Source organism: Ostrea edulis, chromosome 1 (genome assembly GCF_947568905.1).
Source record: "Ostrea edulis chromosome 1, xbOstEdul1.1, whole genome shotgun sequence".
Lineage (NCBI taxonomy): Eukaryota > Metazoa > Mollusca > Bivalvia > Ostreida > Ostreidae > Ostrea > Ostrea edulis.
Window position 1 is genome coordinate 49,427,376 of NC_079164.1, and position 144,179 is coordinate 49,571,554.

Here is a 144,179-nt window from a genome sequence, read left to right on the forward strand (position 1 = left end):
TTTAAACAAACACAACAAAGCATGACCATGAACTACGCATACATAAGAAACATTACTGAAACTTGCATTCTGTTTTAATTTATTTAATACTCGAAATCATATTGTACATACAAAAAAAAAAATCCCTACCTACCTACCCTAAATTTTTTAGAGGCGTAACCGGAACCACACATATTTTTTTATTTGGCCTTACAGGAAAATTAAGTTATAGTTTCAATGAACGCTGTAAATTAAGAAATATAAGTTAAGTCAACACTGTAGCCTCAAATTGAATTAATATGAAGGTTTAATATTCTTCTTTTGATGAAAATTGCTTTCATTAGGCCTGGATGAAGAAAATTATCAAATTGCACTGGCAAACACATCTTTTCCCTCTAGCACTGCAGAAATTATTTCTGCCTGTTCGTCTTTCAATTCTACACGGTAATGTGCACTGTATATCGTAATATTTTTATCTTCAAGCTCTTTGCGAAAGGTACGTTTCACTGTTTTCCATATATAGTAGTGGGCGATTCTTCATTGGACATTCGTTTTAGAAAACAGCAGTGTTCCGATGACAATCACAATCTCTGACGATACAAATAAAGACCTTTAAAGAAAACGAGCAACAAACACTTTTAAAATAGAGGCACCCAGCCTCAGAAACTCAATGCTTGAAAAAGGAATACTCTGTACGGTATCTTTTGAACGTTTCGGGTCTGGTTCGGTCGGGATTCGAAATGGCGGCCTTTCGATCACGAAGTTTTTCCGATGGGCATGACAGTGTATATGTACATGTACCTTATGAATGATTTAAACAGAAGAGATTAAACTTGAAATGTGTGTTATTGTAAAAACAATTTAACCTTGATTACTTCGCTTTTATATATATATATATATATATATATATATATACATACATATATATATATACATTACATAGCAATATGGTGGAATGGCTGGTTCCCTCCATTCTCGGTATGCGTCAGTGTTATCCTCGAGTACCATTTTGAAAACAAAAATCAGATTACCAAACATTTTTGTCTTTAACATCTTCCCCCTGAATCATCCCAAGCAATGACTATCGATGACTCAGCGTATATAACGGACGATAGAACAATCATCTCTTGCATTTTTATGGTAAAGATTCTGTTCACATGTGTAACAGAAATTTTGTAAACCTGGAGATCCTTGAATTAGATGTATAGCTGAGAGTCTCGTTACGGTATTAGTATACACCCCTGTCAGTTACTAAATGATTCGTAATTTCCCAGGACCTCATCTTCACCTTAATAATGGCTTGTCCTACGACTCGGAGCGGATGAGGTCTTCGGAACCTTCCGCCGTATCCTATTATTTTGATATATCTTACACAAAACATATTACGATTCATCATCGAGGCAAATGTAAAGGTATCTATCGGCATCATGGAGTCCTTGAGGGAGAAGAAATTTACAATGCAGAACTTTTTTACCAATGCATCTGATTAATTCTTTTGTTTTTACAACTATCAATATACGTGTATTCAAATCTAAACATTCACATACCCATGTGGCGCGCACCTGTAAGCAATATTCATTTTGGTTCTTGGAAATTTTTATTTAACAATAACTTTGGCACGATAAAGAACCCTTGAACGTCATGCATATGTCAAAATTTGTGGCACTTCACCGTAAGTTGGTGACGTGTCTTCATAAGTTCTGGAATGGGACGTAAAAACGTACATACACACAAAGCTTACTTAATTCATGCTAAAAATATCCTCCTGGCTAGTTGCCGCAAAACTGGAGGGTCAACCGGGCTCCCTGTATATTTCGAGAGAGAGAAGAAGAAAAAAAAACTCTTCCAAAGGCGTGGTGGTTGTGGCGGCGTTGTCGGAGCTTGTGACGTTATTGCCCATTAATAACGGGTGTTGCTAAAACGCGGAACGGAAAATGGAACGGAACGGAATGATTAATGTAGATAAGATAACGCCAAAAATCGGGTGGAAATTATTCATTTTAATTAAAATCAACAATTTAGGAATTGTGTACAAGCAATAAAACAACTTTATCTTAAAATTTTGCATCATAGATTGATTAAGCGAATTAAGTTAAACGTTTGTATAAGAATTTACAAGGCGTTTTACAAGAATTTTGAAATTTCGGCACTGACAGAGGTGTCAGCGAGCAGTGACACCTATGGGTAGAGGATGAAAAGAACACACGTGGATTATACACACACACCCCCACCCCCCCCCCCCACCCCCCCCCCCCCGTGGCAAAACGTCATGAACACACATGTACATGCATTTACACATAATGCTGTGTATTTGTGTACTTACAACAGGGAGTGCATGTGATATGTATAAAACAACAATAATTCATTATCTTATTAAGTCAACAAGTTAAACATCTTGTGTTTGATTTATCATTTTTTAACTAACCGAGAATAAGTGACCGCATTCTGTGTTAGCCTTTTAGCTATTTCATATAATTATATAGTATGAAATAAATCTGTTAATTCCTCTTACTATGGGTCGTAAACTTCACCCAGTTTACATTGGTTCTTTCTTTCCCGCTGTATCTCTTCAGTTTCAACACTAATCCGTAGGATATCAGTAAAAGTACGAACTTTCACTTATAGATTTATCCCAAATGAGGCAAACCTTTTCCCCACACCGTACTCGTTCGCTTTAGAATTTAGTGTGATACATAAATGTATATTGCAGCAGTTATATAACTAAATTCAAATTCAGATAACTTAAACATATCTAGTTCGATTAAAAGCACGTTCGATTTAAAAAGGCTATGTTTGGGGAAATTGTTAAAAAAAAATACCTGATCTTTTACAATGTTGTTTTCGGGGGGGGGTACCTTTTATTCATTGGATAGGCTCATATTTTTTTTTTCTTAAGGTAGCAGCCAAAATAAAGTAATAGAATTTGAAAGGCGTTCAATTATAATTCAATTCTTTTTCAGTATGTTTATGTGAAACAACATACTGTCACATTCGGGAGGGTGGGGGGTGACAAAGCTGTTAAAAAAGATGGTACCAACATGCGCTTGCTTAATATTTTTATGAAAACTTACTATGCAATATATTAAGCAAGCGTCTGTTGGTACATTAACAAAACCCACCGTTTTAAAATACATAATAATGCATTAGTATGAGATATTGATAAAAAATGGTGCATTCTGAAGATGACTTCCTGTTCTTTTTGCTTCCCTTGTTCATAATAAGTCTTTTGATTTTACAAAATACTGACCCTCTCATAACATTATTGCATAAAATATTTTCCGTTCCGGTTTTTTTAGCAACATCCCATTAATAACATAGATATTAGAGAAAACGTAGCTACCATCAAAATACATCTTTTAATCCGTTCCATTATTTTGCTATACAAGGCTAAAACATTTCTTATGTGTTTATGTTTTCGTATCTATTGCGCAATAACATAATACTTGCTATTATGATTGCTCGACATTTTGCACTTTACTAAGACAATACCTGAAAACAATGGCATTACGGGTTAATCTTTCATGGAGGAAATTAAAAAAAAATACTATTCACACTAAGGCACGTCCGACCAACCGAGTCTACTAAATAATAGGTCCGGTCGGGTAAAATGTCGGTAAACCGATTGGTCGTGCTGAAAAAATAAAGAAACTTTAATTTAAACCATATAATTAAGAATAAATAAAAACTTTACGAACAAATTTATACCGCGTGGTGACACAATTTCTATATTTAGTTGTAATAGATAAGTCGCGGTCGGAAGTGATGTTTTACGACAATTAAAAATGTGAATGTGTGAAGAGTTTTGTTATATAAATTGAATTCATTTGAATTCAAAAAACAGTTTATTTGAATTAAATGTAAGAAAGTTTTTATCAAGTTAATAGATTATGTTGTAAACAACCATTTTTCGGTGTTGACATATGTGATTGATTGATTGAATATTGTTTTACGTCCCTCTCGAGAATATTTCACTCATATAGAGACGTCACCACTGCCGGTGAAGGGCTGCAAAATTTAGGCCTATGCTCGGCGCTTATGGCCATTGAGCAAGGAGTGATCTTTATCGTGCCACACCTGCTGTGACACGGGACCTCAGTTTTTGCGGTCTCATCCGAAGTGCCGCCCATTTAGTCGCCTTTTACGACAAGCAAGGGGTACTGAGGACCTACATGTATTCTAACCAGGATCCCCACGGGAGACAAATGTGAGGGATTGTCGCTATTCAAATACGACTTCTCGTCCTCGCATAAAAGAGAAAGAAAAGATAGGGAAGAAACAAAGCAGGCATATGAAATAAAAATTAAAAAAAACAAACAATCGAGGTAGTTTTATTCTAAATGGACTGAAGAATTACCTGGCCGGGTAGAATTTAAAGAAACAAAAAATGTTTTCTTTTAAAAATGAAAGCATCAATGATGAGACTAATGATTTTTTTTATTATTAAAATACGTTTTAGCTCAAACTTAACGTTGTCATTTGAGTTGAGCATTTAAATATCGTGAAACTATCATTTTTTTCTGGAAAGTTGGTCAGGGCTAGTGGATGTAAGGTCAGGTCTAGTAAAATTATTTGAAAAAATCAATATATGCACCCAGGGGTGCATGAGCCGAGTTGCATGGGATACACTGTAAAGTCAGGAATGATGTGGCATATTTATAATTGTGAAGAACTAATTTCAGTTTTAAACTTTTCGAGTTACTGTCCAGAAACCATATTTGTCTGAAGTTATCAGTCTTGACCTTTGACATATTTTCTCCAAAATCAATAGGGATCTTCCTTACCTGGTACATAACAATATCTTTAAGTATCATTTGATTCGGATTTAAACTTTCTGAGTTATCATCCGGAAACCAAATATTTCTGAAATTTTCATTCTATATTCGGTCACTGTGACCTTGACCTTTGTTCTCCAAAATCAATAGGGGTCTTGCTTACCTGGTACCCAACAATATATCAAAGTTTCATTTGATTCGGATTTAAACTTTCTGAGTTATCATCCGGAAACCAAATTTTTCTGAAATTTCATTCTATTTTCGGTCACTGTGACCTTGACCTTTGACCATTTTTCTCCAAAATCAATAGGGGTCTTTCTTACCTGGTACCCAACAATATATCAAAGTTTCATTTGATTAGATTATAAACTTTTCGAGTTATCATCCGGAAACCAATTGTTGACGCCCAACCGCCCGCCCGCCCGCATCACCAAACCAATAGCCGAGTTCAACTTCGTTGCAACTCGGCTAATAAGCCCGATTGTTATAATAGTATATAGATTTTGTCAAAGCTTATCTTAAGACACCATCAGCTCCATTTCTCACAAGCACGGCTTCTGGTGAAATAGACAACATCTCGTCCAACTTCGGTCTTGTCACATGTACTGCTTCTAGTACAGTCAGCGACATATCTCCCAAACACGGCTTCTAGTACAGTTAGCGACATCTCTACCAAACACTACTTCTAGTACAATCAGCGACATCTCTACCAAACACAGCTTCTAGTACAGTTAGCGACATCTCTACCAAACACGGCTTCTAGTACAGTTAGCGACATCTCTACCATCCACTACTTCTAGTACAGTCAGCGACATCTCTCTCAAACACTACTTCTAGTACAGTCAGTGACATCTCTCTCAAACACAGCTTCTAGTACAGTTAGCGACATCTCTACCAAACACTACTTCTAGTACAATCAGCGACATCTCTCCCAAACACGGATTTTGGTACAGTTAGCGACATCTCTACCAAACACTACTTCTAGTACAGTCAGCGACATATCTCCCTAACACTACTTCTAGTACAGTTAGTGACATCTCTCCCAAACACTACTTCTAGTACAGTCAGCGACATCTCTACCAAACACTACTTCTAGTACAGTTAGCGACATCTCTACCAAACACTACTTCTAGTACAATCAGCGACATCTCTACCAACCACTACTTCTAGTACAGTCAGCGACATCTCTCTCAAACACTACTTCTAGTACAGTTAGCGACATCTCTACCAACCACTACTTCTAGTACAGTTAGCGACATCTCTCTCAAACACTACTTCTAGTACAGTTAGCGACATCTCTACCAACCACTACTTCTAGTACAATCAGCGACATCTCTCCCAAACACTACTTCTAGTACAGTTAGCGACATCTCTACCAAACACTAAGTGCTTCTGACACAATTAGCGACATCTTTTCCTAATACAGCTTTTAGTATAGTCAGCAATACTTCTTCCTAACACAGCTGCTGGCCATGGTAAAGTAGACAACATCTCTTCTAGCCTCGGTCTGGTTCCATGTACTGCTTCTAGTCAGCGAGAGTCAGCAATGTTTCTTCCCAACACTGAATCTGGCGCCAATTGAAGTGTATGGAAGTTTATTTGTGTGATATAATAAGCTTTATGATGTAATGGACCTCTCTTTTTCATCTCTCTCTATCTCTATCTCTCTCCCGAATTTTTTTTTTTACATCACATGATTTAATAACCCAGATAATTTGCAACTTATATCATGCAAGGAACCATTAAACTACACGAAAGTATTGCTGATGCGTAATAATTTTTTGGTTTTTTTTTCTCTCTCTCTCCCTCTCGCACACGTAGATCTGGAAGAAGACTTAAGTTTTATATATCAATAATTTTCAATGATGATACGAATTTAACGTTAACTATTTCGGTGCTGAAGTCAAGGAGAATCAGAAATGGAACTTAATTGTCGATCTATATATATTTTTTTAAAATCTTCATTTCATTCAAAATGTTAGGTATATTTTCAAAATTCGTATCACACGTATGTAATTTGTAGATTCGCCATTTTAGGTAGTGAATTAGTCTTTAACTGTGTTTGATAAGATTTGTCTCATAAAAAGATTTAATGTGGGATACCGCAAATCTTACCAAATTAAAATAGCCACACCGTATCATATCATCACAATTCAGACCATTTAAATGTATATGTAAATTTTTAAAAAAGTAAGGTTTTTAAAAAGAGCCTGCACTACTACGGCCCTAAACGTTAACCTAAGCCTAGTTCTAACCTTGCGGTACTTCACCTACAGCTGGTGACGTATCAGTTTGAATAAAAATTCTCGACGGGACATAAAACAATCAATAGCATTAAAGCAGATATCATTTACATGTTTTGCACATATACATTATACATGTATATATCAAGTTTGGCCCTGCCCTGGAGTCAGATCCTCTACTCCGGGTATCATGAAATTTACTATTTTGGTAGAGGCTTTCCTGCTCTACATCCCTATGCATTTAGTTTTTCTCAAATATATGTTGTTGTAAAGAAGAAGATTTTTTTTACAAAGTTTGGCAGTTTTTGCCCTAACCCTAAGGCCCCGGGGACGCAGGAGTCCTGAAATTTACAATTTACGTCCCCGTTGTCCAGAAAGAGGCTTCATACAAAATTTGAAAAGACTTGGAATGGTAGTTATCAAGAAGTTAGAAATATTCAGTTTCACTGACCATTTTGGCCCCGCCCTGATACCAAAACTCCAACCCTGGGATCATGATATTTACAATTTTAGTAAAGGATTACCTGCTCATTTTAGATATCCATAAGGGCGAGGGCTAATATAGGCTATACCTGCTACTTAGGGTGCAGCAATTAGTCATGAGACGGTATATCTATACACTGTATATCAATTTGAACCGTCCGATTGGTTTTTAAATTATGTTGTAAAATTAGCTTCTGATAATGGAAAACGTGGTGCCGACTATTCCGCAGAATTATTTCTCCCCCTTCAACCCATAAATCTCCAAAATGGGATCATTTTGGATTTCGTGCAACGGAAGAAAACGGTAGATCATGTTGACGTTTTGATCTTTTACAAGAAAAACATGCAGTTGTAACAGTGAGGCGCAATTAAATCATACCTAAAACAGAATTGATCATGTTATTATTCATAGTATCTTAAAAGTACAGTGATAAATATCGCATCGTCATGAGGCAAGCGTATTGTAGCACCCCTACCTGCTACCCGATCCCATTAATTCATTTGTGAATGAAATATTGTTTGATTTAATTATATGTCCATTTAGTTTCTATTTAGTATGAATAACATTAAATATTTTTTTTTACACATAAATACTATATATACCCAGTTTGGCCCCGTCTTGGAGTCAGAACATCTTCCCCAGGGATCATGTAATTTATAATTATTTTAGAAGCCTTCCTGCTCTACATTACTATGCATTTAGTTTTTCTTACACATGTGCGGTTGTAGAGAAGATTTTTGAAAATTTGTCACGTTTTGACAGTTTTTGCCCCGCCCCTAAGACTCCAGAGGTGCAGGCGTCCTGAAATTTACAATTTATGCCCCTCTTGTCGCGAAGATGCTTCATACCAAATTTAAAAAGAATTGGAATGGTAGTTATCAAGAAGCTAAAAATGTTCAATTGTTAACGGACGACGACGGACGTAGACCAATTCAGATGACCTAAAACACAATTTAAAAAAAAATATCGCGAAATGCTGCTAAGTTGATCAAAACCAGTCTTATGAGAAATGTTGCTAAATACTGCTTTCTTCAGCTGAGATCCTGATTGAGAGGAATGTCTGTAAATACAGACTTGACCAAAAATATGGCTTAGGTGAAGTGTCACATATAATGCCATTGTCTTCACCAGAATCAGCGTCCAGGAGAATTGTATTCAAATTATGCTGACTTTTCCAAAAGCACTCTTTAGGTAAGTGCATTAGCACTCATTTGTCCTGGTTTCGTGACATTACCATGTTGTATGAGCGGGATTTACGTCACACTGTGATAGCAATGTTGTAACTATATATATACCTGTTCTGAGGTAGTAGAAAGATTCAGCGTATGGTAATCTAAACTGGCCCTTACAAGTTAAGATAGAAAGATAAAAATAATTATTACATTTCTTGTATTACTGACATGTTTTTTTTTATATATTTTAAAAAAAAATAGATTTCATTTTTGAAAATATGTAGCGGGCAACCATGGTTTCTCAATTTAGACTGAGCTACCTGCTCAAAATATTGATTTGCGATGTGGGTCCTCTCAGCTATAATCCGAGGTATTGAACAGCGATTGACAGTAAAATGATCTGGGACAGTGATTGGTTTTAATGATTAGCTATTTCACAATGAAAACATAAAATCATGTCCAATTATAGCATATTTTAACCAACTCAAAATTACTCAACTTCAATTATTCTCTTTGCTTAATTTGACCCGATCTGTATACACTTTAAATGAGAATAAGAGTACAGGTGAGCGATGTCTCATCCCAATCTAAAGTACTTAATGGAAGTTAAATTATTACTGATTTTGTATAGGAAAGACTACTTCATTCACGCCTATACCGTACCGTTGTCAAGCTTTTTCTTCTGATTGATGCTTTCTCGGTCACGATGTGTGTAGATTCACATGGTTGAGATTTATAGTGCAGATTACCCAGTTGGGGCCTTGCTACACTTGGTTTGTTGCGGCGAGGTGTCGTGGGGGGGTGGGGGGGGTGGGGGTCGACCCTTGGGAACGGGGACACGTCAGATCTTTTTGAAGATCCGGGGATGGTTGGGTCTTCCAGAAGGTGGTGGACAGGTCCATATAATTTTCGTAGAGTCGATTGCCAACGGATCCCCACAGTATAATAGGGGAAACGGTTTTTTGAAGAAAGCTAAAGTAATTCTTCATCTTTGGTCAATCGACCCTTGAATCTCCCTCAGTATAATCAGGAAAACGGCTCTTCTTGAAAACTGTGTTAAGGACGTGGTAAGGGGGGTATGTGAGGTGTAGGGGCCTTGACTGGAACAGATGACAAACCCGCCGCCTGTCTGCTTTTGTCTAACTAAAGATGGTCGCCTAAAGAAAAAAGAATCTTATTTCATATCATATCCTGTTATGTGTTCTATCTTATTGTATATTCTAGCATGCATGTATTTTATTGCATCAACACTAAATGCAAAGAAATACTACATCAATAAGTCCCCATTATTAAAGACCCCGATTATTTCTCTCTCTCTCTCTCTCTCTCTCTCTCTCTCTCTCTCTTTCTCTCTCTCTCTCTCATTATGATTGGCTACAATCTAGCTATTTGCAAGTGGTTGGTCAATAGGGGATTTTTGAGTTCTTCCGTTCCGTTTTCAGAATCTACCCAAGTCACGTGATTTGGCGATTTTTTTGTGCATGCTTACTTCCGGTTTAGCTAACAATAGGACAATTTCGTTCATTTATTTCACTTGTACTGGTTTTGATACCGAAATCAAGAAGCAGCGTTACTGGTGTGTGGCAGAATGTAATACGGCTTTACGGAAGAGGGGGAAACAGGCACGTAGCATCGTATTCAGGGAGGGTTAGCCGGAGAAGGTGCCTTTACTATATCTAAAATTTTTGACAAGAATAAATAAAATAAATCAAGACAAACAAAACCTAACATGTTCTTTTGACTGATATTCAAAATCTTTCAAATTCCAAATACTTGGAGGAGGGTTAATTAGTGACATACGAGTCAATATACCGTATAGTGGCTTTTTTTCACTGTGTGATAAATTTAGCTTATTTTAGCGGTTATATTGCTCTCCGCAAAAATTTCACTCGCCAAATATGCACCCAATTGCGACTTCAGTATTTGCAAGAGATATATCTCTTCTTTGTCCTCCAAAATTTATCCTGCTAAAATTATTAGCATACCATTGAACCTGCAAATCGCCAAATTTTAGATCCGTGGAAAATACAAGATATGTTTATGTTAATGACGATAAACCGGAAATGACTATACCTAAAGAATATGACGTAATAGTGACTATATTCAGAATAAACACGGACATGGAAGAACTCGAAAATCCCCTATTCATTGGTAGTTTTCAATCCACTTCCGGATTCACAATCACACAGAAATAAATAACTACGACGCTTCACGCCGGCATACTTCATGAAGCGCGTTAGAGTAGTACTTTGTGATATTATAGAATTTTTTACTGACTGGATGAAAATTACAATATGACAGTTTCATGAAGTATGCTGGTGTGAAGCGTCGCAGTTCATGACCTCACGTATTTTCAAAACTGATTTTTTTTTACATTCACATTCTACTTTCATTTCTGTCGGAATTCCCAGCAGTTACAGTTGACGTACTACATTTATGAAGATTCATACGCGCAATGTTCACAACTGCAGCGCATTCAGGAAATACCTATCATTACAATCTGTAAAGATATCAAAAACATTGGAAATATCTAAATAAAACTTTGTATGATGACTACTTTTAAGTACTATAGTATTAACTTTGTATGATGACTACTTTTAAGTACTATAGTATTAACTTTGTATGATGACTACTTTTAAGTACTATAGTATTAACTTTGTATCATGACTACTTTTAAGTACTATAGTATTAACTTTGTATCATGACTACTTTTAAGTACTATAGTATTAACTTTGTATCATGACTACTTTTAAGTACTATAGTATTAACTTTGTATCATGACTACTTTTAAGTACTATAGTATTAACTTTGTATGATGACTACTTTTAAGTACTATAGTATTCGAGTTGTGATCGAGATAATGTAGGTCCGAAATACACAATGTGCGTCTATCATTTTCATTTGAATATAAATTCTGCTTACAAACTAACTTTAAGTTTTCTATTTCTATCATGTAGCTGTTTCCATATTGCAACACACAGGTGGCGTATTCCAAAGCCATATCTAATCAAATCAGGTAGTTTAATTAGAGTTGTGGTTTCTTAAAATGCTCTGAAAGGTACAGAAAAGGTGGATATACAAAGAAATGACTAGCGCCAACCTCTCTTCGCTTGGTTCAGCGTTATTTCCCCCCATTTTCTTTTTTCAAGATGCCAAATATTTTTTGTCATTTTACCGTTGGACCCATGGCAATTTTACGATCTGATTGCAGCATGGTCATTCAGATTTGCTCATGAATCACTCCAAACGATGACTAGTGATGTCTCAGCTTATCATTTGCATGTACTCTGTTTCAGGTGCACGTCCAAATGCACGTGTATGTTTACATATCACGTTTATGATACAGTAGCCCGATCTTCATCATTTGTAAGCGGACACTTGGCCTTATCAAAGTTTATCAGTTAACCATCTCAGTGATTGATGGCATGATTATGGACGCATTTCCTGTAATCGATTTAAAATGTTGAATTTAAGCTACGATCATTTCGACAGCCGTGCAGTAGATATTTGCACTGAAAAATAGATTTAACCCATAATAATCGATAAGGATGTGTACAAGCGAAATAATATTTTTTCTTCTAACCGCGCAGGTTAAAATGCAGGGAGGGATATGTCAGGTTCTCGAAGCATAAACTATGCGAGATAAATATTCTCAATTTCATAGGAAATTAATTTCATGCTGTGCGGCCACACACGCACAATTAACAGTGATTTCTACAGGAGATTCAAAAAGATATCTGCACAAAATAGATGTATCTGGTCAGTACAGAAAACAGTGAAATCTTCAAAATAGGTCATAACATCACCCCTGCTCCTTTACATCCCACTGCTTTCATTATGATCATTTCATACACTTTTGACGTGAAATTTTAGTTAACTTTTCAGTATAAAACGTTTATTTAAAGAATAAATATCTAGGTTGTTTGTTTCATGTTGATATATAATCAGTGAAGGAAATCCCCATAATACAGGCAAGCTATATATAACTCTTTTCAGGTAGATCTATAGGCTCTTTTAATGTCGTTTGCGTACCACAGTGTTAATGATGGTTTATGGTGTTAAACTTTATCGTTATTGATTGCGATTGCAATGGTGAGTAATTTATCTCTCAATCATATTGATATATATATATATATATATATATATATATATATATATATATATATATATTCTTCTCAAACTCATTCCCGATAGTAATTCCTTCTGATTTAAGCAAAATGTTCTCCTTTTTGCTATATATTGCATATAGACTCAATGGACTTAATACCCTTTCTCCAATATTATGCAGATTAGTAGAGATAAAAAAGAAGTACACGGACTCTTTCCTCTCTTCACGAGGTGATGTTAATGAACAATTGACAGTGTGAAGCACATCCGCCAAAATAAATTTACATCGGAATCATCACAAAGTATCATCATCGAAGACCAAGAGTAACACATCGTCTGCTTTTTTTATTACATGATCATCCAATGAAATATTATAGATATTCAAATCAAAATTTCAAGAAACTTCAGGTGTCCATGAAAAGCTCACGTTTATAAATATTGAGAAAATACGAGTATTAATTACATACGTGCGCTTTGTTGTGCGAAATATGTTACTGACAAACGACAGGCTGCCGGCGAGAGGGCGATAAACCGTGATAACACCCCGGGAGGGAGATAAGCCCTAAGTGAGCGCCACTGGGGGTCTAAAGATAACCCAAGAAATTGACAATTTGATTACCCGATTAGTCCTTGCCGTTACCAGAAGGATGTGAAATGGAGAGTTGTAAAGGGGACAGTCCAGGTGTTCAAAGACTAATTAACAGAAAGTCGCTAATTGGTACGCTTCGACTTGTAAACTTTACTAAATGGGAACAACAAAACAGCCTTCAGTATCGAAGTCTTTCAATTTGAAAACAAATCGACGTGTAAAAGAAAACGTTTACGCAATGGGTTAATTTCAAGACGAGTACAATTTATCATGTTTACTTGTTCAAGAGATGCCATTGACTAAATGCAGCTCTCTGACACTTCAAATCAAAAAGGTAAATAAGTGCACAGGCAATCTGTCGCGCTTTGACCATCCCTCCCTTCTGCTGAATTAATGACTCTAAATTTAAGCATCAACTGAGTTTACGCGTAATGATTTGTGTTTCTCCACGAGTGCTTCCCGTTGAGCACAATATTTGCGGAGAGGATTCTGTGGATAAAATATAGTCCGCGTGCACTCACCAGGGGGCGTAACTGAACCTCGTCATTTGAGGAACCTCAGATCACCCCCGCTGCTGGACCATTAATCTTTGTCTACCACTAAAGGATTCATGATTCGCTACTGTTGTCTGAGAACAAAGTAAGTATATGAATATGCTTTCTTTTATTTCATCAAAATGAGTATGGTTTTGAGGAACTAGACTGCATTGCAACATTTTTATGTTGTTTCATTTCCGACCATGCTAGTTGCGTCAAACTGTTAGATAAGCACAAAATTCTAGCTATTTTAAATTACTGTTTACTCCTATGATAATCACTTACGTTTATACATAAAAGTACAATGGTTAGTGAAAACCATTATATGAAATTTTAACAAAAATAGAATTCCTTTGAATTAATTGAATTCTATACTGTATACGTATATTATAAACATATTGTACATGTTCATCTTTCCGGTTACGTATGATCTTGATAAAAAAAAAAGGACAAAGAGTGCCACATAGCCTTCGGCACCATCTCTAGAGAATGCAAATTCGTATTTGTGTATATCAATGCACGTGCATGGGGTCATAATAACAGATAATTCAACATGCCAGACTCAAGATAATTAGTGAGGGAGTAAGCTAATCTGGTAAGAATTAACCTAACGCATTTGTAGTCAGAAAACCTCTCTAATGGCGTGACATAACACGCAATGACCGGTGTATCGAGCGTTACATACCAAGGATCTTTCTTTCTCGAACTCTTCTGAGAGAAGGTTAAAAAGGCCATTCTGAACATTGTAACACAGACCTAGATCTGAATCACCTGACTTCTTTCTTATCTTCTTCCTGACCACTTATCTGGACATGTAGCAAAACATATCGATGACCATGCTGTTTGTTCTTTTAATTTCTATCAGTCATTCTGTTACCAGATCGGTCTTAATCTCCCCTTCCATCTCTCGATTTAAGCCGTTGATTGATTGGAGCGCTGTGTTCCAGCAGGACCAATGGAATACATCACATTCCTTCAGTTTGCCAGTGTATTATTTTTTTTTCATATAAAAGCTCAGTAGTTAGAAATAATTTTGAGAAAGAAAAATCATGTAAATAGACCCTAGCTTTAAACGTAATCATTTAACTTCAGAATAAATATTCAAGTAAGTTGAAGGGAAACATGAAATTACGATTTCGCACCAGATTAATGCAAGTTTACTTTTCTTGACTACTCTGAACACGAGAAAGTACATGCTGTATATATGATAATAGCAAAGCCTGGCGTCTTTTAATAATGTTATTATGTATTTGTCTTCCTCAATAGATAATTGCAACCTCTAGTACGCATCCGTTATAATTCTATCAGATGAAGCGTCACTCTGAAATTCCCTCCCAAGTCGAGGTGATGCGCCATCATAGGGGCTCAGGATATGTCAAAACTTTTATAGAGAAAGTGCAGTTCACCAAAAATTGATTTTTGGCAAATACTCTTACACGTGCGAGATCCCGCTTTTATCTCGTTTCAAAACTTGCCAAAGTGTAGGAATTCTCATGAAACAAGTGATCCGTGATTTCATTGTACATTTGAAACCACCCTACAAATTTCAATATTTGTGAGAAAAACGCGCATTGCGTTTGCAAACTAGTAAATCATTGAATTACCAATGACTGCCATGTAATAGAAAGAAGAGATGCAAAAGCAACATAGTCAAAGATCTAGCACTTCCCATAGCTTCGATAAAAGTATTCCTACATAGCAAATGTAAAAAAAAAAAAAAAAAAAAAAAAAAAAATTCTACTTAGTATTTGAAAACGCTTGTGTGAGGAAGCTATCTATATACGGAATTTTTTATCTTGGATAGACTTAATTTTTACACAGTACATGGGCGTTAAAAATGATGTTTTATTTCTTAAAAAAGCAACAACAAAATACCCATCTGGTTCCCAGAACTCCCCATACATTTTACACAATAGCCAACTCATCATTTAGGATAGGATTGGTAGAGTCCTGTAGATGTGCAATAAAGTTTCGGAATTTTCATTTTCACCTTCAGGGGGGGCAAATGGAGTGGAAAAACGATGAACAAAATTTTGGTGTTCGGTGCATTGTGTCATGTGTAACAAGAATATACTTGCTTTAAGGATTGGAATCTCAGCCATTTTAAAGATATTTGAACAATCAAAATCTGATGGGGGTTGGGATGACCCCGGGCCTATCAGAATACTCAATGTATCTTGATATGTGCAGCAGGAATAAATATGGTTTAGGGGTCAGGACCTCAATTGTTTTGAATATAATTACGCACTTATGAAATAGGGTTTAGGATGACCCTTGCCCAACAGAATACTCAATGCATCTTGACATATGCAACAAGAATATATATGTTATAGGGTATGTTATATGATAACTATTGAGGCTTTGCTAGTCACACAAGTACAAGGGAGAGTACATTACTGTCTCATGACAGTTTTACAATGTTATGATATATACTACTAGTTTAACATGTATAATCGGACCTAACATTCCAGATGTTGAACATATAAAAATGCTCGAAAAAAGGAAGAAAAAAAGCATCACATATCAAGGATAACAATATGATTTATAAAATAGAAAAATGAATATATATTGAATACATGTACTCCTGATAACATCTTATTTTTCAATGAAAACTGTAGTACCTCTAACAGTGTTAGCGGAATTCGAAAAGTTATGAATAAACAAAGATACCCCAAAAAAGCAGACTTATGAAGTAAACGTCAACTTCATTTAATTTTACATATTTTACCGATATTTCTTTTCAATCGAATTAGATTTGTATAGCTCGCTCTACCATACTCAATGAGGCAAGTAGCATTACAATTTACTGCCGTTTCTACACAAGAAGTGTTTGAAAATGTGTTTCGTTATCTTCATTGATAAATGGTTTGTTTTTTTTTACTTAAAAAAAATAGCTCGTTCATCAATTTGTTATATTTATTTTTTATTTTTTAAATAAATAAGCAGGTGCGATTCCTTGTGGATTATTTATTATAAAGAAAAACGTATAGGTTAAAAATAGTTTATATATCAGAGGAAGCCCTCAACGACTCAGAAAAGGTTCCTATTCATTGACTTATGTCTGTCAGGGTGCTTTCATCTACCGTGTATCTTCGAAACTCTCTTTGTTTTGCTTTGTCAAAAGTTATTTTTAAAACTGATATGAAAAGTCTTCACTATTTTTCATTCTAAGATTCAAAGATTTCACCCTTGTATTTGAAAGTTGCGTTGGCAGCAAAAATTAATACATCCGTTTAAAAGAGTTTTTTACCAGATGGATTTGGGGTTTTAATGCTATTGCGAAAAATAAAAAACATATGTAAGAATGGGTATATCTTGTAATGATTCGAATTAATAAGACAAGTCAGTGTGGCTTGGGGGTCCTTATCGTTTTCATCTCGGCGTTATGTGAATCTAGATAAACGAGCTTCGTTGGCGCAGAGATCTTCATTCGCCAAACGTGTATTGCGAGAACCGAATCCAACGCGCCCACATTTAGCTTCACGTTGTGTCATCCTTCGCCAAAGTGTGGTAGAACATATATATATCTTCCTCGATATCATAAATATATACATTATTTATATGTGCCATTTTTTTTTCTTTTCTTCCACAGAACTTCTACTGGATTAAACTTCACTTTTCACGGGGAAGGTGTTTTTTTTGGACGCAGAGATTGTATTTATTCTATCCCATCATGGGATTGATAAGAGTTTAGATGTGATAAAACTGGAGTAACAAAACTATTAATGAGAGAAAAGGTATTGAACTCTTGTAGTGATAAAGGAGAAATAATTGAGTGAAAATTCCGCTTACTTCTAGGATGGAAGGTCTTGTGAAAGGTAAGAAAATTTACACTTCATAATTTTTATCTTTTCTCATCAAATATATCATACATCTTCGATATTTGACATATCTGATATATATATATATATATATATATATATATATATATAAACATATTTCAAGATAATGGAATTTGTTTTAGAATAAGACATTAATAGTGAGAAGAAAGAATTAATCATTATTTTGGACAAACACCAAAGTAGTCGGAAACAAAAGGAAAATGAACTAATCGCTTCTCAACACGGTGTCTGTTGCGAATAGAAATAAATCTGATAACAATAAGTGGAGATAGCGTCGCTGTCAACGACTAGGAACCCATTGGCGAGGTCGTACAGATTGCACAAAAGAGCTAACTCTCTCACCTAATGCAAAACAGATACATGTAGCGAAATAAACAACGACCATCAGCATGACAACCATTATCTATACCACCCATCTTCTTTCCTTGCGCCTCATGGTATATTACATCTCTCTCTCTCTCTCTCTTTCTCTCTCTCCGCGTTTCATAGGGATAGTTTATGGTTTTGTACCGTATTTTTCAATTTCTAAGCACTTCGCTGCTGTTTAATTTCACGATGAATTAGGACCTAGTGCAAATCTACGTCTCCACTAGTAATCTACACAAATCCCATAAAAACTGGCACCACCCTCTCTATTTGACGTAACGTTTAATGAAGAACGAAGTTTAATGTTCCTGTTAAAACTATAGTAATGCTTTCTTTCATTTTTCTTCAGTTTGTATTATTCTTAAGAAAAGTGTATGAGGTATTTGATTTAGCTTTGGTACATTGCGCCCAATGAGATGATCTTTTACTGTGTTAGCACTACCTTCAGTTGCCATTGTCACTGCAACAGGTACCTTTTGATTATTACATATGAATAAAATGAATACTAGTAATGAATTAGCTTTATATGCAAGAAGGATTTGTCTGCAAAGCAATAAGAGAAGAACTTTATCAAGTTTGGGACAAACTGTAAAATGATATTTTGTACTCGGACGAACAATCCAATTCGATAGTTACCCATGTACAATTACAGATTCTTCATCAACAGCTATATGGTTAAACCCTATAATTTTATGATTCATTGTTTTGCTAGCACTTTCAAGTACTCTCAAGTTGCTACATGCATGATCTGCCAAGAGCTCTGGCATGAATCTGACATAGAGTGTGAAAACTGTCTCTTGCCACTCCGACTAAAAAGTGTTAATTTCGAAGTCGCATTGGGTGCAAAAAAATTATTGTAGTCGCAAAATAATGACTGAAACTGGAAGACGAAAATGATAAGTCCACAGCAACAGATCTTGATGACAGGTCCGCAATGTGGGAGATCGACCCAGTCTTGATAGTGGTTCTGGACCCAATCAAACGCACGAGCCAGAAACCAAGTTGGCAGATTATGGTAGCTTGAGGGTAACTCTTGAAAATTCGCCGTATCATTAGTAGTGGGTTAACCTTTGATCTGTAGGAGTCGGTAATTGTCTTTACTTGTTCCTTAATATGCTGGTCTGTCTTCCCTTTTCTTTGGATTCAATGTATACAACCGAGAGTGTATCATAGTGACGCTTGTTTTTAATCCCTTTCTTACCAAATTGTGACAAATGTGTCTAAAAAAACAAACAAACAAAAAACAACAACAACAAACAAACCAAAAAAAGAAAAAACAACCCAAGAACTGTCGAACAGGAGAAGACAAGGATATAAAATGGAAGTCTTATGGATGAATCTCTCAGAAACAAGTTTTGTTAATAATGTTCACCTCATTTAGCAGCAGGATTGGTTTGAGATTTGTTACTATGTTGAACCATCCTCAGAGCAATCCTTTCCCTCTATGATACATATTTCCAATTAACTTCTTCATTTTTTAATGGTGCTCTCACTTTCATTTCAATGCTGGGGTTAGGTTGATTACATGTTGAAGGCAGCAAACTTGACGAGTTTTGTTCTCACTTATCGTATAGAAATCTTTATTGGCAATGAATTTTATCTCGAGTGTTTTACGTTACGGGATCTTGGTTGCGCATGTAACACTCTGCTTTGCAAAGGTCGCCAACGGTGGCAAATTTTGTGAAATGAGCTCCTGGTGCTTCCCTGATATGAAATGCTTTGTTGGGAGGACGGGAAATCAAAATCAGTTGTGCTCTTTAAAATACATCGACAGTTAAACACAATATTAGTACTGGTTTTAACAGAGATTGAAACGTCTTTTACGCTTTTGGTTTGTTATTTTTGACATGGAAACTGATTGTTATACAAATGACATTTTTCTGGAAGTTTTAGCCTACTCTCTTCAACCATAAAAATTCCATAAATTATCGCTTTTGCCCTTTAGAAGCCTTATCATTTTTCAACCGAGCAGATTTTTTTCTAATCGAGTATAGATACAAAAAATATACTAAAATGGACTTATCTTTTGATAAGGATTTGTGTGTCAAATACCGGTATGGCAGGGTTCATTTCAGAATTAGTTCTGTTCTATATCAACTTGGAAAATATGGCGAACAGATGCTAAATTAATTTCTCGCTGTAGAGATATGACAAGTTGTGTTACATATGTTATATATAAATTGTGACAATCTGGTTGTTCGTGTCGTTGGTCATTTTGGTGCTTTGTATAATTTTTTTTGGGGGGTATTTGACCTTGTATCCACGTCGTGAATCCGACACTTCTAGGAATCGGGTGTTGTGTGTATGTATATATATATATATATATATATATATATATATATATATATATATATACGTTAAGTTAGGCAGTGAAGTGTAGTCCGACACGTTAATGAGATCGAGAGAACAATGAAGTCCATCTTTGAAATAAGAAATAATGATGTAAAATAGTTAAGAAATTGTTATACTTCCTTGCACGCGCATGACCATCTTGAACCTCTTGCCTACAAAACATGATTGTACTGTTGTTATTAAGGTCTGTCTATACTCATTCAACCCCAGCCAAACCGTTCCTTTCAAGAAGCTTAGAAAACAGAGTACCATTTTATCCTGTAATGGAGGTTTGATGTATGCGTTTCTGATAGCTACAAATTCGACATGTACAGTAGACATGCGCAAACAATCAAACATGAGTAGAGTACATATACATGATTTGTTTTTCAATTACACGTTAAATTATTAACCCAAGAAGTCTGGAAAATTAAGTAGACGTATTATAATATAACCCCTGTAAGAAATTAAAAAGAGTTGTATCACCCTTTGTGCTATTTGCTTGAAATGTGCTCACGTGTAACAAACAGCCAGGTTTTTGTTATCTTGCATAGGTATGTTACAGCTTTTATGTGCAGACGTTGATTACAAACAAGTAATTTACAAAGACATGTTCATAGCCATACATAAATGACTACAATCGACCTCCATAGTTGCAATGTACATTCATTTCGCATTGCGTCACTTTTGGGTTTAGACAGCACCATCCATGACAGCTTTCTTTCTCTCACTGCCTGACATTTAGTGAGAGCATCGCTTATAATCATACCTTGAACACAAAGAGTAATCAGGTTTTGCACGTGTAAAACAGATATTTTATGCCATTCATGCCAAAAAATTCGACAGTGCAATTCCGTGTAACTTCACTTTGTTAATCCGGAAAGGCTATTCGAATACCATCATGCAAGGAATACGCCATTCTTTGGATGTCCAAATTGACAGGGGCTAACATTTTCCACCAATCCGCAAATACAATGTACAGATTGAATATACAACGAGTTATAGGTGGATATTACTTAGTACCAGGGGTGTGGGGATGTTAAACAATTATATAACTCCCCTCAAAAGAAGAACGTGAATTGTTCGTAACTTGTTAATGCATATACATGTAATTACACCAAGTAAATAAAAACCAATAAAAAGAGAGATTTGTAGTTCGTTATTCACCAATTTCTTATACATATTCATTATTGATTAACTTCTTTTGCGTCAAGAGTATTACTATATATTGATGTCTGGTTTATTCAACAGGTTTTCCATCAGCCATGTTTTTGTTGGTGTGTTCGATTTGGATTCTGAATAGTTCATATGCAAATAGAACAGGTAAGCCAAAATCACAACTAGGTTGTCATAAAACTTGTTTCCTACAATGAGATGCTGTTGGGGTTTTTTAATCTCAGACGCTGTGTGTATCTTCCCTCTTTCATGTTTTCCTCTTTTTCTTTAAAAAATGTTTATTATACAAAGGCACGGATATATCACAAAACAAAAATTATGTTCAACACATTTTATTGGTAAATTCCGGGCAACATGAATAATATAGCGGTGTCGTTTGATATGTTTAATGCCATATACATGTATCCCAGAAACGAGTATTTCAGCAATGATGTTTATTAGAAAGGGGATTAAGATTAGATGATACTGCGAATTCCGACTGTACGTCCAAACTCAGCAATGGTGGATGAACATAGCGCGGAGATCACCACGCGCCCCACGTTCCTATAGCCTTCAAAGCGATTTTATCTTTCGCTCCGAATTGAATCCATGTCTCGACACGGCAGAGTATTCGGCCCTGATTGATCCAGACACCATGACATTTGGACATGGCAAAGTGATGTACAGGGCAAAGAGGCTTGCCTCTTTTCTCTCAGCAAAAATCTTAGAATCTAGAAAGCCAAAACTTCTCATTATAATACTTTAAGTGTTCAACATCTGTTTGCTTCGAGACTTTATCCATCGGGAAGCATACAAAAGTGACAGCGAGAGATAAAGACAAATTTATAGAATATCGAATGATTTAGCGTACGATTTCCCTTTAGCTCATGGCTCCTCCAAATTTTTAACCACTCACCTGCAAAACTTAGTAAATAAATAAATGAAAACAAAAACATATCAAAAATGCCAAATCTTCAACCCTTATCTGCGTAGTTTGGGTGAAATTTTTTACCCTCCTGTAAAAACAAATACTCAGTATCTCTTGAGTCACAAAATTTATCTATGGGAATAACAAAATATATAAACATTATCATGAATTTGCGTGGGTGATATAATTTTCATTAATTTACATTTATTTACGAAAATAAGGGTCAGTAGTTTCTTTCATCTGGGATCGTCGGACGCGAGATAAAATTTACCTAGGCGATCATCACACGTGCCGTTTATCGTTCAAATGTCGGGTTAGATCAATTCATAAATACCGTGAGATATGCGGTATCCTAAAGAAAATAAATACTTCCTTGTATTTCTCATGTTTAAAAAATATGCTGTAGGTATAAGTTTACATTCATTCACCTTAATCTTTTGTCTTGCGGAGTGTTTGCTTTTGTTATTGTGATGAGGTCATCGTGTTTGGATTGTATAGGAATACTACTATCTCCAATCAACAAACAATCACATTGTCTTTGCCCTGAATGTACGGTAGCTCTATAGGACATTCAACCATATCTAAAATTGTGTGTTGATAAAGTCCAAAGGCTGAAGGCTTTAGGTGCATCTCTTACTACATGAGCTTTCTCATAATGCAATTTTTTAATTGACCGGGTGGTCTGCCATCCGGTACACCTTGGCAGCACTTTCACGCATCTTTAAATAGACTTTTGACAAAGCTAAACATACATGTATTACTATATCGTGTTGTATAATTGTAGATGCACCAAATTCTTTGACCTACAACCACCAACATCTTTTGGGGAACAAAATAGACCATGCGTGTACCAACTTTACTTTTGGTTCCATGGAATTCTACAGTCCAAATTACCCAGGGAAATACCCGAACAACCTAGAGTGTGTCAGAGCCATTGAAGGTGAGAATACTGCAAAGGACATGTCTTACTCGGCATGACTATCGATGTGGAGATATCATTTTCAAGCTTGGAAACTTGTGTATTTCCAAACTTTGGACTTTTTAGAGCATACAATATCGACTTAAAAAGTTTAACATTTTCTTGAACAAGTCTTGGGTAGCTCAGTCTGTTGTAGTTTTTTTTCTTGTGTCTAACGTCAAAAACTGTAGTCATGGAAAAGACATTTTGAACACATGCGCTCTGGTGAAAAAAGTCGGCGATCACGAATACCAAACGCATTGTTCAGTCGTGTGGCTTACAAATAATTCATCGTTATAGTAGAAATAACAAACCAAAATGTGCTATTTAATATGCTAGTTATTTCCCAAAGCAAATTCCCCATAAGTTTAGATCATTTTTCTAAGACGTACTAATGGCATCGCTTGATTTCTAGTGTTTCATCTTGCGTCCGTCATCTTGTTCCAATTTTGTACCTCTCGTGTAAGAAGAGTTCACCTGTTCGAAAACGATTATTTGGACAAGTGCTAGTAGATGTTTCTACACACTTATCTGTCAGTCCCTGACGATTAACACTAATTTGTTGAGTTATGGGAAGAAGGGGAAAGTTGTTAGATCAAATGATGTATGTAAGCTTGCAAAAGATAGCTATTATGGTTCACGCTATTTTAACAGTAATTCAGTATGTTACATGTATCGAAACAGCAATCCGTCATCTGTCAACAAAATCAAAACCTGGCGTGAAATATAAATCAAAGCATAAACAAAATATATTGAACACTTTCCTTTTTTCTTAGGCTTTATTTTGTCCCCCAAGTAATTTAGTTCAAGAAATGTGATACTGAAACAAAAGCAAGTGATTCTAACTACAGCACTTCGTATCTTAAATAAAAATGAATGGAAGTGTAATTCCAGAGTATGCTCATTCAAAAGTTGAAAGGGAAAAAAATGGGGATTGTTTCAATTCACTTCAGTTGCACTGATGGCGAAGCTTCTTCATTCATTCGTCACTCTTGTGATTTGGGCTCCCCCAAAACTTTTATATCAATCAGTTCTAGGAACATCGAAGATCGGTAAAGAATGTGTTTTGTATATCATCACGGAGTCACAAAGAGATAACTGGTAATCCCATCAAAAGAATTAACGATTATGGTTCTTCCTGGTCTGCCGTTTCTGCAGGAAGCCCCAGGTATCGCCTTACTCTGCCATCTTCCATCAATAAACACTAGATGATGTTGATTTAATTGCAGAGTAAAATGTCATTATCGATGCGATTCACTTCTTAAGTAAACTTTGATCCACAAAGGTGTCAATTGCTGTTCTAAGCGTTTCTTCGTCTGTGATGTTTTGTCGAAATCTTTTATCCAGATGTGAATTAAAAGGTATGCTAGAGTATGCACAAACATTATTTATCTTTGAACTTTGATTTCCAGAATTTGCTAAGACGCTTCAAACTAATGTCACGTGACGTACTACTTCTTTGTCGCCTGCTTGTGACATGATGAACACTAAATCATCACAATTTTTAGGCTTTATGATATAGATGAAAGAAATTGCATCAAAACAAAAACTTTTCATACAGCTTGGAATAATAATTCAATTTTCCTCCCAAATTTACAATCATAATAAAATCTACTCTTGAAGTCTTGAAGTTTGCCTTATATATTTTCAAACCCTCGTACTTGAAAAACCCATTAAAAGGCTTATAAAGTCATTAGATGCTGCTTAATTCATCTCCCATTTTTTCTGATATTTTGAGGCTTAATTGGCTCAATCGGGGGCTGCCTGTGTCAAATTAAAATAGCGAAGAGGAATACGAAAATGTGTCTCGCCTCCTGGTTTTCTATAAAAATGCCTCCAGTTCGATCTCTTCACTGTGGGAGAAATGTATAAAATGTATCTGTTCATTTGGCGTTCTGTTAGAAAAATAATTACTTTCCAGCAATATTGCACGCAAGGCCCGCCCTCTACAATCCATTCTAACAGGAAAAACTCAATTGCAAAAGTTTGAAACATTTGTATTTGTAGTATATTGAAAACATTTCCTGAAAATAACCATTCAATTATTTTCATGATAAAGTATTTGTAAATTGTTTACCAGTGGATGCCGTGCGTTTTTCCATGATTCCGAGTGGCTTTAAATTGGAGGGATGTAAAATTGCACAATGAACCAGATATCAACAACAAAATGAAAACTCACTTTGACTCATAGTATTTCATTTATTTTTGTATGAACATTCTTTTCCCGTGTCAATACATCGAATTTAAAACAACAGAAAACAAAGAAATCAAACAAACACTTTCTGCAATTGCGGATATAGTTGGACTAAAAATATTCACTGGTCCAAAAATTGACCTCTGAACGCGAGTCCAACATGACAACTGTCACTGTATCGAGACGTTGGCTTTTTGGTTTTTATTTTATTTCACCAGATATATATAAAGGCGTACTTCCGATGTAATCTGGAATAGCTGATCAAATCAAACCAAACTTTTCCGACATAGCACGAACTCGTTTTAGATTTCAAACATAACAAAACCATATGTAATTTCAAACGATTCAATCAGTTTCTTATCTCTTGAACAAATACTTCCTCCTAATTACACTTTTTGACACTGCCATCCATTTAGCAGTTCAAACACAAGTCCACCTGTCGTTAAATAGCTTTTAAGCTCCCTACGAATTCACTTGCTAGATTACCTAACCATTCATCATGGTGTCTTGCGAAAGTTACAGCATCCGATGCTTCGTGAACATGCTGATGTAATTGTTACTTACGTTGCCTTTAGCGACCCATTATTCAGCAAAATAAGATCAATTTCTATATGGTCAAGTATTTTTGAAAATTAAGAAATGTTTTCTACATATACTTGTATAATCTGACCACGGTGTCATAAATTTTGTTAAAACCTGTGCCGACAGCGTGGTCAGTTGTAGCAAATTTGACCTCAGTTTGATCTTTATCAGCTCCATAGTGTTGACCTTGACATTTCAATTACTAGTACTTCGTAACCGGGAGGTCGTGAGCTCGAGCACCGCTCATGCCGCTGCGTCAAACCTAAGACGTGAACATAAAAGTAGTGATTACATTTGGCATCACGGGTCTTTCAGATGATTCCTTAAAATCGGAGGTCCCGTGTCGCGGCAGGCGTTTCATGTTAAAGAACCCTCACTGCTACAGCTCAGAGCACTAAGCATAGGTCTAAATTTGTGGTACTTCACGTACAGCTGGTGACGTCTCAATATGAGTTTAAAATTCTCAAAACAAAGAACCAACCAATGAATTACTAGTAGTTCACTATGGAATCTGTATATTGTATAGTTCAAAGTTATAACCAGTGTTATCGTTGAAAAGACAGACGAGCTGACCAAAACTAACCATTTCCACCACGCCAAGTTAGGAAGTTAATAACTTCCTTCAGGCAATCATATTTTTGGTCAATTTTCCATCTCGGTTGTTGTTTTTAAGGTCAATTTTTTAAATTGTTATCACTTGCCTTCACGACTGATATATCGTTCAAATGATTTTATGCAATTAAGAACAATCTTAAATGCGATCCCTATTTTTCAGACGTTGTCTCTAAATAGATATATTGTTGAGTCTAGTTCGTTTATATTTCGTAAAAACTTACTTCTTCATTGTAGCACAACCAGGATTTGAAATTCAGCTCGACTTCCGTGAAAAATTCGACATGGAATCGAGTGAAAATAAAGAATGCCGCTACGACTACTTGGAGGTTCGAGACGGACCGTTTGGGTATTCTCAACTGTTTGGAAGGTACTGCGGGAAGCGCTTCCCACCCCTTCTGATATCCAAGGGAAGATACTTGTGGCTGAGATTTATCAGCGACAAGGCTGCCAACTACACTGGATTTAAAGGAGTATACAGTTTCATAAAAAAAGAAAGTAAGTTTTTCAGCTGAGGATGAAATTACTCGTTTGTTTTAGAAAGTATACTAGTAATCACTTTAGACGATTTGACTACGTGCATTGTGTATCTTTGTCTCGTTTCCTCGTTGCAGACTACAAGCCAGAGATGGAGAGACTCAGCGTCTGTCGGACACCCATCAGCCATATGCACGGATCTTTGTCGTCTGCTGGTATGTCTACACTTTTGAATGGCAATGTAGATTGCACCTGGGAAATTCAGGCTCCACCAAGAAGCAAGGTAAACTCGACAGTAAATTCTTTATCTTAAAAACATATTGATTTGAAACTTGAAACACGTCCAGTGACAAAATTATGATACGTTGGTATATCTTCTTGTAAAGTACATTTCAGTTTGTCCATTTTAGATTTTCCTGTCGAATTTTAAAGTGGCTTGGCGCGTGCAACTGTCTTCTCCGTGTGATTCCACAAGAATCGAGGTTTACGAGACATCGACAGCCCAGAGTTCTCTCAAGGGCTCCTATTGCATGGGATTTATACCGGACATAGTCATTGACAGCAGCGTGGCATTCATCAGAGTATTTTCCCCTGCTCTGTCAATCAAGCCGGAAATGACGTTTTCATACACCATTCTAAGGGAGGCAAACAGACCAACTTTTATAACAGCTACCTTTGGTAGGAATTCAGTTATACACACAAAAACCTGATTTTTCTCTCTCAATTTATCAATCATACAACAATTAACAGAGTTTCTTGTAATCTTTGTCGTTCATTCAAAATTTTCAGATTCCACGAAAATGAATGATTTGGTGTGTTCTTCATTTGAATTCATGTGTGATAAAAGTTGCCTCAGCAGATCACTGTTGTGTGATGGCATAAAAAATTGTCCATCGGGACAAGACGAGACGAAATGTGAAGGAAAGGAAGAGGGTACGTATTTGGAAACAACATCGACTTTCTACAATTTCTCTGTCATTTTGATCATTAAAAGACTAAAAACTCTAACTTTCAATTCAATCATGTCGGTTTTTAACTGATGGTTTGATTCAAATTTTATCGACGTTCTTACATCTGCTTCTTCATTCAGCATAAGAGTTGTATGTTAGTGCAAAAAGCTCATTATCAAGAGCTTTCAAAAGTAATGGGGTGCAAAAGTTTGTTTTACTAACAGATGTCCCGGTATGCTCTTTTAATGTTTTACTAAGTAATAGTTTTACTAAGTAAAAGTTGTACCGCTGTACACTATTAATGTTTTACTAAGTAATAATTGTACCGCTGTACACTATTAATGTTTTACTAAGTAATAATTGTACCGCTGTACACTATTAATGTTTTACTAAGTAATAATTGTACCGCTGTACACTATTAATGTTTTACTAAGTAATAATTGTACCGCTGTACACTATTAATGTTTTACTAAGTAATAATTGTACCGCTGTACACTATTAATGTTTTACTAAGTAACAGTTGTACCGCTGTACCCTATTAATGTTTTACTAAGTAACAGTTGTACCGCTGTACCCTAATAATGTTTTACTGAGTAACAGTTGTACCGCTGTACACTATTAATGTTTTACTAAGTAACAGTTGTACCGCTGTACCCTATTAATGTTTTACTAAGTGATAGTTGAACTGCTCTACCCCATTAATGATTTACTAAGTAACATATTCCTCACTATACTCTGTTTCTAAATAGTTCTCCAGTTACTACATGTTAGTACCGGTAGTAGTCCATTACGATCGATGGACCTATAATATTTTGCTTAGATGCGGCCATGACAATCAAGTATGTTTATATGCTAGTATTAAAGCAATATACGTCCCACAGAGAATGAAATTTTAAAGGATAGGTATGCTATTTGAATTAATTAGCAGCAATTCTACAGTAAATACAGGTATAATTATCAATTTTAAAATGAGCATGGTCATTGATGAATTATAGCGCTGTTTTGTTTTACTTATAAATGCTCCGGAACAAAGGCACAAACATTTAGGGTTTCCCCCCATTGTCTTGCATGTAAGAATAATTCAGGTTGATAAATATTTACCTACTTACACGCGCGATCTATTCCGGACCCTCGTTCTGTTGATTGGATCTGACACATCATAAACTGAGCGATAGTATACAAAAGCCAGACCGCTGGCAGATGGCGTTGAACGGAAGCTAGGAATGATGTTCACGGGCCCCGCAGACCAATTGCAATTCTATACAATTTTCTTTTAATTTTGTCTTAGGTGTTATGTATATCAGATGGTTTTAGTCTTTGTTTGAATTGTTAAATTGTTTATAAAACATGTGCGCCATGTTGGTTTGTATTGGATAATGAATCTGCGAAAGGAAAAAAAGCATTTGACAGAAGAGCAGTGCATTTGATATTTCATGGAAAATGAAATTTTAACTTTCTATTTGAAAGTAGACTATTATTAGATAATGATTCATGGCATATTCTTTGATATTTAACGCAATGTCCTATTTAGAGTACCTCTGATTTTGCCCTTTTCTTTACCAGATTCTGAAGTGCCTGTGTACGTCATTGTTGCCGGTATCGTAGGGGGTGTTTTAGTCACTGCAATCATCATTATCATATGTGCTTCCTTGTACTGCAAGGAGAACCGGAAGCGGAAGGAACGAGAGCTTGCTAAGCATCAAGAAAAAATCAAAGACAATTCGATAGAAATGTCTAGTAATAGTACAACAACCACACTAGGAAGTAAAAAGGGCGTCCCTCCCGTGGGTTATTTTTCCCTACCGCGATCCCACGGAGGCAAAAATTACAAAGACCATAGAAATAGTTTGACAAACTCGCAGTCCGCCTCTGAAGGTGACTACCCGGATCAGTCTTCAGATCAGGGTACTTATAAAAAGTTCACCGTGATTGATCCGTACATGGATGACGAGACAAGTCCTACTCTGTATAATCAAAGTCCGTGTCTTACAACCATTATAGAGCGGCATGATATGCCCCCGCAGACAGAACTAGACGGTACCTATGGGTGGACGGGATACGGATGGAAACAGCCGCCATCAACGCTCACCGAAAATCTGGCTAAGCTGGCACGCTACAATATGCCTCAGCATGAACAGCAACATCCACAAAAAATGTACAAATATAGCCCAGAAAACAAAATGTACATGGACCCAAAATACGAAATGTATCAAGAACAGAAAATGCTAATGAACAAAGATTATAAAATGAAATATGGTACACCAGCTGATAAAGAATCGTCCTTACAAGATGACCATAACCAGAAACAGTTTCAAATGAAAATTCAAGATCCCGATATAACGCGAGACTTGGAAGTGACGTAATAAAGACCCGAAAGTGATGTAACAAAGGCGTTTCAGGATCATTCATTTCATATTCAAAACAAATGGTTCATTTCATTGTGAATATGTAGAAAAAATGATTGTGTCAGTACTCATTTGTAAATAATTCCCATGTGTAAATATATTTTTCTGATATTTTGCGTTTCATTGGCTTGATGTCTTGTGGGTATGTAAGTAGATTTATACTGAATTTGGAATACAAATATTGAAAGTAGATTTGTTTTTTGGTTTTTTTTCCGGGTTTTTTTCCTCTTCACTTTTTGGTTTGTTGTTTATTTCATAAAAGACATGATTTTCTGTTTAAAAAGAACCACTAGTAGCTTTATCATATATATGGCAATACTAAAAACAAAGTCCAAGATCTACTGATAAAAAGACTAGTACAATAACACATAACAATTAGAAATGCTAGAAGTCCAAAGCCTAAATTCATGTTTGTCACCCCTTGTAACCTACCGCTTGACCCTTGATCGTATAGTAGGAAAAGAATTTTATATTTTGTTGAAAACTATGTAGAGCTTTATTCAATTGACAAATCGATTTTGAACGTAAAATTCGAGTCAATTGAAAGGAAAAAATATCCCAAAAAGGTTTATGAACTCCTAAAACAATTGATAGGGAAAAGAATTGTGAAATATTTTGAGTCAAATTTAGGGTCAGATAGTGGGTGTGAAAGTTGTCTAGGTAACAAATCCAATATATTTGCTGTTAGTCTGGTGTTATGACAGTTAGAAGGCAAAAACCCAACTGTCTAGGTGCAGTATAGTCGTGGTACCTAGGGGGTACAAAACCCACTGTCTACATGACTTCTACATTAATGCTGCGACAGTTATAAAAGGGCGTGGATCCTACTGTCTCGTTGATAACATAAGACGGTGTTCTTATTAGATGTGCACTCTGGAAAACCTTAGGATGACTATAAATTTTCCCGATGGAACTGTATTAAACGAGCATGTACGTACACCATACAGTGTAGGAAAGGTGAATTAAATCGAGGCAATCTGTCGAAATATTAATAAAATCGATCTAAATTATGAGTGAACTTGAACCGTACTCATTTGGTTTTGAATTCTAACTTTATATGGAAAAATAACCACTACGATACCAGACTGTATTTGTCACAGCTATTCTAAATTGTGAAAATCGTAATCAAACTCGTCAACTGTATCGAGACACTGAAGTTTGTTACGTGAATTAATATACATAGCTTAAATGATTCTGTTGAAATACATCGGTATCGTGATACATATCGAATGGAGGCAGCTGTATCTTAATTAAGTACGTAAAGATGATGAAGCCCGTACCGTTCCCGCGCTACCAAATAGTGAGAGGGTGGTCAATGAGACCTATAGGGTTACAATTTTTTATGGAATATCAGAGCGTCTGGAAACTGTATATCGGAATTAATATTTATACAGAAGATAAGTCTGAAAGACAATCGTGCAGGCCTATCTGATGATTGGAACACGTGGCATGTTTACATAATATGAAGAATTCGGACACGTGGCAGAACCTTCTTCCTATCCCTTTTTGGCCTCTAAAAAGCAAACAACCCGGAAAAGCTTACATAAAGGAAACGTTATTTATGTATCAAAATGACTAAAAAGTTTACTTTTTTAAAATGAAAAATAAAAAAAATGACATCGTGTTTTGCAGCCGACAAAGCATGTCGCGTGGTATTTTCCAGCAATCAGTAACTTCTTGCAATCAAAAAACTTATATAATGTACATTTCCTCTCAAAATATAATTTTGGCAAGAGAAGAGGACAAAAACTCGGAATGTAAATTGGAACATCTGTATGCATGCAGGCAGTAATTCAAACTTCCCTCAAGAAACGGGCGCATAATGTTTTAAATTCGATAGAGAAACTTGATTGGGGGGAAAAAAAAGCTGACTGGTTTTATTCTCTCCCAGTAATTCATTTTCCTTGATAATAATAAGCAGTAGATTTGAAATTTTGACACTAACGGCATACTAATTTATCATCAATGTTATATTGACCCTCAGCTTTATATATAACTACTAGTACACTAATCATGGCGATCAGTTGTAAATGAGCAGAAAGCTTAAGTCTAAGTATAAATAAGGACTTCTGAAGAGATTTCCATATCCATTCACCACATGCCTTCAAAAGTGATCGTATATATATACATATCATCTTGGTAAAATTTTAGCTCTGTATCTCAATATTTTACATTCCTGTCTAAAGATTTTGAGAGCTGTGTACTCTTCAGTGATTAGCGCAAATATATCTTACTCAATTTTGAATCGGGAATCAAAATTTGCAAAGGAAAACGATTGCCATGTAAAATTTTACTTTCGTCTAACATGCAAAGAACAGACTCCACTCAGGACCTTAAGCCCCGTTCACATGCGCTGATTTACTCACGGGGTGCATATATTGCATTTATGCAAAAATTGCACCCGTGTGTTAAAGTATATTTGCTAAGCGTTCACATGGTACTTGACAAATTAGGGTCAAATGGCAATGATTCTCGAAGTTTGACAAAGATGGCGGATTATTTTCGATTGAGAAGGAGGATTTTCCCTTACTGTGTAGGTTTCGATGACAAATTTGATTGATCAAGATATGTCTACGACACTGTATGCAATATACTGTTTGCAGAAATACGGTGTATTTTATGAGAAAAGCGATATCGTATTCGGTGATACTGCGTTTGCTCCTCTTTGGAGCCGATCCCTCGTGATCCACAAGTGACGACTCCTCGGGTGTGATGTTATATACGGTGTGTGCGTTCACATGACGAAAAATACACTAGGAGTAAATATACACATATGCAAAAGTAAATTTGCATCTGGTCTGAGTAGGTGCAGATTTACACCCGGGTGTATATTTGCACATATGTATATTTACTTTTGCATATATGCAATTGCGCTCACATGCTCAAATTTACACCCGGGTGCAGAATTTGCATCCCGTGAGTAAATCAGGGCATGTGAACGGGGCTTAAGGTGCTCTGTTCACATGCGCCTTTCTACACACGATATGCATATTTTACATGTATGCAGATTTTGCACCGGGATGTATTTTGGTGCATGTGAACGTGGGGTGGGGGTACACAAAATTTGCACTTTTACAAGTATATTCAATCCTAGTGCATAATTTACATCTAGTAAAGACTGGGTGCAAATGCTGGAGTGTTTTCAGCCAAGTGAACGCAGAGCAATTTACACGCATATGCAGATTATTGAAATTGTCCATAAAACATTGCAAATTTTCTTTGAAATTTCATCATATCCTATATTAAAATCAACAGTGACCTTCTGCTGTGTCAGTAAGTTCAAATATAATTTGAATACCATTGGTACAAGAAATCGTAATACCCATAGCTATATAATAAGGAAATATCATTCTTTGTCTTCAGAATACATCTATATTGCTTGGAAATAGCTAACTTTATTCTGATTTACTCACAGTTTGCTAGTGCATGTGAACGCATCTCAAAAATTACATTTACACGCTAGAATTAAAATTTGCATATTTGTAAAATTTACCCCTATTAGTAAATCAGCACTTATGAACGGGACTTTAAAAAGACGAGCTCACTTTCTATCTAAATCTCACTTTTTTATCGCAAGTCCCTTATATAAAAGTGAGATTGAGATCAAAAGTGAGCTTGTCAGGTCTATCAGATAAAGTAAATTCAGACCTTCAAAATTGTTCGCCACTTTACAATGCTATGTACAGCATGACGAATTTCACCACTAGCCACCGTCATCTAAATCACAATAACAGATGTAATAAAAATATTCTACGGTGTTAGAGTTCAACACTTGCGATTTGAATAAACTTTTTTTGAGGATGCCCCTATTAAACAATACTAGTATATCAGTTACCTAGACAATAGGGTTCGTATCCACTAGCAGCGACAACCCTAGTCAACAAGGCAGTAGCGTTTGTGTCCTCCAAATGTCAAATAACAGAGTGTTAGCCACCTAGACAGCAGAGGCAACACTAATATACTAGTCACCTACACGTGTTCACGCCCACTAGCTGTCACAAAACCATTGTACTTATGATATTATCATCTAGACAACAGGATTTGTCCACTAACAGCAGTAACTAGTCACCTAAACAGTGGGGTTTGTATACTACTATATTAGTCACCTAAACAGTGGGGTTTATATACTACTATATTAGTCACCTAGACAGTGGGGTTTATATACTACTATATTAGTCACCTAAACAGTGGGGTTTATATACTACTATATTAGTCACCTAAACAGTGGGGGTTATATACTACTATATTAGTCACCTAAACAGTGGGGTTTATATACTACTATATTAGTCACCTAAACAGTGGGGTTTATATACTACTATATTAGTCACCTAAACAGTGGGGGTTATATACTACTATATTAGTCACCTAAACAGTGGGGTTTATATACTACTATATTAGTCACCTAAACAGTGGGGTTTATATACTACTATATTAGTCACCTAAACAGTGGGGGTTATATACTACTATATTAGTCACCTAAACAGTGGGGTTTATATACCACAATATTAGTCACCTAAACAGTGGGGTTTATATACTACTATATTAGTCACCTAAACAGTGGGGTTTATATACTACTATATTAGTCACCTAAACAGTGGGGGTTATATACTACTATATTAGTCACCTAAACAGTGGGGTTTATATACTACTATATTAGTCACCTAAACAGTGGGGTTTATATACCACTATATTAGTCACCTAAACAGTGGGGTTTATATACCCCTATATTAGTCACCTAAACAGTGGGGTTTGTATACCCCTATATTAGTCACCTAAACAGTGGGGTTTATATACTACTATATTAGTCACCTAAACAGTGGGGTTTATATACCCCTATATTAGTCACCTAAACAGTGGGGTTTATATACTACTATATTAGTCACCTAAACAGTGGGGGTTATATACTACTATATTAGTCACCTAAACAGTGGGGTTTATATACTACTATATTAGTCACCTAAACAGTGGGGTTTATATACTACTATATTAGTCACCTAAACAGTGGGGTTTATATACTACTATATTAGTCACCTAAACAGTGGGGTTTATATACTACTATATTAGTCACCTAAACAGTGGGGGTTATATACCACTATATTAGTCACCTAAACAGTGGGGTTTATATACTACTATATTAGTCACCTAAACAGTGGGGTTTATATACTACTATATTAGTCACCTAGACAGTGGGGTTTATATACTACTATATTAGTCACCTAAACAGTGGGGTTTATATACCCCTATATTAGTCACCTAAACAGTGGGGTTATAAACCACTATATTAGTCACCTAAACAGTGGGGTTTATATACCACTATATTAGTCACCTAAACAGTGGGGTTTATATACCACTATATTAGTCACCTAAACAGTGGGGTTTATATACTACTATATTAGTCACCTAAACAGTGGGGGTTATATACCACTATATTAGTCACCTAAACAGTGGGGTTTATATACCACTATATTAGTCACCTAAACAGTGGGGTTATAAACCACTATATTAGTCACCTAAACAGTGGGGTTTATATACCCCTATATTAGTCACCTAAACAGTGGGGTTTGTATACCACTATATTAGTCACCTAAACAGTGGGGGTTATATACTACTATATTAGTCACCTAAACAGTGGGGTTTATATACCACTATATTAGTCACCTAAACAGTGGGGGTTATATACCACTATATTAGTCACCTAAACAGTGGGGTTTATATACCACTATATTAGTCACCTAAACAGTGGGGGTTATATACCACTATATTAGTCACCTAAACAGTGGGGTTTATATACCACTATATTAGTCACCTAAACAGTGGGGGTTATATACCACTATATTAGTCACCTAAACAGTGGGGTTTATATACTACTATATTAGTCACCTAAACAGTGGGGTTTGTATACCACTATATTAGTCACCTAAACAGTGGGGGTTATATACCACTATATTAGTCACCTAAACAGTGGGGTTTATATACCACTATATTAGTCACCTAAACAGTGGGGTTTATATACTACTATATTAGTCACCTAAACAGTGGGGTTTATATACCACTATATTAGTCACCTAAACAGTGGGGTTTGTGTACCACTATATTAGTCACCTAAACAGTGGGGTTTATATACTACTATATTAGTCACCTAAACAGTGTGGGTTATATACTACTATATTAGTCACCTAAACAGTGGGGTTTATATACCACTATATTAGTCACCTAAACAGTGGGGTTTATATACTACTATATTAGTCACCTAAACAGTGGGGTTTATATACCACTATATTAGTCACCTAAACAGTGGGGTTTGTGTACCACTATATTAGTCACCTAAACAGTGGGGTTTATATACTACTATATTAGTCACCTAAACAGTGGGGTCTATATACCACTATATTAGTCACCTAAACAGTGTGGGTTATATACTACTATATTAGTCACCTAAACAGTGGGGTTTATATACCACTATATTAGTCACCTAAACAGTGGGGTTATAAACCACTATATTAGTCACCTAGACAGTGGGGTTTATATACTACTATATTAGTCACCTAAACAGTGGGGTTATAAACCACTATATTAGTCACCTAGACAGTGGGGTTTATATACCACTATATTAGTCACCTAAACAGTGGGGTTTATATACCACTATATTAGTCACCTAAACAGTGGGGTTATAAACCACTATATTAGTCACCTAGACAGTGGGGTTTATATACTACTATATTAGTCACCTATACAGTGGGGTTTATATACTACTATATTAGTCACCTAAACAGTGGGGGTTATATACTACTATATTAGTCACCTAAACAGTGGGGTTATATACCACTATATTAGTCACCTACTTTCTTTATCTACAACTTCTATCATGGAAATTGAAACCGATCAAATTTTACGCTAAAATGTCCCCCAGTCGATGATTAGTTTTGATATGGTTAGATAATTCAAATTTTTTGGCACTTGACATGGTCAACATGCAAAATATGATATCTCCATATTCGTTCTATGGTGACTAGAATTACCCACATTGTTTTGACTTGACAATTTATATCTCTTCTTTGAATTCCATTCCTTGATGCCTCAATACAAAACAGGAGAACAAGCAACTGTAAGTTTTACGCTGAATTCATGCTAGTACTTTTGAGGCGTGTTGATCGTTGTGTGTCTGTTACAAACAGCGTCCTAGAGGTGAAACAAGGCATTATCATCATCAACATTACGTTTAGACCACATCAAAACACAATTTTTAGTACATCAGATTATGCAAATCACACAAAAATTCATACATCTGTTGTCTGGTATTTTAACCATTCCGTGTTTCCTGATCTTTCTTAAAAAAGGAAAACGTAAAACCCTTTAATTTAAACAACAAAATTTGTTTTCTATTGGAAATGTGCAACATGATGCCTCGTTACAGAAGAGAATGTCTTTGAACAAAAATTAAGGTTTGCTTTTCTTGACACTGATTGCATGCTATTGAAAAATAAACAAACTTCGGTAAAAGATACACAAAATTGGGTCTTCAGGGAGATCTGCTTTTAATTGTTATCTCCGTAAAAAAGAAGCACGTGTCATTATTTGTAAATTACATAACACGGAAATGCTGATGTCAGGGAGCTCCCAAACATCAGCACTCGCAGCGTACAACGGAAGGATTATCACATCTGAATTCTATTTTGACAATGCATGGATTAGTTAATCCGCCCAGAGTCGGATCCGTCAATATGTCCCTATCCTTCCTGAAATTCTGACACGATTGATGAAAACAATTTTAGGAATAATCTTTTTTTAACAGTCAGGTTACTGCACTTCTGCGCGTGCACCTGAACAGCTTGGCTCATATCGAAGAGGAATTTCTTTCATAAAGTAATCAGCATTTAGCCTCCTATTGAGACATTATATTGTCGTTTGAATTCAACAAAAGCCTGGAACAGGCATAAACTTATTTCATTATGCACGTACATATATACTGCCAGATATTATCTCTACTGATTTTCTCCGGCTGATTAATTGGCCATCCTCTGGCAAACAAAGATTTAAAGGATTTAGTATGGACCCGAGTCCAGAGACACGTGGTGGTTATCACAGGGAGAGAGTACCAGCTCGCATTTCAAACTCATATTTTGTAAACAGAGATGAATGCAGACGTCCAACGTAACAACAGGCCTGGGGTTAATTACATAGCAATGTACTGCATTACATAACTATTACTTAGAAAATCTTATATTACCAGTACCCCAATTTTGAAATGTAATGCATTACATTACACATTACTTGACAGTGCATTTCATTAGGCCTACAATACAAATTGCATAATTTTTAAATTTCCTTAGTAGATGTACATAGGCAATTTAAATTGGTTAACTACTCAATGTTTTATTCAAGAATAAAAACTTCATTCAGATAGAAAGATCAATTTCTGAAAACATTTCACAACAGTTTACTTTGAAACCTTGCAAATAGCCCTAGGGAAACATTCATTAAATATTTGAAGTGTTGACTTACTATAGCTTGGGTGTTAGAACTTAGATGTTGTTCATCAAATATTGTTTTAAATTCTTAAAGACAATATATACATGAAGTTAATCTTCATAAGGTCTAAAAGTCAATCACTAATATAATGAATTAATCTAAAACTCCAAGATATTATCAAATATTTGAAGTAATGTAAATGTAATGGGATAAAGTACCATTTCCAGTTGTAAAGCACAAATGACTATCCTAGCTCAAGGTCATAGGCCAAGTTCGTAGTAAGTAATCGGAATTGTCGATGTTCTTGACACAATATATCTTTTGATAGCAGATGAAGATTTCTGGGTCAAAGGTCAGCATAAGATGCCTATTGATTTTTTGGTCGAGGCTCATGTTTACTACGTACTTACATGTACTACAGAGATAGAAAAGATTGAAATACGTACTTACTCCAGAGATAGAGAAGATTGAATGACGTACTTACTGTAGAGATAGAGAAGATTGAATGACATACGTAGTGTAGAGATAGAGAAGATTGAAAGACGTACTTACTGTAGAGGTAGAGAAGATTGAAGTACGTACTTACTGCAGAGATAGAGAAGATTGAAGGACGTACTTACTGCAGAGATAGAGAAGATTGAATGACGTACTTACTGTAGAGATAGAGAAGATTGAATGACATACGTAGTGTAGAGATAGAGAAGATTGAATGACGTACTTACTGTAGAGATAGAGAAGATTGAATGACATACGTAGTGTAGAGATAGAGAAGATTGAAAGACGTACTTACTGTAGAGGTAGAGAAGATTGAAGTACGTACTTACTGCAGAGATAGAGAAGATTGAAGGATGTACTTACTGCAGAGATAAAGAAGATTGAAAGACGTATTTACTGTAGAGATAGAGAAGATTGAAAGACGTACTTACTGTAGAGGTCGAGAAGATTGAAGGACGTACTTACTGTAGAGATAGAGAAGATTGAAGGACGTACTTACTGTAGAGATAGAAAAGATTGAAGGACGTACTTACTGCAGAGATAGAGAAGATTGAAGGATGTACTTACTGCAGAGATAGAGAAGATTGAAAGATGTACTCACTACAGAGATAGAGAAGATTGAAAGACGTACTTACTGCAGAGATAGAGAAGATTGAAGGACGTACTTACTGCAGAGATAGAGAAGATTGAAAGACGTACTTACTGCAGAGGTAGAGAAGATTGAAGGACGTACTTACTGCAGAGGTAGAGAAGATTGAAGGACGTACTTACTGCAAGGTAGAGAAGATTGAAGGACGTACTTACTGCAGAGGTAGAGAAGATTGAAGGACGTACTTACTGCAGAGATAGAGAAGATTGAAAGACGTACTTACTGCAGAGATAGAGAAGATTGAAGGACGTACTTACTGCAGAGATAGAGAAGATTGAAAGACGTACTTACTGCAGAGATAGAGAAGATTGAAGGACGTACTTACTGCAGAGATAGAGAAGATTGAAAGACGTACTTACTGCAGAGATAGAGAAGATTGAGGGACGTACTTACTGCAGAGATAGAGAAGATTGAAGGACGTACTTATTGCAGAGATAGAGAAGATTGAAGGACGTACTTACTGTAGAGATAGAGAAAATTGAAAGACGTACTTACTGCAGAGATAGAGAAGATTGAAGGAAGTACTTACTGCAGAGATAGAGAAGATTGAAAAACGTACTTACTGCAGAGATAGAGAAGATTGAAGGACGTACTTACTGCAGAGATAGAGAAGATTGAAAGACGTACTTACTGCAGAGATAGAGAAGATTGAAGGACGTACTTACTGCAGAGGTAGAGAAGATTGAAGGACGTACTTACTGCAAGGTAGAGAAGATTGAAGGACGTACTTACTGCAGAGGTAGAGAAGATTGAAGGACGTACTTACTGCAGAGGTAGAGAAGATTGAAGGACGTACTTACTGCAGAGATAGAGAAGATTGAAAGACGTACTTACTGGAGAGGTAGAGAAGATTGAAAGACGTACTTACTGCAGAGATAAAGAAGATTGAAGGACGTACTTACTGCAGAGATAGAGAAAATTGAAGGACGTACTTACTGCAGAGGTAGAGAAGATTGAAGGACGTACTTACTGAAGAGATAGAGAAGATTAAAAAATGTACTTACTGTAGAGATAGAGAAGATTGAAAGACGTACTTACTGCAGAGATAGAAAAGATTGAAAGACGTACTTACTGCAGAGATAGAGAAGATTGAAAGACGTACTTACTGGAGAGGTAGAGAAGATTGAATGACGTACTTACTGCAGAGATAGAGAAGTTTGTAAGAGAGAGGTTTCTGTTGATTTCCGGGTCATAAATCGCAGGTAAAATGTAGCAATGTTGTGGGTCCCACATCTAATGTTATGGGTATGTGAAAACAATGGAAACATGATTTGTATAATAGGCGAAACAATGTAAATAACTTAGACATTTATTCCTTATATACATGTATTCATATTTCTATAAAAATGAATTCGTTTTACTTATGAATATATTAGTTCTATATCAGTTTTTTCCCTTTGGGTAGATGGGAAGGGGAATTTACACGCTATCAGGTACCCGTGGTTGTGAGAAGACGTGAGTTCCCTGTAGTTAGTGAGTCAAAATGCATGTCTTTATGTGGGGGGATGCTGTGGATCTCATTTAAAGTTATGGGGTTTTTTGATTGATTTTATATTGTTTAACGTTCCTCTCGAGAATTTTTCACTCATATGGAGACGTCACCTTTGCCGGTGAAGGGCTGCAAAATCTTGGCCTAGGCTCGGCGCTTACGGCCTTTGAGCAGGGAGGGATCTTTATCGTGCCACACCTGCTGTGACACGGGGCCTCGGTTTATGCGGTCTCATCCGAAGGACCGTCCCATTTAGTCGCCTCTTACGACAAGCAAGGGTTACTGAGGACCTATACTAACCCGGATCCCCACGGGATGGGGGGATTTTGAAAGTATGATATTGTATTGATATTACAGAGGTTTCAACAGTCTCGTTTCCAGTAAACATTTCGCAAATTATGAATTCTATATGGTCGTTAAAACGATCTAATTTACAAATACAACCTCCCATTAGGTCGATTACTGTCTGAAGTGTTTTATACCAATTGTTAGGCCGTTCTCTATATACTAATTTTTACTACGGGTTACTCCGTTTGCCTGATCAAGATATAGGGCTCACAGCAGGTGTGACCGGTCAACAGGGGCTGCTTACTCCTCCTAGGCACTTGATCCCACCTCTGATGTGTCCAGGGGTTCGCGTTGGCCCTACTCTTGTAATATTTATTGGGATTTATTAGATGGATCACTGATCGTTATCTTCACTTTTTCATCGATATGCGTGTACATGTACTTATTGACTTGTTTGTTTGATTTTCTGATATCGAAATACGAATTACTGGACTGATATATAGGTATTCTCCCGCTTAAAAAATTCTTGTCTGATACAAATATTGATTGTTTGGGATATCAGCAGTAATTCTTTATATCAAAAATTTCATTTTTGAGATACATGTGTACATGCCACAGACATTTTTTCATTAATTGAATAGTTGTTACCACAATTATCTCTCAAAATTGTAAAAATTACGAATTACGACTACAATAAGAGGAGCGGAAAATATATCGCTTGAATCACAAAACCCCGATTTTTACCATCTTAAAAGATCGATCCACGTTTTATTAAATTTTTAACTTTATACTATCCATGACGTTCGCAACCACATTATACATAAAGCAATCTTGAGATATATCCATGTATTTATCCATGCATCAACATTCTGTTTGTTGTATGTATCCTTGTTATCTATAAGTAAATTATTTTATTTCCTGATATTGAAATACGAATGTTGAAATATTGTGGATTACGAATTTGTGTAATTATATATGGTGTCAAATTTCTCCCCCCAAACCCCTTTTGATTCCTCTAAAGTAAACTAGCTTCGGAGTAGATTTGCCTCCCGCTGCCCCTAAGGCTTCGCCGTGAACCCACTTGCGACTACAAAACGGACCCTGGATCCCTAAGTAAATCTTTTTCCTTTTACTATGCAACTATAGTTAGAAAAAAATGCTACACTGCACATCATTAGCCCTGCCCGTGCAAATCGGTATCAGCATTGTACAGAAAGTAATTGTTATATAAGTTACCGGCGATGCATGCACTGCTTTATAAGTGTTATAATATGCAACATATCTTGATATCTGCATGCAAGAGTTGTTTTAACTGAAGCACAGCAAAATTATATCAAAATGTATCGCGTGACGTTCCGCAGCGCTTGTTGTGTTCTTTTTAAATTGACCGTAATAATCCATGGTTGTCATTGTCTTCAATACATAGGAACTATGTATATCTGCAACATCAGCAATTATTTTTTTCCCATTGTCATCTGAACACATGCCATTTAGCTTTAATTTGCTAAAGAAAGTTTTATTTCATCAAAAAATTTTATGACGAAGGGACGAGACTTTGCAAAACTCTGGTGAGAATGCTGAATGGGTAACCCTGGCTGAAACCTTAGATCATCTGCTTGGTGCCATAGAAGCTACTATCTTAACAGCCTCGTGCATGGAAGGCATTAGCTGCAATAATGTAGCCCTCTCTGATTTTTTTTTTTTTTTTTTTTTTTTTTTTTTTTTTTTTTTTTTTAGGGAGAGGGCTACAACTCCTTAGGATCTCCGTAATGGTGCAAATGCGGGAGTGATTCACTCCCGCAACATTTGCGCTCATTCTAAACATTTCCTGACTTTCTTTACGTAAATAAAATGATATTCTATGTTTCTTAGTCAATATATAAATTTACAACCTGCTACTTTAGATTTGTGAGGCTCTATCCTACCGTTTTCAACAATTTCGATAAATTCCAATTTCTCGATTCATATTTGTGCGCCATGTTTGATGTACTGAAGTTTCAACTTCCGGTTGTCAAGTCATTTGCATATGCCATATAAGGTAGTATTTACATCAATGGACAAGTATGGAGGCGAAAGCTATTTCGTCGGTATTGAAAAGGTTTGAATTTAATATCAAGTTAAAAACCGAACAGCAGAGTGTAAATTCTTTCTGCAACAATATGATTTTCCTTTCTTTGTCGAAGTGGCTCGAGTAACTACATTTTCGCGCTGATTGTCAATGTTTAGGCTTTTCACTAGATCCACCTACGAGATCTCGCGATAACAAGCATGGCGGAGCAGACGAAGAATTTTGCATGCTGTACATTATATTTAATCAAAAACACCTTTGTTAGACATGCCCGAGCACAAAGTTGGTACTCCTTTTGGTGTAAACAACATTTGGGACTAATACACAGAGTTTATTATCGGTTATTCATAAAATTATTTTGCACCATTACGGAGATCCTATGGAATTGTAGCCCTATCCCGAAAACGTCAGAATAAAAAAAAAATGGATAGGGCTACGTTATTGCAGCTAGGAAGGCATGTAAACTGAGTTTCTGGCACAACTAGTTAATAAATTCATTATCATCAGACAGTTAGTGACAAACTTCGAGTAAAATTGGAGGAATCTTAAAATAATGTTAAATTGTTTTCTCAAAATTCCACAAGCGGCAAACAAGCAGGGCCGTTGTCTAATTTTCCTCTTTCCGGGGTGTCGATTCTCTCCCAATCTTTTTTAACAAGTTCAAACATTAACAGTCACATGGAAGAAAGTCTTGCATTAAAACCAATTCACTTTTTTCACCAAGAACATGGATTCCCGGGTCGCGCATGTGCGCCCAAGCATTTCTGGAAGCGAGTAAACCCTTTACCACCGTTTCTCCGACGTAGCGCACGCGCAGGATCGCCATTTTCAGAAACTTCTCTCTTATCTGCACGGGACTCCTAGCTGTGAAGGATGTAATGCTATGGCTATGTTTATTATAATCGATGTGCCGTTTTTCATTTACGCGTAATTATATTTAATGTGTTTTACACCAGTTAAATAAGGAGTGTTTGGAAAAGAGAGAAGTTAGTAGCTGGATACAAAATTAAAGTCTTAAGTGCGAGAATTCTGGTTTTCTTCAGAATGTAATCTAAACCTGCAAACATTTCACTACAATTATCCCACTGTTGCAACTCTAGCAGGGATTTGTGGTCAAATTTGCTATTAAGTAACAACGATCGTTCCTAAGCCGCGCTTTCTGCTGTTGTCATCTGGTACTTATATTGCTTTTGTTGTTAGTAAATCAATTTTGATTTATAATTCTTCTTGTGAAAACTCACCTTCTTGAATCTTAATGGAATAAGCTGTTTAACGAAATGTGTTGTAAAGCAGAATATCCTTAGTGATGACAAATAATTGACCTTAAACTTTGACCTCAAAATGTAAGCATGTCCTCTGAACACTGCATACAGCGATGAAGTAAGGTTGCCACAAAGTCTTTCAAAAGTTATGTCTTCCAAGATTAAATGATCAGAGACAGGCCATAAAGGTACACTCGCAATGTTCGATCTATGGGGTGTCTACACACAGAGTAGTATGGTGATTTAAGCGGGTAAGACATAGCTCTGAGTCTTTCAACAACCCCGCCCCCAAACTCTCCAACTAAATAGATGTACCACACATACGTGCATCTACTTGGGATAAATTCAAACGCATTTAGAAATTTTGAAAATATTCCACGTCCAAATGGTCCAGATTATAACCAATATCATTATCAACATTCTAGCAACGTCTTCGCGGCATGGTCTCATCATGTACATGACATAAGGAATTTGAGCCCTTTTCATAGTTTAATGCTTATTTTAAGAATTGTGGTAACAATTTAGTCAAAACATTTCTGCCACTTCAGATATGCATTCTTTCAATATTGCTCCAATCATTCATAATATGGAGAGTATGAATAATCTGGAAAATTCCTATTAATTGTTCATAAATCTTGATAGATGTTTAACAAAGATCACATTAAAGGAAAGCATTCACATTCCAATGTCCACATGTCTATGTTCACGTTTTGAGGTAGGGCGGTGCTTTAAATTAAAAAGATTTGATCTCTTAAGCTCAATAAGTGGAAACGTTCGATTTCACCATGATAGATCCCTGTAAAAATATTTCACGCCCGCTTGCCTCTACTCCAGGGAATATCAGAAGTACAATCTAATAGATAGTCTTCTACATACTTCTCACCTTTAAAAAAAAAAGAATTCAAATGGAAAACAAATTTCTTAAATATACTCATGCTGTAAAAGATACGCCTGTCAAATAAAGTAGTTATCAATTGAAAAATTATCCTCCAAATAAACAACTCTTTTTAAGAATAGTAATAATAATGGCTCTTGCAGCGTTCTTTTTGCATTTTTTCTAATATCGAAGAGTATTCATGAAAAGTGAAGATAACGAACAATGATCAATCTCATAAATCCCATAAACACTACAAAATAGATAGTTGGGCAAACACGGACCCCTGGACACACCAGAGGTGGGATCAGGTGCCTAGGAGGAGTAAGCATCCCCTGTCGACCGGTCACACCCGCCGTGAGCCCTATATCTTAATCAGGTAGACGGAGTTATCCGTAGTCAAAATCAGTGTGCCACGAACGGTCTAACAATCGGTATGAAACACGTCAGACAGTATTTGATCCATTGATAGGTTGTAATGGCAAACTAGATCGTTATAACGACCATATAATTTGTGAAATGCTGACTTTAAACGAGACTGTTGAAACCCCTGTATCATCAACTTGTTTGTCAGTAGCTTGCCTCGATTTAAAATCTGACCATACGTAGAACAAGCTCTTGCGTATCGAATCAGTTGAGAGATATAAACACCATATGCAGGTGATAATGGAATATTGTTATATAAATATGGGAAGTTGACGATGGAGAAGCTGAAATCATCCCGTTTGTCATCAAGTTGAGTTATTAGTTTGCCGTTAATATCTACTTTCATTAAAATATCTAAGTATGAAGCAAAAGTTTACGATTCTGTGGTGTCTTTTATTTCGAGCTCACAGGGATATATCGACTGTTAGTTCTAAGAAGACTTTTAAATAAAATATCAAATTGGAGAAAGATTTCACTCTGAAAACTTGCAAAGCACAATTATTACTTTTAAAAATACACTCAACGCCAACATCATGGTGAACAATGTATACCAAGTTTATTAAATCTTGCCTTATAAGTATTCATGAAAGTATGACCTTGACATTTGACCTTGAGAATAAGACGCATCATCCCCTCACCATGGGGAACATGTGTACCAAATTTCATTATCATCGCCTTATTGGTACTTTATCCTTCCCACAAGTTACTGATGGATGAACAGATAAACACACACAGGAACACTGCACCATACCATTATTCATTCCGTTATGATAATAGAATATGTGTAATAAGTAATATCATAGCCTTGTTAGTATTTTGTGTCTATGAAAATATTTATGCAAGTTTGACCTTGACCTTTTCTTGACCCTTTTCCTTGATAAACTATAGACTCAATGGAAACATGTGCTTATAAATGCATATTTAATGATCCTAGCCTTAGAAGTAGTTTTTATAGGACCCACAAGGTGCTGACACGGACGAACTGTGCTATACCAAAATACGACCAGTCTATGATTAAATAATGTTAATTCCCTACGAAATTTTACCAAAATCTTAGGAAATTTTTAAAATTCTGTAATACTCTTAAGAGATTTTGTTGAAATTTTATTTCTCCTATGAGAAATCTATATTCGTTTCGGATGTGATTTTTAAAAAACCTGTACAATTTTTAAAATTTCCATAGCACATTTGCGGGATAAAATATAGCATTTGTGATTTGACAGATATATTCGAGAACATTTGTTCATAGCAACATGGTCAAATATGAAGTAAATGATTTCATCTAACCCAAAATGTAAACTTTTTACGTAGGTGCTCTCAGAGACATCGTATATAACAATTTTCATTTATCTAAATCAGCACAGAGTTAATATATCCCAATATGATGTGGAGTCTAGAACACCTCTCTCTCTCTCTCTCTCTCTGGTGTATTAGATGAGTCCCTGTGCATTATGTCAAACTCACGGTGAACATTCGGATAAGTAGTTTTACAAACTCATTAGTTGAAATGCTTTTTGTATGTTAAATGCGTTTGAATACTTTTTATTTAATTTGTTTTTAATCGGACTAATGTTTTCCACCAATATCAGAATCCTTGCCATTACCATGTGGCACAAAACTATGACATCGAATACACAGGCGGCGGAATGTTCCGCGTAATGATAGGGGCAAATGGTTATCAACAAAAAGCTGAAAATAGGCTACCAGTCAAGTCTGCAAAACACACCCCTCAAAAAGACGCAAGTACTGACACGATACATTAGCTACACTTACCGCCCTGTTAAAAAAACAACTACACGACTTTAATTTTATAGTTTGCGTCTTTATGAAAATGTTCTAAATGACGCGTTTCACTTAGATTCTAAATACATAGTGATTCCATAGAATCACAGAGCCACTTGTTTCTGAAAATAAAGTTATGACGTCTGTATACTAAGAATCAACACGGGTACATGTAGGTACTGAACTTGAAATGACACTGAACGATATTCTCCCGAGAACCACGGCCATTTGCGCTTCCAGTGAATGCGCAATACGAATGTTCTTCTACGATATTTATCTACAAAACCATGTATAGCATGGCTGCTTTCATTACCTCTTATCTCCGAAAACAGCGACAGAACATGGGTCAACAGCTCAATTTTCCGTTTCACGCCACTGAATCAACCTCACGGTTACATATTTTAGAACTGTTGATTTGAAAACAAAAATCACTGTCATTGTATGAATATTGTATTTAAAATGATTAAAATGTTCATCAGATTTGAAAATGTCATGAAAAACATCTTTGTTAATAAAATAAAAAAAATTAAATAAAAGACAATGTATGCTATGTTTTTACCTCTTGCTGAAATAACCCCCGAAACTTCACACTATTGTACAAAGAGTGTACATTACTGTATAAGTCAATCAAAATCAGCACACTTATTCAGCGCGGGTTACAAAGTATTCAGTAAATCGAGGTGGAAAGTCATGCTCTGTCGCTGTTTTCTGGTAAAAGAGGTAACGAATGCAGCAATGCCATACATGAAATGAATGAAGTTTGTTTCTACAACATGACGGATGGTATATACTACAAGCTTGTATAGATGCAAGAAATGCCTGGGTTTCTCTATTAAAAGGTTCATAGGTACTAATAATCAAAGTTATTTGTTTCAAAACTACTAAGGTTTTTGTATAGACATGATTGCGATTTATAATATCGTATGTAAAGCAAACTATTCAACTTCATCTCAGATGAAAGGAGTAGTTCCATATTTAAGTTTTTTTCTTGACTAATTTAAATGTATGCATTGCGCGCGCCTTCTTCACACGTGATCGGAAAGAAAACAACAACGTAAAAGGTGAAGGTAACGAACAGTGATCCATCTCATAACTTCTATAAGCAATACAAAATAGAGAGTTGGGCAAACCCGTACCCCTGGACACACCAGAGGTGTCAGTAAGTTTTGACATTGGGTTCGTCAACTGTAGATATTCAATACGCCGGTTTCGAGATACGTTGGAGTTATTTCCCTTTGAAGAACTTTCGTACAAAGTAAGGCGCGAAACAACTTGTTTACATGCGGGAGTGGAACGAATATTCATCACTGCATAAGTAAATGTACTTAGTATTTTTCTCATACGCTGTTTCATCACCTGAATTCAACTGATACACAAACTAAGTAAGTGATAAGTATTCAGGGAATACATGGAATTCTTATTATACATGTAAGGTGAAGATAATGAACAGTGATCAATCTCATAATTCCTACAAGCAATACAAAATAGATAGTTGGGCAAACACGGACCCCTGGACATGTATCACGTAATTTCGTTGGTCGTAGGTATTATATCCAGGATATTACTTTCAAATATGACATTGTTTTTATGTTTCTACTTTAGTATAAAAAAAAACATCTTTCGGTAGTACATTGTATTTTGCATTTCCTACATTTACATATTGTATATGTAATAAATGACCTATTTTATTCTTTAAAGGGCGTGATGTTATTATTTAGTACAGGCAGACAGGTATAAATACATTTTATCATCTTCCTCACTGACTGTAGATTCACTCTGTCCCACTTAAGCACTCGAAGTTCTACTAAATGTACCTCCTACACAGGAGAGCTCTTTTCTCAAAACTGGCGTATTCTTTTATTGCAAAAGACTTGTATACATCTTATAGCCTCATGCATAATGATGACAACAAAACTGAAATCATTTCTTACAAAGTCTGAAAGATTTCTAGCAGCTGTAAAAACGATGACGGTAGAGTAGAGATTTAAAAATTACATGTTATAGGCTGTTCTTAGTTCAAATGCTTAACAAATAAATTTTCCTAAGTTACAAAGTTTTTTTAACATTGTTCACACTTAATGAATTTGAACACGGCGGGTTTATTCCAGTAATACCTTTTCACTAATTTATCTATAATCTGGCAATATACAGGACATACTAACAAAAAGCGGTATTCTTCCTCGATTTCATTGACACAAGTTTTACAAAACCTTTTTTCATGTGGTACATTTTTATGTCTGCCAGTTTCTATGGATTAATTATGTAATGATAACCCTATTTTCGAGATACCCTTTTTGTGCATTTTAGGAATAAAGTTTTCTAGGTAACATTGCAAGCAAAAATTTGTAAATAGTGCATTTTGATTCATACTGCATATTGCTATGTAAATTTTTAATAAAACGATCCTTCAATCTTTGTTGTATTATTGGCAAACAGACATGACTATTCAGTTACTCTGATCATGCTACATATAACTAAGCCCCAAACAATCAAGTTGTTCCTTCTTAAAAGTAGCCAAATGTCTTCTTATAATCCACGAAGCAACAATATAAGCGGGGTTTTTTTTTTTTTATTGAAGTGATTGTGTTATAAGACGATGTAGCTGAAAAAATTCCTTCGTTGTACCTTAATTGGATTGAAAACCAAATTGTACATATGAAATAATATCATACGAAGCTGTCCATGAGACGAATCTTCGGTAAACAATTTGCAGAAACAACCAATAAGACTTATTTGGATCAGACGGGACACCTTTTTCAAAACAATCGCGATAACTGCGTCAGACCATTGTGTTGGAAAAGACCCTGGTGAAAAGATTCGGTTAAAAATAATATGCAAATATGGTACAAAATATTCTATGATATACTCATTTAAAATATAGTCCAAACCAAGAGATTTTCCACGTTTTAAATTATCAATAGCTTCCCAAGAAAGTTGAAGGTAACGAATAATGATAAAAAATCCTATAGGCCTAAGCAATGCGAAATGGAGAGTTGGGCAAAAACAGACCTCTGGATATACCAGAGGTGGGATCAGGTGTCTAGGAGGAGTAAGCATGTCCTGTCGACCGGTCACACCCGCCGTGAGCCCTATATCTTGATCAGGTAAACGGAGTTATCCGTCGTCAAAATCATTGTGCCAAGAACAGCCAAACAATCGATATGAAACACGTCAGGCAGCATTTGACCCAATGATAGGTTGTATTGCTATAGGCTATACATGTATTTCTTTCTCGGTAATTTCCACCAGAACCTAACAGACTATTTAGCATGCTTAATCAGGTGTATACACTAAATATATGCACAAGTCCAAGAATTGCTGGAAAAGTTGCACGTGATATGCTAAAAAGACAGTCACGTGGTCAGCATTCGGCTCGTTTTGGAAAGAGCTTGAATATACGGATTGTATTTTGAAACTGTTTTCATTTACGTCTCTGCGACCGTAGTTTTTAGTATGCGTATCTAATAGAGTTTTTTGTTTCATTTCATCCAAAGAATATCGTAGTAATAATATCTTTACTGGAGTATGACAGAAAAATTGGACCATATGTATCCACAATGTATTAACACGGATCAATATAAACAAGAGGTACTGTGAGCAATGCTCACTAAGAATACCCCCCGCTTACCCAAATCTCCCAAAGGGTGTTGGTAATAGGTATAAACTACCTCTTTTCTGAGTGTAAAAAACAAATGACATGACAAACCGAACCATATTGCTACTTCGATGTCCAGTGCGCGTGTCCTTTGACCTTTTGACTCCAAAATCGATAGGGAACATCTTCATCCCATGGGTAGTCCATATGTATGATATGGTGACTGTAGGTGGAAAGGATAACGCTTTAGAGCCCGGAAACCATATTGCTACTTCGATGTCCAGTGCACTTGACCTTTGGACCCCAAAATTGATAGGGAACATCTTCATCCCATGGGTAGTCCATATGTATGATATGGTGACTGTAGGTGGAAAGGATAACGCTTTAGAACCCGGAAACCATATTGCTACTTCGATGTCCAGTGTGCATGACCTTTGACCTTTTGACCCCAAAATCGATAGGGAACATCTTCATCCCATGGGTAGTCCATATATATGATATGGTGACGGTAGGTGGAAAGGATAATGCTTTAGAGCCCGGAAACCATTGCGTCTACAGACGGACAACCCGATTCCAGTATACCCCCCCCCACAACTTGTTGCAGGGGGTATAATGATAAATGATGATTCCATATGTATCCACAATGTATTAACACGGATCAATATAAATGGCCGGATTCCTAATGTATTGTCACCCCAAAAAGACAGTAATTATTCCAGTTCTTACGAAAAAAAAGAACTATTTTATATCCATACCATGGGCCTAGGGGTCGTAATGTGGATGAATTTTAATTCACACCATACGAGAGCGCTTCGGTATTAATTCATAAAATGCACCCTAGTGGTTCTTGAAAATTTCTTTTTCTTAGTTCCTATGTAAAACTTTTAAAAGCCCTACTGGGCCCCACCCTGACCCCAGGTATCTACACCCAATGAGGATGTCAATACATGTATATGAACCCGATACATTATGCCCTTTGTAGTTTAAGTTTTTATATTAAGAGTTTAAAAACCTTTCCTAAATAATCCAATGTAAAACTCTGAACCCCTTTTGTTGTCCCAGGAGTCAAAGTGTGAACAAAACTTAAATGCTTACATAAGTTTCTAAAATTAACACATTCTACCCCTGTGGTTGAGATTTAAAAAGAATTTTCCTAAACATCGTTAAGTAAATCTTTGAACCCCTATTGTAACCCCAGGCTGATGATTTGAACAAACTTCAATCTTTTAAAATGATAAGAAATATTTCATACAAGTTTCAACTTACCTGGTTCAGTAGTTCTTGAAATTGAGAAGACTTTTTTATACACACCATCCCATTTTCACTTTTCCATTAGAAAGGAACATGACTGACCCTTCATCTGAACAAACTTTAATCTCACTTACTTAGTATTAAGTTGAACTTTGTCCAGTTGTGGTAGTGAAGTTGATAATGTGAAAAGTTTAAAGACAGATGATGAACAATGATTAGGAAAGCCCGCTTGAGCTTTCAGTTAAGGTGAGCTAAAAGCATTGTTGACTTTTGACATTGGCATATTCACACCATAATTCACAAACCTTAGGAGAGCAATATTTGTTGTATAATTCCTATACTGTTGGCCTCTGTGAATATTTCAGTACTTCCCTAAGGTTGATAACTGTTAGTGTCAACCTCATTACAAGTCCATATAATTACATAATAAAACAATAACGTTATAAATCATTTTAATCATACATATAAATTATTAGCAATAATTTGATTATTCCAAGTCTCAGTAAAAATTATTCAAGCACCTAAATATTGATAATATGATGTTCATTTACAGATAATAATTTAAAAATGTAATACTCTAACTCTGTATCAAACACATGATTCAGTCTTATTTGTAAAGTGTATATAACTAGATGAATCATTTTCTTCTTTTTCTGTGTTAGACATACTTATCTCTGTGTCAAACTTCACATAAGAAAATAAACAATCATATCCAAAAGATATTATATTGTCATATACGCCACGATATTTTGTGGGCAGGTAAAAGAAACTAAAATATTGTGCTGGAGGCCAAACAGGCAGTTCTGCAATGAATAAAGCTACGCTCTTGGGTAATATTTCTGTATTAATCTCACTCAAGCTTTTCTTCTCAAACAATGATGTTGTATATAAATACAATGCAATCACTATTGGCGAGCAAATAATCTGATCAATCACTACTTTTTTGGTCACAATCCTTAAACATCGTCCAGGGAAGAATCGATCAAGATACATATACCAGTAGTGTAAAAACGGGCCAATCACAAAGCCTGCGGCTGCCACCTTTCCAGAGCGAACACCATCCAAACATTTCATTTTCTTCTTTCTCACTTGTATGTACTGTGCAAGTAGATCTCCAACCCCATACAACCCAACGGAAACTGACGTAGTGGTCCAAATCAAGTATCTATCACTGAAGAAGACCTGACTTCTGCTCGCTATTCTTCTGAAGGAACCAAACAGCTTCTTTATCGGCATAGTACTGCTAAAATGGTTGTTTGTGTCATGTGACCTGCTGAAATGATAAGAGACATTGATCAGATACTCTCTTGTCAAATGATATGAGCATCTAATACTACTGCACTATAATAAATTAAAAGTATCTATGAACACCCAAAAATGATGACTATTTTAATGTGTGCTTTGCTCAGGAAAAGGGCAGTAACTCATTGTATAAAATCTTGAACTGAATTCTTACAGAGTTATTTCTCCAATAAGATATGATGTCAATGTTCTTTCAACAATTTCCCTATTCATTGAGAGTATTAAAACAATAACAGTTAAATGTAGTATGGCTTTGTTGAATATCAAATTAAAGAAAGATAATAATTTCAGAGAAACAAAAATATTACTTTTTAAAACATACTTAGCACCAACACCTTACATTAACTTTGATGATCCTCGCCATATTAGTACTGCTTTTTCTTCATGATTATGCAAGAAAGTATATTAACCTTGAAATATAACACTAAACAGACATTTCTCTCATCATGGGGAAGAATTGTACTAGGTTTATTATTCTAGACTTATCAGTATTTGTTTTTATCTACAAATTACCCATGTAAGATTGACCTTAAAAATAGGTGTTTTCCTTTCATCCTTGGAAATACGTGTAGGAAGTTTGATGGTCCTAGCCTTGTAAGTACTATTTTTATTTGATACACAAAGTGCTAATAGACAGAAAGATGGATAGATGCACTGTGCTGCACCATAACCATGACAAGGATATAAAACTTCGTCAGACACAGAAAAATTATTAGGAATGTAGCGGTCATCCGGGTTCGACCAGATAGCTCAGTTGGTAGAGCACCTGACTAAAGATTCAAATGCCCGGGTTTGAATTCTGGTCTCGTCCATTGTGTTTCCCCCCTTTCTGTTACATTTGGTGCTGTAGACTAGCCCAGGAACTGACAGGTGAAAATGCCTGCCAGGGGATAAAGATCCTGAGTTGATGTCTTCAAGTGTAAAGACATTTTCGGAGGGAGAAATGTAGAGGTCAGACAGGTTCAATCACCAGCAGACAGGCAAGTCAATTGGTAGAGCACCTGACTGGAGATTCAAGGGGCCCGGGTTCAAATCTCGGTCTGCTCCATTGCTTTTTATGCCTTTCTGTTACAGGAAATTTTTAATCAACCATTAAATCTATATGGAATAAATTTCTGATGACTAGAGAAATAGAAAATGTCAAAAGAAGTGGTTACCAAAGCAAGCTGTCACAGAAGGATTAAAACTGGGTTATAAGGCATTTAAAAAATCCAACACGGGACATGTTTTAAAGGACATAACAAGAAAAATTAATAACATTAGCAGTACCAGTTACACCAGGAAGACATATCATTCAGTTTTCATCCAGAGATTTTAACATCAACAAGAATTAAACGGTGGGTGGTTAGAAAGAAGACAGTCTTGTCAGACGTAAATAGGAAGAGATTTCTTGTATGGTGTCTACAAAAAAGGTTAACAGAAATAATAATACTAGAATAGTGTTATCTTTTCTGATGAAAGTCAGCATGTTATAAATGAAAACTAATGCAGCCATGGTATGAGTGGGTCTCGAACTCACGACTTCCCGATCATGAAGCAAACCAGGAGGGGGGTCATGGCCATAGTATGAAGCTGTACTACTTATTACACAGTTGGGACCCTGTGTATGGTTGAGGGTAATATAAATGTATATATATTTTAGACTACAATCTCTGGCCTGTTATTGCTAATCAATCAGCAACAAATCCTGAAGTTTTCAAAATAACCATGCTCCCATGCAGTGTGCCAAGTTTACAAAAATTTAAATAAAACAAGAGATGTTTGTAAAACACATATGCCCCCCATGGTGCAAAATTGAAAAGGGTTATACACACACCTCATTTAAATGACAGTGTTATCATCAATTCAAAATATTGAGCAGACAATATCTTCCTATGTCAAGAGTGAATTGACCATGTGACCTAAAATTCAATAGGGGTCATCTACTCCTTATGCTGTACCAGTGTACCAAGTTTGGTATGTGTCAATCAAGCAAATAATTCTTAAAATATAGGAGACAATATATTACTATATCCAGTTCAACTATTGACTTTTGACCTCAAAATCAATATGGGTCATCCTCTTCTGAAGATGTACCAGTGTACTAAGTTTGATGTCTGTCAAGTAAAAGGGTTATCAAGATATTGAGTTGACAGTATATTACTATGTCCAGTTTGACCTTTGACCATGTGACCTCAAAATCAATAGGAGTAATCTTCTCCTGAATATACACCAGTGTACTATTTAAAGTTTGATGTCTGTCAAGCAAAGGGTTCTGAAGATATTGAGCAGACGGTATATTCCAATGTCCAGGTTGACCCTTGACCTTTAAACATGTGACCTCAAAATCAATAGGGATCATCTTCTGAAGATGTACCAGTGTACCAAGTTTGATGTCTGTCAAGCAAAGGGTTCTCAAGATATTGAACGGACAGTATATTCCTATGTCCAGTTTGACCCTTGATCTTTGACCATGTGACTTCAAAATCAATAGGGGTTATCTTCTCCTGAAGACGTACTAGTGTACCAAGTTTGATGTCTGTCAGGCAAAGGGTTCTCAAGATATTGAACGGACAGTATATTCCTATGTCCAGTTTGACCTTTGACCATGTGACCTCAAAATCAATAAGGGTCTTCTTCTGATGAAGACATACTGGTGTACCAAGTTTGATGTCTGTCAAGCAAAGGGTTTTCAAGATATTGAACGGACAGTATATTCCTATGTACCAAGTTTGATGTCTGTCAGGCAAAGGGTTCTCAAGATATTGAACGGACAGTATATTCCTATGTCCAGTTTGACCCTTGACCTTTGACCATGTGACCTCAAAATCAATAAGGGTCATCTTCTGATGAAGACATACTGGTGTACCAAGTTTGATGTCTGTCAAGCAAAGGGTTTTCAAGATATTGAACGGACAGTATATTCCTATGTCCAGTTTGACCCTTGACATTTGCTCACATTACCTCAAAATCATTAGGGGTCATCTTCTCCTGAAGACGTACCAGTGTCATCTACTCCTTAGGATGTACCAGTGTGCCAAGTTTGATGTCTTTCAAGCAAAGGGTTCTCGAGATATTGAGCGGACATTATATTCCTATGTCCAGAGTAAATTTACCCTTGACCTTTGACCTTTTGACCTGAAAAACAATAGGGGTCATCTTCCACTCATAACCAACCCACATATGAAATATCATTATCATCAAGTGAATGGTTCTCAAGAAATTGAGCGGACAACATGTGGTCTACAGACCGATCGACCGACCGACCATTGCAAAACAATATGCCCCCTCTTTTTCAAAGGGGGGCATAAAAATAATAATATTGCAGTAATTGTTGGGTCAATACAGTCCCCAGCTAAAACATAATTGACAATTATTTTAAAAATGTATATTTATAACTAGAATTAGTTCTTGTATGGTAATTATGTGTATTTTCTAGAAGCCCTTTTGTCTTTACATCCTCCATTTTAGAATTTTGCAAATAATTTCTTTCTGCTCTCTCTCTCTCTCTCTCTCTCTCTCTCTCTCTATATATATATATATATATATATATATACTCTCTCTCTCTCTCTCTCTCTATATATATATATACTCTCTCTCTCTCTCTCTATATATATATATATATATATAGAACATTAATTTAAACTTGTTTACACACATATACATTTATATAAAAGAGAACAGAAAGGGTAATAGATCTCTGTGCATCAACCGTTAGATTGATAAACAGCATCTTTTTTGGAAAACTCTCGTTTTATGGCACATATTCAACTATGGTGACAAAAAACTAGTGTCTATGATGACAAAAAACTAGTGTCTTCCAATTCAAAGGAATTTATGCTCTTAACTTACAAAATTAAGAATAAGTACACATCAGTTATATACAGAAGCAGGTCGATATTGTAATCCTGTCATTCTTTAAAAAAAAAGAATTTTGTTAGGTGAGACAACATTCATTCAGGTTTTCTCAGACAGGATTTTTAAACAATCTGACCTGACCAAGGGGTACAGGGTTATATAAATCCCCCTCTCTCCATCACATTCACATGGACAGACATTCATTCTAAACAAAGGCTACAAGTAGAGCAGGCAGAAAATTGGACAATATACACTGGCTGGGCTCATAGATTACTGTGTTAATTCAAACTCAGATGCATATTGTAATACCATGGTTATCATTAAAAGGTACATCATACATTTAATAAATTATTGATTTTCTTTATCTATCAGGGACTCTTTAAACTAAAATCTTGTTAGAAGTACAATACCATGTAATAAAATTTACATGTATTTTTATATTACATGGCTAACAACACTTAGATCACTTATATGTCCTTTGGTGCCAATATTATAAATAGAACTGAATATTCTCAGCAGAAATTACACAATGAACAATATAAAATATATATGGACAAAAGACTAAATATATCAATCCTATATTTGCAAATGTCTGCCCTACTATTCAAAATTTCTCTCAGGTTAAAAATAAAAATATGTTTGTTTCCCCTTGCCCAGCCGGGTCTAAAAAAAAGGGCCCGTGTCAAATTTTTTTTTACCCAAAAATCGCAGTTTTTTTTTATTTCCAAAACAAAAATCGTTCTGATATGTTAATATTAAGTACATCTGTTTCTACTAAGTCAAGAATAAATGTTTTGGTTTTGTTTTCAATGTTTTCTTTGAAAAGATGTAATGTTTCTATGTAGGTATTCGTAAAGTAAACCAACATACTGCATCCACTGAGTGCATTCACACTAACATGTCCAAGAATATGAATTATAGAGGGCAAAGCCCTCTCACGGCCCGGAGGGCCGTGAGAGTGGAGCTCTCCCTATAGGTAACACGTATATACATGTTTAAAAGGAAAATATAGGAAAATAATGAAAAATTAAACCATACCTATGGAACTTGAAAAGTTTGGTACCAATGGCGTCAATTCGAATATTAGCGCGTGGACATGTATTCCTCCATTTTGAATCTCGTCTACCCTAGTTAACGTCGTTCTGAGATGTTACACATAAAATCCGTAAAAGCGTGTAAATCTTATTTTCTTAATCCTATATAATCACTCCACAATTAACGCCATGTTTTTTGTTGTGGTTCAAACGCCATGTTTGTAAATTTGCTGAATAACGACACTGAATATGACGTCACAATGTAATGTTTACATCAATTGCGTTATATTTCCCGCGTTCAATATATAGGCGGATCAAATGTCCAAAATTAGGATGCTTTGTTACAGCTCCATCCGCGTGCTAACTTCGGGTTGTTTTTGTCCTGTTTTGGATATAGATGATAATGCCAAAACTTTCTTGCTTCGCCCTCAAACACGGTCACGCTGTAAAACATATTAAATGCCAGCAGACATGTCAATCCAGTGACCAACATAAAAACAAGCTTGACCAATACATGACATACTCTTCTTCTGATGCACAGTATTGAAAATGACTATCGGTGCTCTGAGCTGCTTTTTCATAGGTGTTTCCAACAAAAAATTTCAACAAAAAAAAAAAACCCACCTGCCTGCCTGGTCTATTTCAAAAGTCAGACCCGGGGGAGGGGAAACAAACATTCTTTTAAATATGGCCTCATCTAGACATCTTTTATTTTTTCTAATCGGTTGTATAAATCGTCATTGTTACAAAGTAAAGTAAATTTTATTTATTTAAAGTCGGCACTATATACATTCAACATATCAAACACAAGCTCTGTAGAGCTTTTTAACCGACTATCACATTCATGTATTTCAAAGACAAAGACATATAGCATTTATGTACACATATACACAGACATATCACACATTTACAAAAAAAATACAAAATAAAAGAAAACTTTCATGCAAGAATACAGATACGAAAGCATAAGACTAAGAGGAGGAAATAAAATACTATAAGAGCATATGTATATAAAAATCATCATTAAATTTCAAGCCAATTAGCTATGTTTGTTGTTTCAAGTAAAAGCTGGAAAGTGTAAGAATTTTTGAAAATAATTTAAATATAATTAAAATCAATGATGGTAGTAAATTAATCATATAAATATTTAAAATTTCATTGCTGATGGCATGGAATTTACTAAAAAAATAAATAATAAAAGTAAAAATAGAAAAGAAAGTTTTCAAGAAAACAAAACTATGTAGTTCGAATTATCTCAACTCTAAAACAGTCTGTAAAAGGCAAAATGCTAAGTAGAAGGCAAATAATAAGGTGTTATTTATGTTCTGTCTAAATATACATAGTGAGTTACCTAGACGCCTTAAATTGTATTATAAAGCTTGGATCACCATAGTGTCAATCCTCAATTTGTCGGACGATCACGATGGAAATTACCCACCTTACGAAACATAACCTGGCACCATTTTCTCCTTACGCAATTGAAGATCGCATAGAAAGAGATATAACTCCTACTCGATGAGTGTTACCACTACAAGAAATTCATTCCATGCATTTATTCATATTTTGAAATTTAAGTTGTTTTTTCCTTTAAATACGTATGTTTGTGTGTGTGTATCGTCGAGTTGAACAGGTCAGTGATATCGTATGATTAACTGCAACCCTCTTTGATATTGGGATGAGATAGACAGCCCGGGGAATCGGATTAGCCACACATTTGGGAGAAATTATCACCGGAAAAAGTCAACCAAAAAAAAAGGTGGGGGGGGGGGGGGTAGTCGTCATACTTCAGGTGCTTGTGCTTTTCCCCAGAAAGCTGTCCCAACTTTTTATTTAAGTTCCATCCCACCCCACCCCTACGATTTTAAGATTTTGAATATTGGGTAAATATGATTGCCCCCCCCCCTTTTTTTTTTTTTTTTGTGGCTTTTGAACCACAGGCACTTGTTTCTGTAAATGACTAGTGACCTCTGTATACTAATTATTAGTATACAGAGGTCATAAGTCATTTACAGAAGCAAGTGTCTGTGTTTTGAACACTTGTGAGACAACTACTTCCCCGGCTGAAATCTAATTTCAGGGCCGTAAATTACATGGAGGCGGAGGAGGCAGCTGCCTCCTCCAACTTTTGAGCCAAAAAAAAAATTAAAATTTAAAGTTCATTAGAATTTGTTGTTTCCAATAACTAAGAACATGATACCTCCCTTAAAAAGCATTCCAAATCTTTCTTTTAGAATGAGTTAGTCAAGTAACATCTTAAAAGGCCCTAGAATCAAGGATTTTGCACGAAACGTGTTCAGTGTGCACAAAATGTGCTCAGCGTCTGGGGGCCTGGGCGGCCCCCAGACCCCCGCCTAATTTCCTGCCTCCTCCAAATAGAAGGTTAATTTACGGCCCTGAATTTCAAGGTACATCCATGACCTTTGTCGGAGTATTTATTGGACAATGAGGAACATGCTTTGAAAGTAATTATTCGGGAAGGTTTTTATTACTCTTCATTATGACCCTACAAAATGTAAAAATCATGAACGCCTATAATTATGATCCCTTTCAAGGGCTTCATTGTTCTCTAGTTCTTTATCAATTTTGTTTTATTCCAATAGCCTTTAGTCAATTATTTGAGAGGTATGAAAAGTAGTCCCACCTTTGGGAGGCCCCAGGTGGTACCCCTACAGCCCAATCTATAATTAAAATCAGATCTTCTCTAACCGTTACACTGGTAACAGTTAGAGAAGATCTGATTTTAATTAGATTGCCCTACAGCCCCAAACTGAGGGCAGAAAATGATAGTCCTAGGGGTCCACTTCCTTCTCTACAGAAAATGGTAGCCCTAGGGGTCCACTTCCTTCTCTACAGAAAATGATAGCCCTAGGGGTCCACTTCCTTCTCTACAGAAAATGATAGCCCTAGGGGTCCACTTCCTTCTCTACAGAAAATGATAGCCCTAGGGGTCCACTTCCTTCTCTACAGAAAATGATAGCCCTAGGGGTCCACTTCCTTCTCTACATACTCGTTTTATGGAATCTTCAACGATTAAGTTGTTATTACATGTACATATGTAGCCGTCATTATGACCCTACAATGACGTAATCTAGTTAGAATATTCTAAATGTGTCTTGGGACAGGCCCCCACCACATCTTTTACTCTGAGAGATATCTATTTTACTTTGAGATATATCTCCTTCACTTGAAGAGATATCTAAGAATTCCTAGAGAGGTATCTCTCAAAATATAAGAGAAACATGTATCTCTCTAATCGTTGAAAAAGAGATATCTCTCAAAGAGAAAGAGATATCTCTCCAATATTTTTTCCCCATTAGTTTGAATACTTGTGTTTACCGCATGTGAAATGTATATAGGCAACAAAAACAAACAAAGACAATGAATTGATAAAATATGTGACCTAGACTTGATCAGCCTCTCGGCAACTTGATAATGTTACCTCAACCACCTCTTCAACCTTTTCCGCCATTTTTACACTAGAACTATTTTGATTGGTTAAAAAAGGGGCTTACATCATATTAATGGCGGTGCAACAGGGAGAAGTCATTATGATAAACGGGGGAAATCTGTTTAATTTAAAGAGATATCTTTTTAAGTTAAAGAGATATCTCTTTTGAAAAATTTAAGGGATATCTCTCTAACTCAAAGAGATATCTCTTTTTACATTGATAGAGATATATCTCTTTACGCTAGAGAGACATCTCTCGAGCTTTAAGAGATATCTTCCTAGCGTAAAGAGATATCTTGCAAGGCATCACGTGGTTTATTCATGTAGAATCTAAAAAGAAACTATTTTCGTTTCCGATTCCGGAATACGTCAAGCGCTAAGCATCCGTAATAACGACAGACGATGGAAACAAAGACTTGTCAGATATAACCAGACACAGGATGAAGTGAAAATGTTTAGAAATATACAAGTAAAATAAAATACAAATAAAAAATCCCCTATGTTTTAATTATCTTTTAAATGATAGTTATAGTTTACGTCTTCATGATTCATATACCCCCACCCCCCTCTCCTCGGTTAATTTTTAGTCTTACAAAACGTAAACTTAATTCACAAACCACTAGGCCTATTAAAATTATAATATATAATGCTCTAAATTTCATAACATGTATATGGTGTTTGTGCACATAAATCTAAAATGCTGAATGTGTAATATCCAAGGGAAACCGTTCGGCCGAGGAAACACGGGTTTTGTAAACGCGTCATTTTGAGCAAAAAATATTGATAATTCTAATCATATCTTTCCTAAGTGCACGATACATAGATTTAAAACACTTTATTTTGCTACAAATATTCTCATTGTCCACTTTGAGATCATCAGGAAATCGAGGGAGTCTACTATGTAACGTGGATGTGAATTTTGAAAACAACACTTGCTTTTTTAAAATATGTTTTTCTAAGCTAGTTCAGTTATTTCTTATAATTTAAAAATTAAAGAAAGTTTCGTTGTTTTTGATAATCGCTTGGTTTGAAAAGAGAAGGAGAAAAAACGTCGCAGGTAATACGACGTCACAATGAACAGTTTACATCGGCTGTGTTATATTTCCCGCGTTTTTTACATACACTTACAGAATACATATAAGATGCATATTTATCGCATTATCACCTACAGCATTTATGTAAGGAGGGGGGGGGGGGTAACTATAGTGCTCATAGTGCCATAGTAAACCTGAAAACCAATATTGATACTTTCAGGAAAAAAATCCTACTAACATATGTTAAAACATATGTAAAAATAAAAAGAATTCATTGGTCCTTTATTTTTCAGGGGGTGAAAATATGCCTGTTTTGGTGAATAATTGCCTTCTAAAAATTGTACAATTGCTCATAAGGAGCCGTGCTACTACTTCTTATGAAAACGAATGGACATCTTAATACAAATGATATATTTATTAATGCTTTAACTACAATTTGATATAAAATTTGTATCACTTATTCTTTTTGTATCATTTTTAAACACCATCTGAAACACCTGTACCATTTATTACAGAATGTCGACAAGAGGGGTTACTATGACAACCGTAGCATCACAATTTCCGTGAAAACCATTTATGATACTTTCATAGTGAGTTACAGATACTGTCAACTACAAAATATGTAAAAATAAAAAAAAATTCAGATATCTTTTTTAGTTATATATATATATATATCTTTTGTTTAAAGAGATATCTCTTTTGGTTAAAAAGATATTTTTCTAGCGTAAAAAAGATATCTCTCTAACTTACAGAAATATCTCTATAACCAATGGAGATATCTCTCTAGTGTAAAGAGATATCTATCTAATTTAAAGAGATATCTTATCTTACGAATAAATAGTAAAAGGGCTTGCCATACAAACAAAACAATTGATGGCATCTGATAACTAATCGGCGACCGCCTGAGAAGTTTACCGGCGACAGAAAATGAATGAAATATTTCGCCAAGTAAATATTTTCTTGAAGTGACACCAACGGACTTCCTTAGAAAATATGTATAGTGTATACACTGCAAAATATATTTTTGGGGGCATGCATGGATTTTGACTGCTTATACATGTATTGAACGAAATTGCAGACAGTACTATAACTTCACTTGTTCCCTTGAAAGCATTTAGCTGAATAAACAGATAGTTAAAACAAACCAAAAAGTACAATCTCCTCCAATTACACACAGACTACTTATTTCAGGAATTATATGCATTAAAACCTGTGAACGCTTATATTGACATAACCATCATGTTACTTGATAAATGCTCTTTACGGAGAGAGCCCTTTTAGTGAATCAACCCACATTACAAATAATGATCTTGCGGGTTTTCTAATACCAAAAATGTCGATAGAGATTTTATATCTCATTTTCCCTCGGACGTTCAGATCATCTAATCATCTAACAACGAATTAGAACAAGTTTTCAAAGATCGGTAACTAGTAGTTAACTTTTCCTGGTTCAAGTAGCTGGCTACTAGTAGCCAACTTTTCTTTTTTTAAGTAGCCAGTTACTAGAAGCTGGTTTCTAGTAGCCATCTTTACCGATCTAGTTTTCAAGGCATCGTCAATTTATATCGGAAGGAATGGCACCAGGCGATTTTTTTTAATTACAGGTACATCAATGCTATTGGTTTAATACTTTATGTATTGCACTGATTTTTACACTAGTCAATGAAAACTTCTCTGAGACTTACCACAAAGCAATTCCCTGGCTATTTGTGTTTAATGTTCTGTATCTAGTGAATGCTGGGACGGTGATATATACACGGAAATGATACAAAATGCGTTCGTCATTTACGTTTTGGTGCAATTCCTGCACTCATACCAAGTGGGTAAGTTGTAACATCATATCCTAATTATATAAATAATCATAACAGATATTAGAAAAATATATTGAAAGAATTAAGTTCACTGTAGACAAGAACATAAAAACTATATGTGCCGTATTAAAGGGACTGATTCACGATTTTCCCCAAAATTTTGTTTTTCACTTAAATTAATGATCAAAATCTACTGTCTAATGTGTATTGAAAGATTTCACATGAAAATTAAGGTTATACATTATCACAGAAGCTCATTTTAGAGAGTTTATTACTTGTTTTGTAAATAAAGATTGTGGTATGCAATTGCTTACGAAATTTTCAAAAGAAATGGATATCAATCTAAGTTTATTAAATTTTTCACATTTCAAGCATTTTTGGGGTAAAATGTGTCATCTAAAAGTTGAAATTTGTGACTATGCAAAATTAAGATGTATTATATTACAAAATCAATATTTCACTTGTTTGTTTGTTTACATAAAAAACTCGAATCTTTGTTTACATAACACAGATTTAAGGCTAAAATATTGCTTTTATTCCTGCATTCAGAAGGTCAAAATTTTGGCTGTCAACATAAAATGAGTTTTAATTTTAATGTTTAACATCAAAAATGAAAAATATTTTTATCAAAAGTCGTGAACCAGTCCCTTTAAACAGTATTTTTTCGATACTGAAATTTTGTCATTATGATAAACTAATTTGATAATTTCGACAAATTATGTATTAGTATTGATATAGTACTAATCTATTCATTATGGAGCGCCAAATTAAATAAACGCAAATGATTGAAGATATCATTAATCAATTTAATTGAATTATTGCGGGTAATTTAATTGATTTGATGCGCGCATCCGTTGAGATATTGCGGGCAATAATTGAATTGATGCGCGCATCAAATTAATTATTGTTCTCATCAATATAAATTGATGCGCGCATCAATTCAATTATTGCTCTCATCAATTGAATTGTGGTGGAATTCTGTTCGCAAATTTAATTTGGAGCTCGAGCTATATAAATTATATACACTTATAATATGCAAATTATGCAGTTTAACTGAATCGGATTAAAAAGTAATTAAGCTAATTTCCTATTTAATTATTTGTTCTCCAAGTCGGATAGTGACTGCCCCATTTCAAAATATTCATGATCACGTGACGTTGCACTCGGAATTTCGAAAGTCAACATGGCGACGTGAAGGCGTGGGTGGCCTGCAGGCTATTAACGGGACACATTCAGCTATAAAAGACAGTCAGATGGTAACAGGGTAGAAAGAGCTACTTTGAGCAATGGCGGGGGAGTTAAATTCCATGTCTAGCATGGAATCACCATTTAGTACGTCTACATACTGTACTGAACAAAATCCTCATTTCACCTGGTGTTTCTCATAATATTTTTATCGCGCGCTTGCGCACATCCACCATAAACGTTATTCCTTCATAAATATGCATTAGAAAATCATCTTCTTCTCCATACATTAAATAGATCACTAATCCTTTAATACCCGTATATAATTTGTGGAAATTGTCAAATCGTATTATTTTATAGTTTATAATGCTGCCAAAATTTGGTCTAGGCCCGGTTTCACAAAACTATCTTACGACTAAGATCTGTCTCAAGACCAAAATTTGTCATAAGATCCATCATAGCTGTTTCACAAAACTGTCATATCTTAAGATAATGTTAAGATTGTTAGGAATCTTAAGAAATCCAGATACTTAACATGGTGGTGGCCTATGTTTTTGCAAAGAGATGGGTAGCTTATCCGGAGCTAGGGAACGTGGTTTCAAGGTCAGAAATAACCTATTAGACTATAAAGAGGATTGATAAGCTTATACCGCGACATCTGATCTTTATGATGAACTCAATATTCGTTTAGAATATCCCACAGCCAACTTTTTCTTACCCTCGCCAGTGGCGGATTTAAGGGGGGTGAGCAGCCGGCTCCCCCCACCCCCTAAAATTTTCAAATTAAAGGTAAATCTGGGTATCTTGTTTAGAAAAATGTACTAAACGATGAAAGAATCAATAATTTCTTCAACTCCCGGAGAAATAAATGACAAAATCTTTTGATTTCTTGCATTACTTTATAGGGAGAACTTAATTTTGTTCCAGAACACCTTAAAATTTGCGTCATTTTATTAATTTCACCTTATTAGAAATGATAGAAAATAGTACAAATGACTAACTAGGAGACATATTTCAAGCCCTATAAAATCTGTAAAATTCCGGAGCTTCCGGGGGCTTCGCTCTGGACCCACTGGGGGCCTCAAGACGCCGCCCAGACCCCACTGTCTCATAAAGTGGCGCCCCCCGTAACCGCAATTCTTGGATCCGCCCCTGCTGTCAACAATTCAATTCAATGAATGTGTGCAATGATTTAGAATTGAAGGTATCACTTATTTTTGAAGAGATCTTTAATTGAGTAATGTAGAATCGTTGGATTTTCTGTGTAATCCCGAATTTAATCAAAACAGTACACACACGTGTTCTCACAACACTAACTAGGATTTTATTAACTCGTACTCGAACATACATGCATATTAAACAATTCGTACATGTAATAGTCCGACACTACATCCCTCCTTTTCTTTGGAATGAAAGTACACAAACAATTGACTAGAACTGACTAGAAAATATTATCTCAAAGTCAAAACAGTTCTCCACTTACTGAGATAGTTTCAAATTGTATAATTACCAAAACAGTCAAAAGAAACTTGATTTCATTAACATTGTGAACACTTGTAAAATGTTATGAAAACACATAATAGCAAAACATATGTACACATCAATGAATCATCAATACACTTGATCACTATTCACTGAAATGACACTTCGTATTCTTTAAGCCTGTCTGGAAGTTTGCGTTCTCGGATCGGACGCGTAATTTGAACACTTGTGTCACGAACTTCGGTCGGACGCGTAGTATAAGCACTGGTGTCACAAATTCTTGTCGCCGTTTCACAGTTCGGAATGTTTGTTTCGATCCGTTTTCCATCAATTTTATCGTCAACTGTGGATTTCGTAAACGTATTCGCTCGCTCATGAAATTTCTTAAGATGAGTGGTATTCCTCTTGTAGCAAACTCCACTTGGTGATTCAACGGTCACACTGTTTCCTGTTTTCTCTGTAACATGGTACGGTTCTGCTTCAAACGTAGGTGTGAGCTTGTTTCCTGGCTTCTGTTTCAACAACACAGAATCTCCAACAGCTATGTCACTCTCCTTAGCTCCACGTTTATTGTCTATATACATTTTCCCTTTCTCCTTTTTCTCGGAGTCGCGATCCCGAACATCCTGGTCGTCTGTCATAGTTGAATAATCTTCAATGCCTGGAAGACGAGTACGAATTTTCCGTCGAAATAGAAGTTCCGAAGGACTGACTCCTGTTATACTGTGTGGTGTTGTTCTGTACATCATTAGGTAGGACGATAATTCCTCCTTCCAATCCTTCTTCTCGATTTGCGCGATTTTGATACGTTTTAACAATGAGCGGTTCTGCCGTTCAATCTCCCCGTTAGCTTGTGGCCAAAGAGGTGTGGTTTTCCGGTGATAGATATCATTTTCAGTCATAAACTCCTTGAATTCATGAGATATGAACTGAGGACCATTATCACTTGAGATGCTTAACGGTAGTCCATGCGTTAAGAACATCCTCTTCAGACTCCTTATGATCTTGTCTGTAGTTGTACTTTTCATGTGTTCCACCTCAATGTATCTGCTGTAATAGTCCACTGCAACAAAAAGATGATCTCCTGATGGTAACGATGGTGTCATGAGGTCAACAGCAATATGTTGCCATGGTCCATTTGGTAATTCCGTAGTTTTGATCGGTTCAGGTGCTTGTGGTTGACTAACCAGTTGACATGAATGACAGGTTTTGACAAACTTCTCCACTTCACGATCTATGCCTGGCCACCAAACTTTCGCTCGTAATCTCCTCTTCATGACTACAATGCCTGGGTGACCTTCGTGAGCTAATTCCAAAACGTGTGTTCGCAATTCAGTCGGAATAACAATTCGGGTCCCTCGGAGAATTAGTTTTCCAATGCAACACAATTCTTCACGCACAGTCAAATACAATTTTTCCTGTATGTTATGCCATTTGCCAGTCTGAATACACTCGCGAACATCTACCAGTTCTGGATCCTTATCCGATTCCCGCTCGATTTGTCTTGTAGACATTGCATTTGGTGTAGATGTCTCCGCAACAAATTTTACATGTGTCTCAGAGTCTTCAACAAAAAATGGATCAACTTCTTTGGATGGCATACGAGACAAACAATCTGCGATGTTTTGTTTTCCAGGTATGTGCTTCACTTTGAAGGTATAGGTTTGTAGTCTCAACACCCATCTTTCAATTCTAGCACAAGGTTTTGACTTCTTGGAATAGATGAATTCCAAAGGTTTATGGTCAGTGCGTAATTCGAATTCTGTTCCATATAAGTACATGTGAAATCTCTCGCATGCCCAGACTATGCCCAATGCCTCCTTTTCCGTTTGCGAGTATCTTTTTTCAACATCCGATAGAGTCCTACTTGCGTAACATATCACACGCTCATCTCCATTTTGTTTCTGTACAAGGACTGCGCCTAAGCCAACAGGACTTGCGTCGGTGATAACTATTGTTTCTGCCTTTGGATCATAGTATCCTAAAGTCTGTGCATTTGTGAGTCTGCGTTTCAATTCCTCGAAAGCATGTTCCTGTTCCTGGCCCCAATTGAAGTGAACTCCCTTCCTCGTTAACCTACGCAACGGCTCGGATAACGTTGCCAGATCTGGGATGAATCTCGAGCTGTAATTGACTAGCCCCAGAAATCCTCGAATTTCAGATGCTGTTTCCGGTTGTCTAGCATCGTTTACAGCTGTCACCTTCGATTTCGCAGGTCCTATACCTCTGGCAGACAGTAAATGTCCCATGAACACAATTTCTGACATCCGAAATTTACACTTTTCTTTGTTTAAGGTGAGTCCCTTCTCCCTAATCCTGTCCAGAAGTTTTCTAAGCCTAGCGTCATGTTCCTCCACAGATGTTCCGTGCACAACAATGTCGTCAAATATATTTCTAACTCCTTCGCATCCTTCGAGAGCTTGTTGTATCACTCTTTGGTACATTTCAGGAGCACAACTTATTCCAAACATGAGTCTCTTATATCGATACAATCCTTTATGTGTTACAAAAGTTGTGATTGGTCTCGATTCTTTACAGAGCTCTACTTGATGGAACGCCCATTTTATATCCAGTTTCGAGAAAATGGTACTCTGATTCAAAACATGAAGAACCTCATCGACTGTAGGAATCGGGTGTCTCTCACGAATGATCGCAGAATTGGCTTGCCTCATATCAATGCAAAGTCTGATGTCATTCTTCTTAGGTACCACGACTACAGGTGATATCCATGGAGTAGGTCCGCTTGCTTTCTCGATCACATCCAGGTTCTCCAATTCATCCAGTTTCTTCTCTATGAGACTCCTCAGATTGAAAGGTGCTCTCCTCAAAGGTTGTGCTACTGGTGTGACTTCTTTGTCAATCGGTATTTCTAATTGGAAATCTTTCAATTTTCCTAATCCCTGAAATACATCGCTGTACTCTGTAAATATACTGTCACTCACTGTATTCACTTGAACATCTGGTCCTAGTTTCAGAACGCCTAATTTCAGAGCTGTTTCGCGTCCCAAGAGTGCTTGCCCTTTCTCTTCAACGACAATGAACTCCGCTTCTTCGGACTTAGACCCCACAGAGATAGTTGCAAGAAAAGTTCCAATGACATTCATCGGTGTTTGACTCCCATAGGAAAATAATCTCTTACTTGATCGCTGTGATTGACACTGGATTCTTTTGTTTTTCAGGATTTCCCATGTAGACTTGTCTATAACGTTACAGCTTGCGCCTGAGTCTATAATCATTTCTGCACTCACTCCTCCCAGCTGTACAGTGATACTTGGCTGCTTTGAAAATTCTGTCACCGAAAATGCGTATTCATCATCATGGTCATCTTCCTGGTTCCCAGCAGTGTCTACAAATCTAACGTGTGAATTCCTTTGATTGTGGTCCCTACTGCGCCCCTTAGTTGGTTTATTCACAGTTCCAGACTTACAACATTTGGCAAAATGACCTGTACGTCCACACTTGTGACACTCTTTCCCTTTTGCTGGACATCTGTCACTTGATTGGTTATGTCCTTCTCGATCGCATCTATAGCATCGTTTATCTGAACTTGGTTTCTTTGTTACTGACGCTTTACATGAACGTGACCCCTTAACTTGCACGTGATTCACTTCAGATTTTATGTTTTCCATGGTAAACGCCTGTGTTTCACTTGCTTCAAGAGCTCTAGCGATTGTTTGTAATTTGTCGAGTGTGAGATCCTTACCCCTTTCTAAAAGTTTACGTCTCAGAACAGAGGAGCTACATTTTTCAATGACTTGGTCTCTGATACTCTCATCCGTTTTCGTGCCATATCCACAAAATTCAGCTTTTTGTCTCAGTCTTGTAACAAATTGATCTATTGTTTCATTTTGGGACTGTTTCATAGCGCGAAATAAATGTCTCTCATATGCATCATTTACCTGTGGTTTGAAATGGTCGTCTAATTTCTTCATCGCGACATCGTACACAGTCTGATTTTCCCCTGGATCTTCCAGTGTAAACGTAAAGAAAATGTCCTGCATCTCCATCCCACCACAATGTAACAGTAATGCTTTCTTCTGTGCAGCATCCTTCACGCCTTTTCCTGCTATGAAAAGTTCGAATGCGCGCCGCCATTTTGTCCATCGCACACCGACTGTAGTTTGATCCCCGTGGCAATCAAATGTAGGTATTCCACCTAAATCCGTCATTATGGCCGTTGCCATTTCGCTAAACAGTCATGTAAAGTTTTTTTGATCCTCGTCGCCAGATGTAGAATCGTTGGATTTTCTGTGTAATCCCGAATTTAATCAAAACAGTACACACACGTGTTCTCACAACACTAACTAGGATTTTATTAACTCGTACTCGAACATACATGCATATTAAACAATTCGTACATGTAATAGTCCGACACTACAAGTAAATGTTAAGTTGGCGCTCCATGGATAAACGGTGATTATTTATAAATGCATATTTATGAAGGAGTGACGTTTATGATGGATAAGCGCAAACGCGCGGAAATGTATTATTAGAAACATTAATTTCCTTTACAGTATATAATCGTATTATAAACATGAACCCCCTTCCATTGCTTACAGTGGTTTTCTCGCCCTCGTTTCCCGTTTGCTTTGACTGTCTTTTAACGCGGAATGTGCCTCGCGAGCAGTCTAGAGGCCATCCTTGTTCAAGCTTTCGCGTCGCCATGTAATTGTGCACTTTCTAAATTCAGCTTGCGACGTCACACGATCATGGACATTTCCAAATGGGGTGTTCTTTATCAATGGCAACGACTTTATTCTCATAAACTAATTTACATCAGTGTAGAGAACATACAAGAAATATACATATATACTATACAAATCAGCACGTACGCAATTAGCAAACATCTTAATCAACCTGGAGGTTGGACTCTGCCCTTTATATAAGTTTACATTTACATAATTTTAACAATAAAATTTTATGTGTTGAGTTAATGAGCTTATTATATTTTAATATATTAATATTTAAGTGATATACTTCAGGTAAACAGAATTCTCTCGTGGGTGGAATATCTACATTTTAAATGATAACGATATTCATCTCCAATTTCATCTAAATCGCAAAATGAACATTTTCTTTCACGTCGTGGAATATTATGCTATCTACCAGTTTCAAATGGTAGTTTGACATTACAACATCCATATTTACATAATATTTTTTTTTCGTTTGAGAGGTGTATGGTATAACTTTTTAAACTCAGTGTTGTTTTGAAAATTCTATAGTTGATTGCTTTAGGCGAATCAGAAATATCGCCCTATCATTTATGTACAAATTAAACATACAATATTTTATAAACAGTATTTCGTAAACAATTTACAGTTAAAGTGGAAGGCAACCCAAAATATTTTACATGATAAATGATAGGATTAATCATATATATGATAAAAAAAATTGTCATGCCATTCTGTTGATATACGGCCTAGATAGACTTCAGTACTAATTGGAAAAAGTTAAAAAATGAAATTCCCGCTATTTATTTTGGCTAAGTTGTGGAACTCTTTTGTATTCAAGACCACAAAAATCAATAATTTTGACGTCACACCGTCTGTTCCGGTTTTGGTGAGACAAGATTCAAGATCCTCAAAGATGTTCATGTGGTAGGTTTTACGAATGAATAGGTTGATGCCTTCCTGTCAAGCAGTTAATTACACTAACGCAAAGGGGAGGTGTGAAAAAAAGTTTTTTCCCCTCGAAATTCCTGACCCAACCATGCAAGTCATCTGAAAAGAAAAGACTATGTAAACTGTGGATCCATCATTTGCTTAATGACAAGTTGAGGTTCGAGACATTTGTATCGATATCAGTCAATAATACTTTATTCATAAAAGCAACAATGTGGTTAGAGTTGCCTTTCCCTTGAAGGAATGTATGAAACAACCAAATATAGGATAGTCCATATTTGTCAAGGCCGGATATTTTTTTTATACATTTCATCCTAGATGTGAAGGTTATTTTATGTAAAAGAAAGTATAATTTAGTATACAATTTATTAGAATATACCAATTTTGCCCAGAACATAATCATTCGTACCTTTATATTCAAAGCCATGTATCTTTCCAATTCTCCATAAAACATGTAACTTGGAGTATAGTATGGAGTATAGTAGAGTTATTTAAAAGATTCAAAACATATTAACAAAATTTCAATTGTAATTTCTCTACTATATCTATGTTTGGAAAACCCCATATTCCAAAGCTGTATAATAAAATTGGTGAAATACTTTTTTTTTCAAATAAATCTAATTGACAATCAAGTGGTAAATTATGGTTTCTACAATTAGAAATCACACTGTACATAATTTATACGGAGACTAGATAGATAAATAGGAGATTGGCTTGATTACTTTTTAATCCAACTGAACTGAATTGCAGAAAATGTATTACTGAACCGTATGACCAGTTTTTGGTGGGACACAAATTTGGCAGATTTGGGTGTACAAGGCATACCATTAATTTGATCGCTCTACAGTGGGACATAATCGTTATGTGGATTCTTGGCAGGGTATATGGACTTATATTCCCTGTCAAAGTACATGTATATATTCCCCCTCGCCGAACGGCTTGGGAAAATATAAATTTTGACAGGGATCAAATATGAGTTCATATACCCTGCCAAGAATCCATATAACTAATGATATACTGATGTAATTAAATTTAGCGATTTTTATTTTGGTAAACCTTTGGAAAGCGTCAAAATAGACCAAATTATTTACCCGCCAAAAAAAACAAAAAAACATCGGCTATACGGTAAAAAGTACATGATTTTTATTTCTTCGTTAATATCCATTTAATACGATATATATAGCTTTAATCATTGAAGGACTGTTTACTTAAAAACACAGATGGATATTTTATTGAATACGGTCCAAGCTTTGTGAGCGAGTGGGTCAGGATGATTGCAAATTCTCAGAAGGCAACAGTGATAATTTCGCATAATCTAGAGGAAAAACCAGCGAAAGTTGTAGTGGAAGCAATGACATCACAAGGATTGCGATTTCCAGGATTTGGATCCGTACAAGCAGACGACGATTTGAACAAAGAATATGGAGGAGTTGCTTTCATATACGACCATTCGGTTGTGGAATTATTTGTTCCCACTTGGAATAACTATGAGAAGTCAAAGGATGGGGATCTGTGGTACAGTATTTATACAGGTGTGCTCCGTGGCTTTGTGGGCGATTTCCCTCTTTAAATATATACATTGTATTTGGCATTTAGTTAGGAAGGGCGGATCCAGAAAATTTTCAAGGGGGGGGGGGGCGACACTAAAGTTTGTACCTTTTCTCTCCCTTTAAAAGGGGGAGGGGTTGAATCCTTCTCTAGACTCGCCACTGGTTAGACATGCATAAAAGTCATGGATATAAATCATTTATGTGTGGAAAGCATGTTTAATCGAACGTGAAATCATATATCATAGTCAAAATCAGCAAGCATTAAGCTTTTTGGTGGAAATTGGCATAAAGATAGATTTGGTTAAAGCTCATAAAATGCTCATGATAATGACGCTAGTAAAAATATGCAACCAAAAAAATCATAGTTTTGTGAAGAAGAAAAATAGAACACTTAAAGTGTGGGTAGCATATTTAGATATAAATTGGGTTTTTGAAAAATAAACTTTGGATCAATGCAGGTAACAGAAGAAGAAAAAACTATTAGCTCGGATGTGGTTTTAGTCTTTACAAAAAAGCTCACCCATATTGTCACCTAAGGTTTTCAATGCTTTTAATAAATATACATACACGTGAATTTGTAATAGACCTCTTACGATGTTCTGGCATGATACATGTACTGTTTTCGCATTTTGAGTTCTATATGATATTCCATATTTTTTAGATTAGTGGTATATACCCGGTCTATCTACTTTCGAACTAACTCCCTTTTTAATATACATTTATTTTACAAACATTTATTTCTTGCAACATAAAAACAAATTTAAATGAAATCTATATTTCCCCCATAAATTATATACTCCGATTCTTCAGTACTTCACAAACAACAGAAATGTACAACAGTTCTGGACAAACAAATGCAAACATTCTTGTATGACAGGCTTTTTTTCCGGCGCACATGTGCTTCCGTGAGTAACGCAGAACTAATTATTATTATACCCGCACTTTCTAAAGAAAGTTGGGTTATACTGTTGTTACCCTGGTCCGTCCGTCCGTCTGTCACACTTTCTTTTTCCTCAAACTGCTCTTTTATTTCAAGTGGTAATCAATTGATCTTTTGGAATATGATAGGTTGTGTACTGTAGATATATGATATTGTTTTAGAATATTCAATTTTACCGTGGGGGCAAAACGGGGGTCAAAAAATGACGTTTTTTCAACAAAAACCTGGTTCCCAGAACTCCTCCTACATTTCATGTAGTAGCCCAATCATCTTTTGGAAGATGATTGGTTGGGTCCTGTAGATGTGCAATAAGGTTTCGGAATTTTCATTTTCACCCTGGGGCCAAATGGGGGTCGAAAATTATGCTTTTTAACACAACCCCGGTTCCCAGAACTCCTCTTACAATTTACACAGTAGCCTAATAATCTTTTGGAAAATGATTGCTGGTGTCCTGTAAATGTGCAATAAGGTTTTGGAATTTTCATTTTCACCTTAGGGATCAAATAAGGGTCGAAAAATGACGATTTTGTATCCAAAAAAACCCCTTGTTCCCAGAACTCCTCTTACAAAAAGAAGTATCCTAATAATCTTTTGGATGATGATTGCTGGTGTCCTGTAGATGTGCAATAAGGTTTTGGAATTTTTATTTTCACCCCTGGGGTCAAATGAGGGTTGAAAAATGACATTTTTGCACAAAAGAACACTCAGGTCCCCAGAACTCTTACGTTTTAAGCAGTATCCTAATAATCTTTAGGAAATTGGTTGCTGGTGTCCTGTAGATGCGCAATAAGGTTTTGGAATTTTTATTTTTGCCCTGGGGGCCAAATGGGGGTCGAAAATGATGCCTTTTGTACAAAAAACCTTGGTTCCCAGAACTCCTCTTACATTTTATGCATTAATTAATTATAAAATAACGATTGTGGCTTCTTTGCCAGTAACACCAATATGACGAAGAGTATATTTAAAGGCAAACACTTGTGTGCGGGTATTACTGTCTTATGACAGCATCTAGTTGTTCTTGGATTAAAATCGACCACGGCGAGGATAGTTCCATTTGACTGCTTTGGCAGAGAATTTACAATTTAATGCCTTTTATATAAAGGATGGATATGCATTTAAACAAGATTATTGAAGGAAACTATACGAATAACTATATGATTGAAAAAAGTGTTGAAAATGGCGTGAAGTATGAACAAGATTGGATTGAAGAAGAATTCCAAGATGGTTATAAGTTTTGGATAGGTAGACGGGTTCAGTGCCGAGATACCATATGGGGGAAGTATTGTTTTTTGCTGTTGAGGGGGAGAATCGAAGAACACTAGATTTGTCGGCATTAAATTGGAATCTCCAGTTTTTGGAGTAGACGAACGCTGTATTGAGAATCTTCTGGATGGCAGAAGGTGATAACGCAATGCAGGAGATGTCATCTGCGAGAGCAGGAGTAGAACTAGCAATGTTGTAAATACCCATGTTCGGACATTGATTTTGAATTTCATGAAGCAGGTCGTTGATGAACACCAGATAGAGGAAAGTAGAAAGTAGCCCTCCTTGGCGTACTCCTTGAGAGACAGGAAACCAACTGGAATTTATGTGATTCACTACAACAGAACAGGAGGTATTTGTATGACAATCATCAATCAGAGTCCATAGACGACCGGAAATTCCCAGACGGCTAAGTTTACACATGAGACCGTGTCTCCACACAGTGTCAAAAGCCTTTTGTGTATCTAGAAAGGCGACATATACGGGACTGCCTTGTTCAATATTTTTATGAATGAATAAAAAAGAGTTCCACTAATTTTTTGTCGGTTTTTTTTGTGTGTGTGAATTTCGATCCCAAGGCAGGGGTGGTCCTAAAAATACTATTGTAAAATGTTCTTAAGATTGTAACCTATCAAAATATTAGCAACAAACTTTGAAGGGCAGGCTTGCCTTAAAGGACAAAAAACCGAGCCAAAATCCATATCAAAATCTGTGCTTAAATGGGGAAATGTCGTTTAAGTCAACTTTGAAGGTTAATTTCAACATTGTAGATCATAATTCATGAATTCGAAATAAAAATATGAAAAATTCATATGTATACATGCATGTACGACAGAAAATAACTAAAGAAATTTGATATATAACAATGTGCCTTTTTCTTTTAAAACAAGTTCTTAACACAAGCTACAATATGGTGAATCCTCCTTGAGCTGGTTCCCTGTCCGTGGTTCCGTTCGCATTCGGTACATTGACTTATTGTGCATTGCATCATAACCGGTTGCGGTATGCGGTAGCTGAATGCATGTCTAGAGCGGTCACTTTGTGATCGGAAAGGGGGGGGGTCTTGAGTTCAAGACGCTCTCCTGTCATGGCCGTATTAAACTTAAAGACACAAAATAGCCTTCGACAAACGTTCGACATTTAGAAATGATCTAGTCGCGAGTCTCTCGGATATGACCAGTGTTGATCCTGTGTCACGATAAGCTTTAATCTCGGCTGAGATTCGGCTCGGCTAAATATTTGGACTGACGCCTTCATGGAATCTCGGTGTAGCTCTTTATAATGCATGTCTAGAAATTTACTTACAGCTTTGGCCGATTCTAGCAATTAATGTGCACTTAGTTGACACTGCTTTTCGTTTCAAATAAGTTGGTTGGCTATTAAACCGACTCTGTATCACTATTAATGCTGCATTGCCTACCGTCTCAGTATGTAAATTCCATAAAATAAACTATCACCAAATACTGTTCAAATGATAACTTCCATAGTGTAATATTTTATCTCCCGAAATTGAGGAGCTCCTAAATTAGCGATATACAACTTGATAAAACAGACTATAGAAACTCTTCAATTTCGGGAGATTGCGCCATGGAAGTCATCATTTGAAACGGAATATATAGTGACTGTTTTCATTTTGGGATTTTCATGCCTAGACGGTAAGCAATGCAAAATTAATAGTGATAGGGAGTTAGTTTAACAGTCAACTAACTTATTTGACGCGAACAGCAGTATCACCTAAGTGCATATCAAAATTAAAATTGCTTGAACCGGCCGAAAATGGAAGTAAATTTCCAGACATGAATTATGAAGGACTGCTCCGAAAGTCGGTGAAGGCGTTAGTCCAAGTATTCAGCCGAGCCGAACCTCAGCCGAGATTAGGTCAGTTTCGGCACGAAAAAGAACCCTCATTGCTACGGCTCTAAGTGCTAATCATAGTTATTTGTAGTACGTTACGTGCGGCTCGTGACCTCTCAATACGAGTGAAAAACCTTCTTAGAGATGTAAGAAAAAAATAAAATAAATAAATAAATATTGCATTATATCTATTTCTGAGTATACAGTGACTTGAGAATATCCTATCGTACATAATTTCATTGACTTGTATTTTTTCTTGGGAGTATTTGATAATCCACAGAGTGACAGGAAGCCGTCAGGTAAGGACATTTATTGCAGTATCCTGTTCATATTTCAAAGTCTGTTTTTATCTCATGTTTTAGGAAATGCGAAAAAATGGAAAGGTCCCGTTCATGTGGCAAGGAAATATCATTCAATCACAGTTCGTGTCAAAGTTTGGAGATCACGTGATCTTCCTCCGCCATCTTGGGTTAGTCCAGTCATCGAATTAGGTTCGTTTTTAAATAAGGATTTTTGTAGACTTGTGGAGCTTACGAATCGATGTACAAAATGGAATTGTAAAATTTATTAATTCAAAATAGGTACGAATTTTGTGCTTGTGATTACAATTAACAGGCTTAAGGTCGTCTTTACCCTTGGCTCAAGGTGGCCCATTACACCTTGAAATAGTTTCTCAAATCAGTACGAATTGATTTAATCATAAAAGATATGATGATATATAATAAGTATATATGCCAAAAAGCCAAAAATATGCAAATTTGGATAAAAACATGATTTAAAAAAAAATATTTCAACACATACGAACAAACGACTCTTGCGGATTTGAACTCGAGATCTGCGGCTCACAAGCCCAATGCTTTTTTTTCTCTTTTCTCTTTTTAGCTCAATGCTTTAACCACTGAGCTACGATGATGGACAAACAAATCGATCGATACAAAGAATTTCACAAAACTTAAAAGTCGCCACCTTGTGACGTAGTGTCATAAAGGGTATACGGTTTAATTAGTTAAATGGAACCCCTGTTGGCCCTTGAAATACTAGCATCTGACACCATTCATGCGATTCATCATGATAGTAGATAGTTAGGGGTTTTAATTACGGCCTTATTGGTAGTAATTAATGAAGATGTTATGATGGATCTGACCAGTGCAGTGTATTCAGATGCATTGTTTGGTGTAAATAGTAGAAACCTTTGATCTGTAAAGAACTTATGAATGACGTGATGAGTAAATTATCAGTGGTATAGGGGTCTCCTACAGTATTATGGGTAAATTTAAACAAAGGGAACATGGAATAATCTCTGCATAATTGGCTTCATTTTTAATGAGTGTGTATCCTGGGCATTTCAGTAGCCTAGTGGTGGTGGTGGTGGTGGTGGGGGGGGGGGGCTTGTTCCATCTCGAGTTGGTCCCCCAGTTAACAGAGATCTCGGGTCACAGCTGGTAACGTATTTGCATGAGTAAAAATTCTCCATGGATGTAGAACAACAAAGGAACAGAAATATTCGGATGAGATTGGAGATTCTACAGATCATGACCCTTATAGTATCGAGCTCTTTGACTTCTATCTGCGTATGAAATACAAAGTTTGTTCCTATTACATTACCATTAATAACATATATAAGAAGTTAACACTCAATAATTGTATAAATTTGACCAAATGATGTGCTCGCTTTCATTATGATGGTCCAATTCAGACATTGCCTGCATCATTACGTGATTTGGTAGATTGTCCATCTCGATATAAAATATAAGGATATCTTTTTAACGAAGATTTTGGTCACATTCTAAAGTATGAGTGTTGGCTTTACTCTGATGCAATTGATCTACCTTTCAAAAGCTGGTGACACCTCAATAAGAATAAGCAGTTTTCGAAGGGATGTAAAACAAAACCGTACGAGGAAATTGGTAATTAGATGTTCTTTCAATTCAGTGAGCAGCAACTGTACAGGAGACAGTTTGGCTCATCCCATGGGAAAGTATCCGGATCTTGTTGTAGTGCAGATTGAAGTTTCCATCGGAACTACACACAAGGTGTTTGAGGGACAAGGTATATACCTAATACGAGAAGAATGGCTATTTCCCGAACTCATTAAGTTTTATAATGTAAATAATTTCCTTTCAGTATCATTTCACTGCTAAAACTCATATTGGTGTTGATACTAATGAATTATTGGGAAAAAACGGAAGAAAAAGATGAAATTGTTGAAAGGAGATTAAAATTATAAGATTTTATCTATTGAATGCCGCTATGTAAGGAACGTATTTGTTTACACGGAGACTATAAGCAAATGAATATAATGTAGGCTACAAGTAAAATTTACAGTATACTACAAAGTACATTTAGTATTTTTCAAAAATATGTAGCTGAACTTGATAAAATACAACGACTTTTTACCTGGAGATCAGATATTCCGTACCTTGTAAAACTGCCGTTACTTGCAGGGATTTCGAGTATGTTGCAGCCTACAAAACAAGGTCTTCATTACGGTGGGGTGTTATATGGTTACAGTCAAACGCATGTACGCTATTGGATTGCCTGCGAGAGTAACTTTCCAGGTAACGATATACATGTAATTCATTATCAATCCAAGTCGAACCCAAGATTTTAATTTCTCTATATAGTTAACACGACATCTAAATATGAAGAGGGTATCAGCACAGAATCAACGGTTTTCAATATTGTAACATTCATCTTCGGAAACCCTCGGTCTGTCTCATGTCCGTCTCGCTACTGCTTACAGAGAGCGGTAGGAAGACAAACGCAAGACAGATTGTGGAATCCGAAAATGCGAATGATTAAGGGTGCTGGGTTTTTTTAAAAGTCAAATGATAGATATAAAATGATAAAGAACGTCTTAAAACGTTTTTGGTTACATGGATAACTACGGAAGCCGATAGGTGCCAGGGTATAGAATTAATATTTATTTAACTGGCGGCCGCCACTTAATTTATGTGGCGGCTACCACTTAATTTAACTGGCGGCCGCCACTTATTAACTGACGGTCGCCATATTTATTAACTGGCGGCCGCCACTTAATTCATATATGGCGGCTGCCAATTGCAAAAACAATGTAATTCGTATCGCTGAGTGATTATTTTGGAAATATTTAGAATAGTACGCAAACACGCAGCATCGTTTTTCAAAGTGTATAGGGACAGTCAGAGGAGAAATTGTCTTCTACAATTGTTGACAAGCAAAAAAGGATCTTTTGTCCAAACTTCGTACTCCTAAATTGGAGGGAGGGGGCTCCGTTCATTCTTCAATTGATCAGTTCATTCATTATTACATCTTTACCATTCATTACTACCACCAAAAGAGTGGGGGTGGGGGCCAATCCGCCAATTAATCTTATTTCACATATGAAAATAATTATAGTTTGCATGTGAAAATAATAGAAATTGAACGTTGTCAAAAAAATGGAGGGTCAGCCCCTTGGTTCTACGTATTTAACATTACAATCGAAAAACAATAATTCAATGCTCTTAATTGTGTGTGTATATATATACATAAATTAAGTGGCGGCCGCCAGTTAAATAAATATTAATTCTATACCCTGGCACCTATCGGCTTCCGTAGATAACTGGGATTTTTTTGGGGGTTGATTGATTTTTACAAAAGTCCACAAACCATAATGAGCTGAACCTTCGTTTATCTTCACTTGTATAGGTAAAGCAACTTTGTTGTCAATAATGGACGGATGGGGTGAATCTAATCAGAACGTCAAAGCTAAGCGGGGATCAATGACTGTACGACTGTGGAATTTTCCTGCTACCTCTGTTCACAGCAGACGAGATCCATTGCAAGTCCTACCCGGTTTGAAATATGTGCTGCAGCTTCCTAGCCCTTTGTGGGAAAAACAATTTATGTCTCTCCAGGTACCTTTAACAAGATTTTAAGTAAATTTTCAGATTAACGCTGAAATTTACAAATAGCACGACTGGTGTACTTTTTTTTTAAATTTCTAATAAAGAACCATACGCTTATTGAAAAAGAAAATAAATCCCAGATTTTGAATTATACAAGTTAAGTTATTGTACTTCATTATTTGAAGTAATCTTTACAATATTTATATGCCATGGCAATTGATAAAGAATGTTGTAGTAGAAGAAGACTATCTAAGTTTTTGACCTTGTGTTCGTTCATTTTGACCTTTTGTCAAGAAACCTTGTTCAATTCAAGAATGTTAATTCATCTTTCTAGATTGAAGTACAGAATGGCAAAAACAGGAACTTCCGGTTTAATGGTCTTGGATCGGTTATGAATGAAGAATTTCCATACGGCGGGGTTGTTTATGGTTACAACGACTCCGTTGCGGCGATATGGGTACCCGAAACCTTTGACGGAAATGCAAGTAATTCTGCGGTGTTCTTGGTTGGAGGAGTTTGGGGAGATGGGTACCAGGATCAGAGAACCAATCAAGTTGACATACTTATATCTGTCATGAGTGTTTATGGTAATTTTCACCACACACTTCCAGCTAATGAATGTTTTGTTGTTGAGAAATTCTGTGAAAGGCAAATCAGTTATGAATTAACTTTTCAAATTCCAAATCTTTTCTTGCTAATTCAATACGCACTCATATGGAGCGCCAAATTAACATGTAATTGAAGATGTTATTAATTATCATCATTACTTCAATTATTGCACGAAATATGAATTATGCGAGCATCAAATCAACTGAGTTGTCGAGAGCAATAATTGATTTAGTCCAGACAAAGACCACTGGTTGTATGCCTTTTTGAGAAACAGGCCCCTGGAGAACTGAGTGCCCAGGAGATCTCGGTCCTAGAATTCGGGTACGAGTTCTCCTAGAGAAGTCCAACTTTGCAACCCTATTGTCCGATTCGCTTACTCTCATGAAGTTTCCGAATCGGACACTTGGCTTGCGAGTGGGAAAAGTCGTATCCGGGTACTACGCTTTCGTGAGAAGTATCCTATCTACATTAGGGCACGAGTTCGATCCGGGTTAGAATAAGTCCTCAGTACCCCTTGCTTGTCGTAAGAGGCGACTAAATGGGGCGGTCCTTCGGATGAGAACGCAAAAAACGAGGTCCCGTGTCACAGCAGGTGTGGCACGATAAAGATCCCTCCCTGCCCAATGGCCATAAGCGCCGAGCATAGGCTTAAATTTTGCAGCCCTTCACCGGCAGTGGTGACGTCTCCCTATGAGTGAAATATTCTCGAGAGGGACGTTAAACAATATTCAATCAATCATCTAAAGAAAAACTTCGTCGTTTTTATAGTAAAAATTCTGGGTACAAGTTTCTTTGGGTATGAGTTCTCCATAAGTTGGCCAACTGTCAGTTTCCGTATCCGGGGAGCAGTTGTAGCAAACGCAGTGCCCTCTAGAGTAACAATGAGACATAAGATGACAAATGCAATGAAGCATAATTGGATTAACTAGTATATCAGAATCTTGCGTAAATTAAGAATGACAAATAGTAAAATCTGAATTAAAATTCAAAGTGTAACGAATGCAGAATGCAATAAGGTGAGATGAAATTAAGAATGTCATACTTATAATCAAAGATGTAAGAATGAAGCAAGACGAAAGCAAATAGAAAATTGAAATATGATAATGTGACATGAAAGTAAGAATGCCATGTAGCAAAAAGGAATTTAGAATTAAGAATGGAAATTAAAATGTTATCAGATAACATGAAACTAAAGATGTCATATAGTAAAATCAAAGTACAAGAAGGACGCATTATAATACGGCGGTGATTCCCTTTTATGAATTACAGCTAGGGAAAATGTTCTGTTTATATATGCATGTATGTTGCAGATTTAAATATACAAATATCTACAAACCAACCCAGGAGTTTTAATTCTACCAACAGGATGAGTTTCACTTTATTTTAAAATGCCCTCTATATGATGACTTGAGAAAAAAATATGTTAAAAAGTGTCATTATACGAAACCCAGTGTTTACAAATTGATTAAATTACGTAGTGTCAAAAATACTAAAGTACTGATTAAATTTAGAAAAATTCTGGAATATACAAGAAAACTACGAAATTCCCAAATGGTGTTATACTATTTGTTTAATTCAAATTGTTCATCGAAATTGTAAAAAATTGTTGTCTACTCACTCTCCTCAATGAAAGGTGATTGCTTGATTGTATCTTGCTTAACGTCTCGCTCGAGAATTTTTCACTCAAATGGAGACGTCTAATGAAAGGTGAAGATAACGAACAGTGATCAATCTCATAACTCCTATAAGCAATACAAAATAGAGAGTTGGGCAAACACGAACCCCTGGATATACCAAAGGTGGGATCAGGTGCCTAGGAGGAGTAAACATCACAATGTCATTAATGTCATTTTTGTATATAAAAATGACCGACACGAACAACAGTGAATTGTCCAATTTTAGGGACGACGTGTCTCTTCCTCAGGACGATAGAATAAAAAAGCAAACAAACACTAAAACTAAACTACAAAACCGGATAAACAAAATACAGATGTAAATAAAATTCATATATAAAATTGGATTTATGTATATTCAATGACCCTGTGACTCACGGAAATAAAGAATCGTGGACACATCAATTTAGCAGAATAATTAATGCTATCAATAGAATTAATGCGCGCAAAATTCAGATCTTAAGATATAATCATTTATTTGAAGAGACCTTTAATTGATTGTTACAAGAAAATGTACTGGTGGTCATTTGCAGACATTTTTTTCTGACTGCGTTTACATTTTTAGGTCTACTGGGAAACAAAAGAAACTTAACCGTATTTATCAAGTCAATAGTCCATCCGAGGCAATACATAAAGACTCACTGGATATTTCAAAAATCTCTATTCAATATTGAGATTTAACTAGCTACTATCTGTGCAAGAATTCTTGCTATTGAAAGTAAACCACAGTATTTCATTCAAACATTTTCTTACAAAGTCAGTTGCATTGATGCAGCCTTACTGTAGTATATGCCTGAAATGAGTATATTTTGCGAAACAACAAAGCGACATTTAATTTCTTTCTATTCGTAGTTCCGGTATGCATTCTCAATCACAGTTTAGGACTTCAAATCACAGTCACCAAGAAATATGCAAGGAGCAATGAGACTATGTTTACCTATGGCGACGAAATCTTCCTGCAATGCGTTTCAGGATATCGACAGAGAACTGGAAATCAGTCCCTTCTATGTACAGAAGCAGGAACCTGGAATGCGTCCGTTTTGGAGTGTGAAGGTATTTGTTCACCTGAATCGAATGCTCCAGTGAACCTTTAGGTCGATCGAAGTTTGTCCGTTGCCTAGCTTCGTTCAACTTTTCACATCTACCTCCACACCCTCGCCTCTTTAGTACAGGGAATTGAATATTTTGTCTACGCCTGTTTTCAGTTTTTAAGTTTATCTGAGTCGAAGGTTCAAGTGAGTTTCTCATTGAAATTTATCCTCTGTTGTCGTCGTAAACTTTTCACATTTTCATCTTTTCCCTCTATAACCATTTAGCCAATCTTGGCACAAAGTATTCTAGGCTAAAGGAGATTAAAATTTATTAAATTAACAACAAGAGACCCATGGCCCACATTGCTCACCTGAATCACATTGGCACAAAGTATTCTAGTGTACAGTTGGGCACTGTACAGTTGTTGTGATTTTTAAAAGATCTTTTTATCAATCTTTATTCCCATGAACAATTTGATCCCATATTGTTGCCCAACTTAGCCCCAAAGGATCACAACATGAAGTGAAAATGAATTCACATAACAGAAATGCCTCAACACCAATATGACTAACACGGTCTTGCTGTTCTGGATAAGACCATGGTCAAAGTCTTGCCATAAAAATCTATATACATATTTTAAAGCTTTTCCTTAAATAGTTCAGGAGATATTGATTAGTTAAGGGTTTTTTTAAAAGAAAGTATGTCAAGGTCACAAGATATGATGGTATTACGAGGTCGTCTTGTCTTAAAGAATCTATATACAAAATATGAAAGCCCTACCATGAATACTTCTGAAAATATTTAATAGGTTACATTTTTTAAAAGTAGGTTAAATTTTAAGACCACAGGGTAAAATATTATAGTATGAAATAAAAGTTATTGTGGGTGTGACCGGTCGACAGGGGATGCCTACTCCACCTAGGCACCTGATCCCACCTCTGGTGTGTCCAGGGGTCCGTGTTTGCCCAACTATCCATTTTGTATTGATTATAGGAGTTATGAGATTGATCACTGTTCGTTATCTTTACCTTTCATGGAGTTATGTTGCCAATTGAAATACCGATGTTCTCTGTATTTAGGACCTTTTAGAATAAGTGATTTGAGGTCCTCATTTTCAACTATATCAACATCACCAGTAATGACATGTCCAGCTGAACTATAGTTAATCTATCAAATCGGTATCAAAGCATCCCCGTGTAGTGTAGATTATCCAATAATGGTCCCGTGGTTAGGACGGGGTCACAACAGTGGGGAAAGTTCAAAAAAGGATTATTAATTGATTGTATCTTTTTTAAGGAGGTACTCTACATCGTCACAATGGCTGACTTTCTTTTAAAACATGGATGAAAATATAAATCTCAGCAATATTTGTCTATTCATATAAAAAACAGAATGCTTTCTACTAAACTGCATTTTTTTTTTACTAAATAAAGTAAATTTGAGAGTTTTCAATTTCAAAATACTGTTGTACATATCCTCCACTTTTCATCCATATCAAATTGCTCTGGTGTAGCATACCGCCTTAACGTCTCTCTCGAGAATTTTTCACTCATATGGAGATGTCACCAAGACCGGTGAAAGGCTTCAAATTTAGGCGTTTGCTCGTCGCTTATGGTCATTGAGAAGTGAGGGTTCTTTAGTGTGCCACACCTACTGTGACACGGGACATCCGTTTTTAAGGTAATCTCCGAGGACCCGTGACATTCACACCTGATGCCGAACGTTTGGCGATGGAACTGTCACAACCTGTTTTAACGAATTAGGTCTGTTGCGGCCGGGATTTGAACCACGGCCTTCCGCATGCGGGGCGAACGCTCTAACCTCTGTACCACCGCGGCGGTTCAAAAAAGGAAAACAATTTCTTGAAATAGTAAAGCATTCTAATAGTGAAGACATACTAGTATTCGTAATAAGCTTGTTCACACATGGGTCCCTATAACTAAGTCTGAAGACTGCAGAACAAAAAAAAAACAACAACAAACAAACAAACAAAAAAAAAAAAAACAAGTGTAGTACCACGAATAAGGAATCCACTAAAGCGACTCAGGTGGGCGTTTTAGGTGATTGACCTCTGTATCCTCATATTTCGTGTTCTTGCTTTGAAATGAAAACATAATGATATGCACTATAAGACATTAAGAAAATTATTAACTATATTTTCAGAGCAGTGTTTGTGTCCTTGTAACTTAACTGGTACCGGTCCGTCACTGAAAGAAACAGATAAACTACAAAAAAGAATAAAACAGTTGAAAGAAGAGCTTGCTATAATAAAGGCAACTACATCAAAGGCAAGACGAATGCGTATATCTGTTAATGATTCTCGCCCTTCCGCCCGCGCGGTTGGCATGATTCTTGGGGCGGGCATTTTGGCAACTTTTTTCGGATTCATCATCTTAAGCGACTTAATGATGAAGTCATCGTAATGGATAATGTTAATCGTAATGGATCATGTTAAAAGCACCAAGTCTGAACAGATCATTCAATATACACATTTTTTTCCAGGAGAACGTTTCCTTTTAATTAATATGCAAAGAAAATCAATTAAATATATTTTTTTTAAAAATGTTGTCAAGGGCAATAACTCATGCGATGGTATGTCTTTTTGCAACAATTTCCCCACGATTACTTTAAAGATATAAACTGTAGCAAAACATCAAAATTTTATCATTTGAACCAGTTTTTATGTGTACTTTTTATTATGCTGTTTAAGGAAAATGTGTGTTTTTTCTGATTCTATTTATATATGTCTGACACCTTTTAAAAGATTGTGACATAAACATTTTCTTTGGTTATTGATTGAATTGAACTATGTAAAGTGGAAATTGATATAGTTTTTTCTAGTTTGAACTCATGATAAGGCAAAGTCGCATGAGAGTCATCGTCGGAAACCCATGGTCTGTCTCGCGTCCGGATTGTTACGCTCAATAAGTGGTAGCACGACGGACGCAAGACAGACCATGGGTTTCTGACGATGCTTGAGAGTTGCACTACCTGAAGGAAAAGGTCGTGTTCTATGTCGCATACTTTTAATCCCACATAGAACATCAAACGTGTATCAGAAAGAACTCTCAAGACAATACAGACTCAACAGACGACACCAAAGACAACACAAGGGAGTCGTCGGAATACACCGCAGAGTCACCAAAGACACCGCAGAGTCACCAAAGACACCGCAGAGTCAAAAGGGGAAACAGAAGACAACACAGGGTCTAGAGATGACACCAAAGAATAAAAAGAGTCAAAATGATAATATTACCATATTTATTTATTATACTTTCATGTAAAATACTCGAACCTGATTGGTCGAGAAGCATTTGAAAAAACATATTGTTACCCTCTGAGAACATAAAACACGCGCCCCAGGGTGATAGTATCTAACAACGGGTAACAGTACTTGACAACGGGTGATATTATAAAAAAATTATCACATGCGTCAAATTTATGCGCGTACGGTTCGCCGTAGACTGTTAGACAACGTCATTTGAGCGTTTGTAAAAAATGGGAATATCCGCATCGATATACGAAATATTGCATGACAGTGATTGATCAAATGTCAACAGACGTATGTTTTTCTGCTTTCCTGTTTACATAACATTCAGTATAATAAAACAAATATTGCATGTAGTTGAGGGTAACATTGAAATTTTCACCCCTTGAGAAACCATTGTCAACCTCGGCTACGCCTCGGTTGACAATGGTTTTCTCGAGGTGAAAATTTTCAATGTTACCCTCAACTACATGCAATATTTATATAATAGCACCCTTTTCATACACTATGTACGCTCAAAGGTGCTTAACAATGCATATATACCTTACAACAGAATGTTATACACATAATACATAGAAAATAAATAAAACATTAAAAGCTGTACCTATCCTCACTGTACATATAAAACATGAAAACACAAGTTACCATCAGGCTGTCCAGCACCCTTGGACAAAAACTAAGGGCAAATTTTAGGGGTAAAATTTTAAAAAATTAGGGCTAAAATTAGGAATTTTTAACCAAATTGCGGAAGTTTTAATTATTTAAAAGGACTAACCTTGTCAAATTTGACAATAAAGAAACTCACATGACACACAAATAAGATGTAAGTACAGGAAGGGCGTATTCCAGTGTTCCATGGTCTCAGCTATTATTGGCTATAACCTAAAATCTCAACTCTTTATCACAAAGTCACAACCAATAAACAAGCTTGACACATGGATCCACAGGTCAACTGCCTTTCACTGCATCAGCATTATCTGAATAAGAACTGCAATCTACGTTAATAACACACATTTTGTATGAATGCATTTTGATTTTTCAAGACTGATAAAAAAGTAGGAATTGACATGAAAAATAAGGGCTTTTTTAGGATTTCCCCTTGAATTTTACATTTTTTTTAGGAATTTTAGCAAAACTGAAAAAAATTAGGAATTTTAGGGCCACTGGACAGCCTGTACCATAGATATGCTAGATAAGAATAAACATCAAAAGGAGACACCAAAGACGACAAACTCCTCAGGGGATATCAAAGACAACGCAGAGTCAGGGAAAGACATCAAAGACAACGCAGAGTCAGGGAAAGACATCAAAGACAACACAGAGTCAGGGAAAGACATCAAAGACAACACAGAGTCAGGGAAAGACATCAAAGACAACGCAGAGTCAGGGAAAGACATCAAAGACAACACAGAGTCAGGAAAAGACAACGCAGAGTCAAGGAAAGACATCAAAGACAACACAGAGTCAGGGAAAGACATCAAAGACAACGCAGAGTCAGGGAAAGACATCAAAGACAACACAGAGTCAGGGAAAGACATCAAAGACAACACAGAGTCAGGAAAAGACAACGCAGAGTCAGGGAAAGACACCAAAGACACAAAAAAGAGTCAGGGAAAGACATCAAAGACAACGCAAAGTCAGGGAAAGACATCAAAGACAACGCAAAGTCAGGGAAGACATCAAAGACAACGCAGAGTCAGGGAAAGATACCAAAGACACAAAAAAGAGTCAGGGAAAGACATCAAAGACAACGCAGAGTCAGGGAAAGACATCAAAGACAACGCAAAGTCAGGGAAAGACATCAAAGACAACGCAAAGTCAGGGAAGACATCAAAGACAACGCAGAGTCAGGGAAAGATACCAAAGACACAAAAAAGAGTCAGGGAAAGACATCAAAGACAACGCAGAGTCAGGAAAAGACACCAAAAACAACGCAGAGTCAGGGAAAGACATCAAAGACAACGCAAAGTCAGGGAAGACATCAAAGACAACGCAGAGTCAGGGAAAGATACCAAAGACACAAAAAAGAGTCAGGGAAAGACATCAAAGACAACGCAGAGTCAGGAAAAGACACCAAAAACAACGCAGAGTCAGGGAAAGACATCAAAGACAACTCAGAGTCAGGGAAAGATACCAAAGACACAAAAAAGAGTCAGGGAAAGACACCAAAGACAACGCAGAGTCAGGGAAAGACATCAAAGACAACGCAGAGTCAGGGAAAGACACCAAAGACACAAAAAAGAGTCAGGGAAAGACATCAAAGACAACGCAGAGTCAGGGAAAGACACCAAAGACAACGCAGTCACGGAAAGACATCTAAGACAATTCAGAGTCAGGGAAAGACACCAAAGACAATACAGAGTCAGGGAAAGACACCAAAGACAATACAGAGTCAGGGAAAGACATCAAAGACAACGCAGAGTCAGGGAAAGACACCAAAGACAATACAGAGTCAGGGAAAGACACCAAAGACAACGCAAAGTCAGGGAAAGACAACACAGAGTCAGGGAAAGTCGTCTAAGATAATGTAGAGTCGGGAAAGACACCAAAGACAACGCAGAGTCAGGGAAAGACAACGCAGAGTCAGGGAAAGTCACCAAAGACAACGCAGAGTCAGGGAAAGACATCAAAGACAACGCAGAGTCAGGGAAAGATACCAAAGACAACGCAGAGTCAGGGAAAGGCACCAAAGACAACGCAGAGTCAGGGAAAGGCACCAAAGACAACGCAGAGTCAGGGAAAGGCACCAAAGACAACGCAGAGTCAGGGAAAGGCACCAAAGACAACGCAGAGTCATTCAAGCCCGGCACAGAACAGATGAACAAAATGCTAATTTTATATTCTGTCTTGTTTCCAAAAAGAGCTGAATATTTTTGGCAAATGCTTCACTTCCACATGTGCCCCCCCCCCTTTCCGGAAAAGATGGGGGGGGGGGAGGAGAGAGAGAGGGGGGGAGGGGAGAGGGAGAGAGAAGTCTAGTACAATATAATGATCAAACAAAATATAATAATATACGATGTTTTAGTCCAATCTTCAAAATTCTAATAAGAACAGGTGGTGAGGGACTAAACAATTAAAAAATGCCTGAAAAAACATTTCTTGACTAAATCATGGGAGAGGCCATCCTTCAACGTGATTTCACATTTCATGAAATCACCAGTTCTAATTTATATCCTTACCAATTAACACTGGCAATAAACTACTTTATGCATGTTTTGTAGACTTTCGCAAGGCATTTGATACCGTCATTCATGAAGGCATTAAACTAAAACTCCTACAATTAAATATCAATGGTTTATTCTACAACATATTATGTAGTATGTATAAGCACAACAATATTTTCATAAAAGTAGGGAACAAGTTAACCCTTCCATATACACCAGAGATAGGAGTCCGACAAGGTGATGTCTTAAGACCAAATATTTTTGAACGATTTTTCTAAATTACTGGATGAAGAAACCATTGGCTCTGTCAATCTTTCTTGAAAGAAAATTACCTCTCTTCTATATGCGGACGGTCTTGTACTGCTTTCAGAAAACCAGAATGGACTACAAAACAAACTAAACTTACTTAAAAAATATTGCAACGATTGGTGCTTAGAAATTAGTACCAATAAGACAAAAGTAGTCATTTTTAATAAAAGCGGACACCTGATTAAAGAAAATTTTGTGTTCGGTAACATTGAATGTACTCACAAATATAAATTTCTAGGAGTAATATTATCCTCCTGTGGTTCATTCAAGGAAGCAAAATCTTATCTATACAATAAAGCTCTTAAGGCCTCATTCAAACTTTATAAAGACATCAAATCTATCGATCCACCAATTAAAACATTTTTGCATCTTTTTGATCATATGGTAAAACCCATCGTTTGTATGGCTGCGTGATATGGGGAACACTTTCAACACGCATGCTGGAAAAAGACAGAGATTTATATGATATCTTTAAAAATTGGGAGGTAGAAAACCTGAATATTAAGTTTTGTAAACATCTACTGGGTGCCGGTAAAAGAAGTACTAATATTGCAATAATCTCTGAATTGGGTAGATATCCTATGTTCTGCTCTATAATCCAAAATATTTTACTATATTGGCATAGACTTGAGAATTGCCCAGAATCATCCCTGTTATACAGTGCTTATACAGAGAATATCAATCAGAATTCATATAATATAAATTGTTGGTACAAAAACATTAATTATTTTAAGGAAAAAATGGGCATTTTGGTACCCAATTGTAAAAATCTCAAATTCTCATTTTTCAAAAAACAAATGAAGAATCAGATACGGAAACAATTTTCACTTTACTGGTCAAAACGACGTGAAGAGGGTCAGAAATCAGGAAAACTCACAACATATTTTTCGTATAAAGAAAACTTTACTATGGAAAGTTATATATTTTTAGAATCCCTAGAATTAAGAAAAACTCTATGTAGATTTCGAATTAGTGTACATGACCTTCGAATTGAAAGAGGAAGATATGAATTTACAAAAACCAATTATGGCCAGAAGATTTCTTTAGAAAGAAACAAAAGAATATGTGAATTATGTAATCTTAATTGTGTAGAAGATGAATTTCATTTCCTTACTGATTGTCCATTCTATGTTGAAGAGAGAAATATGTTTTTTAATGGTATATACAAGCTCAACAAAAATTTTATCTATCTAACAAATAAGGACAAATTTACTTGGTTGATGATTAATGAAGACAAACCAGTAATTGTCAAATTGAGTGAATATTTAGTACAAACTTTCAGAAAAAGAGGTGATGCTTTAAAATTGCAAAAATCATTATAGTTTATTATTCATATATTGGTATAATACTGATACTGTCCATTTACTTGTATATATACATGATTAGCAATTCATATATGTATGAACTTGTTTCCCCTACATGATGCATCCACATGCAGTTTGCAGTCTATGTAACCTGTAGTTAATGTTGTAAACTTTCTTTCTTTTTTGAATCTCCTTCTTTATAAACTGTCTTACTGTTATCTGGGCCCAAAATTGGAATAAACTTATCTTATCTTACCTTATCTAATACTACATGTACTATCATTAAAAGTGGAGGGACATTCACTTCTTATCACAGATATACAGCTACCACTTTTTTTATATTGTGTGATTTTAAACATGCGGAGTTACGTGGAGTTAGTTATTTTTACATGTAAAGTAAGATAAATTGGATAATTCTAGGAGGGCATGTCACACAGACACACCCACAAATGAGGACAACGTGTTCTATGTCGATTAAATATAGATTTCTGACACAGCACGGTTAATCTCTTTGATGAATCACAGGAAACGGTAATTGTGTTTGTAATGAGAGTGGTAGGGGTCTTTACCATACCGTCCCTAATAAAACATATTAGGGGATGGTATGGTATAGACCGGTACTATCAATAAGACGAAATCACCGGTTCCTGTGGGTGAATTCTCTTCGCCAAAATATGTTTATCACGTTTTGTTATGACAATGTCACATCATGTGTTTAGTCCATTTGAAAATAATTACAAAACAGAACAAATGTCCAGTAAATCAATGCCTAGTCCATATGCATACCCCTGTTCTACGAGCTCGTTACTGAGCACCCAAATTTTCCCCCTTGAATTCTTGAGTTTTCAGGTGTGTAGCCAGAAAGGAAATGAAGTACATGTATAAAGAAAATACGGCAAGGGGTCTGGGGACTGCCTTAAGGCAAAGCCCTGACCCCCGGAAGCTCTTGGGGTTTTACCAATTAAATCATCTTATTTTTCGTGCATAGAAACAAGGTTATTTGTCAATTTCCAATTCAAAAAGAATTTTTGGTTTTATACTGTTTAATGTCTTTAAGGGACTTTCGAGAGTGTTGTGGCTCATCCTGCTTTTTGCCAAGTTTGGTTGGCCCTGTGGTTCTGGAGAAGAATTAAAAAATGTGAAGTTTACTGATAGACGGACAATGGGTGATCAGAAAAGTTCACTTGAGCTTTCAGCTCAGGTGAGCTAAAAGGTTAAAAAATATTATAGAGAAAATGACAGACCTTAAAGGTTTAAGCTTACTGTTGATGTTAGCAATGTAGGAGAAGGGGCTACGTTGTTTCAGAACATAGTGAGAATGTAGATGGAATTCTTCCTTTTATTCAAAGAAACTTACAAAGTGTCAAATTATTCTACCATAGAATACGAGTGTCTTGCTTTGTTGTTAGCTTTACAACATTTCGTGTTTTTACCGATTACATACTTTTTGAATAAAATGTCAAACAAGAATCAAAGGTTCAGAAGAGAAGAGTTTATTGTTACAAGAGTAGGATACTGATATTAAGTAAAATCATTGCAGATGCCTTGATCTCCCATTCTGAAAATGATATGCAACACATGCTAAACGCCGTCAACGATTGGTGTAGGAAATGGCGACTACGAATCAACACGCAAAAATCCAAAGTAGTACACTTCAGGAAAAACAGATTAAAACGTAGCAACTTTAATTTTCACATAGGGGAAACTTTTCTTAAATATGAGACGTCATACAAATATCTAGGAGTAATCTTCGACGAAAAACGTGAATTTAAAAGAATGCAGAAAACTTAGCTAAATCTGGAGGCCGGGCTCTCGGATCAGTCATCTCGAAAATTCATACAATTAAATCTATTCGAAAAATTATTCACCAATTGTGTCGTTCCTATCTTAGATTATAGCAGCGGAGTTTGAGGATACAAGAAACATCACTGCATTGAGATGGTTCAAAACCAGGCACCAAGATACTTCCTCGGAATTAATCGTTTTACCCCGTTGTTAGCAGTCCAAGGGGAATGTGGATGGATTATGTCATTCTGTCGTCACGAAATAATTATGTTAAGCTTTGAAATCGCCCAATATACATGGAAAATGAACGACTTACAAAACGCGTGTTTCTCTTGGATCGGATGCAAAACAATCAATTTAACTGGAATTTTCATATAAAAAACATTATAGACTCTACACTTTGAAAATATTCTATATCTAGTAATTTACAGCATGCAGAGGAGAAAATACGTTTCAACATGGAAACCGATTGGTTGAATGACTTACAGCATGTTCCAAAACTCAGAACTTACACCATTTTGAAATCATGCTACAGCGTAGAAAAATACGTAACATTGGATATTCCAAAACCATCAAGATCTTTTATGACCATGTTCAGATGTGGAATCCTGCCCTTGCGGATCGAAATAAAGGAGAACCAGTGTCCAGATGTGGAATCCTGCCCTTGCGGATCGAAATAAAGGAGAACCAGTCGAGGATAGAATATGTTCTATGTGTGACCTAAATCAAATTGAGTCTGAAAAACACTTTCTACTAGTGTGTCCCTTTTATAATGAACAAAGAAAAACTCTATATAATGAAATTGGACTATCATGCTTATAACATCAAACAAAAATACTTCAGGAAAGTCACATAATTAAATCATCTATGATAGTAATATACATCCAAATGACTGTACATGTGCAGACATCATTGAATATGTTAAATTGCTTAAAGTGACATATAGGTCCGTTGGGCCGGGTGTAAAATTATAGCATGTATCTTATTAAAATATAGAAGTTGTATTACACATGTCACTATAATAAAAGATTTACTTACTTGCTAACATAAATATGGTGTCTTTGATGTACATGCATTCAGATCACGAGTTTTGGAGAATTCAGTTTTCATTATCATTGAAATTATTCTAAAGATGGGAGATGCTGTGTAGTACACGAGTATTTTGGTATTGTTTAATCACACATCTAGTTATAAGCCTTTAGAAGTTTCATGACGTTCTATCTTATTTAGTTAATAGAACGAGGTTTCGGAAAGCTCAATAGACAGATGATATAGTAACAATCTTTACTAGCACCAAATACTTTCTAGAAATATAAATCTCTGGAATTTGTTTCAGTATAGACTGTAGATTTCGAGAGGATAAGCATTCTATAATTACATTGGATATTACACTTCTGGGGACTGGACTTCACGGACCATTTTAACATTGTTATTTAAACAGGCTTATCGTCATATGTGAATTCAGCTCAGCGGTAAACATACAACGGACCACAGGGGATTAAGACAGCCCCTATGAAAAATACAATGTCTTTCTAGGGAATGGGTGTCCTAATTTTTCTACATAAGCCCTGTGAACAGACATATAGGCCAATTTCTTGTTCGTCTGTGTGACCGGATTTGATTTAAAACCATGTGGCAAATTATTGATACATGTACATTATCATATCTCACATTTGCACACTCTTGCCATTTGAAAGATGATATGGCCATAGATTACTTTTATGCACTTTATTAAGAAATGCCCTTTTTGCTCACCTATACTTACTATGATTGGTACAGATTAAGTTTCACTTTTACATGTATTAATTATAATGACCTATTCAACATGATATTTTAAGATACAACAGGGCCATAATTAATTATTAAAATGCAAGCATCCTCAGGTAGTGTATGTTCAAATCATGGTCCCTTGGGGTAGGGTGGGGCCATAAAGTTTTATATGGGAATTTTCAGGGAACAATCTTCTGAAGACTGGCAGAACCATAATTAGTCATATCAATATGCAAACATTTTCAGATGCAGATTTCTAATTAAAATAATGGCCCCTGGGGGTCAGGTGGGGCCACAATAAGGTATCAAAGTTTTAAATAGCAATGCGAGAATTTTTAAAAAAGAAAATACTCTTAAGACCAGCAGTTCCATGTCATCAATATGCAAGCATCTTCAGGAGAATAGGGTAAGCTAGGGCCTTAATAGGGGAGCAGTTTTACATCGGAATAATCTTTCAAAATTTTTCTTTCATCTATGTATAAGTACACAAATCAAGGAAGGCAATAGTAGCATCATGTCATACTATCATGGCGACGGTGTGATGGCGCACGTGACAGTAATAGGATTTCATAAAAACCTTTTAAAAATCTTCGGAGGAACAGCAGGGTCATTGAGTGTTGCGACTCATCCTCTTATTAGAGTAAACTTAGAGCTAATATTCTAATTATTACTTTATACTTTAATAATCTCCATTATGTACAAGAAATGTCTACATATTTTCCCCACACACTAAACTGCATATTTAGCCCAATTATAAGGTAACCATGTTGAAAAGACACTCATCAAACTTCATACCCAAAAGTTTTGGCGAAAGCATAAACAAGCCCCATATTTTTTACTTTAATCTTCCATATTACTACTAGACTTTGTCTTGACCTTTACCTCACAATGCTGGACTTTGTCTTGACCTTTACCTCACAATGCTGAAATTTGCGCCATTCTTAAAAGGAGGCCTTTGTCAAATTTTATACAGATGTACGATGTAGCAAGGACATGACAACAAATTTTCTGATTTTGGCCTTTCGTTACTGGATTTTGCTCATTTCCGAAAAGACTAAAGCTTGCAAGCATGCCTCAACCTGTTTGACGCAACATACATTGTCTACTGGACCAACTCATTTCCCCCCAATTTACATGTACCTTAGTTCCATAGAAATAGCATAATCTGTTTAGAAACAAGTTATATTCCACTTACATATTTCTAAATTCTCCAGCACTGACTAAGGTTATACTAACTACCAGCAGAACTGGGATTGACATTCTCTGATCTATTCCAATTTTCCCCCTCAGAGAGCTACAGTTCTGCTACCAAACTCAATAGTAAATACCCATGCTCTTTTCAATTTCAGTTTTAAAAAAAACACATTACAATGTTGGTTTGACTGCTTTATTAAATCCAATATCAGTACACAGACAATTCCCCATGGCATGTCCAATATGCAGCTCCATTGTAACTCATCTGCTTCCACTGCATGACAATCATTGTTTCCTTCCATTTTCTCACAAAATTAATTCTTTTAAATATCTTTTAAATACTATTTTTTCAGTGGGGGTTTTCAAACTTTTTTCTATTCTTCTATTTTCTAATCTTTTTTTCTTTCTTTTTTTAATATTCCCCTCTTTTTATATGTACTAGTGAAATAAAACCACTCCAATGCTCATGCATGTACTTCCATCAAAGATATCTTTTCCCACAAAAACAACGACACACTGTTTACTTTTAAGACAGATATACATTGGAGTGATTTTTACACAGTATTGATGTGTGGCACCACGCAAAAAGCCAAGCTACACCAATCTGCAAAAGAAACTAAGAAATAAATGAATAAAGAAAAGGTTACAGGAAAAGCCTTTCAAAGGACCCTCCCAATCACATTGATCTCTTCACTCTCTTTTTCATTCTTTACATGAAACAAAAAATGTCCTTGATGATAAACAATCATGAATATGTTGCAAAACATAAATAAAACAAAATGGGCATAGTAAAAACCTACAGTTTATGAATATCAATAAAAAATGATGAGCTTTGAATCAATGAATTTTGAATACACTAGTTATTTTTTGCTTTTAAGTTTTTGGTTTTTTTTAATGGCCAAATACTATTGATTTCTTCTTCTATTGACAAGCTTTTTTTTTTTCTTTTTCTTTTTCTCTTTCTTTAATATTTTGATGCTTGCTTCAGTATGGAGAATAGAACGCAGCTCTTCTGAATCGACTGAAATGAGAAATACAATGATATTTTAAAGTAACATTTTTCATTTTCTTTTCTCTTGTGATTAAGGTATCCAACCTAAACTCACCGTGTGAAACCCATGAGGTACAACCTAACCCCATAGGTTTCACAAAATGACCAAAAATAGAACCAAATTATATTTCTTCAATGAAACTGTAAGTAAATGACTACTACCATTTTGAAGGATTTTATCCGACACAATTTACTGTGTGATTTAAAAAGAAAAACGTAATTCTCTGATTAAATACTGCTTGCATTGATGCCAATAGAAATATAAACCTTGAATTAAAAAAATTGAAGAAAAAAAAATTCTCTCATCATAACTTGCTTGCATTGATGCCCATACAAATTAAAAAAATTCATGAATGAAAATAAATTTCCATTGTAGTCTACTTATTGGTTGGACAGCACCTACTGACAGGTGCAAAGCAATATTCCCCTCTTCGATGAAAGGGGCATAAAAATATTGCATTTCTTCTTTCCTGAGGAATTGTGGAAACTTGGATTTCATTATTGATGGTTCGCTATTTCCATTTTTGCTGAGATTTAAATTTGTGCAAATGTCCAAACCATCAACCGTTAATTGACCTTGCAGTAAATGCTGAATTGTATCAAATCTTTTAAGAAGAGTTAGCATATTACTGCATGCAAGATAAATTAGTGGATGAAATACTAGGAGTTACCTTGTAATTATGCAAAGTATAAGTGACTGCATATGTACACAAAAAAAAAAAAACCAACCAAGAAATGTTTCAGAAACAATTCGAGATATTGAGTGGGCAATATCTTCCTATGCCCAGAGTGGATTGATCCTTAACCTTTACCCTCAAAATCAATAGGGGTCATTGGTGTCAAAACAATATGCCCCCTCTTTTGTGTTTGTGAAACACTCATACTTCCATCACTAAGCATTCAAAACTTATGACCAAGGTTAAAGTTTTTTAAAAGTAGGCCGAACTCCAAGGTGAAGGTCATAAGGTAAAAATAATTTGATAGCAAGAGAAAGATCTTGTCACAAGGCATACATACATGACATATGAAAGCCCTCACTCTAACCATCAACAAGTTATGGCCACAGTTAGTTTCTGTGGACAAACAGACAGACAAACCAAATACTATACCCCCCCCCCCCATCTCCAATTAGTGGGGCATAAAAAATACCACCAACATGCATTTGCCTACAAACCCTAATTTTAGCAAATAAACACTGCAGTGGGGTTGTTGGGGTTTTTTTTGCCATTCACTTCCCACTCTGATAAAAGCAGTAATGAAGACAGTATGAATTTTCTATTGGTTAAACAAACACCTTTGGTCGGTGTCATTCCGTCATTCCTGGAAAATGGAATAGCTCATAATATTCCCCTTGAGCATACTGACTCTCATTTCATGGCTTCACTTAAGTCTGAATAGCACACTATACTAGTAGTATTCTAAGAAAATAGTAAATCCTCACATGTTTGTAACACATTACGCAATAATATATATTGGGAGACATTTTACACCACAATTCATAATAATTATGATGCTCATGCTTCAAATCAACTACACCTGCTTTAACAGGAATAATACACCCCAACAGGGCTCACTCAAACTGAGTCACATTTGAAATGCAGCACATTCATTAACTTCTACAATGAGTACCTACTACCTCTTTGTTTTAAATTTACTGCGAGGACACAATTGCACAGACAGACAGACTGGGTGATTCCTATATACTGCCAAAACTTCATTTGCAAAAGTATAGTAATCATTCTCTTTTCATACAAAACACTCAACCAATCATCAGACAAAAAGAGCACACAAATTGCCAGTTCTCAAGGAGAAATCTGAACCCCTTAATTTAGCCCCAACCTGAGCCATAGGCTAAGAGATGACAAAATTTTATTTGGTACGTTTGAATTCCAAATATATATTATAGTTTTCTCATGTTAAATTTTTAAAGTCCGATTATGAAAACCCCTCCCCCTTTTCATTTAATATTTTCTTTTTCCAGCTGGTTCTTCCTAAAAGTGAAATATTGCTAGTTCATATTGAATGTACATAAAGTAAGCAATTACATTCAGTGATATATAATATTAATTTACAATATCAGTAGATGTGCATGAAAAATCATGGCTCAATATTTAAAAAAAAAATATATCCACCTTTTCATCAAACAAAACTGCTCAAATTTTTACATGTCCTAAACAACAGTTAAGAAAACAACAAAAAAACTATGTCTTGAACCTGAAAAATAACTTAAGAAGAAGAAAATCATCTTTTTCAAGCGTTTTATCACTCAAGGTATGGGTAATCTCATTTTCTACATTGAAATGAATATGTCATTTCTTATCCACCAAGCACTTTGGACTTGACAATATAGATCGTGCATTGAAATATAATAAAATAAATATTGTATTCCACTTTGTTTACTGGAAGAAAGATATATATCCTCATATTGTGATCGATGCAGCTTTCTGACATTTCATTTCCTTCACTGAATTAGAGAAATAAGTAAATAAAAATTTGGCTAGTCTTTAATTCGTCCATTCAGGAGAAAGACAAAATGGAGCAAAATAAAAATGGGGGTAAAATTTTCTGTTACGTGGTAATAACACTTTAATCATACAGATATCAGAAATAGTCCCAGTTTCTCTTGATATTAACAAGCAAAAATATCTTACGGACCCATTAATTTTTCTATAAATATTTTTATTGTTGAAATCTTTATCAAAAAATATTACAATACACTTTTAAAAATCGCAATATATTGCAATCTGAGAATTTCTGGCAATAAGCACAATAATGCAGAAATTCTATCTTGTCTGTGAGAGGATGGACTTGTTTTACCAGAAAATCAGACAAACTAGGGTAACCAGAGAAGCTTTGAATTTGTTAACTTGTACAATACATGCTTTACCATTATATAATAAACCAAAAATGTCATTTGAATATTTATATAAGAGACATAAACATCTATTTCTTCACAGACTTTTCTCTGATTGTTTTCAAGAAATGTTAAATTTTCATTCTTCATTGGGTTATGAAATAAAAATTTTGCCAATATTGATGACTTCAAAGATACTTAGTTGCATTGCCTACATCTTCCTTATCCTCTGAAATGATAATTATCTTGACACAATTCTCTAATTTAATACAAAATCTATTTATGCTGAAATATTTCTGGTTGTAAATTGATTCAAGATAAGGAAATGTTTTAACTATTGTATTTAGGTCTCTGCAATACTCCAGCATGTGAGATACGGTGAGATACTTTTGTATACAAGGGACATTAACCGAGGCTGTAACTTGTTGGAGTAGTCTCTGCATATACCAGTAGTTATTTAGATGGAACTGTCTTTATCGTATTCTAGCATATTATAAATCTACTTTTGTCTGAAATAATTCCATGGAATTTTTAAGATGTGGACATCACAGAAATTTGAACCACATGGAAATTTTTAAAAGTACAAATATTTCAACAATACTATAAAATTACAGGAATACTATTGGAGAAATGAAAGATTACTGACAATTGGTTACTTTTAAATCCCTGCATACCCAAAAGTACCACTGTCTACTGATGCTGTGCGATGACCATTACGCTTACTGTATTATTTACAATAGATTGAGATTAAGCATTACCTTGGCCTTCGGGGTGTGTACCCCCCACCACCATACGGTGATCGAAACCTCCCCCTTGGTCTGAATCCCCTTGGTTTTCTGTTGGTTGTACTAATTCCTGGTCTGTTAGTTCGCTTTACACTGACCTGTAATAAGAAGCAATGTCATAAAGAGGTTTAAAATTCTATCATACATGTCTAGACAGGGTTTGACATTTTCTTTTTTGAGCACTAGACCAGTCAGGCTACTTCAAATGATTTTTACTAAACCTGACCTTACATCCACTAGCCCTGACCAACTTTCCAGAAAAAAACCCGATAGATTCTTCATATTTAAATACTTAATTCAAATGACAAACGTTAAGTTTGAACTAAAACATATTGAATTGTCTCAAAATAATCTGTAGTCTCATCATGCAATTTCATGGTTACTGCAGTTGATCTACCTTAATTTGCTTGCCCCAGAAGAGGGACTCAGAATTACAACATGAAGTTGTGAACTAACTGAGATTTCTTTCTTTACCTTAATTTGCCTGCCTCGGAAAAGTGATTCATCCAGAGCTTGAGCAGTGGTTACAGAGTCTTTGTCTGCAAACTCTACATAAGCAAATCTGGGGAAAAAAAGACATACATTGAAAAATATTTACATCTTCAATCACCATTTGGATAAAGTACTTGTACTAAAATGACTGAAATGTACAAACCATGTATCTACATTACACAGGAAAATGTTTAGAAAACTTGTTATCTAAACATAGATACCAACTCACACTACACTGACGGGCCAATTTCTGGTTACTTTCAAGTCATTAACACCCCTCCCCATTTTTTCTATATTCATGTACAACATTCCAACACCACCCACTTTTAGCTAACTTATCACTCTCTTTTAGAATGGTCAAGGTTGGCAGCTATGTAAATAACATACCCTTTTGGATGACCCGTATATTTATCGCAGAGTATGGTGACTCTATTGACTGATCCACATCCATGGAAATGTTGCTCAAGCTCTTCTGCTGTGGCCCCATAGTCAACCTGTATGTGAAAATAGATAAATATCATGTGACAATCCAAGAAAGGTAATAAATTGAAATCACTATCCATTCCCACCTTGATATTCCCAAAACTAATACTACACACCATAGTCAAACATGTTTACATCTAGAGGATATCTATATTGCGTGTTTTGATAATTGGTTTATCCAATGAATAGTCGAATAATTACATCATATCAACAAGTTGGATAAAACTAAAATATCAAAATACGCAATTATAGATGTTCTATTTATCTCAGTCTTCTTTTCGCTTTATTTCGAGATGATCTCCAGTATGGTAGAAACAGCTGATTGAATTTGTTTTGAATCCGTGGCTCAGGCGTCTTACTTATTAATCTTCCTTACGGTGGAAAAAAAACAGTGCGCTTATGATCGATTCATGTACATTACAAAAGGACATTTTTATAATTACAAAAGAAACCATGGATGAAAATAGTTTTAGAAGACATTATAATTTATAATTAATAATGGTTTTGCCATTCCAACAAATTAACAACTATTGACCAAGTATCTATTTTTTGACATAGGCCTGACCTTCTGATAAAAGTTTGATGTCGCCACCTTTTTGAAATATACATGTGTAACAACGATCAATGAAAGTAATATTTTAATGCAGCGTTATTAGAATGTTCAACAGTTTACAATGAAAAGGAGAAGTGTATGTGTATTTGGATTTTATTCACATGGTTTCTTTGGATCTGAGGACGAGAAGAATTCCTGAGGCAATTTAGTATTAAAGTAAAGATATATGAGATATATGGCTCCAGAGAAAAGAGACTGTGCTTGTGAATGCTAGATACCGCAGCATGTCGAGGTACTTTCGATTAGGCCTGTCCAGTTGGCAGTTGATTCCTTGTCAATGATAAATACATGTAGTGTGGACATCTCTGTTTTCTGATCGTAATTTTTTAGCAGTTATTGATCGAGTTCACATTTTCATAACTGGTAACTTGCATTATGTCAGTGAGGGCAACATCATTTTAATTTTGCTATAAAAAAATTCTAAATAAATACAGAATAACAAGTTATAGGCTTTATTTCATGTATCGATATGCATAAACACAGAAAATAGGTTATCCAAGAGGGGACAGTGTCAAAAGTAGTTCGGACCAGAAGTGCTATATCAAATGGGCGTGTGATAAAGTTAATGCATTATCTCACTTGAAATATACACCACATGTATGAGATAAAATGTCGTTCAGAATCTTCGTCAACATCCTTCATATTTGTTGCTTATAATGAATTTTCCCCTTAAAGATTTTTAATCATTTCTTCTACCACATACACTGGATTGTATCTAATTTCATTTTTCTTACATTGGACATGTATACCTCATAGCTAAACATTTATATACAAATACCAAAACCAATGTTTATTTTAATCAAATATCACTTAAATGTTCACAAAGAGGTTCATATGCTTTACTCATGTTAAATATACTTGACAAAATTATTTGAATACAACAAGATTAATTTAATCAGAATTGTAAATAGCAATAATTATTCAATTAGCTGATTTCATAATGGCATACTCAAGACATTACACGGCTGTAAAGCAAGGCCATCACAACACTTTTTGGTATGGGGACTGGATGCCCTTTAATTATCAAAATCATCATCGTTTTTGATAAATTGGGAAAATTGAATTTACTGTCTTTTTCATCCGAATAAAGTTTTAAACATAAGAATAACAAAATATCATTATTTTTCATTTATTCAGTTCTTGACTTTAATTATCAAGATTTTCCCTGCCAGTTTACATTGTACAACAGATTTTTAATTTATAAATGCATTTGGGAAAGTTTGCTCATAAAACTGGGAAATCATCTTCATTATGAATAAAACACATATAAATACTTTATAGTTTTTTTGTATTGTTTTTTAATGGTGAAAATAAGTTAATTGACATGATTGATTGATTGTCTATTCATTAATGTCCCTCTCGAGAATTTTTCACTCATATGGAGAAGTCACCATTACCTGTGAGGGCTGCAAAATTCAGGCCTATGCTTGGCACTAACTGCCTTTAAGCAGGGAGGGATCTTTATCGTGCCACACCTGCTGTGACATGGGGCCTTGGTTTTTGTGGTCACATCCAAAGGATCGCCCCATTTAGTCACCTCTTACGACAAGCAAGGGGTACTGAGAAACTTATTCTAACCTGGATCCCTAAGGGCCTAACAGACATGAAGTTCACACTTGATCTGCAAGTCATCAATATCAGACATAAAAAAATCTGCTCATTGTCTACAAGCACAGCAATATTTTAAAGTGTGGAAAACTGACAGAAGGACAGACAGACACTAAATAGATGCTCTGACCATTTCATGGCAAGGGCATAAAACGAAGATTCTTGGTGATATCACACATTTTGATATTTTTTCCTATAAATTCTCTAGAGAGTAACCGGGCACGTACTGAATCATACAAGCTGTAGATGCCTGCAACTGTAACATCAATTAAAGTCTAAAAGAAATACATTACCGACATAAACAGACTTGTAAATGCCTATAACTGTAACATCAATTAAAGTCTTATTGCAATTCACCTTTGAATTAGAATGCTTTGGCCGATATAGTATTGCGTTGTGTAACGACACAATTGAATCTGTTTGTAATACAATTGCGAAATGCAACAGAAACTCTCATTGGTCCATATGTATAAGTCCGCCCAAATTCCCTTATACGGGAGTAGTCAGCATTTGAAAACATGACGGCCAGATGCTAGATGAAAAAAAACCTTTAAAGGTAGAAAGAGAAAAAGTTGTATTTTTGTTTTGTTGTCTCATAAATTTAATATCAAAAAAATTCCTAACATATTTTCCTACTATACTTGTGTCCAAACATACCTTCAAATATTTATTAAAGCCCCATACGACCCAAAAACTCGATCACAGCTTTTGATGTTTTCGTTCATAGACGTAGCCATGTTAGGTAGTCAGTCAATTCGAATCCCGGTTCATTTCCATACTGGCACAATAGCGTCTAGATGTGTACTAATACCCCACAAATATTTTAGCTAAATAGTTTAAATAATATACCACCCCAGTCCTATTAAATGATAATTATTCAAATAGCTAAACTCACGGCAATGCGGCTTTCATTAGTCATGGGCGGCCGGTCTCCATCTGATCTAATGAGCTTATGTAGCATTTTCGGTAATCAAGAGCTTATTTTACCTTTACAAAAAATGTTTTAATTTCTATTAATTGTTCGTGTTGATAATAAATGAAGAGCAAATACATAACTTACAACCAATTTTATGAATAGATACCAGTAGCAAGAGTTCGAATTGACCGGCTACCTAACATGGCTACATCAACAAACGAAATCATTTGAAGCTGCGAGTTTTCGGGTCGTGTGTGGCTTTAATGAATATTTGAAGGTATGTTTGGAAACAAGTATATAGTAGGAAAATATGTTAAGATTTTTTTATATTGGATTTATGAGACAGCAACACAAGAATACACTGATATCAGGCCTCAACCATCTGCAGCTTTTTGTGACCCGTAAATGGAAGGTTTTTATAAGAGGTGGATCTTTTTAGAGAGCTACAGTTCTCCAGCTGCACTGAATCCACTCGAGAAAGTGGGCGGGCTGTAATCGGCCAATGAAAACTCTTGTTGTATTACATCAAACATGTCATTCAAATTGTTCAATCGTCTCATTCAATTGTGTCGTCACACAACGCAATACTATATCAGGTAAAGCGTTCTAATTCAAAGGTGAATTGCGATAAAGAAATACTCACATTACCGACATAAACAGATCTATTGTCAGCATCCATTTTTTCTTCTGCTGATGGAAAAGCACCTAAAATAAAACATGAACATTCTTACTCCAAAATACCAGAACACACATGATTGTATATAATAATGGCAGGTCAATCAGCTGATGCTAAGTGATATCACAATCTAAATATTCAAGGTAAAATGAAATTGCTAGTAGTTTCTAGGTTTTCCTTGAAGTCTTTTTGGTGGGTTTTTTTTTTTTTTTTTTTTTTTTTTTTACTGTTGGCAAATGCATCCCTATTGTGATCCATCCTGTCCCCAGATATGACATTTGAACAAAATAAATTTATGCTAAATATGATATACAACCCGACAAGATAAGAAATTAAAGAAACAATTTTTGAACAAAATATTTTAGTTGCATCCCAACAAAATATTTCCTTTTTGTTCTTGAAGACTATGATATGCAGAGTTGTCGAAAACTGTCGGTCCTGTCGGCAAGGCCGGTAAAATTTTCGCTGGACCGATAATTTCTAGAAAATGTCAGTCCAAATGACCGTTTGAAAATATCGGGTGTGATCAGATTATTTTAGAGCTTGGGTTCGAGATATGCAAATGAAGGTCACTCAAAACAACATGGCCGCACGGCCGATCAAATTTATGAAAGGTTCTCTACCCAGGAAGAAAAGACTGGTCGTGGTAGCTCATTTGTAGACCGTTCACTTCGTAACTGGAAGGTCGTGAGTTTAAGTTCTGCTTGTGCCATGATGTGCCAAGATGTAAATATATCCTCGCCAAACGCTCGGCATTTAGCAGTGAGAGTTACAGGTCTTTCGGATATGACCTCCAATGTTGCAGCAGGTTTTAACATGTTAAAGAACCCTCACTACTACAGCCTTGAGTCAAAGTACAAAGCATAGGTCTAAATTTGTAGTGTTTCACCTACAGAAGGTCACGTCTCAATATGAGGGGAAATTTTCTGACGGGACATAAAACAAACAACTTGGTAAGAAAAGAAAAAGTGCTGAACCTGGACCACTTAGAAAATTATGAAGGCTTCCGTGGTGTTCATGAGTTCCAAGATGATTGGAAAACTGACCATATTTGGCTGAATATCATGAGTGGGAGATGCATTGCTGTTATAACAATAAATAAGAATAAAAGGCATTTTGGTCCAGTTCTTTTTTCTTCGTTCTTTCTAAGAAATACAAGGTACATGTATCTGGTCTGACAAAACTTTGTCCAGTCTGACAGAACCTTGAACTCTGTCAGACCAAATGTCTGACAGTGATTTAAAAAATTTCGACAACTCTGCACATATATGCATATTCCTATGTAAAACCTTGTACATTTATTGTGTTCCCACCATGAGTAAGGGGCTATGACCTAAATAACTTGAATATTACATGAGAATGTTTGCATTTATTACTCTGTAAACACTGATTTGAAAAGCTCACATGCAACTATGGCTATTTAATTTTTTTCCCCACATAGATGAAAAAACCTGTTATTGTGTGCAAAGTTAAATACTGTATGTACAAGGGGTGTCTTGATTCTACTGACTAGCAGTGGTTGGAGAAGTCATGTTCATCTGTGTGTCCACTTCTTTCTGCATCTCTTTTAGTTTTTCAGCCTCCTCCTCCATTTCCCTTACCCTTGCTTTGATTGCTTCAAGTTCCTACATTGAAAATTTCATAATCAAAAGGATATCACAGTATTGTTTATTACTAAATAAACCAACTGCTCCTAATCTTATGGTCTCATAGTATGATTCCTCATAATAGTCAGTACTCAATGTCTAAATTTGGGACTAATCAGGGCCATTGACATCGGAAAAAGTAGCATTTGTCCAATTTGGTAGTGAAATAGAAATGTTTCAAAAATTATCAGAGAACATAAAACTTGCCAGTTAGTTTCACAAACCCATAATTGGAAAAATCACTCAAATAACAATGTGGGAAAACTGGAGCCATTTTCTTGTTGAGAATGGGGCCAAGTAGGCCAAAATTTTGGAGAATCAAGGGCCCTAAAATTATTGCCAGTTTAGGTTCAATATCCCATGGCTGCACGTAGATCTTACACTACAAGTCCTGTTGCTTATTTTTGAAATTTATTGCATGTTTACTAATGTAATTGCCGACTCCTGTGATTATATTTGCATATAAAGATTAATATTTATTCATCGAGTTTACGATATATTGAAACAAATTTTTATTTATTGTAAAAATAACTACTCCATGTATGATACCACCATGCTATCAACTGTTGATGGATGGTGGTCGCAGTCTTCACGAAAACTCAGTGGTCCGAAGACCAAGGCCAGTGAATTTTATGGTCGGGTCAGTGAAAATTAATAATCAGGAAGTCCGATGGGCTTGTAGACTTTTTGTAAGTCACATTAAACATAATGTTGGATTTAGATATTCTAAACGTCTTATTTGCTTAAATTTACAATCAAAATAAAAATAAATTTTAAAAAATATCACATAAAGTAAGTGTTTGGACATCGTGGTTTGTTTATTTCATAAAGAACGATAACTATACTTGTAATTTTTATGATAACTTGTACGCTGATCACGTGAATATTAAACGTACAACTAGTTGAAACAACAAAAATGGCCACATTCTGTATTGCATTGCACACCGGTAATTGCTGCTTTATTGCATTGTCCAATTAAAATGAACTTCGACAATTGCAGTTATCTCTGATTTTATGCAATTTCTATAGTTTATAGAATTAATCAATCGTTTACATTTGATGTTAGTAGAGAAGGCTACTTCCTAAGGTGCACTTGGGCTGTTCATGTTTGTGAAAAATACGTGAATTTGTAGTCTTGTTGTTTGCGGGCGAAGAGAGAGAAAATACCGTGTACGGTGTTGTTTTTCTGGTATCGACAGAAAGGATGTCTTGGGGTGGATATGGATATGAGTAATAACCATAGTTTCAGTAAATTAATTGTACAATTATACGATGCATTCCATAATGTATGTGATAAACATATGAAAATTTAGAGGGCCAGTAAATTTCACTGTGGGCCAGTAAATTCAGACAGTTCACTGGTCTGACTGGCCAGCAAGTTTTAAATGTTTTCGTGAATCTTACGCCGAAGATTTTCGAGTAACTCCTTGGTAGTGATGTACATCTAAATCTATCACAATGCATATCTTACCGGATCATCTGCTGTTGAATCATCTGCAACACCAGCTTCTGCTTCAACCTCACCACTCTCCAATAACTGGGCTTCGGTGTCAAATTCACCATCATTTTCATTATCGTCTTGAAACTGTTCAGTTTCGTTATCGATTTCAGCCATATTCAACGGCTTCGATTTAAAATAAAGGTATACTAAATGTTTGCAGTAAATACTAATTCATTCCACGGATTCCTTATTGAAGAAAAAATATGGAGTGGGGAAGATTACGACTGATTCATTCGTTCCTCCTATCACAGATTTCCCTCTTCTCCGGCGTTGTTTACAACACTTTATTTATCTTCATTGTCAGAAGAGTTCGTTCTTAGCATTCACTAATACCAGAAAAATATTTCATAAGACAGAACGGAGTATAAAATACAGAGAGAAAACTAAGGATGAAATATAAATGAATATCCAAGTTTAGTGAATGATTAAAAGTAATTAAAAAGGAAATACCTCGATCACAATTCTTATCATTTAAAATGTTACAAGTTTTTATAGATAATAAAATAAATGTAATATTATACTAAGTCCTTTGATAAAAAAAAGAAGAGAAAAACGATATTAAAATTTAGTATGCTATGAAGAAATTTATATCTATGTAAGAATCTTTAATACTTGTAAATTCGTAATTGTTTAGATCAAATCTGACGAAAACGTCAAGAATTCTGTTCTTACTACCCCCTTGGAGCAACTAGTCACACCCTACATTATTTGTTTTCTGCAACGGGAAAAGGTGAATAAGAAACAAACCACCTCTTGGTAAGTATTTAATGCATGATTCCAGTCAAAAATATTACATTGAAGAGTGTTATATGTGTAAGCCATAAAAATATACCATTGGAAATTAATGTTAATTTATGCGGTCGGACATTTTGGATAAGAAAGGTAGGCGACAAGGTTAGCCAATTTGGCAACCACTGTTGTCCTGATTTAGAGTAAACTGGGGAACTTTTTTCCAATGGGATATCTTGCCTTTAATATGAGAGGGAAAGAGCATAATTGAATGTGTGTTTATATATGCAATAATAACTTGTATATGCTGATCTCGTATTGATGAATTAATGACAACAATGTCAGTGCAGAATATTTAATTGTGCTTTAAATAGTCACAGAAATAGAAAATTAAGGATATATATATATATATTTGCTTGTTTGTCTATATATTGCAGTTGATATGTTCATGGATATTTATTAATGACTTAAAGTGCACTGAAGTCTTATACTTGATATAAATATGTACAATATACCACTTTAATTATTCCTTGCATTAGTGGGGGATATGGTAAAATATGAGATTCCTCTCACTTTTACCCCTGATTTTACATATAATTAACATCAGAGCATATTACATTGAAAACCTGGAATTGCCTACTACCAGCTGGTGTCATGTCTGACATGCCACCATGAAATCTGATTTGTTCCTAAAAGATCATTTTGCATGCTAATAATCACTAAACCAATGCGAGACACCAACTTTTCTGTGTATGACGTTCACTATAGGATTAAGCATTCTTTTTGAAGAATTTATCAATGTGTAAACTCACTTTGCACTTTTATTCAGTTTTTGAGTAAAATGTCTGGAGTTTACACATTGATAAATTCTTCAAAAAGAATGTTTGATTCTTATAATTCCAATTCATTTACTGTATTAACTATTTAAAAAATATGAATAGTTTCCCCGCACTACATTATTTATTTTCAGGCGCGTATGAATACATCCCGTTTTCGGATTTATTGAATCAAATGTGTAAACTCTCGTTCAGCTTTAATTTTATCCAATCAAAACAATTGTAATAAATAACATTGGAATTATACACAAATACACAACAGTCCTATCCCGTGGGGATCCAGGTTAGAATAGGTCCTCAGTACCCCCTTGCTTGTCGTAAGAGGTGACTAAATGGGTCGGTCCTTCTGATGAGACCGCAAAAACCAAGGTCCCGTGTCGCAGCAGGTGTGGCATGATAAAGATCCCTCCCTGCTCAATGGCCATAAGCGCCGAGCATAGGCCTAAATTTTGCAGCCCTTCACCGGCAGTGGTGACGTCTCCCTATGAGTGAAATATTCTCGAGAGGGACGTAAAACAATATTCAATCAATCACAACAGTCCTTGTTTAAACAATGTAACACAAGTATAAACTCAGTCTAATTAAAATCAGACCCCATACTCATTACCCAATAATATGATAATGAGTATGGGCTCTGATTTTAATCAGACTGGTGTAGACTAATCTTGCACTGATTACTAGAGTCTTGGAGGTCAGACAATATTCTATTAAAAAACATAAGGTAAGGATAGTAGCAATACCAGCTGGTAGCAGGAATTAGGTGTCTGCTCCAACTTTCATCCATACATATCAATATACAAAACAGAGGTAGAAAGGTTAAGAGTCAATTTAAAGTTTATTTCATGACAATTACAGTAAAAAACAAGTTCTAAAACTTTAATTCTTCCCAACGGCTCAAATATTCATTGCAAAGGGGTCAACAATGTGGAAGGAAACTGTTTCAGTACCAGGAGGAAACCAACGAGTCCAAGTGAGTGACTAATAGAATCCTTCATTAGTACGAGTGTGAGATAGGGAAATTCCACCGAGGGGACAAGATTCGCAGTCTTGGACGAGGCTTTGCCGAGTCCTAGACAGCGAATCTTGTTCCAGAGGTGGAATTTCCCTATCCCACACGAGTAAATAATGAAGGATTATTTTTCTCACATTTTAACTACAGTTTAGTGCATAAAATTAGGAGCTTTCAGAAAATTTTAGATTATCAAAATCCTCATTTGAACTTCGATGCAAAAACTAATTAGATAGGCAGAAAGAGCATACCCGAAAATGGTTTACACTGTAAGTGTAAACTAAAAACCCCAAGGTTGTCCACCAGAAAGCTATACTACATTAAAATTTAAAGATAACAATGCAAAATATTTTTACTTCACCGTGTAACGTAAATCTTCACCGTGTAACGTAAATCATAGAAAATATATGACGTCACAATCAAATGACGTCGCAGCAGTGTGAGACAGAAAAATCTCACATGGCTGTCTCACATGGGTAAAGTCGATCTCACACTGGTGATAATGTGAGAAAATACCCTCTCACATACAATCAAAGCAAATAAAAAACGTACTAAAGCTGGGGTAAGAGTGAGAGGAATCCCACCCATCTCCCGCAAGTTGTTATGTAAAAGCAGCAGTAAGAATCTGTTTGTTTATATGGATTTATTGTCCCTTTGAGAATTTTTCATTCATATCCAGGGTTTGACACACCATTCAGGCAAACTAGATACTGATCTCAGGTTGTCCCGAGTGGGTTTCAGGTTGCCCAAACAAAAATATCAAATAAAAAGGATTTTAAGTATATTTGATTACTTTAAAATTTATTGCATTTCTATTTTGAAACAGAATCTGATCAACCCTCATTTCACTCACATCATTTTCTGAACAGTCTCATTGTCATCCATCCCCTCATCATCACTCTCATACTTTGAAACTTTCCATGCTCTCTACTACTACATTCTCTCCACTCTGACTCAAATTTCTGTCATTCTCAACTTTATTTCACACTACTTTCAAAACTTTCACTCTCTGTTTCAGCCAGAATGTAAACTATTCATTCTGTCCTTAAAGTTTTCATTTTTTGTTTGTTTGATATTCGTAGGATTGGTTAACTATATATCGTTAACCGATTGGTGACTGTATTATCTGCCATAATACTATCCATCTCATTGCGATCCAGCCTCACCCTCCAACACCTCCCAAATGCACCAACATAGTGAAGTTGAAGTGTGTTGTAGTAACATTCCATATGCTCCGTATGGGACGTATGGGTTGTCCCATGGTTTAAAAATAAATAAATAAGGACCATCATGTACCAACACGTCTGATGACTGCGGTACTGTCTTTTGATGGCCGGACACATACATGTGATGGTCGTATGTCATAAATTATAATGAAATAAAGAAGTAACTTATATTTATAAAAACTAAATAAAAAGTAAAAATTAATGAAATGAATTATAATTTTTATTTATATAATAATTTTAATAATAATTTTATTTAATTTGTTCAATAAATTAAAAAAAAAAAAAATTACACTAATTAAAGTATTTTTTATTTATAATAAATTATATTTTTATTTATATATATAATAATTTTAATAATGATTTTTATTTAATTTATTCCTTAAGTAAATTAAAATTTTAAAAAATATAATAAGTAAATATAAAATTAAATATTTAAAATATTTGTTATTTATTTGAATTCTAATAGAACGTAATAATTAGTAATCGCACGAGTCTCCGTCCTTCGTCCAATTCAAGATACACCGAAATAAATATACCATAACTATTACATAATTATTAATATTAGTAACAGGTGATAGTAATATGGATGTAGGTATGTATATACATGTGAAATAACTCAAATATATACAGAAAAGAATTAGGGTAGGGTCGCCAAAGAAAATTTTGATAATAGAGTGCCACTAGTTATTACTTTGTTAATCATAAATTATAAAATTATGCCAGACAACAATTTTGAGATCATCATCAGGCAAGAATTTTGAGGTCGTCGTCAGGTGTTACACCTCAGACCCTGAACCATGTTTCTGTAACTGGATCCAGCTCGTAGCACGACATGGCTCCATAATTCTTATTCGATAGTATGTATTATGTGTATAAAACTGAAGATGTATAATGTAATAAGTGGTGAGTTAGTACTTATGATAAAATTGTATGACAGATAAAATACAAACCATAAGAAGTGGTATACTTAATTACATAACATATACATTTGATTAAATAATGAAAATACAGAATAGATGCAAAATCACAAATCGCATACATCCAACAAGCTTACATATATTAAATATAATAGTATGCAGCAGGCCTGCATACATACAAACTGCGACATTGCATCTAAATGTTCTTCATAAAAAGAAGTTTACAAAATACATACGTATAATAACATACCTGGATTTTATGTATTTTTGCATATACGTATAATATACCGGGATTTGATGTATAGCTGCATCTATATTTAACTACATGTTTATATAAACTAAAACGATAAAAACGCAAAGTTTATATTCCTAATATTAATATGCTACGATACTTATATATGTAATTGTTTACATACTAATAAACATATAGTTATACACGATAGAAAACCCGAATTATATGCTTAGATGTTTATATAAGTATAACACATGTAGTTGTTTCTATGGTAGTAAACATACAAAAATTTAACATTAGAATAATGATGCTTAGTGGTTTTCATACTTATAAACATAAGCTATTCATTCTGTCCTTAATGTTTTCATTCCTCTGTCTTTTCCTTGGGTCTGGTGTTTCTTAAAGGTGGTGAATGAAGTTAATAGTTTATACCAATTCACAACCAGAACTGTGTGAATGATTTTAACCCCCAACTAAAGACTGAGGTAGCGAAGTAAGAACAAACCATTTTCTCATCTTCATAAATGAAGACGTCTATGATGTCTTCAACAGCCAGAGTACTCTTTGCAGTTTACATTATTTGTATTTAATTCTTAAATATACAGATAATAGTGACAATCCACACACGACACTGGGTCACCAGGGTGGAAATGACAAGGTGGTTAGCGGAAATGTTGAGCCTTGTATATCAAGATATTACCAGCTGTAGGTGAAATGCCTCTTTAGACCTATGCTTAGCGCTCTGGACCTTAGCAGTTAAGGTTCTTTATTGTGCCAAAACCTACTGTGACACAGGACCTTAATTTTTGAGGTCTCGTCAGAAAGATCAATGGCTCTCTCAAAATGTCAAGTGTTTGGCGAAGGAGCAGTCATTGCGTGTCTTAGGTTTGATGTGAGACTCGAACCCATGAGCATCAATCACAAAGCAAACCCTTAAAACCAGTCGAGCCACTTTGATCAGTTCTGAAAGAGTCGAAGGAAATCTCAGATTAAATATGGCAATGATTGAATGATGATGGTGATGGTGAAGCAGTGTTCGAAATTGGTTTAAAACTTGGTATAGACCACGGGTCTATGCCAAAACAAGATGACATAGATTTCATCGAATTGACATAGATTGCAACATTGGAAAAAATAACACAAATTTAAAACATTGTTATTTTCTTCTAATGTACTTAGAAAGCATATTTTCTTTAAATTTCCATAACAGTGTCCTCCTTTCCTCATAATGTTTATCAGACGTCGACTTTTGGGATTATAACTCTATTGCTTTAAACCTAGAAAATCAGCATAGACAATTTGGTCTATCCCAATTACAATTGGCATAGACTGGTGTCATTTGACATAGACTTGGTCTATTGGTCTATGGTTAATTTCGAGCACTGGTGAAGATTTAAAGTGCAGATTGCCCAGTAGGGGTCCTGCTACACTAGGTTTGTTGGAATGATTGAGTAGGCCTTGATTGTCTGTGTTATAGAGGCATGAAAACAATGGAAGCATGGGGTAATTGTGTGATAAGGAAAACTAATAATGCTGACTTAAATTACCCCATATTTCCATTGTGTTTTCGTACTTCCCATAATACCTTATGTTTATATTGGATTGATGGATTGTATTGTTTAATGTCCCTCTCGAGAATCTTTCACTCATGCAGACATCACCACTGCCGATGAAGGGCAAAATTTAGGTCTATGCTTGGTGCTTACGTCCTTTGAGCAGGAAGGGATCTTTATCGTGCCATATCTGCTGTGACACGGGGCCTCAGTTTTTTCAGTCTCTTCCAAAAGACCGCCCCATTTAGTTGCCTCTTACAACAAGCAAGGGATACTGAGGACATATTCTAACCCGGATCCCTACAGGATTGTTTATATTTGTGATAAAACTTTTATGCTTACAAATATAGATATAGGCTTGTGTGTCAAGTTGAAATGCCACTTGTGTGTCACAGTGCTTTCATTGAAAAATGAAATAAACAGCAAAGGATTGTTACAGGCAAAATATTGGCAAACATAAATATTATGTGATATTGTAAATTTATATTAATAATTAATCTAATGTTGATTTTCAGACTGTTAATTGAAAGGTGTACAAGTTTTCGAAAATGTTTCCTCAAAGAGTATCCAAACCTCCAGACCACATTACAGAGTCTAGGTAGACTAAGAATTGGATAGGTTTAGGTAAGAATTTTTGTATTTTTATTGAGTCTTGATATCGTTCGATTCCTTGTCATTTAGATGCATAATTCTGGTAAGGATGAGATAATGATACCTTGAAAAAGGAATAACAAGAATACATACCCATATAAAAACACATATTTCTGTTTACAAATTTTTAGAAATGATCAGAACTGTGCATGGGACAAAGAATGGAGGAAGTGTCTATCAGTCAGAAGCAATCATTAAACCCAGAGGGAAAGGGGAAAAATATGGATTCAGAGACGCCCTTATATCAAGAAGCCAAAGTTCCCTCAGTAGTTTGTAAGTATGCAGAGGAAACTGTAGTGGCTTGCAGAAACTTAGAAGACAAGATAGAGAACCAGGAAGTGAAGTGTAGAGCAGACAAGGAGTATACAAATAAACAGTTTGAAATCCATGATGCAATGACCAAAAATATAAATCTAATGACCAAACAAGATCTGCGTGGAACAGGGGACAGGGAACTAAGCCATGTATCCAACCATCCACACCAGGAATTAATTGTAATTAAAGGTGTAAACCAGGAACCAAAGCTGAACCCAAGTCAAGAGCCAAATAGTGTTGACATATCTGATAACTTTAAAATGCATAATATTTTACAAGAATCTAACAGCAATAATCCAGAAATACTCAGAGCAGATGGTTCAGAGAGTGCTCCTACAGGTAATGAGTGTTTATCCCACTCAGCCACTGATCTCCATGTGGGTGTACCTAGTTGTTCTCTTACACAAGTTAAGCAAGAAATTCCGGAACATATACAAAATGCTGAAAGTTTACACAATCACACGGATGAATATGTCTCAGTCGGTGAAGATGGAAATGGAACAGCATTCATGGATAAAGAAATTATGAATCTCAATGAGCTTGTCATAGAATCTGAAAATTCCCCAAATATTTTAGGATGTGTGCCAAAGAGAAGGGGTAGACCTAAAGGAAGTGGTAAAAGTATGAAATCCAAGACAACACTGCATAATAAAGGCAAACGTGGCAAGAAGGGGGAAAATTTAGGGAGGAAATCATGTGCAGATCAAAACAAGAAACACATCAAATCTAATAAATTCAAAGGTGCCAAAGAAATGAGGGTTCAAATTCCTAAATTGCAGAAAAGTATCGAGGGTGAAAATCAAGATGATGCCCAAAGTTTTCAGAACCTTCCTCTCGGCAAATGTCAGTCCAAGAGAAAACAAGTTAGTAAAATTTGCAAAGAATCAAAGTCAGCAAAGAAACGGATGGCAAGAATTGAAACTGACATAGAGATCAAGCTAGAACCAGAGTCATCAGACGAAGACAATTTCGATAACGACCCAGATTATTTCCCCATTAAAGAGGAACCAGAGTCCCCAGGCAGAGGAAAACGGCCTCGAATAGGGCGTCCTCCCAAAATTGGATGCAACCCTTGCAAGAAATGTGATGCCAGATTTCCAACAAAGAGACTGTTGTTAGCTCATCAGAGAGTCCACTCCCTTCCAAAACAGTCCTGTCGTTTTTGTGACTTTGAAGCAAAGTCTGTTGTGGTTATGATGGAACATGAGGCCAAGCATACTCATGAGAAGCCATTCAAGTGTGACCACCCTGATTGTGATTATGCCTCAAGGTCAAATGTAGATTTGCAAAGGCATAAATCCAAACACTCCACAGAGAAGAAATTCAAATGCCCTTATGAAAACTGTGACTTTGTGACCAAATGGCAGAGGAATATCCGCCATCATGTTTTACGTCACACAGATGAACGTCCCTATCCATGCCATCTTTGTCCTCAGTCATTCAAACGGGTTCAAGATCTCAAGTATCACTTATATCGTCACAGTGATGACAAACCAATTGCCTGTGATGAGTGTGATTTTAGGTGTAAAACTAATTTCGAACTCAAATGCCATAAGCTTAAACACAGCGATGTTAGAAATTATGCTTGTACTCATCCTGGCTGCACTCAGAGGACCAAATCTAAAAGTGACCTGACCAAACACATGAAAATCCACTCAGATCACAAAGATTATATCTGTGATGAATGTGGGAAGGGGTTTCGAACCAGAGCCTGTTTGTCTAAACATCTTCAGAGACATTCTGATATTAGACCATACTCCTGTGATATCTGTAACAGAGCTTTCAAAGTCAAAGTGGCTTTAAGGAAACATGTTGTTTTGCATTCAGAATATAGACCTTTTTCCTGTGAAATGTGTGGACAGAAATTCTCCAGCAAGTCCAACAAGAATGTTCACATGAAAACTCATGATTACTCAGACAGACCATATCCATGCCCTGTGTGTCCATATGCAGCCAAAATCCAGAGCCATCTTTTATCCCATATAGGCTCCATGCATGGTAATTCCTATGCTTATTTTTGTGAAGTCTGTAAGAAACCGTTCAAGAGATATGGACAGTTAAAAGTACATCATGTGAGAATGCACCCAGAAGTGGACTTTGGGAAAATCAAAACCGAGAATCAGATGCAGCTAACAGAAATGGATGATGGAACAGTAATGAATTTTACTTTTGATGAGAACTCGGTGGCAGGTGTTGAGGAATGCATAAATTCCGTCATTGCAGAAGCAAGAGATGCTGTCAAAATTGAAGAAAAAGATTTTTCCATCAAGCGGACAGAAGTGAAAAATGAAGATTCTGACTATTTGCCAGATTCTGTTGTGGTAGATGAAGAATATGTAGGTACTTCCGATATTCACCAAAAGGAGAGAAAAAAGAGAGGTAGACCAAGGAAAGTCAGACATGATGCAGAAGTCCAAAAGACGAATGTTAAAGTGCAAGACATGAAAGTTCAGAGTGATGCTGAAAAGTTACATGAAAATCTAACACTCACTGAAAAATTATCGACTGCTGCAGAGGATAAAGATGTCAAAGTTGGAAGTGTTCTTGAAAATTTAGATTCAAATGTCACTTTGACCCCTTTATCCCTTAATGTAATTACAGAAGACCTTCAATCTGAAAAGCCCTTAAAAAATGAAGATTCATCCAAGGCCCCTGCAACTCTGACTATATACGAGGGGGGATTTAGACTGCCTCTGGCCACGAAAGGTTTTAAATTCAACTTTGACAAAACTGGAAAGAAGCCTAAATCTTGGTTCATGAATCCAGACAACATGCACAAAGGCCCTAGAGAGCATCAGATGAAGTACCTCGCCAAGAAGGATACAGAGTACAAATATTACTTGAAAGCTCAGAGAAAAAAGATGGTAGGCAGGAACAAAGTTCTGGAGAGCTTGGAGAGGCGAAGGAAAAGTGCTGCCAAACGATTCGCAACAGGAATAGCAAAATCAATAAAAAGACGCCATGGTAAGGCTCAGTTCAGATTCACTAAAGTGGTGGAGGAAAATGAGGATCCCACTTGTATACAAAAGCAGTCCAGTAGTAGACCAAGTTCATTGTTGGAGAGCATTCCAAGCCAAAGTTTACCAAAACTCATCTTCAAAAAGAAACCAGATAAGCAGGAAGAGTATGAATGTATCAATAAGGAGGAGATGGAAACATTTGTACAAAATAAAAATACAGAACATGAAAAACCAAGCAATCATGTAGATGATAATGAAGCAACAGAATCATTTGTAACAAAGTCATCTATCAAAAATATTGGCAGAAAAAAGATTGAAAGTGTCCAAAGTACAGACAGGGTCTGTTTTAAAAAAAGAGGAAGACCTAAAACAAAGAAATTGGAAAAAAATGTGAAAAACCCCACTAAGAACGCTCGACAGAGTAAAGAGGACCAACAGATAAAAAACTCTCAGCCGCCTTGTAAAAAGACAAAAACAAAGTCAAATGATATACAGGGAAAGAAGAAAAAAGTTGTCTCAGAATCTCAAGAAACTGCAAAGGATAAAAAAAGGGGAAGACCAAGAAAGAGTGAGTTAGAGAGCTGTGTCACAAAAAAATCTAAGATATGCCATGAAACTGCAGTGATCCCAAAAAAGAAAGGTGGAAGAAAGAGAGCTCAAGATAAGACAGTTAACAAACCTACAGCCGGTAAAGGGAGGAGAGCAAGAAGGCAGAAAGGTAAGACATTTATACTTCAGATGGGTGATATGAAATATCTTTTGAATTACTGTGGAATCATTAGAATTCGTGGTGGCTCAATTTTTGTGGAATTCATGGGTACCCCTCACCCACGAATTTACATCCTCAATGAAAGCAAACATTCCAAAGTTATCTTTCTTACAAATATATAAATCCACGAAATTAAGTCCCCACGAACCTGTAAAAATTCAGCAATCCACGTAAATTGGCCCCCACGAATTTAAATGATTCTACAGTATATCTTAATTATTAATCACAGTGAAGGCTCTGCAAAGGAGGGCATCCCTCGTCGTCACAAGTCGAGGGTTATTGATTCGTTACCTCGTACTAACCATTGACATCAGTTGCTATATAAAAGTTGGGCTCATTAGACCATTACGCAATCCACTATATATAAAACATCCAATGAAATCACTGCATCTTGTTATGGTGTACTTGGATACAAATGACGCGATCCATACTGCTGTATTGATAAACACATGCAATTGTAATATTTACACCACTAATTACGTTTATTGATCATAGTAGATCAAATTTGGAAACCTTTTTGTTTAAGACAATATTGCTTAAATGATTGAAATAGCCATAACTGTAGGTATCAATACACGTGTTTTTATTTGAATTTCTCGCTTTACATTGTTATAAATAGAACCACATTCTCATTGGTTCCCATTCTTTTGTGGAAACAATCACGAGCCCAACTTTTTGATAGTCACTGATGTCAAGGGTTAGTGCGAGGTAACGAATCAATAACTCTTGACTTGTAAAGATGAGCATCCCTTTACTTTCTCAATGTTCTCTCAGGTGACCTTGACCTTTTAATGACAGGATAAAAAATATAATTTAAAGCTTGTACTGGATGCCATCAGACACATGAGCACACAAATACACAGGTACAGGTGTTGCACAGGCAGTATACATATATACTTAGGAGTCATAAAATAATCAATCGAAATATTAAGTCTCTCAGCTTGATTTTGGTAAATTTATAAATTTAAAAATTTTAGTTATAATATATGTCTTTTCACCACTTTCCATTACACTGGCTAATATGGTATTAATTTTGCTTGTGCAGGTCCCTTTGTAATTGAATGGGAAACTGGAGACCAAGAGGAATCTGTAATAAAAAATGAGGAGTTGGATCCAGAACTACCCGAGATGGAAGCCAAAGTAGAAACTACGTTAGTCTCTGAAAACATTTGTTTTAACAATGGAAGCAAAGATGCTACTGTACCGGAGAGATTAACCATAGTCGACTCCATAACTATGGAAATGGTAACCAGTATGAAAATAGAGCCTCCGGAGCAGACTGATTACCAAGGAAACTATGTTGATGACAGCCATGTTGTTTCAGATGTTCCAGCTGACATGGAGGGGCGATTACCTGATGATTTGCTGGTTATGCAAGACTATGTTAGTGATATAGGGCAACTGTAAGGAGTTAGACCTGTTCTGGTTGATGTTGTTTTGTGTTAATATTGTTTTATTTGTGCTCAATTTGTTGTCCCTGGTTTGTTGCCAGTTTCATGTATATTTAAGCTGATGATGTAGTGAAGTTTTGAGTATTCTGTTTATCATAGGTTATCAAATAACCACCAGGAAATATGCCCTCTAGCACAGTAAAGCAGACTGAGTTTGGGAAGCCTGCATCAAGAGAAAGACCAAGGGCAGACATATCCCCAATATTCTCTGTCATTGTAATTCTGGAAGTGAACATTTGTCTTCATTTTTGATGTCGGAGGAAGTGTTTACAGCTGACATTATTTGTAAACAGATGTGACATCACAATTGAGTATATAAGTAAAAGTAAATCCAGGGCTTTTACAGTGCTGGCTTTTTGAGTTAATAAAAGCCTGGATACTTTCTATAGAAAATACATGTATTAAATTATATAATAAGGCATAATCTTGTCAGATCCATAATGTGGCTGTATATGGTTAAACTGGTTGTTAGTAATAATAATAACACCTTATATAGAGAAAGTGATCTGATTGGTGCAGCACAATTCTTCACCTTTTGAATTTAATATAATTCAATATGTAATGAAGCACATGATAAAAACTCAAAGATATACATCTACAAATTATATAGTATAGATAGAGATTCAAGAAGTCAATATGTATCGAAACAATGTAGGGCATGTCATAAAGAAATTGTCTCTAAATGGGAAAAAAGGGTCAATGATAAACTATTTACCGGTAATCATAATAGCAGAAATGTTGGTTATGAAATGCACCTTTGATAAAAACTTCAAGGACAGTCATATTCTCTCATCATAAACAATCTATGACTTTAATAAAATTACAGTCATACCTCGTTATCTCGAACTCAATGGGACTGAGAAAAAACTTTGAGATATCCAAGGATTCTAGATATCGAGGGTAAAATGCTTAAAGAATAAGTGGTTGGGACTTCTGAATCACTTTGACATATCCATGGTATTTGAGATATCGGTGTTTGATATACTGAAGTTCAACTGTAGTAATATTTCAATGTATAAAACAATTTTCACTATGACTGTTTTTCGTTCTACAAATTGACTATGTGTTTTTGTTTTACTGTAGACAAGTGTGCTATGATCATTGTGCTCCTCAAGAACTTACATGATGAACAAAATCAATCTTTTTACATATTGTGTGTTTATATATAGATATTTTATTTATTACAATGAAACTATGTTCTCATGCTGGGTGTTTATTTTCTTATTGAAATCCATATGATACATATATATTTTTATTTATTTGTTTCTTGATGTGGATATTTTCGTGCTCGTTATTTTGTGTTTTTCTTAGAAAGATCTGTTGTATCTCTACAAATATTTTCATTTTTCCTGTAGATATGAATGTGCTAAGACTATATACTTTCATCCACTATGTTCTGATGATTTAAAAAGTGCATGGGTTTTTTATGGATATGTTATTGTAACGAGAGAGGGAGACAACACAATGGACCAGACCAGGCTTCGGACCTGGGCCCCCTGAATTTTCTAGTCAGGAAGGAAGAAATGCAATGGACCAGACCAGGATTCAAACCCTGAATTTTCTAGTCAGGTGCTCTACCAACTGAGATATCTGGACACCAGCAATTGAACCTGTTTAACTTCCACAAATGTCTCCACACCTTGAAGACATCTACCGAGGATTTTTATTCCGGTCTGGTCCGTTGCATCATCTCCCTTCCTGTTACAGTCATCTATATGTCTTCAAGGATAATATGCTAAAGTTCAGTTTGGTAACTCAACAAACACTGTCAAATATTGTTTTTTGGGGGTTTTTTCTCGATGTTATGCTTTAAATATGAATAAAACAATATATGTTCGTTGAAATGAAACTGTTTTGAGTTTCCTAAATATGAATAAAGCTGTGGGATCCAGCACATTGTTGTAGGGATGAATTATACATGTATTGATAAGTTACTCGCACAAAATACATGATGGGCAAGCTGCGATGGAGGGTATTGTGTCACTCAATGTCCCCCTCAGAACATATTTGTGCTTTTTTAAATTGGTGACTAATTAGGCATTCAGACAATTTAGAATATTTACAAAAAAGCTTATCAAACACCATCATGGAATACTTGTACTAATGTTAGGGAACATCTTGAATAAGAGGCTACTCTTAAGTATTCAGAAAGAAAAGAAAAAGGAATCTTGGAAATTTATATCACTCTAACTGCTGACTGTGTACATAGCTAAACGGGAGAAAGAATAAAATTCATGGTTGGCTGGCAATCTAAAAAAAAAAAAATACTACGAGAGACCCATGGGACAAATCCCTCACCTGAGCATTTGCATTTTCCATGCTAAACATTAAATCCAAAATATTGTTTGGGGTCATAGTATGAAAAAAAAAAAACCAACAAGATTGCTGTACGTAGCAATGTCCCCCACTGCCCCCCAAAAAAGTTGAAACACAAAAGTCCCATAACACCTGTACTAAAATTTGTTCAATCCTACAACATGAACAAAACCTGTTGAGCGGTTTCGGAGGAGTTGCGTCCACAAAGTGTTTCTATAGTGTAGCATCTACAAATTCAATAAAGTTCCATAACACCTGTAAAATTTATCGAATCAAAATGACGGCGCAATATGATCAACTACATATGGTGACTAACAATCCTACAAAATTTGAAGAAAATCCGTTGAGCAGTTTCGGAGAAGTTGCGTCCACAAAGTGTTTCTATAGTGTAGCATGTACAAATTCAACAAAGTTCCATAACTCCTGTAAAATTTATCGAATCAAAATGACGGCGCAATATGATCAACTACATATGGTGACTAACAATCCTACAAAATTTGAAGAAAATCCGTTGAGCAGTTTCGGAGAAGTTGCGTCCACAAAGTGTTTCTATAGTGTAGCATGTACAAATTCAACAAAGTTCCATAACTCCTGTAAAATTTATCGAATCAAAATGACGGCGCAATATGATCAACTACATATGGTGACTAACAATCCTACAAAATTTGAAGAAAATCCGTTGAGCAGTTTCGGAGAAGTTGCGTCCACAAAGTGTTTCTATAGTGTAGCATGTACAAATTCAACAAAGTTCCATAACTCCTGTAAAATTTATCGAATCAAAATGACGGCGCAATATGATCAACTACATATGGTGACTAACAATCCTACAAAATTTGAATGAAATCCAGTGAGCGGTTTCGGAGAAGTTGCGTCCACAAAATGTTCCTATAGTGTAACACGTACAAATTCAACAAAGTCCCATAACTCCAGTAAAAATTATCGAATCAAAATGGCGGCATTATATGATCAACTACACATGGTGACTAACAATCCTACAAAATATGAACAAAATCCATTGAGCGGTTTCTGAGGAGTTGCGTCCACAAAGTGAAGTGGGACGAACGGACGGACACCGGTATTTCTATGTTCCCTTCCGCGTTGCGGTGGGGTCAACAACAACTGGAATCTACACTACCCAAAGATACAATCTACCAGTAATTATAATCAGATTATATGTAACTGTTACATAGCAAAAGGATCTGACAGCATTGCATCTGAGGTCATGTTATTGACCTCAGTCTCATGAATAATTCAATAATATTTGACCAATAACTATAGCTTGACAAAGAATCAAGGACCAATCGGGAATCGTTTTACTGAAGCGTATTCGGATTGTAAGTTCACAAAAAATGGCGTTGATCGATACATGAAAAGTTTAAACAAATTAATTCCAAACATAACGATTGAAAGACCGAGGTTCTCTGTATTTAGGACCTTTTAGAATAAATGATTTGAGGTCCTCGTTTTCAAAAATTCAATCGTATGACTTTTCAACACTTTACACGACCATTCCTCACGATAAATTAAAGACTAGACCTTTTTAACATCATAGACAGTTGCTTCTTCAACAAAAATGGAAAACGCACTATTCATATCTAGTGATCAGTCATCCCAAAACTACTTTGTTAAACATGCGCGCATTAATTCAATTATTGCTCTCTTCAATTGAATTAATGATATCTTTAATTCATTTGAAGAGAGCAATAATTCTTTTAGAGAGAGCAACTAAATAATCAAAGATATCTTCAATTCAACATATCCACAATTGAATTAATGATCTCTTTAATTGAATTGTTGCTCTCTTTAAAAGAATTGATGCGCGCATTAATTCCTTATACAAAAGCATTGTAAATAATTAAAGATATCTTCAATTGAATTAAAGAGATCATCAAATTATTTATACCGAGCTCTAAATCAATTATTGCGAGCAATATTTCTACGAAATTGATGCTCTCATCAATTGAATTGAAGAGAGCAATAATTGAATTAATGCGCGCATTAAATCAATTATTGCTCTCATTAATTCAATTGATGCGCACATTAATTCAATTGATGAGAGCAATAATTGAATTGAAGCGCGCATTAATTCATTTGATGAGCGCAATAATTGATTTAATGCGCGCATTAATTCAATTAAAGAGAACAATAATTGAATTGATGATATCTTCAAATAATTGAAGATATCTTCAGTTATTTGAGTTTATGTTAATTTGGCGCTCCATATATTACAACATATCATTGGGTCAAATGCTGTCTGACGTGTTTCATACCGATTGTAAGGCCGTTCTTGGCACACTGATTTTGACTACGGATAACTCCGTTTACCTGATCAAGGTATACGATCGACAGGGGATATTTATCCCTCCTAGGCACCTGATCTCACCTCTGGTGTGTCCAGGGGTCCGTGTTTGCCCAGCTCTCTATTTTGTATTGCTTATAGGAGTTATTAGATTGATTACTGTTCGTTATCTTCACCTTTCATATAACTGTTGCGCCCAATCAATTTGCTGTTGTAAGTGTCGTGGAAAGAGTGTCGACGGAGATATGTCCACTGTTTTTACTGAGAACTCTGAGAAAAATGTCAATTACAGAGTGTGTTGTCTAAGCATAGAACAAAAAGTTAATATCTGCAATATTTCGGGAACCCCCATAACATTTAAACCTAATTCAGTACTTTGTTCTATGCAAAAGCCGAATGCTATTGATAGGGCATCTCTTACAGAGGGGGATATAATTGTAACAAGGTAGACTCTATAGAAGTAGGTAGAAAGATCATCATTGTCCGAGATTCGGTTTGTTACTGTAAACAACTTACTGAATAAATTCAGTCGCGTGTCATATTCTCCAAAATTTTCTTAGATCTAGGGTGAACTGACTTACTAAAAAATCATAACTCCTTTGACGAAGTCATGGGTATTTTTTAGAGGAGTGAAGTATTTCAGCAAGCTTGATTTGAGATATGGATATTGGCAGATAGAGATAAAAGAAAAGGACAAACAGTCAAAACAACTTTCTCGATAGGTAACCTTCGGTTCTAAGAGCACAATAGGATGTGTTTTAGTTTAACAAATGTTCCGGCCATGTTTCAAAGAGGAGTGTATTGGATACATGCATTTTAATTAAAGACTGTTTAATTCTTCTGGTATGGATTTCTCAAACTTATTAAGTTTGAGTTTTCTTTTATTTGAGTCCAAGTTTCAACTTAAGTTTTATGAGAAATGCAGCACTTTTAAATAACATTGTCAACGTTTAGAAGAGGTTTTCAGAAAAGCAGTCAATGCTATGAAACTTTAAGAGGACATACCCAATTGACATTTTCTCTAAATTATTTTTTGTATCTCCTCGATATGAAGAGTTCCTGTATAATTTCCAAAATACGTTGGAATTTTATATTGTAGTAATATTACCATGTAAACTTTGCATATCGGATACCCAAGCTCAGTTGTTAGATCACCAAATATGTGATACAAAGGTCCCGGGTTCGATTCCCGATTGTTTGAAAGATTCTCTCCTTCTTTGCTACATTAATATTCGTTTATCTACATACTATAATGCATAAGAGCTGACTCTAAAGCAGACATGGTGGCGGCCGCCACTTATTATCTGGCGGTCGCCATATAAATTAAGTGTCGGTCGCCACTTAATTTATGTGGCGGTCGCCACTTAATTTAACTGGAGGCCGCCACTTATTATCTGGCGGTCGCCATATAAATTAAGTGTCGGTCGCCACTTAATTTATGTGGCGGTCGCCACTTAATTTAACTGGAGGCCGCCACTTGTTATCTGGCGGCCCCAGTTAATTATATGGCGGCCGCCAGTTAAACTAACTGGCGGTCGCCACATGATTTATATGGTGGCCGCCACTCAATTTAAATCATTTATATGGCTGTCGCCAGTTATTCAACTCCTCTCTCTTTCTCTATCTCTCTCTCAAAATGAAAGGGATGCAATCCCTCCCCAATGCTTAGTAATATGTATGTGATATATATACAATTAAGAGAATTAAATTATTGTTTTTCGATTGTACTGTTAAATAAGTAGAACCACGGGGCTGACTCTCCATTTTTTTATTTCTCACAACGTTCAATTTCTGTTATTTTCACATGAAAACTAAGTTATTTTTACATGTGAAATAGGATTAAATGGCGGATCAGCCCCCACCCCACTCTTTTGGTGGCAGTAATGAATGGTAAAAATGTAATAATGAATTAACTGATCAAATGAAGGATGAACGGAGCCCCCCTCCCTCCAATTTATAGGAGTACGAAGTTTGGGCAAAAGAGACATTTTAGGTTCCTTTTCTGCTTGTCAACAATTGTAGAAGACAATTTCTCCTCCGACTGTCCCTATACACTTTGAAAAACGATGCTGCATGTTTGCGTACTATATTCTAAATCTTTCCAAAATAATCACTCAGCGATACGAATTACATTAATTGGCAGCCGCCAAATATAAATTAAGTGGCGGCCGCCAGATAAAATAACTGATAAGGGAATGGCCAACACCTACCATTATTTACATTTACTTATCTTTTCTCTTATATTTCTTTGAAATTGACATTGCTTTCATATGCGACAATGAATACATGTCTGTTGCAAACTAGTTCAATCCGGTTTTTAGTACCTTCTTGTCCGCGTAATCATTACCAAATATGGGCATTGTCAAGGTCAAAGGTTGCATTGGCTGTTCCGTTTAAAGTAAGGAACTAAATTGTGACCCTTTGAATCTACATATGTATATCTACATTTTAAATGGACAAATTGTACAGCAACTGAGAAACATATCTTTAATTATGTACATTTTCTTATTACGTGTAATTACTATGTAGAACTTCAAATCCCTATTTTGGCTCTCCCCTATGGCAAGCCCGTTTATCATTTATTCGAAAAATAAGATATCTCTTTAAATAAAAAAAAAATCTCTTATATTAAAAAGATATCTCTTTAAAATGAGAGCTATCTCTTAATTCTAAGAGACATCTCTCTAAAAATAGATATTTCTTTCACTTAGAGAGATATCTTTTACTTTTAGAGATATCTCTTACACTTAAAGGGATATCTCTTTCAATTAGAGATATCTCTTTTACTGTAAGAGATATTTCTTTCACTTTGAGAGATATCTCCTTCACTTAAAGAGATATCTCCCCAAGAATCCCTAGAGATATCTCTCAAAGTATTAGAGATATCTCTTTAATCAATGAAAAAGAGATATCTCTCTGAGAAAGAGATATCTCTTTCCAATATTTTTTATTATTTTGAATACTTAAGGAATTCTCCCTAAACCGGAAGCCGGCCAAAGCAAATCTGACCATGATGGCTGCAATCCTGTGCGAAGATTTTGCGTTTACTGCATGTGAAGTGTATACAGGTAGCAAAAAACAAAGACAATAAATTGAAGAAATATGCGAGCTAGACTAGATTTAGCCTCTCGGCAACTTGATAATGTCCCCCCAACCAGCTCTTCAAGTCATTATGATCACCAGGGGGGAAATCTAAAGAGATATCTCTCTTTGTGAAAATTTAAAGAGATATCTCTCTAACTTATAGAGATATCTCTTTTTACATTGATAGAGAGATATCTCGTTATGCTAGAGAGATATCTTTCTAGCTTTAAGAGATATCCCTCAAAGAGAAATATATATCTCCCAAGTGTAGAGATATCTCTTTTGTTTAAAGAGATATCTCTTTTGCATAATAAGATATATCTCTAACTTACAGAGGTATCTCTTTAACCAATAGAGATATCCCTCTTATTTAAAGAGATTTCTTATTTTACGAATAAATAGTAAAACTAGGGCTTGCCATACTCCCCTGCCTCCAGGGTGCACTGTTTGAAGAAACTTCAATAAATATAAGGAAAGTATGTTTCGACTTTCCTAGTTATGCAGATTGGTCATGGTTCTTAAAAATATTTTCAATGTTACCACAAATTATCTCGTGAAAAATAGCATTATGGCTCATTTACATTTAACAAACTTGACCATACCACCTATCTAAGCGTACTTTATAACAAGTTTGGTCGAAATTGGTTGATTGATTCATTATGGAAATGTTAATGACATTGATGATGGAATAGTTTTTTTTTTTTTAGATCACCTGAGTTGAAAGCTCAAGTGAGCCTTTCTGATCGCCTGTTGTCCGTCGTTTGTCTGTAAACATTTTACATTTTTGACTCCAGATTTCAACCAAACGTGCCACAAATCATCCTTGGGTGAAGGGCTTTCAAGTTTGTTCAAATGAAGGTCCATATCCCCTTCACAGGGGAGATAATCACAAAAATAGAGTGATGTCATTTAAAAATTTTCTTCTCAAGAACCACTGGGCCTGCAGGAAAGTAGAAATTTAATTAATGCTTCCTGACACAATGCAGATTCAATTTTGTTAAAGTCATGACCCCCGGGAGATATACAAATATATAGGGAAAATCTTTAAAAATCTTCTTAAGAACCACTGGGCTGGGAAAGTAGAAATTTACATGAAAGCTTCCTGACATAGTGCAGATTCAAGTTTGTTCAAATCATGGCACCCAGGGGTAGGATGGGGGCACAATAGGGGATCAAAGTTTTACAACGAATATATGGGGAAAATCTTTAAAAATCTTCTGAAGAATCACTACACCAGAAAAGTTTATATTTAAATGAAAGCTGCCTGACAAAGTGCACTCACTAGATTCAAGTTTCTTAAAATCATGGCTCCCGGGGGTTGGTTGGAGTTTTACATACAAGTATATATAGAGAAAATCTTCTCAAGAACCATTGAAGTTTACATTTACATGAAAGCTTTCTGACATAGTGCAGATTCAAGTTTGTAAAAATCACGGTCCCTGGGGGTAGGGTGGGGCCACAACAGAGATCAAAGTTTTACATGTGAATATATTAGGGAAAATGTTTAAATATGGGCCAAGGTGACTCAGGTGAGCGATGTGACCCATAGGCCTCTTGTTTGTTGTTGAGAAAAGCTCACTTGACACTCAAAGTCAATAAAAGCGTGCAATCGATGTCGCAGGCACTTTATTAGAAAATAAGCTATACCAAATCATATATTTTGTGTGTTATACATTCATGGAACCATAGCCTCCCTAGGCATGGTATACTTTTTATTTCCCCTTTACTTATAAACTTGGTAGGAAGCGTAGCTACCCTAATTTTGTAACGTACGTGACTGTCCCCGACTCAATTTTTAATATTGAACAAGCAAATATAAAAATCTGAGAGCGTGTTTTTAAATTTTCTTTACGTTAATATCATTTGTATTTCCTAAATTTTCATTCAATAAAAGTTTAACAACTTTTGTGTATGATTTTAAGCAGTGGTGTATATATTACTCCATGTCGCCAGATTATATTATGTGATCATAGGGTCAATTAAACACCCAATGTATGGACAAAGATTTCGTATTATCTTTATGTTTTTGATCTATTTTGGCGCTAAAATATTCAAAAACTGTGTGAAAATATTCATCAAGCGATATTTGGATGTGGCATTGAGAAAAAGTCATCATATTCTCAAAATTTTGCATTCTGATTTTAGAAATGTAACATACGATACAATAAACTTTTTATGAAAACGTATTTGCAGAGCAAATGTTACCCCTTTTATGAAAATCTCGTAGTGTACAGAGAATGAAAATATAAACATTTCTTTTGCAGACGTCATTGGTTGGTCTGAAATTTGACAAACGTGTCAAGATGTAACATTCGTGATGTAACATTCGTTACCGAGAAATTAATTAAAGGGAATGATAGAACAATTTCCGGCGTATTTTTGCTCTCTCTCTGCATGATGTGGTATACGACATGAACGTCTACTATGAACATTTGAGTTTGAAAGTCAATACGTGTTAAACTTTGAGAATTAGGATTAATTTTCTCTTACGGTAAGTACTGTTACAACAACTGCAATGTTTGATATACAATATTGATTAAGCAGATGGAATGTTTTGGTCTGAATTTGTTCTTCTGATATCAAAGAATGTATATCGTATTCCAAATATCTCGAAATTCTTCTGGTGTAAGAATTACATTGAGTAGAATGCTGGTAACATACGTTACTCAAAGTAACGTATGCTACTTAATGAAATGCTTGATTAGACATCAAATATTGAACTACATATTGACAAAATATCATCATTAATGATATGTTTGTTGAATATCAACTATGTTATGAAGAAACAAATGTGTTATTGTTCCCGTATTCACTAGCATATACAGATATCCTCTGCAAGAAATACAGGCCATGTTTTCCTCTGCTACTGTCCTATTTATGATACATGTAACTATGCAACTCTACATTTATCAATTTGCTAGAATTCAGCATCTTTTCATAATATATCTTAGAAATGAAGGGACTAATCTCTGATGATTGTTCTATGCAATCTTATAGAGGAATCATTCAAAAATATTTTATCTGAGTGTAACGTATGTTACCAGAAATTCCGTTACGTAATATTATTCTACTTGTTCTTAATTTTTTATTTATTTTTTTCAGAAATGGCGCTTGTGAGAGTAGAAGTACAGAATAACTACCATGAAAAAAATGTATTAAAACATAAGAACAACCATGAAAAAATGTTTTAGAAATAATAGTATATGCTCCCCTTGTGGCAATACTGAAAAGGTAGAATGTCTGTATAGACAGTGAAAATAAAGGGTTAACTACCGGTCAAAGGCTACCATAATGATACATGTAAGTTTTGTCTCTCAAAATACTTATAAGCAACTGGTCATTTGAGTAATTTTGTATGACCTTTGACCTTGTGACTTGGAATCCAATGGGGGTCATCTATTCATAAGGGGCACCAGTGTTTCAAGTTTGATGTCTATCAAGGAAAGATTTCTCAACGGACAATAGCGTATGTCCAGAGTAGTTTAACCGTTGTCCTTTTGACCTCAAAATTAATAGGGGACATCTATGTCTTAAGGTTCACGTTAAATATTCATTCATAACACCGCGTGGTGGATTATACTGACAGTTTCTATGGAAAGGTATTCCAAAATAAGCAACAAAAACATAAGATTAGGTATACATTTAATTAAAATGTTGGGAAATCAAACATTTTCTTTATATTATTATTGTAAACAGATTGTTAGAAATGGGTACATATGATTCTTTCCATTTTTTGAATAGAAATGATGTGTTTATAGTAATGAAAGGAAAAATAAGAAACATACGTTACTTTCATTGTTTATTATAACAAAGAGCAATCCAGGTTTCAAAATATGTGTGTTATTTCTATAAGAATCATAAGCATTTATATAGCGAAACATCAATCTATCACTTTTGTTTTAATCGCACATTTATTGCAAATTAACAAATTCAGAAGAAAAGACACATTTGGTAAAAAATTTTGCTTGTCTACGTTATATTTCTATTAAAATTGGTATTTCCATTGAATTAAATGATGTCGTTATGATTTTGCAACATCAATCGTAAAGAATAACTAATGGTGACATCGTTTTGGCATAATATTTTCATGGATGTACTGTTGTGTAAGTGTTGAAACATACGTTACATAGTTATAGCGCTACTTCATTTACATACAAAAAAGCTATCGAGTCTTTTGTTTTCATGTTTCATACATATTGAACTGTTCGAGAATATTTGTTAATCAATTTTATTTTTTGCCATTTCAAAGATATTGAAAGTGATATCTAGTCGTTTATTTTGCGCTCTTAAAATCTTATTGCTGACTTTTACAGTAGATAATTTCTTGTTGTGTTGATTAAATATTTTCTTTGAAAACCTGTATTTATTGTTTTTCGCAAATTAGAAAAATATATGCTCAGTCAATTCCAATACAAGTTATGGAATAATACATGGAAAATTAATGTTTATCTTACATATTATCATGTCAAGGACTCAGTAACGAAGGTTACATGTGAGAAAAATCTCAAAAAATATACCATACTTTGACCTACTGTAAAAAAAAATCTGTCACACTTAACTTGAAACAATTTGAGGTGAGTGTTCAACAGATATTTACCATTAATAAACGCATGTTACCATATATATTTTGAATGGTCAATAAACTATGATTTTGAAACCCTCAATTGCACGCTTTTATTGACTTTGGGTGTGAAGACTTCATTGCATGGTAATAATTTTATGGAAAGACTCTCTCCATCCATGAAGATAAATTAGTGGCTCTCTGATTTACCAATTCCCAATCTAATTGCATTCTTTTGAATTATTTAAAAGCGGATAAATCACTTTTCTCTATGAACTGCATTTGTGATTGAAACATTTCGTCAGTCTATATTAGAAATTGTCAAGAATCATGCACACGGGAATTCATAAGAAATTTTAGGCAAGCTAAGTGTTGAAAAGACAAGTGCCATTTGGGAAATCAGAAGTGCAATCCATACAATGTTCATTTAAGGGGACTCTTTACCAGAAATTATCAGTGAACTGCAAACATCTACATGTCTTTAAATTTGTATATGCTCAGTATATGGAGGGAGGGGAAATCACAAACACTGTGCTTAAAAAAAATCTTTTGAAACACAGGAAATGAAGGTGGTAAATTTGCACCCACAGGAAGTTGAACTCAGGCTGAAGACTGGCATCACAGGAAATGGACTCCAGGCCAATGGCTGGCATTTTGTTTAACTGCCATAAATGTTTCTATGAAGAAGAATCATCATTACTTTTTACTCTTGTGATTTGACAGAGATGAACATGCGTAAATTAATTGCTCAGTGTAAATATAAAGATTTTACAATATGTATATATACAAGACGCAAACTAGAAACATCAACAAAAATCATGTTATATATTCTGAATAAATAATCCAGAAATTTTGTTGTTATTTTTTTAAAACAGATTTAGTAGATGTGTGCATTATGTCATATATCAACCAATCAGTGACTACTGAAGCCGAAACCATGACAATTCTTAAAGACCTTCATCAGAGTAATTATATGCAAAGTTTGTTAGAGCCTCATGAATTTATAACTGTACGATTTGTCCTTTAAGTTGACGCATGCTTCTGGATGTTGGCATTCATAAGAGCATGAAATGATGCAGCAAAAAAGAAAAAAAAAAAAGAAAAAAAAAGAATATTGATTGTATATTGTTTAACGTCCCTCTCAAGAATCTTTCACTCACCATTGCCGGTGAAGGGCTGCCAAATTAAGGCTTATGTGTGGCACTTTTGGTCATTGAGCAGGGAGGGATCTTTATCGTGCCACACCTGCTGTGACACGGGGCCTCAGTTTTTGCAGTCTCATCCGAAGGACTCATTTAGTCACCTCTTACAACAAGCAAGGCGTACTGTGGACCTATTTTAACCCGAATAGGGTAATCAAGTTCTTAATTAAGTCTAGTAATGAAAGAAAAATGTTTACTTTTGCAAACACAACTCGAGTTTACCAACCTCTGATTTGTACCAGATTATCAAATGCATGAAACATGAAAATGCCAGTATGACAAATAGACAAGCTCTACACTATACATATACTTGTGTGTGTGTGTGTATATATATATACACATGTTGTTGAAATATTTCAACAAAGTGTTTAGAGTTTTTTCTGTATTTTACTTCCAAAAAAGAGACTTTTTTATATATACATGTATATGTATATATATATATATATATATATATATATATATATATATAAAACTAAAACTATATATAAAACTAAAAAATTACAAATTACAAATTAGAGACTTTGGATATATATATATATATATATATATATATATATATATATTGAATTACCCTTTCTCGAAAATGAGGACATTATAGGAAAAAACAAGTCTGTAACCTTTAAATGCTTTGAAAGACAGTGAGTTAAATTAAGCATTTGTTTTTGGTTATGTTAGCTGCTTATCGAATCTCAATCTTTCTTTTCCTCTGGCAGTCCTAAAAGGGTTCCTGGCGAGATATCAGCGCCACCATCAAGATTACAGCGCAGGGTAACTTCGTGGCATATAAATTTTGTTATTCGACATGAATTCACTCTTTACTATATTCTCTTTCCAGTGTAATGTTTTATCTGGGAATTGTCATGCAGGTTATTGTAAATAGAGAGTACTCCAGTAATCACTCCGTGATATGCCAATCATTGCTTCTTATATTAATTCATCATATAAAAGGAGATTACAAATCTAGAATTTATAGACAGAAGTCAATCAATGAAGAAAACTGTAATCTCTAATTTTGGTGGCAGCTTTCAGTAGCAGAACAGTTCCTTTCTATTTCCTGTCCTTTCCTGGCTAGTACGTGTCATTTCTTCCAGGGAGCATCCTGTCGCGAATTTCACTCATCATTTGAAATCATTTATATGATCATCGACCTCCAGCATCATAATCAACATGAGTAAATTATATCAGTATGATAAAACAGACTCTCAATACTGCCTTCGATTATCACAGCTTTGTAACATTCCATGAAACATCGTTTAAATAATTACTGAAACATTCAAGACAAATTATTTTTTTTTCTATTTTCCTTCTCTTGTTGGAATTGCAGCTTGATCATGGTAAGTTAAGGCTTAACGACTCAGCTACAAACTTTTTAAAAAAATAATGAAAATGAAAACTATATAAATTTGTGTTTTTATAAGTAAAGAAAATACAATTGACTAGATGGAATGAAATTTATTCCCATGATTTCTCAAGTACACCCAAATCAGCGGGGAGAAATTTTGAATACATTTTTTACAGGAAGGGGTAATATATTACAACTATTGAAGATCATAGAAAATTTACAGGTCCCATATTTGTTTGGACTTATTACAACCAAACTAAGCCAAAAACTTTTTATCAACCGAAGTATCCATTTTTTAAATACTGCATCGAGTGTCCTTTTAAAAGGATAAAATATATGACTATTACTCTATTTAAATATTGCATGTGTACTTTTAAAAGGATAAAATAATATTACGATTATTCTTTTTAAATATTGCACCAAGTGTCCTTTTAAAAGGATAAAATATATTACTATTTCTCTTTCTAAATATTACATCGAGTGGACAAAATATAATGCACTTTCTTTAATGCTGCACTTTTTTGAGATGAAAAGGACTAGCTGTATGCAATATAGCAGCTATATTCTGTCCCCTAAATTACATAATGAGATGGAAATATATAATTCGATCCTACATGAAATTTAGGAATGTCACTCCGTTTCAAAACACTTCATTGTGATGTCACTAAATAGTGATGCCACAAAAATTGCACAATTTCATATCCGTCACAATTTTCAGCAAAAATGTGGTATTTGATGTGTTGTTCTTATTTATTTGGTTGAGAAACAGAGCACACCATTTATTGACGTGTGAAATGTTAATATCAAAGACAATACATATATAACATGTTGTATATGTCTCTGATAATATCAATGAAATATGTAACACAAGTATCTGATCATGCCTGCACTCTGTTATTTCTAAACTAAAATGTAGTTAATATTTTGAACTTGTGACTAATGTACAGAAAGTATGGGAAATGATAATAGTTTGTGATGTCACAAAAACAATAGACAAAAAATGTTATTTTCACCATACATCATTTACATACCCAGAAGTTATATTACAGAAATAAGAATTGTAGAACTTTGAGGGTACATGCTAAAAATAATCTTTTTACTGATATGTGTACAACCTTTTATTGACTAAATATTCATGCATGTTTATACCAAAAATATCTAAAAATTGTGAACATGTACTGTAAATGACAAAAATTTTATTTTATATTGTCTTAAATCAAAAGGTTTACATTGTTGTCTTCCAAATTCTTTAGCATATACTATTCATAATGACAGCAAAGAAATTAAGTCAGGGAATTTATGTTGGTGGATTCGATACCTTAAAAATGCACAGAGAGAGAGAGAGAGAGAGAGAGAGAGAGAGAGAGAGAGAGAGAAAGAGAGCAATTACACATGCATGGTAATCCCCCTTATAAATTCATGACAAGAGGCCCATGGTTCACCTTGGCCCTGCTGTTGTAATTTTAATTTTTTGGCTATCTTTATTCCCAGGAAAACTTTGAACCCAACTTAACCCAAAAAGAGTCACATCATTATAATGATACAAGGTCATAGATCTGAAATGTAAGGTTTCTTAACAAGAGGCCCATGGGCCACATCGCTCACCTGAGTCACCTTGGTCCATATCAGAAGATTTTCCATATCTATTTGCATGTAAAACCGTAGTCCCTATTATGGCCCCAAACCTACCCCTGGAGGCCATGGTTTTTGCAAACTTGAATCTACACTATGTCAGAAAGCTTTCATGTAAATGTGAACTTCTTTGGCCCAATGGTTCTTGAGAAGATTTTTAAAGATTTTTCCTATATATTTGTATGTAAAACTTTGATCCCCTATTGTGGCCCCATCCTACCCCCGGGGGCCATGATTTTAAGAAACCTGAATCTGCACTATATCAGAAAGCTTTCATATAAATCTCAGCTTTTCTGGCTTAGTGGTTCTGGGAAGATGATTTTTAAAGATTTTTCCTATATATTTGTATGTAAAACTTTGACCCCCTATTGTGGCCCCATCCGAGCCCCGGGGGCCATGATCTTAACAATTTATAATCTGCACTATATCAGGAAGCTTTCATATAAATCTCAGCTTTTCTGGCTCAGTGGTTCTTGAGACGAAGATTTTAAAAGATTTTTCCTATAAATTTGTATGTAAAACTTTGATGCCCCCCTTGAGGCCCCATCCAATCCCCGGGGTCCATGATTTTAACAAACTTGAATCTGCACTATATCAACAACAACAAAAAAAAACCCCGAAAAAAAACCCAAAACAAAAAACTTTGACCCCCTATTGTGGCCCCATCCGATCCCCGGGGGCCATCATTTTAACAATTTAGAATCTGTACTATATCAGGAAGCTTTCATATAAATCTCAGCTTTTCTGGCTCAGTGGTTCTTGGGAAGAAGATTTTTAAAGATTTTTCCTATATATTTGTATGTAAAATTTTGAACCCCTATTGTGGCCCCATTCGACCCCCAGGGGCCATGATTTTAACAATTTAGAATCTGTACTATATCATAAAGCTTTCATATAAATCTCAGCTTTTCTGGCTCAGTGGTTCTTGGGAAGAAGATTTTTAAAGATGTTTCCTATATATTTGTATGTAAACCTTTGACCCCCTATTGTGGCCCCATCCGACCCCCGGGGGCCATGATTTTAACAATTTATAATCTGCACTATATCAGGAAGCTTTCATATAAATCTCAGCTTTTCTGGCTCAGTGGTTCTTGAGACGAAGATTTTTAAAGATGTTCCCTATATATTTGTATGTAAAACTTTGATCCCCTATTGTGGCCCCATCCAACCCCCGGGGGCCATGATTTGAACAAACTTGAATCTGCATTATGTCAGGAAGCTTTCATGTAAATCTCAGCTTTTCTGGCTTAGTGGTTCTTGAGAAGAAGATTTTTAAAGTTTTTCCCTATATATTTGTGTGCAAAACTTTGATCCCCCCTTGGGGCCCCATCCTATCCCCGGGGGCCATGATTTGAACAAACTTGAATCTGCACTATGTCAGAAAGTTTTCATGTAAAAATCAGCTTTTCTGACCCAGTGGTTCTTGAGAAGAAGATTTTTAAAGATTTTTCCTATATATTTGTATGTAAAACTTTGATCCCCTATTGTGGCCCCATCCAACCCCCGGGGCCCATGATTTGAACAAACTTGAATCTGCATTATGTCAGGAAGCTTTCATGTAAATCTCAGCTTTTCTGGCTTAGTGGTTCTTGAGAAGAAGATTTTTAAAGTTTTTCCCTATATATTTGTATGTAAAACTTTGATCCCCCCTTGTGGCCCCATCCTACCACCGGGGGCCATGATTTGAACAAACTTGAATCTGCAATATGTCAGGAAGCTTTCAGCTTTTCTGGCCCAGTGGTTCTTGAGAAGATTTTTAAATGACCCCACCCTATTTTTGCATTTTTGTGATAATCTCCCCTTTGAAAGGGACATGGCCCTTCATTTGAACAAACTTGAAAGCCCTTCACCCAAGGATGCTTTTGGCCAAGTTAGGTTGAAATTGGCCAAGTGGTTCTGGAGAAGAAGTCGAAAATGTGAAAAGTTTACAGACAGACAGACAGACAGACAGACGGACGCCGGACAAAATGTGATCAGAATAGCTCACTTGAACCTTCGGTTCAGGTGAGCTAAAAACCATTTGGCGAATATTAATTAAACTTTTGGCCAAATGGTTCACGAGAAGACTTTTAAAAGATGCCACATTTTTTTTTTTATTTTTTTACAAATACTTTTTAAATAATCTCACTTCAAAACGGGTGTGGCACTTCATTTGAATCCTCTTTATTCAAGCATACTTTGCAGGAAAATTGCCTGAAATTAGCCCTGTCGTTCTTGAGAAGTTGAAAATGTTAAAAGTTTGCAGATAGATGGATACCGAACAAAAAGTGATGAGGAAAGCTCACTTGAGCTTTCAGCTCAGGCGAGCTAAAAAGTAGACACATTCTTTCATTACACCTGTCAGATCTAAAATGTTTATAAATGCATTGGGTGAATTAAATCAAAATTTAATTGTTGTTTAGTGTCAGTTATTGCATTTTTCAATGAAAGGGTGTAAATGAAAATTCCCATGCTGATTTAACTTAAAACTTCAAAAAGAGGATTGACTATACTGCTTTTTGTTAACTCTTTCATCAATTTCGTAAAGAAAAATTTCTGGTTTGTAGGTATTCATTAACTGTTTCTGGTTTGTAGGTTTTCATTAACTGTTTCTGGTTTGTAGGATTTCTTTAACTGTTTCTTGTTTGTAGGATTTCTTTAACTGTTTCTGGTTTGTAGGATTTCTTTAACTGTTTCTGGTTTGTAGGATTTCATTAACTACATGTATGTCAATAGGCATGTTAAACTTTTCACTTTATTATTCTTCTTTTAATACATTGCAAATGCAATAGGACTTTCAGAGATATGGTCTGGAAACAAAAA

General features: G+C 35.5%; 7 protein-coding genes and 1 long non-coding RNA gene across 15 annotated transcripts; 5 read left to right on the forward strand and 3 right to left on the reverse strand.

Moving 5' to 3' along the window:
- The first annotated feature begins 13,752 nt into the window (after positions 1 to 13,752).
- On the forward strand, positions 13,753 to 30,872 carry LOC125651557 (neuropilin and tolloid-like protein 1). 3 transcript variants are annotated; one of them, XM_048880221.2, is made up of 9 exons: positions 13,753 to 13,985; positions 17,475 to 17,700; positions 21,673 to 21,744; positions 23,289 to 23,444; positions 27,088 to 27,348; positions 27,465 to 27,610; positions 27,738 to 28,005; positions 28,117 to 28,260; positions 29,841 to 30,872. In XM_048880221.2, exons 2-9 carry the CDS (start codon positions 17,682 to 17,684, stop codon positions 30,638 to 30,640), a joined length of 1,866 nt encoding a protein of 621 aa, XP_048736178.1. In that variant the 5' UTR covers positions 13,753 to 13,985; positions 17,475 to 17,681; the 3' UTR covers positions 30,641 to 30,872. The 3 variants fall into 3 exon arrangements, with proteins under 3 accessions (XP_048736178.1, XP_056009078.1, XP_048736172.1); XM_056153103.1 differs by lacking the exon at positions 13,753 to 13,985 and having other exon boundaries at positions 17,243 to 17,700; XM_048880215.2 differs by lacking the exons at positions 13,753 to 13,985; positions 17,475 to 17,700 and adding an exon at positions 21,381 to 21,426.
- Positions 30,873 to 53,765: 22,893 nt separating this feature from the next.
- LOC125651550 (mpv17-like protein 2) lies at positions 53,766 to 60,997 on the reverse strand. Of its 3 annotated transcripts, none has more exons than XM_056153115.1 (2): positions 60,855 to 60,997; positions 53,766 to 54,600 (listed from the first exon to the last, which is right to left on the reverse strand). In XM_056153115.1, exon 2 carries the CDS (start codon positions 54,564 to 54,566, stop codon positions 53,919 to 53,921), a length of 648 nt encoding a protein of 215 aa, XP_056009090.1. In that variant the 5' UTR covers positions 54,567 to 54,600; positions 60,855 to 60,997; the 3' UTR covers positions 53,766 to 53,918. The 3 variants fall into 3 exon arrangements, with proteins under 3 accessions (XP_056009090.1, XP_056009092.1, XP_056009087.1); XM_056153117.1 differs by lacking the exon at positions 60,855 to 60,997 and adding an exon at positions 59,508 to 60,840 and having other exon boundaries at positions 53,766 to 54,603; XM_056153112.1 differs by lacking the exon at positions 60,855 to 60,997 and adding an exon at positions 57,576 to 58,044 and having other exon boundaries at positions 53,766 to 54,603.
- A 7,615-nt stretch (positions 60,998 to 68,612) lies between these two features.
- Positions 68,613 to 72,647, reverse strand: LOC125680007 (uncharacterized protein K02A2.6-like). Its single transcript, XM_048919454.2, has one exon. The coding sequence runs from the start codon at positions 72,645 to 72,647 to the stop codon at positions 68,613 to 68,615; it is 4,035 nt and encodes a 1,344-aa protein (XP_048775411.1).
- Positions 72,648 to 75,354: 2,707 nt separating this feature from the next.
- LOC125664905 (uncharacterized) lies at positions 75,355 to 89,697 on the forward strand. The gene is made up of 9 exons (XM_048897703.2): positions 75,355 to 75,599; positions 77,677 to 77,816; positions 79,955 to 79,990; positions 81,624 to 81,740; positions 82,136 to 82,249; positions 83,361 to 83,569; positions 83,895 to 84,147; positions 86,695 to 86,895; positions 89,038 to 89,697. The coding sequence occupies exons 1-9, from the start codon at positions 75,355 to 75,357 to the stop codon at positions 89,295 to 89,297; spliced, it is 1,575 nt and encodes a 524-aa protein (XP_048753660.2). The 3' UTR covers positions 89,298 to 89,697.
- A 1,630-nt stretch (positions 89,698 to 91,327) lies between these two features.
- LOC130047874 (protein starmaker-like) lies at positions 91,328 to 92,963 on the forward strand. Its single transcript, XM_056143519.1, has 3 exons — positions 91,328 to 92,020; positions 92,080 to 92,623; positions 92,674 to 92,963. Exons 1-3 carry the CDS (start codon positions 91,328 to 91,330, stop codon positions 92,961 to 92,963), a joined length of 1,527 nt encoding a protein of 508 aa, XP_055999494.1.
- A 6,882-nt stretch (positions 92,964 to 99,845) lies between these two features.
- Positions 99,846 to 112,613, reverse strand: LOC125651541 (polyadenylate-binding protein 2-like). Its single transcript, XM_048880192.2, has 7 exons — positions 112,264 to 112,613; positions 110,657 to 110,771; positions 109,114 to 109,175; positions 105,238 to 105,344; positions 104,833 to 104,920; positions 104,332 to 104,456; positions 99,846 to 100,689 (listed from the first exon to the last, which is right to left on the reverse strand). The coding sequence occupies exons 1-7, from the start codon at positions 112,405 to 112,407 to the stop codon at positions 100,653 to 100,655; spliced, it is 678 nt and encodes a 225-aa protein (XP_048736149.1). The 5' UTR covers positions 112,408 to 112,613; the 3' UTR covers positions 99,846 to 100,652.
- A 355-nt stretch (positions 112,614 to 112,968) lies between these two features.
- Positions 112,969 to 127,339, forward strand: LOC125651522 (uncharacterized). 4 transcript variants are annotated; one of them, XM_048880156.2, is made up of 5 exons: positions 112,969 to 113,049; positions 119,311 to 119,419; positions 119,578 to 123,439; positions 124,536 to 124,893; positions 125,041 to 127,339. In XM_048880156.2, the coding sequence occupies exons 3-5, from the start codon at positions 119,596 to 119,598 to the stop codon at positions 125,081 to 125,083; spliced, it is 4,245 nt and encodes a 1,414-aa protein (XP_048736113.2). In that variant the 5' UTR covers positions 112,969 to 113,049; positions 119,311 to 119,419; positions 119,578 to 119,595; the 3' UTR covers positions 125,084 to 127,339. The 4 variants fall into 4 exon arrangements, with proteins under 4 accessions (XP_048736113.2, XP_048736139.2, XP_048736130.2 ...); XM_048880182.2 differs by having other exon boundaries at positions 124,536 to 124,873; XM_048880165.2 differs by lacking the exon at positions 112,969 to 113,049 and adding an exon at positions 113,139 to 113,295.
- A 7,136-nt stretch (positions 127,340 to 134,475) lies between these two features.
- LOC130051288 (uncharacterized) lies at positions 134,476 to 136,645 on the forward strand. Its single transcript, XR_008799732.1, has 2 exons — positions 134,476 to 135,131; positions 135,743 to 136,645. It is a non-coding gene; the product is annotated as an uncharacterized LOC130051288 (long non-coding RNA).
- The last annotated feature ends 7,534 nt before the right edge of the window (positions 136,646 to 144,179 follow it).

Coding starts and splice junctions, on each gene's coding strand:
- LOC130047874 (XM_056143519.1), top strand. CDS start 91,328: ATGCTAGATAAGAATAAACATCAAAAGGAGACACCAAAGACGACAAAC. Junction 92,021..92,079: donor TACCAAAGACACAAAAAAGA/GTCAGGGAAAGA, acceptor AAAACAACGCAG/AGTCAGGGAAAGACATCAAA. Junction 92,624..92,673: donor GACACCAAAGACAACGCAAA/GTCAGGGAAAGA, acceptor AAGATAATGTAG/AGTCGGGAAAGACACCAAAG.
- LOC125651557 (XM_048880215.2), top strand. CDS start 21,396: ATGTACAGATTGAATATACAACGAGTTATAG. Junction 21,427..21,672: donor GAATATACAACGAGTTATAG/GTGGATATTACT, acceptor TTTATTCAACAG/GTTTTCCATCAGCCATGTTT. Junction 27,349..27,464: donor CAGTTTCATAAAAAAAGAAA/GTAAGTTTTTCA, acceptor TCCTCGTTGCAG/ACTACAAGCCAGAGATGGAG.
- LOC125680007 (XM_048919454.2), bottom strand. CDS start 72,647: ATGGCAACGGCCATAATGACGGATTTAGGTGGAATACCTACATTTGAT.
- LOC125651541 (XM_048880192.2), bottom strand. CDS start 112,407: ATGGCTGAAATCGATAACGAAACTGAACAGTTTCAAGACGATAATGAA. Junction 110,772..112,263: donor ATTCAACAGCAGATGATCCG/GTAAGATATGCA, acceptor TTTTCAATGTAG/GAACTTGAAGCAATCAAAGC. Junction 104,921..105,237: donor TATACGGGTCATCCAAAAGG/GTATGTTATTTA, acceptor TTTTTTCCCCAG/ATTTGCTTATGTAGAGTTTG.
- LOC125664905 (XM_048897703.2), top strand. CDS start 75,355: ATGATTGCAAATTCTCAGAAGGCAACAGTGATAATTTCGCATAATCTA. Junction 77,817..79,954: donor TGGTTATAAGTTTTGGATAG/GTAGACGGGTTC, acceptor TTTTCTTGGGAG/TATTTGATAATCCACAGAGT. Junction 83,570..83,894: donor AACAATTTATGTCTCTCCAG/GTACCTTTAACA, acceptor TCATCTTTCTAG/ATTGAAGTACAGAATGGCAA.
- LOC125651522 (XM_048880156.2), top strand. CDS start 119,596: ATGGGACAAAGAATGGAGGAAGTGTCTATCAGTCAGAAGCAATCATTA. Junction 123,440..124,535: donor GAGAGCAAGAAGGCAGAAAG/GTAAGACATTTA, acceptor TTGCTTGTGCAG/GTCCCTTTGTAATTGAATGG. Junction 124,894..125,040: donor GTTAGTGATATAGGGCAACT/GTAAGGAGTTAG, acceptor TGTTTATCATAG/GTTATCAAATAACCACCAGG.